Raw genomic sequence first — 144,179 nt, 5'->3', positions numbered from 1 at the left:
AGCTATTTGGTTTTGGGGAAGAAGACATGGTTGCGCGTGTTTCGCTCACTTAAGAATTTAGTGGATGCGCGTTTAGAGCAGTTGCACTTTTGGTTGTAATAGGACTCCAAAGTATGCAAACGGTTTGTATGTTTCTAGCATATATTGTGGGAATGGAATTTATGTAGAAGTTCATAAAATATTGTGTTAACTTATATACGGCAGTGAACATGTCCCGAAAGGCCGTCATTGATCATAACCTCCGTGAAAAACTTCAGCATCACAAGCTGGAACTTGCAAGAATATACCTGTATCTAGGTCTTCTTTTTGAGTCGTAACTACTCTCGGAGGAGGCCTTAATGGCCTTAACAAATTTATTTGGTCTAATATCATTGCCTTTGTAATTGCGTATTGTTCGAGGCAGTTTTCATATTTAGCTGACGCCGAAACTTTTATGTTTTCTGGCAGCTCAGCATCGTCAGTATCTAGTACTGTATCGTATGCTGCCAGAAGGCGTGCCCCATATGCTATCTTTGCTTTCAATTTTTAAATTTAGAACCGATTCTGTGTTGTCATTAATAGGTGAAGCAGAAAATCTTGTGCAGTATTTAACAAAACTGTCACTTTCAGTTATGAACCTTGACACTGAATTATCTTTGCTTCTTTTGTGTTTGACACCCTGTTTGAGCGTGTAGCTTCTGCAGGTGTGCTTTGTGATTTATCATCATCAGCAATTTGGGGATTTCCAATAATTGAGGTGTTCTTGTTTAACCTTTATTTATAGAATTAAATTGTAAGCTTTGAGCATAAAAATGTTTTGCTCTGAAATACAATTAAAAAATTGGTAATATGAGCAAATGTGTAAGTAATGTGAAAAGAAAAATCAATTGAAACTTGTATTATTAATTAATTTAATTATATAAATTTGCGAACACGTATTCACCGCATAAATCGTAAAAATCAAAAAATAAATGTATATAATTATTGATTTTTTTTTTTCCGTGTATCAGTTAAACGTAGCTGCGATATACATATGTATGTAATTTGTATATTATTTCTTAGTACGTGTATCTTTTGAGATAAGAACGCAAAAAGAAAGAAAATAATAATAAGGCAAAAATATACGTATGTACATATATATTTATATGCATATATGTAGTTATGATTTATGTTTGTATGTTCTTTTGTCGTTTCCCTTATAGTTTCGCACTATTGTTATATATGTACATATGTATGTAATATATTGCACATATATATAGCGAAATGCGCGGAACAATTGTACTAAATAAGTATACAATTTTTTATATATTAGTAAATATGTACGTTAGCTCAAAAGGCGCGAAAAGGAAATTACGATAAGTACTCGATGTACGCACATACATATACTTATACTATAAGTATGTATATATGTATAAATGCGCATACGTAAATATGTACATATGTTAATTTTAATTTTCCAATATTTGAATATGGATATCCTCCACGTACATATGCTTTGATTTTTTTTTTTGTTCCGTTTTGACGCTTGTTTTTTTTGAAGTTCGTTGACCGTAGTAATGAATATATTTTATATATTATTACTTGTATAAAGGTATGTACATATGTGTTTTTATTGGTACGTTAGTATATATTTAGAGAGAGAAAATGTAAGAGAGATAAAGAAAGGAGCGAAATAGTTGGATCGCGATATACATACATATGTATGTATATGTACATACAAAAATATCCACTGTTATTCTGTTGTTGTTTTTTTTTTTCTTCTGCCTTTGCTTATAAGTATGTTAAAGCGATCCTGCTTGTTGCTTTGTTAGCCTAAGGGACATCACCAGAATTAGTACCGTAATTTTTTCATTTATTTCGGTAACTATATACATACATATGTACATATATACCGAACTGTCTAACTGGTTTTTCGTATAGAACAGTTGGGTTATTTCAATTAGCTGTATGCCGTATTACAGCTCAAACTGTATATTAAACATATGTACATATGCGCATAAATAATTTTATTAAAAATTTAATTAGAAAGGACTCACTTTTTTCTCCGCCAAGGGTTTATGGGCAATACTTACATATGTGTACCAGAGAACTGCAACGAGTAATAAATTTTTGTTTATACTTAAGTACTGATCCGTTACTCTGTCTAATTCTGTCAGTTCAGTTCATGTACACGAAGCGAACTGTTTGTCTTCAAATCAGCGATAGAGAACAATTTTGTATCACTAGCGATCAGCTTATACCTGATTTGTTTATGAACATTCGTATCAAAGTGTAAACACAATGACTGCGACAGACTGCAGCAGCACGACAGTGAACTGAAAACGTCGTTGTTCATCTTACTACATGTACATTTTGAGAAGCAACAACAACACCATGGCCGGCATGTACACAAAACAACGCAGTTGTCCATTTTGTATGTACACAATTTCGTTGTGGCCATACTAATTCCTTTCACTTCAATGAAATTTTAATATTTTGTTCAAAAGTGAAATTTTTATGCAAAAAAATAAGTAAATAAGTCAATATTTTTGCTTTAAATTATCAATTGTTATTACAAATGATATAATAGAGCTATAATATAGCTATTTTATGCTTTTATTTGTAAAATAACGTCAAGTTTGTTAGAGCTGTGAATAATTTTACATTTTACATATTAGTGGCATCACCACTCTACCTCCTCTTTCTATCTTCCATTCTATTGTAAACTCTACTGTCGTCCTACTGTTGTTGGCAAAAATAGGAGGATATTGAAGTTAGCGAGAACGACAACTGTCGGCCTGCAGTCGTGTAGTCGTGCAGCTGTCAAAATAACACTGCCCTTAAGAACGTGTGTATTTTAATATTTGACAGATGTAGTTTGCAGTCTGTCGCCGTCTATGTGTTTACACTTTCAGATTGAAGTGATGCAAACTTATGAATGATTGAAATGATCGACAGCGTTTGGTTTGTATATCATCCCCTAAAGACTGATTTGCTAGTGCACTTTTGTTCTATTTCAAATGCATACTTGTATGTTTGTATATACATGTATGTATGTATGTAAGTACATATGTTGTATGTATAATGGAAATTCCATCGTGTACATACATACAACAAATATATATACATATATATATATAAATATATATATATATGTACGTTCTCGATGGAATTTCCATTGTTTACGCTTCGAAAATTTGTAAAATACGCACATTTTAAAAGCTGATACATTTTTAGCCAAACATGATTCAAATCAGTCCAGCAGAAAATTGTTGTTGTTTGCTGTACTCATAGATTTACTTATAGTTTACACAAAGTTTCATTTCAATTCAAATAATCGTCGCAACGCTATGAACTGACATGTTACGATTGCAACCGAAGCCAGCCATACGTTTACACGATCGTGATTGCCGAAGTACAGATTGTTCGTGTCAGTGATCTGCAGTGAATACTTGGCTTATGAATACACTCTCATATTCATGAATCACCCTCAATATTCACTCACACTTGCTCTCACTAAAAATATTATCTTCTCACAATCACATGGCTTGCTTGTGTAATAATGAGTGTGAATATGTCTCACAATCACTTATCGCTCACACTTGGCTTGGCTTGCTTCTCTGTATACAATTGTTTGAGCTATTCGTTGCTTACCATTAGATGAGTTGAAAGGCTCATGAATACATTCACTAATAAGTGGCTCATTGTTTATTCGTGAATACATTCACAAATTCCGTGCCTATTCAAAATATATTTTATACCTAAAAGGAACGAAACGCGCGATTGTAGTGACGTCAAAACTGAAACTTCTTTGTTTCTTATCACAAATTCGGCACAATTCCGATTTCTTTGGCGCCGCGATTTGAAGGTACCGTTGGAAAGAGGAAGTCCTCCTGATTAAAAAATATATAGGGTTATAGGTACCGCAAACGTTTAGTTTACGAGATATTCGAACTTAAAGTTCAAAAATTCCCAAAATTCGAGCATTTCAACAAACTATTTTACCGCATTAAACACACTTTACTCACATTTTTCACTTCAAATTAATTAATTTAAACTATAAACTTTTAAATAAATCCACATTTTACACTTTTAACAGTTTTTTTACCGAAGAAATCTTTATTTTAAAAATTACATTTTACACTCGTAGTGAACATCATGTGTGTGCTAAAATTACGACGAAATGGAGCGCTGCCATGTGATAATAAGGAAATTCGCTGAAATGCCTTTTTTCCCAAAAATTCCTCTATCCATTCATATGGATATGTTCTTTAATTAAATTTAATAAACAAATATGTAATATAATATACTAATATTATATAATAATATTTAACCATTTTGTAATGAAAACTCAAACTTTGTTTGAATATTAGTGCAAGATAACCAAAAAATATAACCACTTTATAACGAAACTCAATATACTTTTTTTTTTAACGCAGAAAGGAGTACTATGCGAAAGTACTTCAGTGACCCCGGGTATTCGCTCGACCAGGGTTATTTTTTTAAAGCGCGGCCGAAGGCCGCCAACGCAGAAAGGAGTATTACGCGAAAGTACTTCAGTCACCCCGGGTATTCGCTCGACCAGGGTTATTTTTTTAAAAGCGCGGCCGAAGGCCGCCAACGCAAAAGGTGTACCACGCGAAAGTATTTCAGTCAGCCCGGGTATTCGCTCGACCAGGGTTATTTTTTTAAAGCGCGGCCGAAGGCCGCCAACGTAGGAAGGAGTACTACGCAAAAGTACCACAGTCACCCCGGGTATTCGCTCGACCAGGGTTATTTTTTTAAAGCGCGGCCGAAGGCCGCCAACGCAGAAAGGAGTACTACGCGAAAGTACTTCAGTCACCCCGATATGATATAAATTTTACAATATTATTATAGATTTTTCTTATTTATTTTTATTAAACATAAATCGCATATTATACATATACTTACACATGTATAGTATATATGTATGCATATGTATATATACATATGTATATAAACAAAGAAAAATCGTTAAGAATCCTACAAATTTGGTGTTTGAGATGTGGCAACGCTCGTTTTCCTCATAATTGTAAACAATCTAGCCTTTGCAACGATGAGTGTTCTAAGTGATTTTTAAATTAATAAATATAGATAAAATATTACAAAATAAAAGTGAAATGTGAACTTATTTCAATCTTTAAAGTGTATATTTAAATATAACAAGAGAAAAATGTGAAAAAATTTAGAGAAACATAGAGAAATAACATATTTTCTTAGTGCAAATTTTTGAATTTTTAAACGTGAATATTTCAAAAAATATTAGTTATTTTTACATTATTTTCGGATATTCCTCCTCTGGAGAAGCTACCCTATCCGCACATACCCCATTTATATGGAAATTCGTTTTTTTTACCCCGCCGCCAAAGTAATCGGAATCGTGCCACAAATTCCATCTTCACCAATTACTTCAACATCAAATACGTCTTCACCTGCAAATGACCTGAACTTCTTTTTTCCAAATATTTCAAACATGGGCGCGCAGGAACGTATCGAAGATGAGATAGATCGATATTTTACAGAAAGAATACAATAACGACTTTGACGCAATTCAATGGTGGAAGCAACATAAAGCTAACTTTCCAAGCATATCAAAACTTGCACTTAAAATATTAACTATACCTGCAAGTAGTGCGGCGTCTGAACGTGTATTTTCCTTGGCAGGCAATTTAATAACTGATAAAAGAAATCGACTTGCACCCAAAACCGTAGATAAAATAATATTCCTGAATTCAATATTTAAGACTAACTAATATGGCAATAAGACCTAGAAACTTAAAAACAAAATATACAATGATATTGAGAAGTAATTTTGTGCAATACCTCAATCTTAATATATATTTAGAAGCTATACTTATAATATATACTTGTATCTTTGGAGTTGAATCTTATGTATGTACATAAATCTTGAAGTAAATTTTATGCTTATTATTTTTATTTTTTACCGAAATTAACTGAAGTTTGTTATTTAGTTTTTTGATAATAATTCATGTAATTTTTATACCATTAAACTGACGTGATTTTTATTTTTAATTTTAATTCCATTGAAAGGAACTGAATTATCATTTTATAAAATAAAATGTAATATTATAAGTGATAACATAATAATGTAAGTATGTATGTATATGTGATTTTTTTAATAATAGAGAAAATTAACACAAAATATGAAAATCCAGTTTTTTTATTTCATTATATCTAGTCATTATTAGAACCAGTTACAAAATCCTTGTTGTTATACAATAATATAATAGTAACTCTTACTAATTTCGTAATGGATTTCTTAGCCTTTGGTTCATATCGTTACGGCTCAAGTGGCTTGCGCACAATTGAGCTTCTTCGTATATTCACAAGTGTTTTGTATTCATGAATGTCAGAGAATCCTAAGCAAAGATTCATAAGTATTGTGAGCTCATAAGCAAACACTTGTGAATATATGCTTCATACAAGCTAAGCAGCTCACAAGCCAAAACTCTCTCTCTCATAATTGTAAGTGAGCAGTATTCACACTTATACTCATTCCGTGAATAATTTGCTTGCTTCATACTCAATTTTTCGCAAGTGGCTCAAAGTTGTGTTTAACTCATTCACTGCAGATCACTGGTTCGTGTTGCATCAGGTCGGTTGATGCTGGCGGCTACACGAATTGATTAACAATGTTGTCTATGCTGAACTGAATTGATATGATTGTGTTTTTGGCACGACTGTTTGTTCTGATTTTATCATACTCGTTGCAGCTCTCTGATGTGTTAGTAACGCTAAGGCTCGAAAACGGCTGAACGGTTTAGATATAAAAAAGTACACTTTTTGTGAGGATAAGTCGGAAAGTTGAACAATTCCAAAAAGTCAATTTTTAAGCTATTGCATAGCTTCTATCGCGGGCCTTGAGCGCGGAGACCGAATCCAGAAATTCGGTAACGAAAAAAACCTCACGCACCACGACACATGCAAGTTATCGACTTGTATTGTACAAGTCTAAAAAAAAAAGATTTTTTCGTTGGTCGCAAGACCTTTATTGAATCACCAAAACATTAATACTTAAAACTTAATTCTACTTATTCTCTCTTAAATATACCCTATTTCTACCTGTGTCAGCAATTGATATTGGTCGGCGCATGCCGGATGTTGTTGCAAGTGTTTTATTTTGCTTATTCCTTTTTTAGGTCGATCCAGAATTTTGATCGGCGCATGCCGGATATTGCGCTGCTGATATTGACAATTTTGCTGAGCGCGCGTCTGGGCTATTTCCCAGTTTTTTGTAATTGTTGACTTAGCGCAATAGTGTTGGAGTTAGCTTTGGTTTCAACTTAGCTGGTGCTAACTCTTCCGCCGCCAAAAACGAACGTCCTCGTTTGTTTGGATTAAAAACTGGGCTTTTGGGTTCTGTTAAGTAAGGCATTTCGGGTGTTGCGACTTTTTTAATATCGGCCTCATTGGCGTTCGGATTGGAGCTCGATAGCTCTGGTTCTGCCTTGAAATTTATTTTCATGATTAACTTGATAATCAAACTTGCTATGAAGATAATGCTAGTGATCGTTGGCGAAAAATTTGTTACTAGGGCTGCTGTGTGGGTTGTTTTCAATGCGTCCAACCGCTTGGTGTTATTAATGTGTAGTTCTTTCAACATTTCTAAGCTTAAAATTTCTTCTTCCTTGTTTGAGGGGATATTTGATTGCAGTATAGCAGGCATGGGTTTGCTGGTTAGTATCTCGTTAAAAGAGTATTTCTGGTTGTCGATTACAACCGTGGAATTGTGGAATTGCACTGCATATGATCCTTCGAGGGTTATTTTTTGGTTGTCAATTTGAATTTTACCTTTGTACTGGTTTAATAGAATTATTCCAGGTGAGATGTTTTCAACTGAAGGGATGTGCTGATTGTTGACTAATGTGCACTCTGCTGGTTCGCTCTTGAGTAGTTGTGGGACACAGGTAGTGTTACTAATGTCTATAATGTTCCTATGATTACAAATTCTAATATTGTTGTTTTCTTTACATTTTAGTTTAATGGCAAATATTTTATTATCATTACAAGTTAAAATGTCCTCGAAATGGATTTTATTAATATATTTTTCCTATTTTATTGGTTTAATTAGAATTGATTCACAAATTTCTTCATTTGTTAATGGTATGCTTACTATGTAAAATAACATTGTGTTATTTGAAGCTATTTTTATATTTGCTAGTTCTAATGATTCTTCAACATTATTTAATGTAAGATTATTCTTTAAAATTACAGATTTAACTAATTCTAATTCTTCGATTATTATGATAATTTCTTCCTTTATAACTCAAAGTTTGTATTTTAATTCTATAGCAACATTGTGCTGTATGTCTTCGCTACATTGAACGGCTTTCAAAATTTTATTTGAAACGGCTGTTATCTTATTTATCCTATCAAAAACTATTTTATTTATAGTTACTTGATTGTTGTTATTGTCTACTATGTTATTTATTTGGCTCTCCAGTGTAACTAGGTCATCATGATCGGGATTTCCCGCGATCCATTTCCATACTTTTCCTATCGTGTCTATAGACTTCTTAAATCTTTTTGGTTTAAGTCTATTTAGATAAGTTTGTGCTAGATTTAATTCATTAATGAGGATGGGTAAAAGGGGGTTTTGGCATTAGTAATCTTTTGATTTTACAGTGGTGCTTATTTCATTTAATGCATTTTGGCATGCATCTAGATCAACTTTGTGTATTATCCTATAGGTCCCAGTTTGAATTTTCGGTCAGTCCTGTGTCAAATGTTGCTAGTTGTGAGTTCGTATAGTCCATAATTTTAAAGTCTGCGTACACTAAATGTTACGAGAAGTCTGAAAATAAAAATTATACGTTTATAAGAAAATTTAAAGATTATTAGTGTTTCTAGGTCTTGATGTTACTTTTATGTACTGTCCGTCCTTTTTCAGTTATTACCACGCTAGATTTTTGTCTTCCTTTACTATTTCTTTCCTATATCTAGCGGTAAGTTTGGATCCTAATCGTTTATTTATCCTGACGTAAATTATGTCACCAGGGGAATATGTTTTTATGGGTTGTCTTGTTTTGTTATGAGTTTCTAAGTCCTTCGCTTGTCTTTTCCTAAGTATGTTTATGATTTCTCTGCATGAGTTTTCGTATTGTTCGGGGTCTATTGAAACTCGTCTGCCGAAAAATGTCTCTATCGGTCGTTTCCCTGTTGCGGAGTGTATGGAGTAGTTGTATTCATATGTGGATCTATCTAAAAGTTCTTGGAACGAGCGATGAGTTTGTTCTGTTTTAAGGCAACGCATGATCTCGGATAGTGTGGAATGAACTCTTTCCACTTGACCGTTGACTGTACTTTTGTAGGGGGGTGTTATAAATATTTCAATTCCAAGTTGATCTTCAAAGAAAAGATTATTTCTCGTAGTGGTTCTCTAATGTCTTCTATTGCTTTTGATCTTATTAACTTAACTTGTGCGTATTTCGAAAATTTGTCTAATGCCGTTAAGACCAGGTGTTTTTCTGTAGTATAGATATCTATGTGAACTATTTCACCGGGGTATTGGGGAATTGGGGTTTCGAGTAATTTCGGTTTGTTGGGATGACGATCATATTTATGTTCCTTACAAACTTTGCACTGCTTAATAATATTTTCTATTTTTGCTTTCATTTTGGGGAAGTAGACTTTTTGTATGAGTTGTTTCTTATTTTCATCTCTATTTCTGTGTGCTCGTTTGTGTTCTTTCAAAATTTCTTCGTTTCTACTTTTGTTTGGGTATGGCGGATTTTATAATTGGAAAAATGTAGGGGGTAGACCTCTTGGATATTTCCCATTATTTCTTCGGAGGTAATTATGCCATTTATGACTGAAGGGTTTAGGTAACGTTTTAATAATGCCACTAGGTTTTCCATTGAAAAATTGGGTTTAGTGATTAGATGTCTATGGTAGGTCAGGAATGGTATTTTAAACTGATAGCTGTCTTCTTCTCCTAAACAGATCCAAAGTTGATTTTTGAAGGCGTTTATGGGTCCTTCCACAGATGGGATTAGATTGTGAGATGAGCTTTCATCGGAGTGGATAGCAGCTGATAATGAATCTAATTCAAATGGTCTAGATAAAGTGTCTGCAACTACATTCGATTTTCCAGGCTTGTATCTTGATTCATAGTTATACTCTTCGAGTATTGCTTTCCAACGTTTTAGCTTTGAATTGTTATTTTTACTACTTAGGGCATATGTAAGGGGCTGGTGGTCAGTGTGTATTACCACTTTTGCTGTTATACGGTACAGTTTCTAACGGAGTTGAGTGCCCAAATTATGGCAAGCATTTCTTTCTCATTTACCGCGTAATTTTCTTCTGCTTTGTTCAATGTTCTTGAAATGAAGGTAATAGGTTTGCCATTTTGCTCCAGGACCGCGCCTATGGCATATTTTGAGGCATCTGTAGTCAGGTTGAATTCTTTGCTGTAATCGGGATATTGCAGAATTACGTCTTTAGATGTCAAAGTGTTCTTGATTTTATTGAATGCTGCCTTTGCTTCTTCATTTAATTGTATTTGGATTTTTTTTGAACTGCTCTTAGACATTCTTCCTTCTTCACCTCGAAATAAGGATGTTAACGGCTTTGCTAGCTTAGCATAATCTTTGATAAATCGTCTATAATAACCAGATAAGCCTAAGAATGATCTTAAGTCTTTGATCGTCTGAGGATAGGGGAAGTTGGCTATTGCTTGTACTTTGGATGGGTTTGTTGAAATTCCATCGGAGGATACTACAAATCCTAAGAACTCGACTTGTTTGTTTGTTGACTTGCACTTTCATGTTTGCTTTTGTAAGGGTGTCAAAAATTGTATCTATATGTTCGGAGTGTTCTTTTTCGTCTTTGCTAAATATAATAATGTCATCTATATATACATACATAGCATATCCGTCCTATATATTCCCTTAGTATGTCGTCCAATGTCCGTTGGGAAATAGGCGGGGCATTCTTCAAACCAAATGGCAGTCTAGTGAACTCATATTTTCCATTGTCCACTGAAAAAGCTGTCTTTTCCACGTCAGATACATTAAGAGGAATTTGATGGAAACCGCTTTTTAAGTCAATTACAGAGAAAATTCAGTTTTCTCCTAGTTGAGAGAGAACCTCATTTATTTCTGGTATTGGGTACCTATCTGCAATTGTGACCGTATTTAGTTTTCTGTAATCGATAACCATTCGGAACTTTTTTTCGCCTGAGGCGTCGTTCTTTTTGGGTACGATCCAGACAGGTGAATTGTAGGGTGACCTTGATTTTCGGATGATTCCGTCTTCCAATAATTTGTTTACTTGGTCTTCCACCTCTTGTTTAAGGCTGGTAGGGTATGGGTAAGATTTTGAATATATGGGCGTGTCGGAAATTGTTCGTGGGTAGTAGAAAGAATTTGAGTCTGCAATTTCCCATGTTGAAAAGATTTAAAAATGTGTGATGTGTAATTTTTATTTTTCCTCCAACTGAGTTGGCGAAAAAGGGGTTATCGTTTTCTTTTGCGTTTTTAACTAGACCGGATTGGATATAGTTTTTGTTAGATCCTGTATCCACCGATATGTTAAGTATTTCGCCGCTCTTCGTTTTGCATCGAAAATAGGGCAACGAAGAGCTATTCAGTCTAAAAAATGTACGTCCGCTAGGTCATATGGTTCTTTGTCTACATTATTGTAAGCTGTTTCCTGACTTTAAGTTGTTTGTTGGGTGTTGTCGTATTGGTCATAATGTTGGTTTTCATGGTATGGATCGTAAGTTGTTTCGTCCGTGTCTATATGAAAGTTACTTTGAGCTTTCGCTGGGGGGTGGTTGATCATGGATGCATTCAATGGTCGTTTGCCAGTTTCTTGGGGCTTAGGGCGGTTCACATAATTTACCGCTCTTGTTCTGACGCTTTCATCCACGTCCATGGGTTAAGGAGGTTTAGGTGGCCTTGGGGGAGGATAGTTTGGTTGTTGGTTATATGGATATCTAGAGTGGTTATAGGAGTTTTGTTGTTGGTAGCTATTGTGTGGATTCGAATTTGAATTTTGATTTTGCTGGGAGCTATGGGGACTCAAATTTGTTTGGTGATAAGTTTGCTGAGGGTGAGGTATATGGGCTAATTCGGGATGGAATCTTGATTCGGGAAATCGTGAGTTTAATGGTTGTACCTGCCTTGCCATGGGGGGTTGTTGTCTAGGAATGAAAGAGTTGAAACTTTGATGTCTGGGGACTGATGGTGCATTTAACACTTGGTTGTTGGCATGGTGTGCTCTAAAGCTTTGATTTTCCAGATTTAGATAAAGATATAGTGCCTCTGGTAAAGTCTTGGGTTCTTTTATACCCAGAAGCATCGGGAGGTCACCGGAAAGTCCTCTCACAAAGGTATCCAGGGCCTTGGCACGGTAGTTGTCCGTTAGTAGATGGACTGCCTCCTCGCCAATTTCCATGCATCCTATTTTGTTAAGTATTAGGGATAATTGACTATAAACCTTCTGATAAAATTCATTTATAAAGCTCCTTCCCTGAATAAGGCACGTCATTTAATATTCTAGAGTGCCTATGTCGCGTTTATCGGCATAGTGGGTGGTCAGACAACGGGAGATGGCTGTCCAATCCAAGGGGGTGTTATATGATTCTAATGCTATGTCCACTTTTCCAACAATTTTGTTCCGAATTACATTTAGAATTCCGAAAAATTTTGGGGTGCCCTTTGAGGGTTCATATATCTTTATAATTCGCTCGACACTTTTTTTCCATGAGCTGAACTCAGAGGCGTTTCCTGAGAATTCTCACAAGGATTTTACGACATCTGGGACTTTATCCATTTCAGCCATATTATTCCTATATTGCTCTTCTATGGTCTGGTCTTTTATAATAGGGTTATTGTTATTGCCTAGAGTAGTCCTGACTAGCTCTGGTCCACTGGCTTCTATAGCCTGGGAAACCATAGCTCGTATCATGTTTGCCAAGTCTGGAGAAATTTGTTGGGCAGGTGGGGGAGTTGTGTTATTCCCTAACACGGGTGGTCTTATTAAATTATTTGGATTTGCCATTTTCTTTTGTTGTTATTATCTGCTTTTTATTTTTTATAATTAATTTATCCTTTTAGATTTTGGTTTAGTTGATAAATCACTGGAGGGTCCATTGGGTGGTGAATCGCAGTGTTTTTTTTATGTTATAGGCTGGAGGGTCCCCCCGAGGGTGATGAATCCCAGCCTCAGTAATATTTAATTTTATAGGCTGTACAAGCCAATTTTTTATTTCTAGATTTTAGCTATGTACCTATTTTTCAAAAACTTCCTTTATTAAAAAAATTGTTTACTACTTATTTTTCTGTCTTTAAATTTTCCACTATTTCCTATTTTTTCACAAAAACTTTTCTTTATTTAAATTTTTCACTTTTCTGACGTATATCTAAATTCCTTCTCTAACTATTTTTACCTCATTAAATTTAGTTAAGAATAGGGTTTATATGGTATAATTAGTATTTATAATCTATTTTCTTACATTAGTAGCAGCTGCATTGTTGATAGATATGCCGGTAAGTGTGCTGATATCCTTTTTTTTTACGGTACTCGGGAACACTGTGCTGTCGTTGGGGCGTCAAGGAAGTTCCACGTTCCTCTTCACGCCACTTTATGCTGATTTTATGTTGTTTTCAACAATTTGTTTGTAGTGTTATTATCTCACTTTTTGTGTGGAGCCGTTTTTATTGTGGCACACTTTTTCAAAGTCTTTCTTTCTTCGGTGCTTTTTTTTATGTGGCACTTTTTTTTAAGTCTTTATTTGTTTTTGGCACTTTATTATGGCAAATTTCTTTTAAAGTCTTTAGTTTGTGGCACTTTATTGTTGCACGTTAAAAAAAAGGGTCTTTATTTATTTCTGACACTTTCAACGCTCTTAACACTTTCAACGACTAGACTCCGCCGAGCTTATTTGACTCGGGAGCCAGTTATCGACTTGTATTGTACAAGTCTAAAAAAAAGATTTTTTCGTTGGTCGCAAGACCTTTATTGAATCACCAAAACATTAATACTAAAAACTTAATTCTACTTATTCTCTCTTAAATATACGCTATTTCTACCTGTGTCAGCAATTGGTATTGGTCGGCGCATGCCGGATGTTGTTGCAAGTGTTTTATTTTGCTTATTCCTTTTTTAGGTCGATCCAGAATTTTGATCGGCGCATGCCGGATATTGCGCTGCTGATATTGACAATTTTGCTGAGCGCGCGTCTGGGCTATTTCCCAGTTCTTTGTAATTGTTGAGTTATCGCAATAGTGTTGGTGTTAGCTTTGGTTTCAACTTAGCTGGTGCTAACTAGCATATGTACATATATTATTTCTTTTGCACATTTGTCTGTATGTTTACGTAAGCAAATGCGAGCCATATACATATGTATGTATGTACATACATTCATAATAACAAGTGTCGCATTCTTCTTTCGCATCTCCGTTGTCACGTAAACCAATGGCCGAAACTTGCGTTTTGTCAAAGAGTCAAGTGCTGAACACATTGAGCACGGCAGACTGCAAGCGACATCTGTCAAATATTAAAATACACACGTTTTTAGGGACACAGTTATGTTGTTGTGCAGCTGCCTCAATACCTGTGTCCCTAAGAATGTGTGTATTCTAATATCTGTCGCGCTTATTTTTTCAGCACTTGTGTGATGATAGAAAATCCAAGCTGTGCCGAAAAAAATAAACGAATGGCCGCCTATTGACCGCTTCCCTTGCCGCTGTAACAGCTTCGCTCACAAACTAGCGTAAATATGCATATTTTTGTACGAGCTTGCATACATATCGACGCTGATTTTTGCGAGCCACGGAAAAATATTTTAGAATTGACAAATATTATAAATCGACAACAGCTATGTTGCCACTTTTGTCACTCCGTGTGTTTTTTTTGTGTTTTGCGAGTTTGCATCAGAAGTTGTTCAATTTATGATTTTTAGCGTTTGCCATCGTCGCGAAAAGACGCTTGTTGGCAAAGGCATGCTCGGGGAGATGTTACGGCGTCTGTTTTTATGAATGAATATGCGCCTGCGTTTATGAATGAAATCGTTTTTGTTGTAAACTTTACTACATTTGGGCTTTGCCAATTTGGCTGCCATATTGACTTGTGATGTTTATGCTATTTGAGACAATTGTTGTTTTTGTAAAACAATGTTTCAATTTTTTGTTGGTGACATATTCACATGTGTACGCATATGTACATTTGTATGCTTGTGCATTATTTGTTCGGCAATGTATAAATATATATGTATGTATGTACATATAAGTACATATGAATGTATGAACAAGCAGATTAATGCGCGCACATGTAATATGTATACGTGATAAAATCATGATTTGATTTTCTGAACGCGCACATGCGTATACATATCAGCAAATAATAAGACTAATATGATAGCCGATATACATACATATGTATGTACATATGTATTTATTATTAATAATAAAAATATTTTAAACAATATTAACATTTTATTTATTAAATAATAGAAAAATTTGTTTTCTTATCGATCACCACGCTCAAAAAGTGTAACTTGTATTAATGTCAAAGAAAAAGAAAAACTTCTTCTTCTTCTTAATTGGCGTAGACACTGCTTACGCGATTATAGCCGAGTTAACAACTGCGCGCCAGTCGTTTCATCTTTTCGCTACGTGGCGCCAATTGGGTACTCCAAGCGAAGCCAGGTCCTTCTCCACTTGGTCCTCGAACGGAGTGGAGGTCTTCCTCTTCCTCTGCTTCCCCCGGCGGGTACTGCGTCGAATACTTTCAGAGCTGGAGCGCTTTCGTCCATCCGGACAACATGATCTAGCCAGCGTAGCCGCTGTCTTTTAATTCGCTGAACTATGTCAATGTCGTCGTATATCTCGTACAGCTCATCGTTCCATCGAATGCGATATTCGCCGTGGCCAATGCGCAAAGGACCAGAAATCTTTCGAAGAATTTTTCTCTCGAAAACTCGTAACGTCGACTCATCGGTTGCTGTCATCGCCCAAGCCTCTGCACCATATAGCAGGACGGGAATTATGAGCGACTTATAGAGTTTAGCTTTTGTTCGTCTAGAGAGGACTTTACTTTTCAATTGCCTACTGAATCCGAAGTAGCACATGTTGGCAAGAGCAATCCTGCGTTGGATTTCTAGGCTGACATTGTTGGTGGTGTTTACGCTGGTTCCAAGATATACGAAATTATCTACAACTTCAAAGTCATGACTGTCAACAGTGACGTGAGAGCCAAGTCGCGAGTGCGACGACTGTTTGTTTGATGACAGGAGATATTTCGTCTTGCCCTCGTTCACTGCCAGACCCATTTTCTGTGCTTCCTTGTTCAGCCTGGAGAAAGCAGAACTAGCGGCGCGGGTGTTGAGGCCGATGATATCAATATCGGCATACGCCAGCAGCTGTACACTCTTATAGAAGATGGTACCTTCTCTATTAAGTTCTGCAGCTCGAACTATTTTCTCCAGGAGCAGGTTGAAGAAGTCGCACAATGAAGTCATGTGTAGAAGTTCACGCAAGTGAGGAAAGTTCTCTGATCGCCATTCACTTGGGAGTGGCCAGAAACGACTCTTTTACACATGGCTTAAGCAGCTCACTACTTCCGGTTTTTGACCAAGTATCCTCTGGGTAGCCTAAGAACATCCGTTCGAAGGCGAGCAAATGTGAGAAGGCGAAACATCCCCTACAAAGGGTGCGCTGGCTTTGGGACCCGCCACGTAAAAAAACACTATAATGAAAAAGAAAAAGAAAAACTGCATGAATAAATAAATAAATAATTATAATTGCATAAGCTTTACCGCGGCAGTCCCTGAGTGCCACACGTCTTTTTTTAATTCAAAATTTATTTTGTTTTGTTTTTCAATTACTTATTTGAATAGTTCAAATTTGTCGTTTGCTTTCTTTATTCCGGCTATTCAAAAGAAAAATTATTGAACATTATTTAGTGAAAACGTTTTTTATATTTCTTAAAAAGTGATCAATTACAGATTGAAATTTGTTACGATGCCATAAAAAGGTTGCACTAATATCGGGCGGTATCTAATCGATCAACATATATTGGTAGCCCAATGCACATGACCGAGTACTCCCAGGATGTGATGACATTCGTGCGGAATCTTGGATGGTGGTCAATGAGCAAGCGATCGTCACGAACACGACTTTACAAACAGCTACGACGTTTGATAGACTTTATCGTGCAGCAACGTATACATATATGGAGCTGTTTTTTGCTGCATGTACTCTGTTGAGTGGCAAAATACAAATTTGCCACACGCACACATTCTTCTTTGGATGGTGGATGGCGGTTACACCTGATCAAATTGAAACCATCATTTCTGTGAAAATTCGTGACCCAGAGATTGATTCAAAATTATATGAAGTGGTAAAAACCAATATGGTTCATAGACCTTGTGGACACCACAATCCCACTTCGGTTTGTATGCCTGACAATAAATGCACGAAACACTATCCACGTCTTTTTCTTTCGGAAACGCAAACTGGAAATGACGGATATCCACTGTATCGGCGTCGCTCACCAGACGACAATGGCAAAACTTTTAGCATTCTATTTAGAGGAATGAATGTCGAAGTTGACAACACATGGATCGTATCACATTCGCCATTATTGTCTAATTCCCATTCAAAACTCATATAAACGTTGAGTATTGCAGTTTGGTGAAATCGATAAAATACGTTTGTAAGTACGCCACGAAAGGAAGCAACAAGGCGGTTATTGGTCTTGAACGATACGGTCGATACGTGAACTGCAATAAAGCTCTTTGTAGGATATTTACTTTTGCAATTCATGAACGTTTTCAGACTGTTGTGCGTCTCGCAGTTAATCTGCGGAATGGCCAAAGAGTGTATTTTAACCCAAAGAATACATTACATCCCGTGGAAACACCGCCAGCAACAAAATTAAAATTGACGATTTTTTTCTCAAATTTCATCAGTGATCTGTTTGCGAGAACATTGCTCAATTCGGAAATACCTCGATGTTATACATGGAACACATCGGCGAAGAAATGGTTTCGCAGAAAGCAAAGCCAAGCAGTAGATGGACATTCAGGTGTGTTCTCAACTAATGCATTAGGACGAATTTACACATTTATTTTAGAACAAAGCCCGCAATTACAATTGCTGGAACATGATAATCACTGGAATCAAACGATGGACGATGTGATAGCTACTTCGCAAACTTTTCGCGATAACCATTTCTACATATCACCCTTCAAATCCGCGTCAATTATGGAATAGAACAAAAGTGACATTGCCGAAGACATTCTACATCGTATTCTCTAAGAATTGGAAATGTATCAATTCCGGTTGATATTTCCGGTGGTCTGATATCGTCAAGAATGTTAATCCGAACATTGGCCAAATTATCGTAACTACCAAAACTAACGATGTTGTTGACTTAATCTGGAAAATTCAAGGTCAAACTCCGGGAGACGTGCGCTAGTTAATTTTTACAGTAAGTAAAAATTAGTCAAAAGAATATACTTATTTTGAGCTGCACCGAAATGTATACTCTTTATTTATACTTTCAAGACTGACTTATTACATGGTTCTTACTTCTATTTATACTAACTAGTATGATACTTATTATTAGTTGATAGTTTGTTTAGATATAATGCCATATAGTGTTTGTTTAGGTTTGTTTACATAAATCTTAGTGCTACTTATACTATTGAGATGCTGGTTGTTTACTAGTAAATAACTATTTGGGTTGTTATTGTTTGTTGTACTGATAGTGCACTTCTATTCAAGATAAAGTTCTTTTGGTGATTTTTCTTTAATGTTGTTCGTTTACTGAAACATAAGGCTGTTTTGATGTTTGTTTGTTTAGGATTGTTTATTGTGGTGATAGTGCATTCCAATTGTTCCAGCTCAGTGTTGTCCTGATGCATTCTGTTCACTAAAACGAAAGGTTTTGATGTTTATTACTACAAGTATTATAAGGAATACGTTCCTTAACTCTCTCCTCTGTGAAAATGAAATGACCTCATTTCAAAACTTCTAGGCTTGAAGTCGGCTTATTGTCTTGTTTTCGGTGCCTTCTTTTGAAATCATTGGCTTTGTTTGTGGAAATTTTCACTTTTCATGTGTGTTTGATTAATTTTTTATATTCTCGCAACAAAGCTGCTAAGGAGAGTATAATAGTTTTGTTCACATGACGGTTGTTTGTAAGTCCTAAAACTAAAAGAGTCAGATATAGTGTTATATATACCAAAGTGATCAGGGTGACAAGTAGAGTTGAAATCCGGATGTCTGTCTGTCCGTCCGTCCGTGCAAGCTGTAACTTGAGTCAAAATTGAGATATCATGATGAAACTTGGTACACGTATTTCTTGGCTCCATAAGAAGGTTAAGTTCGAAGATGGGCAAAATCGGCCCACTGCCACGCCCACAAAATGGCGAAAACCGAAAACCACGCCCACCTCCCATACAAAGGTTATGTTGAAAATCACTAAAAGTGCCTTAACCGACTAACAAAAAACGTCAGAAACACTAAATTTTACGGAAGAAATGGCAGAAGGAAGCTACACCAAGGTTTTTTTTCTAAAATTGAAAATGGACGTGGCGTCGCCCACTTATGGACCAAAAACCATATCTCAGGAACTACTCTACCGATTTCAATGAAATTCGGTATATAATATTTTCTTAACACCCTGATGACATATACGAAATATGGGTGAAATCGGTTCACAACCAATCTTACGCTATTTTGAATTCCATCTGATGCCTTCTCTGTATAGTAATATATACATTAGGAACCAATGATGATAGCGGAATAAAACTTTACACAAATACGGTATTTGAAAAATATGTAAATGACGGATAATGAAATCTCGATTATCACTTTATCATGCGAGAGTATAAAATGTTCGGTGACACCCGAACTTAGCTCTTCCTTACTTGTTTATGTTTATAATTAATACATTTCTATATTATATACTTAATTATTTTTTCGTGTTTGAAATGATGTTTTCTTTTAGTTAGTTTTGAATTAGCGTTCAAAAATTCAACGTTCCTTTTTGGCTTGCCTTGTTTTCGGTGCCTTTCTTTGGAATTATCGTCTGTATTATTCCGTCATTTATCAATTGCTGAATTTTTTCGTTGACGAAGTAGATCGACGTCCATTGAGACTGATGGAGATTGTCGCTGTTGAAATTGATCCCAAAGATTTCTTTGTTGATATTTGTTTGCTCTCTTTTTTCATTCTTCAATTTGGGTTGTAGTGATGCTGGTGTTTCCTCTTGGTGGGAATGTGGTATTTTTGTATTATCTTCTCCGCGATTCAACGTTGTCCGCTGTTTCAGGGTCTATTGCGAATCTTGGTGAAAGTATTATCCACTATTCCAGGACTTATTCTTTTGTACCTTGTTCCACTTTTTTAAGAATTGTCACTGTCCGCTGTTCCAGGGTATGTTGTGAATCTTTCTGAATTCGGCGCTGCCCGTTTTTTTCAGAATCTGCTATTGATTCGTTCTGGAAATATTGTCCGCAGTTACAGGACTTATACTTATATACATTACCATTTGCTTCCGCATCTTTTTCAGGCATTGAGTGCTGGAAATCCTACCTGTGGAATTTTTTGATTTATTCCTTTCGGAATCTGGCGTTTTGGATAGCAAATAAATCTGCTATCCGGGTTGAACCCCCACTTAATTTTGCCAGAAGTACAAATGAGTCAAAAGAATATATTTTGAGCTGCACCGAAATGTGTGCTTTTTATTTATACTCTTAAGACTGACTTATTACATGGTTCTTACTTCTATTTAAACTAACTAGTATGATATTTACTACTAGTGTTTAGATATATGAAATGCCACTTTGGCTGCGCCGAATCTAACATATCCTTCACAGGATAAATAAATGATTTAACAATAATTTGACAAATTTTGTCAATAAAAATTCAACTTTCTTTTCATTTTAAACACACATAATTTAATGCAGGACAATGGCTACGGGGTCAGCTTATATACTATATAAATAAGAAAGAAAACGAGATAAATTATATCATTGTATTAAATATAAAAAATAGAAATCAAAATTTTTTGTAAAGTGGACAACATAATTCTAAAATTTTCAAAAATGGCGGTTAGTAGTTTTACTCCAGAAAACATGGCTCGACAGATAGCGACGCAAACGACGAACTTAAGGGGGGGGGTAAGGTTTGACAACTTTTTTTTTTTCATTTTTTTTTAATTTTGTTTTTCTGAACCATCAACACCTCAAGAATATTGTGTTAAAGTCTTATGTCATTCGGAGAAAAACTAACGAAGTTACAGCAGGTTGAATAACGGTACCTCTAACTACCTGCGCTGAGTGTACAAAACTTTGAATCGATTTTCCCAAATATGTCATTTTTAAAGTCGGTGACGAGCCTACAGAAAAAACTACCGCATCGATCGTTTTGAAATTTTGTACAAATATTCTACATATACATAGCTCTCGAATGACGTCGAGTTTTCTAAAAATTATAAATTCTAAGAATTTTACAATAACAAATAAGTCGATTTTTTTGTCTAAAATCGTCATTTTGGCTTGAAAATGGTACCAAAAATTGAAAAATTAAAAAAAAACTCGACGTCAATTGAAAGATAAACTAATAAACTAAAGAAAGCATTTTGATTTTTTGATTTCAGATGATCCAGTGAAGCTGTAGGCTGGTCACCGCACAACAACTTTTTTTCGAGGTGCCTGCAGAGATCGACGATAAATCCGTTATTCCTCGCTATTTTTCGATAAAACTTTTTTTAAGTATCCTTAAAATGTTGTACTTTCATATAATAATAAGTAAAATAAACCTACAGCAATAATTTTTTCTAAATACATTCACGAAAAATGGTCTTTTTTCGACGAAACAAACCTTACCCCCCCTTAAGCTCAAATTGCTCAGCTAAATCTTTATATGTATATGGGCCATTCCATCAATTGGCGACATGGTTTTGTACCCGTGGTTCTCCGATTTTGACGAAACTTTAGAATATCATAATATAGACCAAAATAAGAATATCTGTAAACTTTTTAGTGGTCAAAGTTGCTCCATTGTTTTTGGCGCGCAATTCAAATTGAGATCAAACAAAAAAATGACTATTTCTTTTATTTTTTAACGACCTCAAAATTGAGTGAAAAAAATTTTGCAGTTATCCAATTTTATGTAAAAAAATCTCAGCTTTCTGATAAAAATATTTTCAAAATCCAAAAAATTTTAAATATCCAAAAAAACATATTTTTTCCAAAAATCCCGTTTTTTGTGCTTTTCCCCTAATTTTTTTTTCAAAATTGACTTCTTCATTCGATTCCTTGTTCAATTCTGCATAAAAATCAGTGTTCAAAAGTATGGGACTCTGATCCCATGAACAGCAAAAAAATTCAAAGTTGTCGCTCAAAATCCAAAAAAACAACTTTTTTCCAAAAACCCCATTTTTTGTGCTTTTACACCAACTTTTTTTCAAAATTGACTTTCCCATTCGATTCCTCGTTAAATTTTACATTAGAATCAGTGTTCAAAAGTATGGGACTCTGATCCCATGAAGAGCAAAAAAAATGCAAAGTTGTCGCTATAATAATAAATATAGTTTAAAAAAACTAAAAAACAAACTTTTACAACACATCAAATTAAAAAGTGAAAAATATTTCTTTGTATAAACTAACAATAATAATGAAGGAAAAATTCCTGCATTATTGTGAGAAAAGCGTGGAATGCTCGATATATGAAAAATGTGTCACCAAGCACCCCACGCTTCTCTCACAATAATGCAGGAATATTTGGCTTTTTGGGGAAAATACTGTTTAATTCGGGCTCAGGGAAATCCACCGTTGAAAAGATATTTGCTAACCTGGAAACAGGCGAAATGAGCTAAGTAGGTGCCTCTCAAGTTCATAATCCAATAAAAACAACGAATAACTGATTCTGAGAAGTGTTTAAGTGCTCTCTAATCGGAATAAAGCCGAAATTTTTCGTCAGTGATAGAAACATAGCTCCATCATTTCCCACTGGAGTCCAATCAACAGTCATTGTAGTGGACTGCACATGATGAACCTAAAGAACCGGTACTAAGGCGTGGAAAAACGAAAAAGACCGGGGGAAAGGTAATGACATCAGTCTTTTGGGATGCACGTGGTATAATACATACTCAAGGACTGATTACTGAGCCAGTTATAATCTATGTATTTCACTGCGTATTTGGTTGTAGTTCTTTGCTTCTATTTCAAATGTTTAGCAATTGTATTATTTTTGAGAAGCCTCCGCTTAAAATTGTAAGCATATATTCAAATTATTCCTACAAACATGAATTTTGAACATGGTTTCAAATATAATTTTTGTATTTATGAGTTGTATTAAACTTTGACATAAAGAGATAAAAGGTGTCCTATGTCCTTACCCTCGTTCTAAGCTACCTCTCCACCAATTTTCAGCCAAATCGGTTCAGCCGTTCTTGAGTTATAAATGGTTTAACTAACATCAACTTTCTTTTATATACGTATGTATACTAGAAAACCCGGCGAACTCCGTTTCGCCACCAAATTGCTTCGTTTTATGTATGTAACATTTCGTTTGGTGATTAAAAGATAAAAAAAAAAATTTCTTTTTGTTTTATCTTTGAAAAGAAATTATATTTCATTTCACAACAGTAATGAATTTATTTCGATTACAAAAATTAAATGTTATTTAGTTGAACTTCTCTAAGTAAATGAAAGTGAATCCAAAGTAAATTCTGAATCGAAGCGTTATATGTGTCCGCAAATTATCCGTTTCATTGAAGTGCTCTTTGACCCCGCAGCCGTTGTCCTGCGTGAAATTAAGTGTTTTGACAACATTTTTTGGCTTTTGTTCCGATGTACAGAAAAGATGGTTTTCCAACTCGTGAGCACGCCACGTATATCTAACCGTGTGAAAAAACATAGCATTTCCAAATTTATGCCACACACTATGCGACTATCCTTGTGTCCTGTTGATTGTCATCTCGAATGCAATTTTCACTCGAAACGGAATACGTTTGAATTGAAATGGCGAATCGTTAGAACTCAAACGAATTCGTAGAATCAAGCATTCTGCCCCCTTGTATTTGATAGCGCAGATTGCGGAACATAATAACGACAGATCTAGCTTTGAGACGCAAATGATGCGGTGGCATACCAAGCCTCTCCAAAGAATTTAGAAATTCCACTGGATAATTCACGGCGTCGTCTTCATTGTCAAGACGATCGATCGATTTGTACGAGCGCAAGTCTCCCGGAATTTGACTTTGAATCTTCTAGATTAAGTGAACAACATCGGTATTTTTGGCAGCTAACATTGCGCGTGCACTTAAGGGATCATAGTTACAATAATTTGGCCAATGTCCGAACATTCGTGATGAGTTCATCTTTCGTGAATTGATAAACGACAGATGGAATTGATATCGAACCACCGGAATTGATCCATTTCCAATTTTTAGACGCGGATTTGAAAGCTGATTTGTCTAAATGTTTATAGCGAAAAGTGTGCGTACTTCATTTTCATTCCAGTGATTAACATGTTCCAGCAATTGTAATTGCTGGCTTACTTCTCCAAAATTTGCACACACCGTACCATTCACAGTACGCAATGACTCAAATAAAGTTGAACCGCGTACATTAATCAATAGCAACCGAAGGTAGAAACAATCGTCGTTTATCGGCTTGATTGTGTAAATTTGTCCTAATGCATTAGTTGATAATACACCTGGATGTTATTCTACTGGTTGGAATTGCTTTCTGCGCAACTATTTCTTTGACGATGCATTCCAGGTATAATATCAAGGTATTTCCGAATAAAGCAATGTTCACTAGGGTGGGTCGATTCCGGACTTTTTTCGATTCGGGATATCTAAAAGTGCGGAAAAGTTGCCTTAGTACTACCTGATTCCAATGCAACTTTTTGTTTTGAGATCGGATTGCATCCTTCAACCCCAACTCCGGCCTTGAAATTTCGGAAATTCGCCTAAAATCGTGAAATTGTCTACCTAGCGCCTGAAATACGCATCTCATGGCAAAATGTGTAAAACAAAAGTTATTTGTCACACCATTTTCTACCGAAATGGTATTGTGATCATGGCCGTAGGACGAACCGTTACCGAGATACGAGCGAAAAGGCGGGGCGCCACAGCGCAAGCTGAAAATTGTTGCAGCTCTCAGCTAACCTGTATTGGTGACCCAGAACCCACCGCGTGGAGGTGGCTGCTCTTCGGGTTCCTCCCAAGCCCAACCCAACCAACCAACCATATGTCAGGCTTGTTTTAGTCTGAATCTGTGTCAAATTTATTGATAAAATCAGATTTTGTACTAAACTTTGGCACTTGTTGCCTAGATTTCAGTGTAGAGCGTATAAAACGATCACGAGATTGGGGGCCAATAACTTTAGAAGATGCCTCTGTCACCAGTTTGACGGTTCTCTCGACTGCCACTGTGTGAGAGGGGAATTCACTAAATTTCCATACCTCTTCAGTGTCTCCCGACAGCCCTTTTATGAGTTCTTCGTTAGAAACTGAAGAAAGAACTGGTGGAACAGTCAAGGTAATAGTCTTCCAGTTAATCATATCGTAATAATTATTAGCTTTGAAATTCAGCTTTGGCACTTTATTACATCTAACCCTTCCATTTACAGTGTCAGACTCTGCTTCTCTGGCTGCCAGAAAACGGTCAAGGGCCAACTTTCTGACTTCTACTCGTTTCCTTTTTTCAGTCATCATATTAAGGAGAATGTTTTCTGGAAGAGCAAGAAAGCATTCTGTTGAATGGATAAATCGACAACCTTGCGCAGTTTAGCAGGTACGTATCTCTACCTTTGAATTGTAGGAAAGAGATGGCGCGAGCCATCTTTGATTGAACTGTTGAATCTTATTGAGAACCATAAAGGTGAGTAAACTGTAAGTATGCACTTGACCAAAATCTTTATTTCCTTTGCTGAGACCACAGCAGGGGGCGCTAAGATTCGTCTCGGCACAACAAGAGGCTGTCCGCAGGGTGGTGTACTATCACCCCTGCTATGGAGCCTTGTTGTGGACGACTTGTTAGCACTGCTAACCGACAACGGTATCCGCTGCCAAGGATATGCGGACGATATAGTGATTACAGCGAGAGGCAAGTTCGAGGACACTATCAGTGACCTAGTGCAACGAGGTCTAAACCTGGCAAAGGAGTGGTGCAGGGGAGTTGAACTGAGTATCAACCCTTCGAAGACTACCATCGTCCCGTTCACGAGGCGAAGATCCCTCCCCGGGCTTAGGAACCTCACACTTGGGGGTCAAGAGATCGAGATGACCAGCAAGGTAAAATATCTTGGTCACACGCTGGATTCCACTTTGCAGTGGAAGCAGCATGTGAACCAATCCCTGGTCAAGGCGACAAAGGCACTAATGGTGTGCAATCGGCTGGCAGGAAAATCCTGGGGTTGCAAGCCAAGGATTGTCAGGTGGTTGTACACCATGATTGTGCGACCGATAGTCACATATGGAGCGGTGTCCTGGACCTCTGTGGCGGCACGGGCCTCGGTGGTGATGGAACTATCGAAGCTTCAGCGGCTAGCATGCGTCTGCATGACGGGCGCTATGCGAACCTGCCCAACGGCGGCGCTGGAGGTTCTGCTGGAACTCACACCGCTCCACATAGTGATTGGACAAGAAGCCAAGCATTCACTCCTGCAAATAACGGCAGAGGGATGCGGCAAAGGGAAAATAATGTCGTCCCAGAGGATGGAGATGAAAAGTGGCAACAATCCAATTGCCCTTCTCCCGAGAGACGGGATTACAAAAACAATAAATTTCACGAGGAAGTTCAAGGTTACCCTCGGCAGCAAGAGCGAGTGGAATGACTCCACTCTTGAGCTGGCGCTGAGGGATAGTACACTAAAGTGGTGCCCTGACGGCTCGAAGACGTCGGAAGGTATTGGTGCAGGGATCGCAGGTCCACGCACAAGGCAATCCATATCCATGGGCAGATTCCCCAGTATCTTCCAGGCCGAAGTCTTGGCCATAAGTCAGTGTATAGAGATAAACCTCCATCGCAGCTATCGAAATGAGCGAATAACCATATTCAGCGATAGCCACGCGGCACTAAAAGCGATCTCCTCTTACGAGATCAAATCGCTGCTAGTGCAGGAGTGTAAAGAACGGCTGAACAGCCTATCTGAATTGAACCAAGTACACCTAATTTGGGTACCGGGTAATAGAGGCATAGCCGGCAATGAACTGGCTGACGAGCTCGCCCTCTCCGCAGCTTCCACAAATATGGTAGGGTCCGAACCGTTCACTGGGGTAGGCTCCCACATTATAAAAGAGCTGCTCCGTAAGGAAGAAAGAGTGGGCAGAGAAGGTCATTGGCAACGGGCGCATGGCATGCGGCATGCCAAGTTGCTAATAGGGGGGTACAACCTTAATAGGTTTAGGTCGATAATCAACCTTCCAAGGACTAAACTCAGGCTCTTGGTCGCATTCTATACCGGCCACTGCAAGTTGAAAAGGCACCTATTCAACCTAGGACTTGTCCCTTGCGCTAACTGCCGGTTCTGCGACAGGGAACCTGAAACCCCGGAGCACCTACTAATCGACTGCATCGCAGTCTGCAGACGAAGGTCTAAGGCCCTTGGAACCATGTTTCCGGATAGGGATCACATCAACTCTCTTGCTCCCAGCAAAATACTAGAATTTATCGATTTGCTGGGGCTTGATGAGTTCCTGTGAGTTAGGAGAGGCATACCTCAATTAAATTCTATTCTATTCTACCTGGTTGCATCGATGCTAAATCTGAGGAACATTGACCGGAAATAACAGCTTCTGATATTTTATAGAGATAAAAAAAAAAGAAAAAAAAAAAAAAAGAAAAAAAATGAAAATGAAGAAGAAGAAAAACAACCCACTGTAATGGCCTACCTATTCTTTCTTCTAGTTTCCGAATGATTCCACCTTTCCAACCTGTGTTCGTGTTGGTGCCATCAGCACCGACAACTTCTAGATGTTCCTCATCAACTGAATTGTCTTGTAAATGTTGCCATATAGCCTACGTCTCATCCTGAGCTGACCCGGAAGGAGAGGTGACGTGGCCAAAGTAATGACAGTCAGGTTCCGCTATAAGAGAAATATGTTCCTCTTTGACAGTGTCGCGGTAGTACTTTTCACCTTCGCTGACTTGTGTAAGTGTATTGCCTTTGCGGCCGTCAGCCCATATACAGAGTCAATACTTTCGGTGTTTTGGAGCTAAACTCCAACACGTTTTTTGCCCGACTAATCTTGCATTTGTCAGTGACAAAGCTAGCCTGATCCTCTGTTATCAAACCTGCTTTTTTGGCATCCAGAAAAGCAGATGATACAATCAAGGCCGCTGCTCTATTACTTACTCCAAAACTTTGGGCAGCTAAAGCAGTGTGTTCTAATACTAGTGTGTTTTGTTTGGTTTTAGAGTATGGAAGAGAATTCATCATCAGCATCGTTTTCGGAAGAATCCATGTGCGACGCACCTACATTGTTGTCGTCTGTATGAGAGTCTGGCCGATCTGAATGGTCACGTATTCTAGCTGATACTTTTCTGGTAAGTGTTGATGTTGAATAACGTTTTGAAAGCTTTTCTTTACGTTCATTTTTCTTTGTAATCTTTTTTATTTCAGGTAGATCAACACTTCCAATGCGACCAATTCTTCCGGTTCTCTTGTCCAAGAGAAATGGTTGTTCATTGATAGGAACTTTCCTTTCCTTTGGACAAGTGCAAGAAGAAAAATAAATGCATTTACAAGCAGCGATGTCAAATAATTTTCCGGCAGGAGAGACAAAGTCGTCTCTTTTAAAGCTCAAACCTATTGGGTTCCTTAAAAACATTTCTTTAAAAGTCAGAAATTTCTTATGGTATGTGGTGAGCATTTGTACAACTCTGGTGTGTGAAACTATCGAAATAGATGGCTTTTTGAAAGTATTTTCAACCTTTTTTGCAACTATTTCTGTAACCTCTTTACTCCTAGGTTCATAGTTGTCGCCTCGGAGTCGCCCTATACGAAATCTTTCAAACTGATAACACAAAAGAACATCCTGGTAAGTAGGTAACTGGGACTCAGAGAGATTGTACGGATATATGCCAAACACAGGACATTTCTGTCTAAATTTAAATTTAGATACAGACACTTTGAGTTCTGTGTTCTGTTGAGAGAATATAAGTGAAAGGCACTCGGCGAAATCAACGACAAGTGTGAAGGAACTTGATGAAAAAATATTTATGTGGAGACCAGTCCGAACGTGTCGTATGGCGCAGGGAAATGAATGTAAGTGATAAAACTCGGTGAAATCACCGACAAGAGTGAAGGAACTCGATGAAAAAATATTTGTGTGGAGAGCTATCCGAACATGTCCTTTGGCGTGGGTAAATGAATGTGAGTGATAGCACTCGGCGAAATCAACGTCAAGAAGTGTGGCCGCAAGCCGATTTTCACCTTGCGCTGTGGCTCGCCGCATTTTCGCTCGTATCTCGGGAACGGTTCGTCCTACGGCCATGATCACATTACCATTTGTTTTATTCATTTTGCCATGAGATGCGTATTTCAGGCGCTAGGTAGACAATTTCACGATATTAGGCGAATTTCCGAAATTTCAAGGCCGGAGTTGGGGTTGAAGATGCAATCCGATCTCAAAACAAAAAGTTGCATTGGAATCAGGAAGAACTTTTCCGCACTATTAGAAATCCCGAATCGAAAAAAGTCCGGAATCGACCCACCCTAATGTTCACGCAAACGCAAGTTGAGAAAAAACTCTTCAATGTTAATTTTGTTGCTGGCGGTGTTTCCACTGGCTGTACTGTATTCTTTGGGTTAAAATACACTCTCCAAATTAACTGCGAGACTCACAACAGTCGGAAAACGTTCATGAATTGGAAAAGTAAATATCATACAGTTCACGTATCGACCGTATCGTTCAAGACCAATAACCGCCATGTTGCTTCCTTTGGTGACGTACTTACAAACGTATTTTATCGACTTCACCAAACTGCAATATTGAACATTTATATGAGTTTTGAATGTGAATTAGAGTAATGGCGAATATGATACGATCCATGTGTTGTCAACTTCAATATTCATTCTTCTAAATTGAATGCTGAACATTCTGCCATTGTCGTCTGGTGAGCGACGCCTATACAGTGGATATCAATCATTTCAAGTTTGAGTTTCGAAAAGAAAAGCACTTGGATAGGGTTTCGTGCATTTATTGTCAGACATACAACCCGAAGTGGGATTGTGGTGTCCGCAAGGTCCTTGAACCATATTGGTTTTCACCATTTGGTATAATACTGTATCTTTCTCTGCATCAGGATTTTCCGCAGAAATGAGTTCATCAGTTTGATTTGGTGTAACCACCATCCACCATCCAAAGAAGAATCCGTGCGTGCGGCTAACTTTTTTTTGCTACTCAACAGAATACATCCATTATCTAACAGCACCATATATACATATGTACCATATGTTGCTTCAAGATAAAGTCCATCAAACATCGCTGCTGTTGTTTGAAAAGTCGTGCTGTGACTTCATGACGATCGCTTGCTGATTGACCGCGTTCCATAATTCCACATGTATGTCATCGCATCCTGGGAGTAGTCGTTCATGTGTCTTGGCCTGCCATACGTTGATGGCAAAAGGAACGCCGACCGATATTAGCGCGAGCTCTTCGTAGCTTCGTAAGAAATTTCAATCTGTAATTGATCACTTTATGTGAAACATAACGTTTTCACTGAATAATTTTCAATAATTTTTTTTTTAAATAGCCGGAATAGAAAAGCATGCGACCGAAATTGAATGATTCAATTATTTGACACATAAAAATATTGAAAAACAAAACAAACAAAAATTGAAAAAAAATTTGTATGGAAAAATGTTACTTTTTGGGAATTTTCCAATTTCCCTTAACATTTAGGAGGATGAAAAATAGATGTTGTCCGATTCTCCACCCTAGCCGATATGCACGCTAAGATTCACGAAAACCGGTCGAGCGGTTTCAGAGCAGTTCAATAACGTACACCGTGACACCAAAGTGTATTCAACAAGTGAACTAAGTATATGACATTTAATTTTTCTTTACGCTTATTTGACATGAATGTTGTCATTGACTTAACCCTTACATTTATTCAAAAATTCAAATTCGGAAATTCAAAAGTATGCAAATTTCAAAACGAAAAACAATATTTTTTTAAATAACTGAATAAAATGCCGAATACTTGTTGCCTAGGCAAAACAACTCATGGAAGCAACTTACCAATGTCTTGTGCTCTAACTGACAAATCGCAACGGAAGGAATGGGAAAAAGTATGTGGCGTACAACTCAGTTTGTCATCGAGAATATGTGGGCTACATTTTAAGGCGGAGGAAATAAAAGAATCTCCCCTTAAAAGAAGACGACTAAGCCCCGATGCAGTACCCTCATTAAACTTACTTCCCAATCTTCAAGAAAAAAGGTAAGAAACCCTCATATTTTGATAAATATAAATTTTACGTTTTTACTATTGATTAGGTCTCAAGACAAACTTTTTTGCGCGAAAATTTTATCAACTGATCGGAAGCTATACATCCTGTGATCTAGTTTTTGTGGTAAGGAGTTTCTGTTGTGGAATTGGTGTAAATTTCTGGTGCACATGAACGAGAACCACGGGTTTTTTAATAATGCTCTTGCCAACGCAGCTGTTCAAACCGAGTAAGTTAATTTTGGTTGTCTAGTTTAAACAAGGCTATGCATCAAGCCCTTTCTAACCTGTAGAGGAAAATTGCCTTGCAAAGTATCACATGAACATACTTGTATAATGAACATCATTTGAAAAAATAACGCACAAACACTGATTATTTTACCTACATATGGTAAAATATCGTGGTGCCATGCGTTTGTATTAATACTCCTCGTTGTATAATGTGAATATACTTTGGGGTGTCTTTAGACTAAATTTTAATGTGATATGGCTAATACGTTTACATGTAGGGGTAATCATTTGCCGGAACCGATTAAATAAAATGACAGTAACAAATAGCTCCCTTACAACATGTCATACATTTTGCGTTATATTTTCACCTTCTAAACAACTAATTGATCATACAAAACATGGTACTTATTATATGTTCATGAAAAGTATAAAGCATTCAATATAACGATTTTTCTTAGTTCTTAATATCTTTCTGAGCTGAAAACCGTATCATTTTCTTATGTATTAGCGATGCAGAACATATAGTTGCCACGGAACAGAAAAATTTAGAACTTCAAGTTAGGTCGCTAGAGAGTGAAGTAGCGAGCTCGAGTAAGCTTGTAACCGCAGTGAAACAGTTTTTTACGGAAGATCAGATTATGAAGCTGATTGTAAACAAAAATATACATTGGTCATGGTCAGACATTTCATCGGCCGTTATCTTACATGCATCAGGACCGAGAGCATATAGGCATTTGCTAAAAAATGGTTATCCTCTTCCGTGTGTGGCCACTTTGAATAACTGGGTGCGAAAATTGAAAATGGATGAAGGGCTTTTGGAAAATGTGATTAAACTTATGGAACATAGTAAATTAAGTAAACAGGAACGGATCTGTGTGCTCTCCATACATGAGATGAAAATAGCTTCATGCTATGAGTATGATCCGATGGAGAGAGTCGTGAGAAAACCATCAAACTATGTGCAATTTGTATTCGTTCGAGGATTGGTGTCCTCATGGAAGCAACCTATTTTTTATGGATTTGATTATTAATTAAAGAAAGATGCATTGGAGAACATAATCTCAAAACTATATTCAGCAAACTTTACAGTCGTTGGAGTCGTTTCGGACATGGGGCCTTCTAATCAAGCAATGTGGAAAGATATCGGTATCTCAACTTGTAAGTGGTATATTATTATATTTTTATGAGAATGCTAGAATGCTTCTTAATTTACAATAATTTAAACTAATTCATTAGCAAAAACTTGGTTCAATCATCCTAACAGTGATACACAGCGTGTATTCGTGGTTTCTGATGCACCGCACCTTTTAAAATTAATTAGAAATCACTTTATAGATAGTGGTTTTATTTATGAAGGAAAAATTATAACAGTACAGACAATTAAGCAAGTTTTGAACCTAACGACAGTCTCTTATAAATTAAGCGATGAGCATTTGGAAGTAAAAGGCGCAAGCCTTCAAAAAGTGAAGCTTGCTGCCCAACTATTTTCGAACACGTGTGCTAATGCTATAAGAAGATGCTACATAGATGGACATAAAATATATACCGCAGTGGAATGTGCAGATTTTATCCAACTTGTTAATAACTGGTTTGATATTTTTAATTCTAATGTTCGTTCTAATCAAACTCCGTTCACAATGCCATATGGAAAAGCACTTTTGCAACAAAACGAAGTGCTCGAAAAAATGTCAAAAATAATGTCTGAGCCCTTGATTCCAAATAAACGATGCATAGCTCCTTTTCAAAAGGGAGTAATTATTTCCACAACGTCTCTTAGCTATTACTTGAATACCTACATGGAAACTTTGGGATGGAATATATTTTAACGCAGCGCCTGAATCAAGACATCTTGGAGCATTTTTTTGGCGCTATGACCATCCGACACCGCTACATTTTAAATATCGACTTCGAAAATATATGTTTGGTAGATATGTATATTTAAATGATCCTTTAAAGTGTTTTTATTTAATTTGTGTTTTTGTTTTGTAGCACGGAACACCGAAAGTTTAAGCTCAACATTGAACGTACAAGAGGACGATGCAAAGTGGCTGACACTAGATCCGGAGCCGAAATATTTTTAGAAGATGAGATATATATACATGAACAACACTTTTTAAGTAAAGAGCTTGACAAAATTAATAATCAAAATTTAAGTAGTACAAGTTTGGGTTCATTTTATGAAGATGGACTGGAATATTTGGGTGGTTTTTTAATACACAAATTAAATTTTGGTGACAGAATTTCAACTGATAGTACATGGACATGGGTAGACCAGCGAGGGGGGACAGGACTTAAAAAACCGAACCAAAATTTTTTAGACCAGTTAAAACTTTTAGAAGACGTGTTTATAAATGTGAATAACGACAACATTTGCAGTGACAGAAATTTGGTAGACATACTTTTTGATAAAGAAAGATATTGCTCTTGAGGATAATGTCAAGAAATTGTTTTTTAGGTGCAGGATACATTTTCGAATCAAGCTTTTGAACAAAAATTTAAAATAAACAGTTGCATTAAAAATATCACAACGACAAAAAAATGTTTTATACACTTACTTGAAAATACAATATAAGAAACAAAACTACTAATTTAATTTTTGATTTATGCTTTGGAATGAACTATATGAAAGAATTATAATAACTATTATAATTTAAAGAGTCGCATAAACATCTGTATACAGTTTCTAATAATTTGGCGGGGTACTGGTTACGACGTATATATGTATATAGTTAAAATAAAATTTGTGAATAATGTTGCATTTATACACGTATGTAATTGTTTGTAAAATAAATATGAATTCATTATAACGTTGAGAACAAATAAATTGGTTTTCTCTATTTCTATTACGTTTATATTTATCATATACATATATGTATGTACATATGTATGTAAAGCAAGTGGCTTCATATTGTTCAAGATCAAAAAAAAAAACACACGGGTTAATATAAACAAATACAGGAATTGTTTACTATTTTATTGTCAAATAAGCGTAAGTCAAATACTTAGTTCACTTTGTTGAATACACTTTGCGTGATACGAGAATTTTATATATTAGATATAAATGAGAGGTTTTTTTTGTTGTTATTATTATTGTTTTTGTTTTTTTTTTTTGAAGAAATGAAATATTCAAATATTCCTACAAACATGAATTTTGAACAAATGATTATGATTTGAAATATAATTTTTGTATTTATGAGTTGTATTAAACTTTGACATAAAGAGATAAAAGGTATCCTATGTCCTTACCCTGGTTCTAAGCTAACTCTCCACCAATTTTCAGCCAAATCAGCCGTTCTTGAGTTATAAATGGTGTAACTAACATAAACTTTATTTTATATATGTATACATATACTATAGATATATATCGTATATTTATAAATATACGTTCTCTGGTACAACCTTGAATCTTATGAACGGTCGACGCCCAACTCAGTATGCTATTCAAATGTCACCAAAACTAGTTTTGTATAGGTGTTGCATACTTTTAAGCGCATCTTTTTGGTGAGCTGCTTAAATTTACTATCGCCATCCTACAGTGTCGCTCAAATCTTTTTGGTTTCAGTAACACTTAAAAAAAAGTTACAAACAAACATACATACATACATACATACAAGTGAAGCTAATAAAAGCGTATTAAAAATCACGTGTCACGTTGTTTGTCCGCGATGGACGCCTAAACCAGAGAACTTAAAACATAGAGAAGGTGCAAATTTAATTCTGTATGATGTTCGATTGGACGGCTAACAGAGCTAATAAGATTGCGACACGGAATTTCACCATTCTCGCTGCTATTTAGCAGAATTGAGCACGTGCAGTGGCAGAAATATACATATGTATGTAAAACGACTGAATTCATGCGAGAATGAATAAAGAGAAATGCTTTGTAGAAAAATATATACAAAATCACATAGAGAATGTAAAGAAGCATTCTCTGAGACACATATGCGTGATCTTGTATCATATGAACCATTTTTTTCAGAAAAATTGTAAAAATTTTATTTTTTTACAAAATAGTAAAAAAATTAGATACAAAATAATTAATTTTATTTTTTAATTATTTCAAAAATGTTATATTTATTTCGTCTATTACAAAGCGAAGATGTGTCAAATGAACTTCATTTCTTAAAAAAAATTAATGACCTTCATGAAATATGCATATTCGCATTATTTCGTTATCATTTCCATATTTGTACCAATAGAATTTCTATGACACACGCATATGTGCATATGTACATAAATATATTATTTCTTTGGCACATTTGTCTGTATGTTTACGAAAGCAAATGTGAGCCATATACATACATATGTACATACATTCATAGTAACAAGTGTCGCACGCTTCTTTCGCATCTCCATTGTCACGGTCAACCAATGGCCGAAACTTGCGTTTTGTCAAAGAGTCAAGTGCTGAACAAATTGAGCACGACAGACTGCAAGCGACATCTGTCAAATACACACGTTCTCAATAACTGTGTCCCTAAGAACGTGTGTATTCTAATATATTCGTTTGCAGTCGGTCGCGCTCATTGTGTTCAGTACTTCTATGTGTCGAAACACTGACGCGACGGTAAAGCGCCACAACATTTTGTTGTTGGTAGAAAATCCGAGCTCTGCCGAAAGAAACTAACAAACGATCGGCGATTGTTACCGCTTCCCTTGCTGCTCGAACAGCGTCGCCCACAAACCAGCGTAAATATGTATGAAGATGTATGCGCGTGCATACATATCGACGCAGATTTTTGCGAGTCACGGAAAATTATTTTAGACAAATATTGTAAATAGACAACGGCTTTGTTGCCACTTTTGTCACTTCTTTCTGTGAAGAATCATCAGAAAGTTGTTCAATTTATGATTTTTAGCTTTTGCCATCGTCGCGAAAAGACGCTTGTAGGCGAAGGCATGCCCGGGGAGATGTTTCGGCGTCTGTTTTTATGAATGAAGCGAGGTCGCTTGTGGAATTTGCGCCTGCGTTTATGAATGAAATCGTTTTTGTTGTAAAATTTACTACATTTGAGCTTCGCCAATTCGGCTGCCATATTGGCTTGCCATGCTTATGCTATTTAGGCAATTGTTGTTTTTGTAGAACAATGCTTCAATTTTTGTTGGTGACATATTCATATGTGTACGCATATGTATGTTTGTATGCTTGTGCATTATTTGTTCGGAAGTGTATACAAATATACATATGTACATATGTAAGTATAAGCATAAATGAATGTATGTACATATGTATATGAACATGCAGATCAATCCGCGCACATGTAATATGTGTATTGATAAGTGATAAAATCATGATTTGAATTTCTGAATGCGCACATGCGTATACAAGTTAATACCACCAGTTCACATTACATGAACATATTCTTTATCTGTCATAAATATGTAACATGACACTTACGACCCATATGGTCCGTATTGAAACATTATGTGTACTTTGCTAATACTGTCCACCTTAGGTTGTCCCAAAATATAATTCATAGATTGTAAGATGAATCTTTCCACTTGTAACATATGTCATATTTCAAGTGGATTGTAGATATACTTCCTAGAATGTAAGATAAATATTTGTATCTAGACTTAAGCAAAATACTGTATATAAGAAAACATAATAAAGAAAACGAGGCAGTTGAGTTTTTAATTGGCGATCCTGCCAGGAGATGAAATAATCTCTGGCGGACCAAAATGTAACAATAAATTTCGGCGGTAACCATTTAAGGGGACAAAAAAATCCCCGTGTTACCGTTTGAAAAACAATAAAGTATCCTCAATTGAGGAGAAAAGTAAAAAAAAGTTCAAAAAACGCTAAGTTCAAAAAGAGACACATAATCAAAAAAATCTCAGCGCCACTTAGAAAATTATTGAAAAAATTTCGAGTGTGTGTTTGTGCCTACTGCCAATCGAACGCGCCTCGTCTAAATTACGAGCGAACAACAAGCAAACATACGTCCACATAAAAACGCTGAAAGCCCTCATATAAACAAAAGAATCAAAAAAATTCTGTAAATCAGAAATTTCGCCAAAAACATCTTATTTCATCTAAACCTCACACACGGCCTCCAACGACGATCATCGCACAACCAACCGCCAAAATTCTACTCAAAAAGCAACAGCAGCAGCAAAGGCAACAATAATCGCAACAGTAGCAACAGTAGCAACAGCAACAGTAACAACAGCAGCAGTAGCAACAACAACATAAAATTAGTTGTAAGTAAAGCCTATACTATTTGTTAATTAAATGGGAAATAATCCCACTAATATTAAGTATGAAAAATTATTATTAAATTGTTCGTGTTTAAAAATAATAAAAAAAAAAAACAAGATAAAATCTTAGCTTAACAAGATATACTCTATTAGCATATCAAATATATACAAATAATGTTAAATTAAATCTAAAAAATTTCAAATGAAGGCTCGACCAGCCAAATAATAAAATATTTTTTAAAACCGCGATTCACTACCGCAAGGGGGACCCTCCGGTTTATAATATAAACTCAGTTCTGCGAATCTGAACTCCAGACCCTCCAGAATAAAAGAGTAACTTTCGCAGAAAAGATCAAAACAAATATTTAAATACAGGCGGGCAACAAAATATATGTCATTTAAATATTTTTAATATGAAGTTATTACAATGGATTTATGCAAAAAGAAATTTAACTATTATATATTTTTGTGAGTATTACTATATACATATGTATGTTATTTCATGAAACTCACAAATATATATATAAAAAAAACAAACAAAACCGAAAAATAAATTTAAAGGAAAAAAATATAATTCTTTGGGAGCAGAGACTCCTGAAGTGCCTGCCGAAGAATTTTCCGGCAATATTTTATTAACAAAAAAAAAATATTTTGGGACAAAAAGGTCCTAAAACGCCAGCTGAAGATTCATACCAGCAGAGTAAAAAGAAGAATTATACAAAATATTGTAGAACGAAAATAAGATTTTACCGGTATAATAAAACAAAAAAGAATGGCGAAAAGCCAAATAGAATATAAAAATACTAAATTTAAAATACTTGGGACTAGAAAATCCTAAGACGCCAGTCGAAGATAATACCGACAATAAAATAAAAGAATATACTCCAAAAAGGAGGTAGGTACTAATATTTTAAATAAATAATTTCAATAATTGGGGTACTCACAAGCCATCGTAAAGCATCGTAAAATCGTAAAATTATAAATTTTACACTTGCTTAAAAAAAAAAAATGTTGTTAGATTTCATACAAAAAATGAGTTTACACATTTACAATTCTCAATGTTATAACGTTTTCGAATCGTTATAACTTATAACTTATGCGACTTGAGAAAATCCTAAATGTAAAGAAAAATTGCTGAAATGTATTCAGGCAATAATACAATAAAAGATGTCATATATAAAAATACTTCCATCAAAAAAAAATAATTAGAAGTCAAAAATAATATAAATGTATCGAAAGTATATTTAAGAGTCAAATTTAAATAAAATAAGATTTCAAAATAGTACTGTTCAAATTGATAAAATAGTCTATAGCCTCACGTACTACTATATATCCATTTGAATCGGGACGCTTCAATTTAGAGGTGGGGGAGTTAATACCACCAGTTCACATTACATGAACATATTCTTTATCTGTCATAAATATGTAGCATGACACTTACGACCCATATGGTCCGTATTGAAACATTATGTGTACTTTGCTAATACTGTCCACCTTAGGTGGTCCCAAAATATAATTCATAGATTGTAAGATGAATCTTTCCACTTGTAACATATGTCATATCTCAAGTGGATTGTAGATATACTTCCTAGAATGTAAGATAAATATTTGTATCTAGACTTAAGCAAAAATACTGTATATAAGAAAACATAATAAAGAAAACGAGGCAGTTGCCCGTAGTTGCCCACGAGAACTAAACGGAGTTTTTAATTTACATGCAATCATATGGGCAGATAATAAGATTAATATGATAGACAATATATTTATATATATATGCATTGTTGTGATAAATTCAATTTCTATTACCAAGAAACATAATACAAAAATATTTATTAGTATAGTATATTATGTAAAAATCAAATTAAATTATTAAATATACAAGTCTAAATTGACTGTAAATAGTTACTATACATGCATTCATGCAAAATTATACTCATATCATAATTATTACATGCCAATATGTAAATGCCGACGTCAAAACGCAAAAGCATACATATGTACATATTTGCATACATTGCGAAAGCAAAAATTGAACCATGAAAATATCACAATGCTGTTGTTGGGAGTATCATAAGGAGCATGCATACATATTTATGTCTCTTCATATTCTTGAGTATGTGAGAGAGCTGTATTTGTACACATTTTTCGCTGTTAAAAATGGAATATCAAAGAACTTATTTTTCTTCAATATTCCCTGATTGCGCATACATGCTATGGCATCATAAGCCGTACGTACATATGTATATTATTTCTCTTCATATTCTTTGTTGAATATGTGGAGAAGTGTTAAAAATGTTAACATTTTACAGTGTGACTTCTATAGCTGTGAGGTGAATTCCTTACTTTAAATCTAACAAATGTTCGCTGTCGAAGCTGCACCTTCTCTATACTTTTAAGTTCTCTGGTCGACCGTTCATAACATTCCAGGTTGTACCAGAGAACGTATATTTATAAATATACGATATATATATTCATATAATATTTATAAATATACGTTCCTGGTTGTACAGTAGATCATGCAGTAATTTATCTGGACTCTCGACTGTTTGCTGCTGGACAAGCTTATGTACCACCTAGTCGTTGTAGATCTTTGGACGGTATTCGAATTGAAGAACTAGACTGTTCAAAGTTGACAGGTAACACCCCATGTAACAGAGAAGCTTTAGAAGAAATTATTCGATTAAGAAGTAATAATTCGTAAAGTCGTCAATAGAACTTGGTCGCAAATAATATAACAATTGGTCAATGAAAGGTTACGAGTAGATATTAAAAGCTGCCTAATTATCGATTTACTTAACCCATACTACATGTCATAGTTCATCTTTTAACAAATTTGGGGTTTCTCACATCAAACTAAAAAATTAAAAATAAATATAGTTTAAAAAAACTGAAAAACACGCTTTTAAAGCATATAAAACTAAAAAGTGAAAAATAATTCTTTGTATAAACCAACAATAATAATGAAGAAAAAATTCCTGCATTATTGTGAGAAAAGCGTGGGGTGCTTGGTGACATATTTTTCATATATCGAGCATTCCACGCTTTTCTCACAATAATGCAGGAATTTTTTCTTCATTATTATTGTTGGTTTATACAAAGAATTATTTTTCACTTTTTAGTTTTCTTAAACTATATTTATTTGTTCTCGGTACAGCTATCGGTTTTTACCTAACAAACCTCGGAGCAGAGCAGAGCACATACTTTTACATTCTTATGCTATCTGGCTCTGCTGTGGCTCCCGACAAAGTGAGAGGGTTAGCGATATCATAGCAATAATTCTAGAAATTTTTCTGCTACGTAAACTCATTTTTGTATATACTTGTACATAATACAACAAAAACTTCTTTAAAAAGTGTAAAAATTTATGAGCGACCCAACTCCAATGGATACGAAATCAGTATATTAGGGATACAAGGTTTAGATCAGGGCATAAAGTCAACAGGAAGATTGAAATACGTACATTGGGTAATGAGGAATACATATGTATACTATAATCGATTTCACCCACATTTTCTATAACCATATATCACTACCAATAAAATGAATTAATGGCAATTTTCGTATGAAAACATATTATTATATTAGGAAGTTTGACTAATCTAGATGGTATAAAGTGAACTGGATAATAAGTGCCTACATTATCATATGGCGGATAACTTGAGTAAGAATTAAATATCTTAATAAAGTTAAACATATAAAGTGCCATATGAAAACACTTATTAAAGATACAAAACTGTAATTTTGTAAAAAGATCCCAGTAACGGGGATCACTTGTGAGCTAAAAATTGATCAAAAGTGGGCGTGAGTTCGTCCTTTAAATGGTTTACTGAACATGTCTTCCAAACCGAAACCAATTATCAACAAAGAAATAAACCAAAGAGGCAAAATGAAAGTGCACAAGTAAGCACACAGCCTCAACCTAAAATGTAAGGAATTAATAACATTGGAGAAAACAATTTTTTAGGGTAAACTCTGATTTGCCGTATATTATAAAAACAGATACCTATGAAAACCGGACCAGTCATTCGAATTTTAATTGATACGGGGGCAACCAGTTCATATATACGAACTGGGCGTAGAAGAACGGATTTATGAAATTGATAACTTAGAGAAAATAAATTTATTCCATGATTTAATTTTATTAAACACCTTAGGACAAAATGGTCCTAAGAAGCCAGCCGAAGAAAGTACCGGCAATAGTAAAAATAAAAAATACATTAAAATTGTGAAACACACAAGTTCTATAACGCCAGCCGAAGTTCTTATCGGCAAAATAAAACAAAAAAGAATGGTGAAAACCCAAATAAAAATACAAAATTTAAACTACTTGGGACAAGAAAATCCTAAGACGCCAGTCGAAGATAATACCGACAATAAAATATACTCCAAAAACTTAGGCATTAATATTTTAAAAATAAATAATTTCAATATTACCGATGAAAATAATTTTGAAGAATTTGCAGAAAAATATAAAAACAAAGGTAATGAAGTTAAAATATTAACATTCCACTGCTTAGAGAGGATGTTATCAAAATAATAAATAAAACCCATGAAAACATAAGCATGGATTTACCATTCAGAACAGATATCAAAGCAGAAATAAGACCAGAAGATGAAATACCTATACGGTCAAAACAATATCCATATTCATTATCCGCAAATAGTTTAGTCATTCAGGAAATCCAAAGTTTATTTGAAAAAAGAATTATAAGGCATAGCAAAAGCCCAAATAATTCTCCTGTTTGTGTTGTTCCGAAAAAAGGAATAAAAATTTAACGAAAAGACAATAACGGATAGATATACAATGCCTAATCCAGAGTTAATACTCTTTAATTTGGGAGAATCTTAATATTCCTCTAAAATAGACTTTGAGTCTGGATTTAATCAAATATTGGTGGAAGAAAATGATATTGAAAAAACTGCATTTTCCGTGAATAATGAAAATTTGAATATTTAAGAATGCCAATTGGGCTAAACAATGCTTCAAGTATATTTCAAAGAGCAATGAACAATATTCGATATATTTCATTTAAAATATATAGTACAAACACTTAAAAAAGCTCAAATGAACACTTAAAAAAGGTCATGGAAAAGTCAACGTTTATAGCAGCCGAGGTTGAATTTTTAGGATACGTTGTATCCCACAAAGTAGTAAAAACAGATCCCAAAAGAAGAAAAAGAATAAAAAATTATCCAAATTCCAACACACTACGGATATCTAGGAATAACGGGATATTACAGGAAATTTATTAAAACAACGGAACAATTGCTAAACCATTAAGCAAACTTTTGAAGGGAGAAAATGGGAAAATATCACAATATATGTCAAAGAAAAGAGTTATTAACCTTGATCAGGAAGGAATAACTGTATTTGCAGTCTTATTCCAAGAAGGAAGACCACTTACATTACTTTCAAAAACCTTAAATTCTACCGAGCAAAATTATGCAACTAACGTATAAGAATTATGCGCCATAGTATGGGCATTGAAAACATTACGACATTATCTTTATGCAGTAAAGGATTTGGAAATCTATACAGATCATCAGTCATTGGTATTCGCAATGTCTGAAAGAAATCCAAACGAAAAAATGAAAAGATGGACAGCTTTCATTGAAGAATTTTCACCAAAAATAGTTTATAAACCGGGAGCAACGAATGTGGTTGCTGACGCATTGTCAAGGCAATTTTTAAATAATTTAACAAATTCAAGCGAATTAAGTCACTCAGACTATATAGAAATCTATATATATAAAAATCAATGCCACTTTCTTTGTAATTTCATCACTCATAAACGGCTGAACCGATTTTGCTGATTTTTTTTTTTGTTGTATTTGTTATTATTAGGAGAAGGTTCTTATGTAAGAAAAAATTACGAAAGTTGCCGGAAAATCCCAAAAAACAGCCCTTTTCTTTTTCCCATACAAACGTTTTATTTTGTACATACATATGTATGTAAGTAAAAATGATTGTTTGTTTGTTAGTAACGCTAACGCTCGAGAACGGCGGAATCAGTCCTCATGAAATCAGAAGTTGTTCGCTGTGGATCTGGAAAGGGTTAGATATACCATACCATATACTTTTCATAAGGAAAAGTCGAAAAATTGGAAATTTCCAAAAAGTGACTTTCATACAATTCTTTTTTGTTTTGTTTTTCAATATTTTGATTAGTAAATTATTTGAATCGTTCAATTTCGGTCGCTTGCTTTTTATTCCGGCTATTTAAAAGAATAATTATTGAAAATTGTTCAGTGAAAACTTTATGTGTGTTTCAAACGAAGTGATGTTATAAGAAATTATTTTAAAGAAAATGCCGGTACGTCCAAAATCAAACATAGGTCGATGTACTCGAAATGCTCGGGGCGTGTTGTCACAAAGAGTATCACAAAGTGCAGTGCGACGTCCACGAAATAGATTTGCAGAAGCTCATCACGCAAGAAATCCAGCATGTTCCGTGCTGCATTTGATTACGACCCTTCAATCGACTATAATGTACATGGATATATTGGAATGATGGATGTTATATGCCCACATTGTGAAGCAGCTAAATTCTCGGGTGAAACGGCTGGAATGTGTTGCGCTAACGGGAAAGTAAAATTGCTGGAATTTAAACCGCCTCCTGAACCATTACAATCATTAATTTTTGAGACATCACCAGAATCGAAACATTTTTTAAATCATATACAAGAATACAATTCGTCTTTTCAAATGACTTCTTTCCACGCTACAAAAATTATAAGAGATCAATTTATGCCAACATTTAAGGTGATTGCATGGAATATTTGATGGTTTTTTCAATGAACAGGGAAAAATTTATTTCTATAACATTGTATACATATTACAGATCCAAGGTAAAATTTATCACCTAGCGGGTTCATTGTTACCGCTCCCCGACGCTAACCATCAATTTTTACAAATATACATATTTCATCTTATATATAAAAATGAATCGCAAAATGTGTTGGTAAGCGCATAACTCAAAAACGCCTGGACCAATTTTGCCAATTCTTTTTTTTAAATGTTCGTTGAGGCTCAAGGATGGTTTTTACGGAAATTTCGAATAATTGGCGGGAAATTCCTAAAAAGAACCCTTTTATTTTTCCCATACAAGAATGCTGTTAGTAACGCCAATGCTCGAGAAGAGCTGAACCAATCTTGATGAAATTTTCAGAGGTGGATTGAGGAAAGTTTAGAAATAAAAAACCGTATGCCTTTCGTGAGGAAAAATCGGAAAACTGGACAATTCAAAAAAAAAGAACTTTTTTTCATACAAAATTTTTTTTTTCAACTTTTTTCCTTTTGTTTTTCTATTATTTTAATTGTTCAAATTTGTCATTTGCTTTCTTTATTTCGGCTATTCAAAAAAAAATTTTGGAAATTATTCAGTGAAAGCATTATGTGTGTTTCACACAAAGTGACCAATTACAGATTGAACTTTGTTACAATGCCACGAAGAAGTCGCGCTAATAGTGGTCGGCGTTCTTTTTGGCATCAACATCCATTAAGCAGCCAAAGGCATATTACCGAGTACTCCCATGATGCGATGACATACGTGCGGTCACTCAGCAAGCAATCGTCACGATCGTCGTGCTGTGACGACTTTTCAAACAACAGCTGTGATGTCTGATGGACTTTATCTTAAAGCAACGTATGGTATAAATGGTGCTGTTAGATGTACTCTGTGGAGGTGCAAAAAAAAAAGGTTTGTCGCACGCACACATTCTTCTTTGGATGGTGGATTGGTGGCGGTGGTTACACCAGATTAAACTGATGAAATCATTTCTGCGGAAATTCCTGATCCAGAGAAAGACCCAGATCTTGCGGACACTAGAATCCTTTTTCGGTTTGTATGTGAGCATTCAATTTAGAAGAGTGAATATCGAAGTTGACAACACATGGATCTTACTATATTCCCCACTATTTTTTAATTCACATTCAAAACTCATATCAATGTTGAGTATTGCAGTTTGGTGAAGCAACATGGCGGTTATTGGTCTTGAACGATACGGTCGATACGTGAACTGCACTAAAGCGCTTTGTAGGGTATTTACTACTGAAATTAATGAACGTTTTCAACCCAGAAAATACGGTACAGCCAGAGGAAACACCGCCAGCAACAAAATTAACATTGACGAGTTTTTTCTCAACTTGCGTCAGTGATCCATTTGCGAGAACATTGCTCTATTCGGAAATATCTTGATATTTTACATGGAATGCATCGTCGAGGAAATAGCAGAAAGCAAGGCTAACCAGTAGATGGACATCCAGGTGTTTTCTCAACTATAATGGACAAATTATCGTAACTATGATTCCTTAAGTGCACGCACAATGTTAGCTGACAAAAATACTGATATTGTTGACTTAAACTAAAAGATTCAAAGTCAAATTCTGGGAGACTTGCGCTCATACAAATCGATTGATCGTCTTGACAATGAAGAATTATCCAGTGGAGTTTCTAAATTTATTGGAAAGGCTTGGTATGCCACCGCATCATTTGCGTCTCAAAGCTAGATCTGTCGTTATTATGTTCCGCAATCTGCGCTTTCAAATACAAGGGGGCAGAATGCTTGATTCTACGAATTCCTTTGAGTTCTAACGATTTGCCATTTCAATTCAAACGTATTCCGTTTCGAGTGAAAATTGCATTCGAGATGACAATTAACAGGACACAAGGATAGTCGCATAGTGTGTGGCATAAATTTGGAAACGCTATGTTTTACACACGGCCAGGTATACGAGGCGCGCTCACGAGTTGGAAAACCATCTTTTCTATACACAGGAACCGAAACCAAAAAATGTTTTATCAAGCTGCGTTACAATGAAAAAAAAAAAATTAAATGATAAATTCAACTTTAGTTTCATTTCAAAATATATAATTTCACGCAGAACAACGGCTGCGGGGCCAGCTAGTATATAATAAAAACTATGACTGTATTATTTTGTGTACCACTTTTTCCGCACTCACCGTGTATTTTTCCCAAAATTGAAAAGTATAAAAACCACAGGTATATGAAATGAACCCAAGAGGTTCGCAAACTTGTAATATGAATGTACTTTCGGATTTATTTTCCCAAAATAGGTATACAGTGTATTAATTTTAATTTTTAAATGAGATGCTCGCAAAAAAAATGTAAAATCAAATTAAAATTTTCGCCTCACAAAGGTTAGAAAATATTTTTGGTTAACGATGATGCTCGCGGAAAAATGGTAGACGTTCGTCAAAAAAGAATCGAGTCGGTTAGGCCGATGTCGTAGAGCCAGAATGTTTTTTTTTGATCAGTTGTCTGTCCTTTTGTAATTTTGTTCGGCGAAAGTAGATGATGGTGTGTGATGTCATTGTGTGTGTGTTAGAGCGTGGTGTGCAGCGAAAAAAATGATGATGAGTGTGGGGAATGTGGCGTACCAATGTTGCATACCAGGATGTGTGGGATGGTGTTGACGGGCAGAAGTGGGAAGGCTGATACCCATTTAGCCAATGACAGAAACCCAACATTCTGCAGAGAGCAGCGATGAATACCAAATTCGCGAAACAAAAAAGCCTTTAAATCATTCAAGCAACAAATAGTAATCGATAATGGGGCAAACATATCAGTATTGGAGACAATTTCTTATTTTAATAACAAAAGTTTTCTAATTGAATACGACATACTAGAAAATATACTTGGTATTTTAAAAGAATATATAAATCCAAAAATAGTTACTGGAATATTCTGCACACCTACGCAATAAAAAACATTTTGAAAGAAGCAGAAGAAGATCAAGGGGCAATAATTGAACAAACCAATAATAGAGCGCATAGAAATTATAGGGAAAATTTGCCACAAGTAAGACAACAATATTATTATTATTAGCCTTTAATGATAAAGCAATTTAAACAATAAGTAAAAATTACAGATACAACACAAATAAATATGAAAGACATCCAAAACAAATTCCAATAGGGGAAGCTCCTATACCACAAAAAGAGGAGAACAATTTCACATCGTAATTTTTTTGGCACTGAAATTAAAATTTCTTACGAGCATTGACAATAAAGTATATTGAAGACAAATCGAATTTAGAAGAAAAAATTCTAGAACTTTTACAACCATTCTTGGATATGAAAAGTAAAGTTATCGACAATGAACCAGGTTTAAGTACGATTCAATTCAAATCCTTAATGGCACGACTAAATATACATACAAATTAATTACTGTACACCACGTCTTAGCACTAGTAATGAGCAAATAGAAAGGGTTCATTCGAAATTAATAAAAATTTCAAGATGTTTAAAAGAGGAATATAGTTTAATTAGTAACTTTGAAGCTATTTTTAGAGCGGCTCAACAACATAATAATACAATACACTCAGTAACAGGTAAAAAACCTCTTAATATTTTATCTAATAAAGAAACCCACGCATACTTGAAAGCCACGTGAAAAAAAGGTCAGGAAAAAACATTATGGTATCATAATAAGAAAAGGATTACAAAAAGCTATCATAAAGGAAAAATAATATATGAATAAATATATTGGAAAGGAATAAATTAAATCCTAACAAGAAAAAACGTTAACTTCGGCTGTACCGAAGCTAACATACCCTTCACAGGTGTTTTTCTTTTAGTAACTATGTGTCCAGTTTGTATGGAAGCTATGTGCTAAAATAATCCGATCTGAACAATTTTTTCGGAGATTATGTTATTTCTATAAGCAATAACTCATACTAAAATTTCGTGAAGATATATTGTCAAATGAGGAAATTTCCCATGCAAGCATTTGATTCCAATCATTCAGATTGTATGGCAGCTATATGCTATAGTTAACCGATCTGAACAATTTCTTCGGAGATTACATTATTTCTAAGAACACATTACATTATTTCGTGAATAGATCTTGTCAAATGTGAAAGTTTTCCATACAAGAACGTGATTCCGATCGTTCAGTTTGTATGGCAGCTATATGTTATAGTGGTCCGATATCGGCCGTTCCGACAAATGAACAGCTTCTTGAAGAGAAAATTACGTTTACAAAATTTCAAAACGATATCTTAATAACTGAGGGACTAGTTCGTATATATACAGACGGACGGACGGTCGGACAGACAGACAGACGGACATGGCTAAATCGACTCTGCTCAACATATTGATAATTTATATATAAAATTTATAGGGTATCCGACGCTTCCTTCTGGGTGCTACAAACTTCGCGACAAACTTAATATACCCTGTTCAGGGTATAAATATAAAAACCAATTAGTTGCAGAAGACTTAGGAAATATAGTAAAATTACAAAACAGAAATAGAATAATACATATTAAAGTTTAATTTTATTATCTTATAGGCACAATGAAGACATTTTTAAAGATTCGTTGATACTTTTATATATCAACCATACTATATCCGATATTATTGATTCCACAAGAGAAAATTACTAATCGAAAGTGAAATAATAAATTGCGAAAATAAATTTTATTCGGTCCAATTTTGTAAAAAAAAAAGAAATAAAGAAATGATACTTGTTTATCAAACCTGTTAAATAATAAACATGCTAATTGTACAATTATTAATGAAGCAAATAAAGTAATAAATATTGAAAAAGACGATGCTATAATAATTTCCGGAAAACATATTGTGAATAATCATACAATATACGGAGTATATTTAATAACTTTTGAAGATAATGTAATAATTGATGATAATCACACTGGAAATTTTTTAAATATTTAAAAGAAGGAAAATGTAAGCCATTTTTCGTAAAAGAATATATTGAAACAACAAATATTGATTTAAGATTGGAAAACTTTAAAATGTTAAATCTAATAAAACAAGAAATAAAGAGAAATCCTATTTGGTGGACCTTTAGTACTTTATTATTGATAATCATATTAGGTTATTTTATTACAAAAATAATAACATATATAATATTAAGTATTAGAATTAGAAATTCAAAAGAAAAAGGAAAATTGTTAATAAAACTATCGACACAAATTAATAACTTACAGAACTTATATTCGAAGACGGGACGCTTCGATTTAGAGGAGGGGGAGTTAACGCCACCAATAGCAAACGGCACTTATGCCTAAAATAAACAATATTCATATAAATAAATTTTTAAACGCATGTGTCAAATATGTTAATAACACATCGCCAATTAGGAAGCGGCCATAAACTATAACCTATGGCACGCTTTAAGTAGAATTAGACAGCACATCATCTAACACCTAAGTCTGCACTTCTTAGAATGTAAGATGAAACTCTGCATCTAGGTTTAAGATTTCAATTATATAAATATAAGCGAAATAAAGATACTTTAGTTTAGTTTTGAGCATAAACTCATTAGATTCACATCTTTTTAAATACCACCCCACGTTCGCGCAGAAAATAATTTGCACGTAAACAAATTTGAAAGAATCACACGCATAATGTTTGTAAATTTGTCTACACACAACTTTTTATGTAAATATAAGTATATGCACACCCATTGTTTCATCCAAAATCTCCGTTGTCACGGACAATCAATGGCCGAACTTCACGTTTTGTCCAAAAGTCAATGTGTCGAAGGACTGACGTGACGACAAAGCGCCGCCGATTGTGACCGCTTCCCTTGTCGCTACGAGTATAACAGATTTGCCTACAAACCTGCGTAAATATGTATGGTTATGTGTGAGCTTGCATACATATCGACGCAGATTTTTACAAGCCGTGTAAAAATATTTTGTACATTCCTTGACAAATACAGTCAATCCCGGTTATGTGCCACAACCAAAGATACAGGTTTTTGTGGTTTGTTAAAAAGAAAAATATAATATGGCTTATTAGCGCGTGAGGATAGTCAACAATTTATAGTAAATTACACAGCAACAAAATTATACAACAAAAAAATATCTACAATAATTTGTAGAAATATTATCCATAGTCGTTTGCGCATTGTAAATATGCAAATTTGTAAGCGTACATAGTAATAAGCATCACTTTTCTCATTTAACACTGAAAATGCTCAATTCTGCTACTTTCGACCCCCTCATATTAAATATTGGTGAAATCCACTAATAGAAAAGAGTGAACCTTCTCTACATTAAACGTTCTCTAGAATAATTGTCAAAGAAAAAGGAAGTGAAAAGACCAAAAAAGTTATATATGGGCCATTCCATCAATTGGCGACATGGTTTTGTACCCGTGGTTCTCCGATATTGACGAAACTTTAGAATATCATAATATAGACCAAAATAAGAATATCTGTAAACTTTTTAGTGGTCAAAGTTGCTCCATTGTTTTTTGGCGCGCAATTCAAATTGAGATCAAACAAAAAAATTACAATTTCTTTTATTTTTTAACGACCTCAAAATTGAGTGAAAAAAACTTTCCAGTTATCCAATTTTATGTAAAAAAATCTCAGCTTTCTGATAAAAATATTTTCAAGATCCAAAAAAATTTTAATAATCCAAAAAAAAACATTTTTTTTTCCAAAAATCCCGTTTTTTGTGCTTTTCCCCCAATTTTTTTCAAAATTTACTTTTTCATTCGATTCCTTGTTCAATTTTACATAAGAATCAGTCTTCAAAAATATGGGACTCTGATCCCATGAACAGCAAAAAAAATTCAATGTTGTCGCTCAAAATCCAAAAAAAAACAACTTTTTTCCAAAAATCCCATTTTTTGTGCTTTTCCACCAACTTTGTTTCAAAATTGACTTTCCCTTTCGATTCCTCGTTAAATTTTAAATTAGAATCAGTGTTCAAAAGTATGGGACTCTGATCCCATGAACAGCAAAAAAAATGCAAAGTTGTCGCTATACGGCGCATATTTTTATGAATGAAGACACTGATTTCTTCATTAATTCAAGTCTAAGAATACAATTTACATGTTTACCTCCATCACACAACCTTCTAATTTTCTGTATTTCTGTTGCTTTTTTTTATAAAGTGGTTATTTTCACCATAACCGTAACAATTTGAGATAAATTATTTATTATTTTTGTATTTACTATTTTTTCATGATCCCTTCCTTATGAAAGGAGGCACTTCGATTGTGGAGGGTCTGGAGTTCAGAATCGCAGAATTGAGCTTGAATTGCAGAATTTTTACTTTAATTTATTGGCTGTACAAGCCTTAATTTATGTATTACCGTATTTTTGGTTAATTATTTTATTTATTTTATCCCTTCTAGGAAGGGATGCGTTTCTGGAGGGTCTTGAGTTCAGAATTGCAGAATTCAGCTTTTATTATAAACCGCAGGATCGCCCTTGCGGTGGCGAATCGCGGTTTCAATATATTTTGTTATATGGCTGGTCGAGCCTCGAGCCTTTAATTATTGATTTAAATATAATTTATCGGTATAGGCTTTAATTTTTTATAATTCTCTGGAAGATCCCTTGGGTGGTGAATCGTAGCGTTTGATTATGTTATTTATTGGTTGTACAAACCATTTGTTATATTCTTTATTTTGATGATTCTTTCCAATTCGACAGTGTTCAAGTCAGCTGGTAATGCAGCGGATATATGTGGGATTCATTTTAAAATACAACGTTTTTTTATTCTTTATTCGCACTTGTTCAAATTCACGCGGAAGGTGACCGTTTTTCACAAACTTTGCTTAACGACTATTACAAATGGACGATCAATATGGACCGTTAAAATGACGGCTACTGATGGACGCTTCGTTTATTAACCGCTGAGTTAAAATGTTTTCATCTGGACTACATATTATTCGTTCAGTTACAATACTGCCACCTGTCCTGTATATTATTCCGTCCTACATATATTACACATATGTATTCTCAAAAACTATGATACAATTTATAATATTTTTATTTTCTTTGGTTATTTTGTTTTTTAATTTGTGGAGACTCCTTAGTGTCATGAGCGCCCTTACAGAAGTCGCAATATGATAATTTCTTATATTTGATATTTGGGCTATTTCCCATTTTTATTATAGTAACAGTAAATTTTAAATACAACTTACTCTTACTTATAGTATCGATCATACAGAGCAGGGGTGGGCATATTAGCCTTCAGTGGCATTTTGCCCGTGCGGGCACGAGTGTACATTTTGAGGCTAGATGAGGGGGTCATCGCGGGCAAACATGAAGAGGGAAATGAGAGAAAACGTTATTTTACCACTCCATATTTACAAATGAGAGCGCGCGCATATATGGGAAGTTGCACTGTGGGTTAGAGGTGTCAAACTATCGATGGGACTATCGATAGTATCGATAGTTTTTTTTTGACTATCAATGAGTATTGATAGTTTTTTTTTAACTTTTGAAACTATCGATGGTGCGACTATCGACAGTTTGACATCTCGCTCATCACTACTCTACATTGTGAAATACCGACATCGAGTCAATCTGCTATTTTTCGTGATTATTATATATAAAAATATATTTGACTACAATATTAGTATTAGTTGCAATAAAATACTAAGCTGCAGATTTAAGTGACGGTTCCTTCCAAAATGGAAATCGGGGACAGCAATTCATCAGGTGGGTACATTTCTTAAAAATAATTTCTCATACTAAGCGCCTTTTCGTACGCAGATGCGCCGGCGAACAAAAAACAAAAAATTTCGGATGTTTGGAAGCATTTCCAACTAAATGGACCACCTTAAGCGTGCTCATCCTCTGCACGCCGAGCAGGCGAAGCCCGGCAGCACATTTTTTTAAAAACGATGACATCTACGGCAATAATTCCACGCGGAAAGCAGACATTGATTTGGCGTTGGCAAGAATGATTGCTATAGAAGTTAATGCTGCCCACCAATAATATCAACACGCACCTTTGCTGCTGGCAAAAATTGAATTCTCTTTATTCAACAAATTTACTTAGTTTTTATAATCAAATTTTGCTTACTTACTAAAAACTTACATATGTATGTACGAGTTCTTACTAGCTAGAACTTATTTCTAGACATCAAATAATCATAATGTAAGCTAAAACCAGTGCGAACCTCAGTTTGGTTGTGAAACGGCTCACATTGCGGCGGCACGGTTTCCGCTTGTTATAGTGCCGACGAAATGTGTTTTTGTTATTGCAATTTTTGGAAATTAATTTTATTTGATTTAATTTTACTTGAGCAATGCAAAATATTGCTGAATTAGATTTTACTTACAAAATTGTCTGTATATTTTGTATATGTGCTAACTCCCCCTTTCTTAAGCATCAGCGTCTCGCTGATAAAATTTCATTTGCTACTGAAATCTGTGGATAGTGTTATTGCAACAAGAATTGCTACGAAGCTTGAATGTTTTTTGCTGTTATGCGTTCTAGCTTATTTACATTATTTAAATGAAGTTGATGTAAATAGTTTAGATCTAATTTAATTTCATTTTCTGTTAGGTTATTCTGAAATATTGCGGGTAAGACCTGGTAGGAACTTATTTGCCAGTTTGTGTAAGTAACGTTGTTCAAGGTTATAGTTTCATTAAAGAAGTTTATAAGAAATGTACCATTTAGTTTAAGAGATGTATTATTATATAAGCGTCTACCGTCGCAGTCGTCCAGTACGGTAAGAGTCTAAAAGATAAATGCCTGTTAGTTTCTTAAATGCGATTTATGAATCTTTCTATTATTTTTAGTAGTTATTGTTACGGTATTGTCTTTAGCGACAGTTTCTTTTATAAAAATAGGTTTAGTTTTACCCTTAATCTGTTTGTTCTTTTTAAATACAGTATCACCTGGTTCGTAATTCTTTATTTTTGATCTCTTTTTGTTATGATAACTTAACATATTTTTTTGGTTTCTGGCTATTTCATTTCGGAGGTCAGAATTAACTATTTCTTTAAAGTTTGTTAGATCTTGGAAATTAATTCTCTGCGTTCTTCGAAAGAAAATGTCGGCTGGCTTTTTTTCGTAATTGAGTGTATAGTGTTATTGTATATGTCAACTGCAATGTTGATGATTTCTTATTTTCTAATAGAGCATTCAGAGTATTCCACTTGGAGGCATCTGATTATTTCAACAATAGTGAAATGCACACATTCTATTGCACCATTAACCTCACTCTTTTGGGGTGGTGCTAAATAGATCTCTATTCCTAATCCTTCTAAATAATTCAATGTTATTAGGCTTATAAAGCTGCCCTCGTTATCCATGACTAATGTCTTTGGTACAGTAAAATAGTGAAGAAGCTTTATCAGCTTATCCCTGATAGGCAATACTGATTTATTCTTGATTCTAAAAAATTTCGCAAATTTAGAGAATTTGTCAACGCACGTAATAAACTTTTCACCGGATATTTCTATAATGTCTATATGCAGTATTTCTGTTGGGTATGAAGGTATGGGAGTTGCTTGTAACTTGGGTTTTTGTGGATGTCGGTCGTATTTATTACATCCACAAATCTCACATGACTTAGTATATTTTAATGTTTAGTCATCTGCGGGAAGTAATATCTTTCCAATATCTGGGTCTTTATTTTCCTTACTGTTTCTATGAGCTCTTTTGTGTTCCTGTTCTATTATTTTAAATTTAACTTCCTCATCAGGGATATCAGTAACCACTTTCTGTGTTATCCTGATACGAAATTGTGAGAAATATTCTTTGGTATACCTGCTGTAATAATGAAATATATTTTTCGGTTTTGTCAATACCATTGATTATATTTGGGTTGAGAACGCTTTTTAAGATTTCACTTAGTTTTTCCTTATTGTAAGCTTCACATGTAATGCGGTGCCTGTGGTACCTTGGATGAGGTTCTTCGTGAATTATCTCCTCCTTTCCTTCTAAGAATACAATTTGATTTTTGAAAACATTTAATGGCGCTTCACAGTGAGGAATGAGTTTTGAGCTATCCTCTTCTGCGCTATGTTGTGAATTTTCATCTGTGGATGTGAGCGTATTTAATTCTATTGGTAACCGTGATAACGCATCAGCGACCACGTTAGTTTTTCCCGGTTTATAAATGAGTTTATAATTATACTCTTCTATCCTTGCTTTCCACCTTTTGAGCTTGGCGTTGTTGTTACTGTTACTTAGTGCAAACGTCAGCGGCTGGTGGTCGGTAAGGATTTTTATTTCCTTAGCTCCATATAAGTAGGTCCTTAACTTGTCGAGGGACCATACTATGGCGAGCATTTCTTTTGTCAATTTATTGGAGTAATTCTCCTCGGTTTTATTGAGTGATCTAGATATGTAAGTTATGGGTCTATCTTTCACCGATTTCCCCTTGTAGAAAGGACTGCCCCAATTGCTGTATTGGAAGCATCTGTCGTCAAAATAAATGGTTTATTGAAGTCTGGGAATACCAGGATTTTGGAAGACATAAGCAGATATTTTATATCATGAAATGATTTTAAGCATTCCTCTGTTAGCGAAATTTGTATTCTTTTAGATTGACTTGCTTTCACTTGCGCATTTTCGCCTCTAGTTAAATTTGTAAGTGGACCTTCACAATTTTCGCAAAGTCTTTTATAAATCTCCTGTAATATGACGCTTTTAAACCTAGGAAACCTTTTAATTCCTTAAGGTTAGCAGGTGCAGGAATCTTTTTAATAGCTTGGATATCTTTCAGGATCTGGCAAAATACCTTCTCCTGTAACGATATGCCCTAAAAATTCCACTTTCGTCTTGGAAAATTTGGATTTTTCTAGATTGACCTTTAGATTTGCTTTTTACACAAGATCGCGAATACATCTTTAATATTGTTTAGATGTCCTTCTTTAGTTTTCCCTGTTATTATAATATCATCAATATAGACGTAGCAGGACTTCCCTATAAGAGGTTTGAGAACGTCATTGATCATTCTCTGAAAAATGGAAGGGGCATTTTTTAAGCCGAACGGCAACCTAGTAAATTCGTATTTACCATTGGCTGTTGAAAAGGCTGACTTTTCTATGTCCTTTTCCTTCATCCTGATTTGGTGGAATCCAGATGTAAGGTCGAGTGTGGTAAAATAACTGCACTCGCCTAAGCTAGCAAGAGTGTTGTTTATATCAGGTATTGGGTAGGAGTCAGGTATCGTTACATCGTTTAGTCGTTTAAAATCGACGACAACTCTGTACTTCTTTTCCCCTGCCGGTCCTGATTTTTTTGGTACAATCCACAATGGTGAGTTATATGGGCTCTTTGAAGGCCTTATTACACCATTGTCCAGAAGTTCTGCTATCTGTCTTTCTACCTCACTCCGGAGGTTGGTTGGGTAAGGGTATGATTTTGTATAGATCGGCTCTTCACTTGTTGTTCTTATTTCTGCTAACACAGTTGTATTGATTGCCCCGCTGTCAGAGACTGGTCCGAAAAGTTCCGAGTACTTATTTATTATTTCCCTAACCTCCTGTTCATGGGTCGTTTCTTGAATATTATTTATTTGTTTTGATACTTTTTGTTTTAGTGGCAGTACCACATCCCCGAGGGTTAGCGTGTAATTTTTTCTGTTTATAATCGCTCCCAATTCTTTGAGGGCATCATCACCTATGATGCCATCAAAGGACTTTAAATTAGGTAATATAAAGAAATCAATCTTATTTGTTATACCTATACTTTTAAAAAATGATCCACACAGTTTATGGGTTATTTTTACTGGACCCGCGGCTGATTAGACTTCAAAAGGACATCTAAGTTTACTGGAATTCCTTGAAAGTTTTCACACACAAAATTTTTATTAAATTCCTGTATCTATAAAGAACTTTAAGGTACCCCCATTTTTTAAGGTGAGTTCTAGATGGGGTAAACTAGAGAGGCGTCTGTCATAAAATTTATTCCTTCGCACTCTCCACCTTCAGTAAATTCTTGGTCCTCTGTTTGAATATTAAATAATTTTGGGTGTTTCCTAGGAATATTTGAAGAACTGTTGGATGGCCTTACTAAAGGTATATTTATCGGTCGGTTCATATAATTTACTTTTGGTGAATGTATTGAAGGGTCTACCTCCATCGGGACCGCAGGCTTGGGTTGGATTGGCCTAGGTGGAGGTAGCGCTTGAGTTTGAATATTTTTATTATAGATTTGATTTTTTTCGAACGAGTTTAATTCCCTTGGTACAAATACCTGTTTTTGGTTCATTTGGTTTCTTTGCGTTTGGCTTAAGCTACCTATATTCCTTGGGTAGATTGAATAGTTTCTTAAGTTAATGTTTTGTATTTCAAGACAGGAAGCGTATGCTTCGGGTAAGTTCTTGGGTCGTTGGATGACTAGCATCCTGGATAGTTCACCGTTTAGGCCTCTGATAAATACGTCAAGGGCTCGGTTCCTATAAGTTTCTAGTAGCACGCTACTTGTTTCTCTGGAATAGTCCTGTCCCTTTATTTTATTGATTATCAAAGATAATTGGTGATTAATTCGAGCATAGAACTGCTCTACGCTAAAGTGCTTTTGAGATAAGGATCCTTGTTCGTGTTCTAGTGTCCTTAGGTCGCGTTTGTCTGCGTAGTGCAGTGACAAACAACTCTTGATTGTCCCCCAGCCGTCATCAAATATATTATATGATATTAAGGCCGTATCCGCAGGTCCTTTCACTTTTTGCCTAATGTGCCGTAAGATGGCTCTTATCACCTCATAGTCCTGTAAAATAGATTCTACATTGTGGATCCAGGAGATAAATTGGATCGGGTCTCTTTCGAATGTCGGTAGGTTTTTTACACTATCAGGCAATCTGCTAATTTCGACTAGGTCTGCCTCTGTTAAGTGAATAAGGTTATTTGGGTTAGCGCTTTCGCTGTGTGGGTTGATTCTAGCTTCTAATTGATTTATTCTATTGTTTAATATCTTAGCTTGCTCGATTTGCGCGTTTATAGCGCCTGTCAAGTGTGTGATGGCTTCTTGTACTTGCTCCATACTGAGGCTCACCAGTTTTTACAATTTTTTCTATTGCTAATTGTTATAATCTTGCTCTTATTACAATTTATTTTAAATTGCTCAATACATAAATTTGATTACAAAAAGGTGAATAACTTAATTTTTAATTCTTACAACAGTATCGGGAGTATCAGCTTCTGCATCCTGATTTCGGGCGGTCCACTTGTTCCTTTTTGAGGTGTTTTACTCCGCTACTTGGGAGTGGATGACGTCACAGTTCAGGCTTTGATTGTTGTCTTGGTGGTTTTGCACTTTTGTCTACACAGTTGAATATGCTGCGAGAATAATTTTCTCAGTTGCACAGTTTTGAGTCTCTTTGAGCACGTTTTTAGATAACAGCAGTTTTGTTAAGCTGCTTAGTTACTTACACGCGGATAACAGAAGTTTTATTAATGTGCGATTAGAATTACTTTAAACACTTTGTTTAGATAACAGCAGTTTCCTAACGCTGTTTTTTTCTGCTCGCGGGCAACAACAATTTTACAATGCGCGATTTAGAGTTTTCTAACGCTGCTTTTTTCAACCGATATAGACAATTTAAATTTGAAGTCTCGGGCGCCAGTTAATGCTGCCAACCAATAATATCAACACGCACCTTTGCTGCTGGAAAAAATTGAACTCTCTTTATTCAACAAATTTACTTAGTTTTTACTTAGTTTTTATAATCAAATTTTGTTAACTTAGATGTACAACCATTTCGCATTGTCGAAGATCAAGGATTTAGAGAGCTCGTTCGGTGTCTTGATCCTCGATATGAACTACCATCTCGAAATACCATTCTGAATGTTCATATACAAAAGCTTTATGAAAATGGTAAAACTAAATTACAGGCCATTCTTAATGAAATTGAAAGCTGTGCTATAACCACTGATTGTTGGTCATCGAAGGCAAATGAAAGCTATTTGACCATTACGTGTCATTTCATTAATGGCGATTTCAAAATACGATCGACAGTTTTAACGACATCAAAGCTCGCTAATGAACTCAACCATTCAGCTGCAAACATTTCAGTATCGTTGCGTGAGCGCCTGCAAAAATGGAATATATTCCAAATAGTCAACTGCGTGGTTACAGACTACGCTGCATCAATGATTAAAGCCTGTGAACTGCTTCAGAAGAGGCATCTGCCGTGCTTTGCTCATTCCATCAATCTTGTAGTACAAGACCTTTTGTCTACTGAAAACGTAAAAGCATTATTGTCGAATTGCAAACGCATTGTAGCTTATTTCAAAAGCAGCACTATTACATATGCAAAATTAAAGAAAGAACAGGGTAGTGAAAAACAGTATAGCCTGATTCAAGAAGTTTCAGCAAGATGGAATAGCGCGTTTGCTATGGTTCAGCGAATTTTACTTATTAAGGATGCCATCTTTGCAGTGCTTTTAAGAACACCAAAAGCGCCACCAGTTCTAATAGCAGAGGAAATAGAGTAACTAGATTAGCTAGATTAGCCACCTTGCTAGATCCGAGATTTAAAAAAGACGGGGTTCAGTCAGGTCAAAATGCGGCCCAAGCGTCTATGTTGCTGGAAAACGAATTGGTTGAAATCGACAGAATTGCAGCTTCGTCATCGAATGAAAACAGAGATGAACCGTCGTTATCAAAAAGCGTTAAAATTCCACAGATTTATGAATTTTTGACAGAGAAGCTATCCAGCAAAGACAAATCCTGTCATCACACTACGCGAATACACTGAAAAACCCAATGAGCCGCTAGATGTAGACCCATTGGAATACTGGAAGGTAGCAATGGCATTTTGTGTAACGCTTATATAAACTAAAATGAAGTCAATGCAAATCATGGCATGCAAATATTTGTGCATTCCGGCAACGGAGTCTGAGCGTATGTTCAGCAAAGCTGGAGAATTAGTCTCAGACAGACGAACAAGATTGAAGGAAAAAAATGTAGATATGTTGTTGTTTATCAACAAAAGTCACGAAATGTGCTAATATTGATCTCCTTAAAACCACTGAGTGGCTCTTTGATCTCCGTTTTAACATAAACTTAAGCTTTCAACTTATGTTGTAAATGAATTTATTAATGTTTTTTTTAATACGAAAATAAATATGAGTTATTTTGTTCTTGGAAAGACAGGTTTTTTGTAATGCAATTGATTTTTTTTTCAAGATATTTTTTTATGAACCTTTGAAGTACGATAGTACTATCGATAGTTTTTTTTGACTATCGATGAGTATTGATAGTTTTTTTTTAACTTTTGAAACTATCGACGATGTGACTATCGATAGTTTGACACCTCTACTGTGGGTAATAACTGTAAAATTGCCTAACAATTTTAAGTTTCTTTGTAAAATGTAAGACAAATAATAAGAAGTGTAATAAATATTTTATTTTAGTAATATTTTTTTTAATGTCTTTATAACAGCATTTAATTTAGTTTATTTGACATAATAAATTCTACGTTTGGTTTTATCTCATTTGCTTTAGCTACACGCATTATTGTACCAAAATTTAAAACAGATAACCTACTTCTTATTTTATGTTTCTTTAATTTCATTATTGAAAAATATAGCAGACATTGTATGCTACTAGAGCTTTCCTGACATAAATACTTTTCTTTCCATTCCACATTAAATGGATTCATTTTTCTTTTTAAATTTTGGTTACTGCTTTCCCCCGCTGATAACATTTCGGCAGATTTAAATTATAATAATTTCAGTTTCTGAATCACTGTCGGCAAGTGCATATACACAAATGAATCTTCTAAGAGCGCAATGTAAATAATTACCCAACAACGCTTCTACCGCCCGCTTACTGTAGAATTTCCAACGACTTGGGGTTTTCCCCATAGAAACGACTCACCTGATTGCTCTCTCACAACGCAGGGTTGCCAACCTCGATATACTGTAGTAATTATAAAAATTGTACTTAATATATTTGAAATTTTCTTAAATTAACTCAAAATCAGAATCGAATACTATTATTTATAAATATATAAAATAGTTTTATTAGTTTGATTTCAGTTATGATATTTTATATTAGGAAAAATTATAATTGAAAAATTAGATGTATGGAAAACTACGTATGCGTATTGAGTAATGGCAACATTGTTCGCATGAAAACGAAAACAAACCGCTTGCCGCTCGTAGCAAAATACGATGTTTCTGCCATTAGCGTTTTTATTCTATTTGTGTGCTTAGCCACTCTCAATCAATAATGCCAATCGCGCAAATATATTTTTATTTGATGATTTCTTACATTTTTGAAAATATGTGTTCCCTCTCTATAGCGCGTATTATTAGTTTAATACATTTCCAGAGGCAACTTAGATTTTTAAAATTTAGCGAAACAGTTATAGAAAAAAACCTTAATTCTTTGAATATTTTGATAAAACAACCAAACTGAAAATATCACAATTATTGATATATATTTATATAAGCATTTACATCAAATGAAAATGCAATATGTTTAAACAAATATATATTATGGTCACAAGTATCTTTTTTTAAACATATATGCACGTATAAAAGCCCACAACTAGATAAAAGTTGTCCCAATTGTAGCTAAAATTAATTTTTACAACTGGTATCACCACAATTAACTCCTCTATCACATGTAGGTACAATGGTGTGAACAAAATAGGAACAACCAAAAGGTGTAGTTTTAAAATGTGCTGTTTTTTATTAAAAAAAAATTGTTTTTAGATACAAGTATAACTCATATAATTTTTCCCTACCAGTGATTAGAACTTCCCACCATGCAAAGGTAAATAAAAACAAAGATTAATGCGAAACTCTAAAACCGGCAAATTATGTTTACCTCTTTTTGTTTACACAACTGTACAATTCCGATATGAATTAAACTTCCGCTCTTTAATTTGTGCACAATGTCAGTATTGCCGCAACCATTCTGCGATGAACATTCAGTTACGGAGAAATGTAATTGATTTTTTTTGCAACTTTTTATGACCTTCCCTCCGTAAACTGATATTCCCCTCATCTAGCCCTCGTGCGCACTTTGCTAACTTTGCGGGCTAAAAATGTGCCCATTTCTGATACAGAGGGACCTGTATGAACTTGGGTCTCCTGGCGGTTTATTTGGTTTGGGTAGCAGAACCATACGCTGTATTTACCATTTATTTGGGAAAGCTCCATCCCTCAGGCACTTATTGAAGAAGTCCGTAAAATATTTTGGGTTGAACTTGATGGAAGTTTTTAAAGCCCTATTTGGAATGACATCCAAACCATGTGCTTTTGCGTTAACGAAACTTTCCGATGCTTTCATGACTTCATGGTCATCCCCTGGCAGAAAAACTGGAAGCTCTAAGCCATGTGGGGGTAGCTCTCCCACTGTTTGCGTTTGTTACTTTGGAAACAGAGTATCTACATACTACCTCCTTAAGTAGTATAGGGCAGGTCGGCATTTGTCCTTTGTCATCTCTAACTTTTGTCAACTTTATTGCAGAGTTCTTTAAAGCACACAGCTTTGCTTTTCTTGATTGCTGCTCTAAGTACTTTCCATCTTGCTTTAAACGTTTCGCGTAGTCGCTCAAATTCCAAGGTGCCTCTACTTTTTTGATATTTCACATATCACCCACAAAAACTACAAACATTGTTCCACAACGACAACAATTGTCTCAAATAGCATCAGCAGCGCCACAAGTCAATATGACAGCCAAATAGTCGATTCACAAATTTGTAGAAAAACACACAACAACAAGATTTTCATTCATGAATGAAAGCTCACATTCAACAGGCAAACTCTCTTCACTCATAAAAATAAAAACCATCACATCTTCCCAAACATGCTTTTGCCAACAAGAGTCTTTTCGCGACGATGGCAAAAGTTAAAAATCATAAATTGAACAATTTCTGATGTTTCTTCGAAAAGGGGAAAGTATCAACCTCGCAAAGCACAGAAATATGTAACAAAAGCGGCACCATAGTTCTTGTCGATTTAAAATATTTTACAATTCCAAAACAAACAAAACTCGCTTCATTCATGAAAAATAAACACCATCACATCTCCCTCAACATACCTTTGCCAACAAGAGTCTTTTCGCGACGATGACAAAAGCTAAAAATCATAAATTTAACAATTTCAGATGTTTCTTCTAGAAGGTAAAAGAGTCAACCCCGCAAACCCACTAAGCACAGCAATATGTGACAAAAGTGGCATCATAGTTCTCGTTGATTTAAAATATTTTACAATTCTAAAATATTTTTCGTCGGCTCGCAAAAATCTGCCGCAGTTCGTTTGTGGTTTTCAGAACAGCTCGGATTTTCTACCAACAACAAAATGTTGTGACGCTTTGTCGTCGATTCTGTTCTTCGACACATTGACTCTTTGACAAAACATGAGCTTCGGCCATTGGGTTGCCCATAACAATGGAGATTTCGCATGAAAAAATAAGTGTACAGATTTGTTTACATGCACACGTAATTACATACATATGTAAGTGAATATGTGCGACCGCTTGGTCTTTTAATATGTTATCAAACATACAATGCCCAGCAAATAAATATATAACTTAATAAATGTACATAGATTAATTATATGTTTAGGTAATAATACATGCAATACTTTATTATATGTATATTTCAAAAGATTTTAAGGAATTCATCATCATCATTCAGTTTAATTTGTACGTACATGTGTGTACTTGCTTGTGTGCTTTGGTATATAAAATATACATATGTACATATATAAATTATACGCAGAGACGTTTGCGCATTGCAAATTATACGAATCTGTAAGCGTACATTTCTTAACATTGAAATTAGCATAACTTTTCTAATTTATCACTGAAAGTGCTTTATTCTGTTACTTTTCTGCCTCTGATGTTAAATGTAGTGAAGCACGCTAATAATTTCCTGTGGTGTGGTGAAACACGCTCATCCAAAATCCTTCGAAAAATGAAATCTCGTAAAATTGACAACGCTGTGAACCTTCTATATGACACAGAACATTTATCATAGACAGAGAACGTTTATCATAGAGAAAGTTCACGGCGCGGAGAACGTAAAAATATTTTTGTCTAACTCGGTCGAGATGAGGGAGTTTCACCACTGCCAGCTCGACAGGAGAAATCTTAGCAGTTGCGCTTGAACAGAGCTGAGCATTCAATGAAAATTATACTCAGAATTATACATAAAGACATATGTTAGCTCTTTTGCATATATTTTTATACGTTTACATGCAGATTTTATAGAGCAGTAAATTTCCTACAAAACTATGAGTTTCATCATTCATAACAATATTTTTTCATTGAGTTATAAAATTCGTAAGAAATAAAAATTTTTCCCAAAAATAATCAAGCTTTAACTGTTAATATCTTTTAAGCGTTTGGGTTTACGAAAAAATCATTTCAGACCTTTTTTGTAGAGAATTCAATTTCCTACAAAATCTAAGGAACAAGATATTTTTTCAAGTAGTTGGAAGCGAGATATAAATTTTTCTATCTGATAATAAGAAAAAATAGAAAGCTGTATGTAGGAGGACCTTCCCGTTACAATTAAAAACTCATGTTTGGAGAGGCTTTCTTAGAGGTGTCTAGGACCCTATTTTTCCGAGTACTGCAAAAATATAACAGACCCACCGAAATGCTTCCAAATATTCATTACACCAGAGATCGTGGAAGAAATTGTTCAATGGACAAACATTGAAATTGCTAATCGGCAGTCCATCTTACTTGCAACTACAGATGAAGCTCAAGGAAAAGTAACTTCTTCAAATGAAATTTCTGCCTTAATTGGACTCTTGGTACTAACAGCAGTCAAGAAAGATCAGCACCTGTCTGCAGATGAATTGTTTGAAAGATCTTATGGTGGAATAACATATATTTCGATAATGACAAAAGCAAGGTTCAAATTTCTTATGTCGTGTCTTCGATTCGACGATAAATCTGCACGCCTTCAAATAGTTGAAGACAAATTTGCCCCCATTAAAAAAAATTGGGAGATGTTCATTCAAAAGTGCCGGGAAAATTATACGCCTGGAGAATACCTTACGATTGACGAGCAACTACTGGCGTTCAGGGGAAAAGGTAGCTTCCGGATGTACATTCCAAACAAGCCAGCAAAATGTGGACTCAAAATGGTCATGACATGTCATAGCGGTACAAAGTAGATGGTTGATGCTATGCCGTATTTGGGAAAAGGATCAAACAAAACCACCTTTCCACTTGGTGAGTACTACGTAAAAGAGTTGACTAAAACTGTACATGGTTCAAATAGAAACGTTACAATGGACAACTGGTTTAGTTCGATTCCTCTTGCTAAATCACTGTTATGCGAACCATATAAGCTGACAATGGTTGGAACTCTACGTTCTAATAAGCGAGAAATTCCGAGTGAAATGAAAAATGTGAAAGGTCGTAAGTGTAATACGTCAATGTTTTGCTATGATAATGAGCTGACGCTCCTATCATATAAGCCGAAGCCGAGTAAGGTAATATATTTATTATCATCCTGTAATGAGGAAGGAGCAGTAAACCCCAAATCAAATAAACCCTACATGATCGAATTTTACAACAAAACGAAAGGAGGCGTTGATACCTTTGACCAAATGTGTAGTGTCATGAGCTGTTCACTCAAAACCAACTGATTGCCAATGTGTCAATTTTTTGGTATATTGAACATGGCTTTTATTAACAGCTAAATTATTTATTTACACAACGTATTTCAAACAAATAAAAAACCTCTCAGTAGTTCTGCTTTTATGAAAAATTGCATTCTGCCCTTATTCAAAGTAATTTGACAAACAGACTTGAAGTACCAGCATTGTCTACGTCGTTGCGATCAAATATTGAAAGTTGTGTTTCTTTTGATGAAACTGCCACAGATACTAACCGCCAAAAAAATTAAAAAAAAAAGAGAAAGAATTTGTCCGCCTGCTAAGAGACGGATGACGAAATCATTTTGTGAAAAATGTAAAAAAAGTCTTTGTGGGGAGCATAAAATAGAACTTTGTGCCTCTTGTACAAAATGAGAACTTTCATTCCGTAAAGTATTTTATGTTTTCAGTTAATAGTATTATCTTAATTAAAAAATACCATTCAGTGAAAATATGTTATTAAATTGTTTAGTTTTTTTAAGTTTCTTAGTTTGTATTTTGTACAAAAGCCGAATGAATCAGAGCTGTGAAAATTTTATTTATTTAATAAAAGATTTAAGAAAAACTGTTTGATATTGTTTTATTTGGAAGATATATAAACCAGGTAATGTGAATATATTGATTTTAGTAAGTTTTGATAGGTAGGACAATATATTAAGGACTTTGAGCAATGCCGTCGTCGAATCGACCTCTACGTTATAAAAATAGCGATGACCTTCTAGGGTTAAGCGCTTGCAGTTCCCAGTACGTCTTGCCTTTGCGATGATCATCAACAAATCGCAAGGGCAAACGTTTCAAGTGTCCTGCGTCAATTTGGAAGAACCTTGCTTCCCCACGGCCAATTGTTCGTCGCATTCTCGAGAGTGAGAACACCAAGGTGCTTATTCATTTACGCGCCAGGTGGAAAAACCAAAAATGTTGTATACCAATATGTTTTATAAATGTTTTATAAATAAGTAACAGTTTTACAACAATAAATAAAACACAAAGTAAAAACCCTTAAGAGTTTTAATCGATTTAGGTGTAGCGAAACGCACAGGGTAACAGCTAGTGCATATATACATATGTGCGTATGTCATTCACACACAAATAATGCATATACAACATATATGCGTTCACGTGTAGATATGTCACCCGCAAAAATTACAAATATTGTTCTACAAAAACAACAAATGACTGAAATAGCATCAGCTGCGTCACAATTCAATATGCCAACCGAATGTAGTAAATCTTACAACAAGAACAATTTCATTCATGAACCCACGCGCACTTTCAACAAGCAAACTCGCCTCATTCATAAAAGCGACCACCCTCACATCTCCCCGAGCATGTCTTTGCCTACAAGCATCTTTTCGCGACGATGGCAAAAGCTAAAAATCATAAATTGAACATCTTTCTGATGCAAACTCGCTAAACGCAAAAAAACACGGTGTGACAAAAGTGGCAACATAGCAGTTGTCGATTTATAATATTTGTCAATTCTAAAATATTTTTCCGTAGCTCGCAAAAATCTTTGTCGATATGTATGCACGCTCTTACATCTTCATACATATTTACGCTACATTGACTTTTTGACAAACGTGGTTGTTCATATCAACGGAGATTTCGCATGAAGCATTCAGTTTACATATTTACATACATACCTACTTATGTTGCATGTAGACAAATTTACAAACATTATGCGTATGGTCTGTCATATTTGTTTACATGCACACATACATACATTATATACATATGAGCACATGTGCGACCGCATGATCTTTTAAGAACTTTTAATGCAAATGTCTGCTTAATCCAAACAAATACTCCTCTGCATCACTCCCACAAATTACATAAAGTAATAGAGGCGTAATGCAGAGGAATATCAACCGCCCCAACTTCACGCAACAGGCGAAAAAGGAGAAACGAAGAAGACGATTTTCCCGCGCTTTTTACACTAAAGATTATTATCCCGCCAACATAGAAGTGAACACAACAAGTGAAAACGGAGAACACAATTAAGTATCATTAAACACAAGTGAACACAGTGATACATTCAAGTGAACAAACAAAACAAACAGGAAAAACCCTCCAATCATCATTTCAACCAAAAATATCAACACAGGCTATAAAGCAGCAGCAGGTTATAATAATTTAATAAATTAACATAGATTTACATGTATATATAGAGTAACACAATTAACCCTTATTGATAACACACACACACACACACACACACACATACACACACAAATATATTTATATATACACAATTAAACTCGAAAATTATAACGTTTGTACTTAAATTAATATCTTTTAATTATTCGCAATCGGCCCCATACGTCGACATACCCCGACATTAATAATTAAAAGAAAAAGTCATCATCGTTGGAATTCCACAACCCAACCTGTAGGTTTTAAAAGAGTGCACCCAACAAACAAAAACCCTATACGCTGAAGCAACAAACACCCAACAAGTAATTAAAAACAAAAACGAACTGAACTTAAGCAAAAGCGGAAAAAATTTGTAAGTGCGACCCATATATTTTTCAATATAATAATACAATATAAAGTGCAAATCATATTTGTTAAAAAACACCCAATTGTCAAATTGTGTCCTTAAGAAGACTTAAGCATAATTTATTTGTTTTATTGGGTTGACAAAAACTTGATTTGCACTATTTAATTATATGTATATACACACATATTTACCCAAGAGAAGAAGTGCAAAAATAAAATATAAGTTAACACGAAACATATTCAAAATTATAGCTGACGCTAATATTTGAGTTAACATAAATAAAATAGCTGACGCTAACAATTACAGCTGTCAACAGGAAGTAACATCCGACACGAGCCGCTAAAGCTACAATTCCGAAGAATTGTAAGTTAAGGGACAGGTAGAATAAGGTTACTTTTTAGCTTAAGTAAACAATGTAAAATCAGTTGCAAATAGAAGTTTCAAAAAGAAGGTCATACGGACCCAATAAAAATAAAAAAAAAACATTTTTTTTCGGAGCCATAACAAAAAGCCCCATAACTGGCGCCCGAGTCAAATAAGCTCGGCGGAGTCTAGTCGTTGGAAGTGTTAAGAGCGTTGAAAGTGTCAGAAATAAATAAAGACCCTTTTTTTAACGTGCAACAATAAAGTGCCACAAACTAAAGACTTTAAAAGAAATTTGCCATAATAAAGTGCCAAAAAAAAATAAAGACTTAAAAAAAAGTGCCACATAAAAAAAAGCACCGAAGAAAGAAAGACTTTGAAAAAGTGTGCCACAATAAAAACGGCTCCACACAAAAAGTGAGATAATAACACTACAAACAAATTGTTGAAAACAACATAAAATCAGCATAAAGTGGCGTGAAGAGGAACGTGGAACTTCCTTGACGCCCCAACGACAGCACGACACCAGCCGACCCGGAGTAAAACAGCAAGGAGTAAGCAAGTGTTCCCGAGTACCGTAAAAAAAAAAGGATATCAGCACACTTACCGGCATATCTATCAACAATGCAGCTGTTACTAATGTAAGAAAATAGATTATAAATACTAATTATACCATATAAACCCTATTCTTAACTAAATTTAATGAGGTAAAAATAGTTAGAGAAGGAATTAAGATATACGTCAGAAAAGTGAAAAATTTAAATAAAGAAAAGTTTTTGTGAAAAAATAGGAAATAGTGGAAAATTTAAACAAAGAAAAATAAGTAGTAAACAATTTTTTTAATAAAGGAAGTTTTTGAAAAATAGGTACATAGCTAAAATCTAGAAATAAAAAATTGGCTTGTACAGCCTATAAAATTAAATATTACTGAGGCTGCGATTCATCACCCTCGGAGGGACCCTCCAGCCTATAACATAAAAAAAACACTGCGATTCACCACCCAATGGACCCTCCAGTGATTTATAAAAAATAAAAAGCAGATAATAACAACAAAAGAAAATGGCAAATCCAAATAATTTAATAAGACCACCCGTGTTAGGGAATAACACAACTCCCCCACCTGCCCAACAAATTTCTCCAGACTTGGCAAACATGATACGAGCTATGGTTTCCCAGGCTATAGAAGCCAGTGGACCAGAGCTAGTCAGGACTACTCTAGGCAATAACAATAACCCTATTATAAAAGATCAGACCATAGAAGAGCAATATAGGAATAATATGGCTGAAATGGATAAAGTCCCAGATGTCGTAAAATCCTTGTGAGAATTCTCAGGAAACGCCTCTGAGTTCAGCTCATGGAAAAAAAGTGTCGAGCGAATTATAAAGATATATGAACCCTCAAAGGGCACCCCAAAATTTTTCGGAATTCTAAATGTAATCCGGAACAAAATTGTTGGAAAAGCGGACATAGCATTAGAATCATATAACACCCCCTTGGATTGGACAGCCATCTCCCGTTGTCTGACCACCCACTATGCCGATAAACGCGACATAGGCACTCTAGAATATCAAATGACGTGCCTTATTCAGGGAAGGAGCTCTATAAATGAATTTTATCAGAAGGTTTATAGTCAATTATCCCTAATACTTAACAAAATAGGATGCATGGAAATTGGCGAGGAGGCAGTCCATCTACTAACGGACAACTACCGTGCCAAGGCCCTGGATACCTTTGTGAGAGGACTTTCCGGTGACCTCCCGATGCTTCTGGGTATAAAAGAACCCAAGACTTTACCAGAGGCACTATACCTTTGTCTAAATCTGGAAAATCAAAGCTTTAGAGCACACCATGCCAACAACCAAGTGTTAAATGCACCATCAGTCCCCAGACATCAAAGTTTCAACTCTTTCATTCCTAGACAACAAACAAGCCAAACAAATTTGAGTCCCCATAGCTCCCAGCAATATCAAAATTTAAATTCGAATCCACACAATAGCTACCAACAACAAAACTCCTATAACCACTCTAGATATCCATATAACCAACAACCAAACTATCCTCCCCCAAGGCCACCTAAATCTCCTTAACCCATGGACGTGGATGAAAGCGTCAGAACAAGAGCGGTAAATTATGTGAACCGCCCTAAGCCCCAAGAAACTGGCAAACGACCATTGAATGCATCCATGATCAACCACCCCCCAGCGAAAGTTCAAAGGAACTTTCATATAGACACGGACGAAACAACTTACGATCCATATCATGAAGACCAACATTATGACCAATACGACAACACCCAACAAACAGCTTACAGTCAGGAAACAGCTTACAATAATGTAGACAAAGAACCATATGACCTAACGGACGTACATTTTTTAGACAGAATAGCTCTTCGTTGCCCTTTTTTCGATGCAAAACGAAGAGCGGCGAAATACTTAACATATTGGTGGATACAGGATCTAACAAAAACTATATCCAATCCGGTCTAGTTAAAAACGCAAAAGAAAACGATAACCCCTTTTTCGCCAACTCAGTTGGAGGAAAAATAAAAATTACACAACACACATTTTTAAATCTTTTCAACTTGGAAAATTGCAGGCTCAAATTCTTGCTACTACCAACACTTAAGACTCTCCATGCTATATTAGGAAACGACAGTCTAAAAGAACTTTCAGCAGTCAAACACACAAGAGAAAATTTCATGGTCATAGCAAACACAGAAAGAATCTACCTAAGACAATTTAGTATACAGAATGTTAATACAATACATATTCGAGACGAACATCCTACAACAATAGGTAAAGACGAAATAAGCCAGCTAACACGAAAACACCGCAACCTATTCTCAGAATCGAACGAAAAACTGACATACACAACAAAAGTAGTAGCAGAGATACGAACAATTTCCGACACGCCCATATATTCAAAATCTTACCCATACCCTACCAGCCTTAAACAAGAGGTGGAAGACCAAGTAAACAAATTATTGGAAGACGGAATCATCCGAAAATCAAGGTCACCCTACAACTCACCTGTCTGGATCGTAGCCAAAAAGAACGACGCTTCAGGCGAAAAAAAGTTCCGAATGGTTATCGATTACAGAAAACTAAATACAGTCACAATTGCAGATAGGTACCCAATACCAGAAATAAATGAGGTTCTCTCTCAACTAGGAGAAAACCGAATTTTCTCTGTAATTGACTTAAAAAGCGGTTTCCATCAAATTCCTCTTAAGGAATCTGACGTGGAAAAGACAGCTTTTTCAGTGAACAATGGAAAATATGAGTTCACTAGACTACCATTTGGTTTGAAGAATGCCCCGGCTATTTTCCAACGGACATTGGACGACATACTAAGGGAATATATAGGACGGATATGCTATGTATATATAGATGACATTATTATATTTAGCAAAGACGAAAAAGAACACTCCGAACATATAGATACAATTTTTGACACCCTTACAAAAGCAAACATGAAAGTGCAAGTCAACAAGTGCGAATTCTTTAAAAAACAAGTCGAGTTCTTAGGATTTGTAGTATACTCCGATGGAATTTCAACAAACCCATCCAAAGTACAAGCAATAGCCAACTTCCCCTACCCTCAGACGATCAAAGACTTAAGATCATTCTTAGGCTTATCTGGTTATTATAGGTGATTTATCAAAGATTATGCTAAGCTAGCAAAGCCGTTAACATCCTTACTTCGAGGTGAAGAAGGAAGAATGTCTAAGAGCAGTTCAAAAAAATCCAAATACAATTAAATGAAGAAGCAAAGGCAGCATTCAATAAAATCAAGAACACATTGACATCGAAAGACGTAATTTTACAATATCCCCATTATAAAAAAGAGTTCGATTTAACAACAGATGCTTCCAAATATGCCATAGGCGCTGTCTTAGAACAGAATGGAAAACCCATAACCTTTATATCTAGGACATTAAGTAAAACCGAAGAAAATTACGCGGTAAGTGAGAAAGAAATGCTTGCCATAATTTGGGCACTCAACTCCTTTAGAAACTACCTATACGGTACAGCAAAAGTAGTAATCCTTACAGACCACCAACCTCCCACATACGCCTTAAGCAATAAAAACAATAATTCTAAATTAAAACGGTGGAAAGCCATACTCGAAGAATATAATTACGAATTAAGATATAAACCTGGTAAAGCCAACATAGTAGCAGATACACTTTCAAGACCATTCGAAATAAATTCTTTATCAGTAGCCACACATTCAGATGACAGTTCATCTCACAATCTAATTCCAGCCGTAGAAGTACCCATAAATGTTTTCAAAAACCAACTTTGGATCTCTTTAGGAGACGAAGATAGTTACCTATTTAAAATACCATTTCCTACATACCATAGAAATGTAATAATTAAACAAACATTTTCCTCAGAAAACCTAATTTCACTTTTTAAACGTTACTTAAACCCTTCGGTGATAAATGGCATATTTACTTCCGAAGAAATAATAAGAATAATTCAACAAATATACCCAATCCATTTTTCCAATTATAAAATTCGATATACTCAGACGAAAGTTGATGACATTACGAACGAGGACATTCAAAACGAAACAATATTAAAAGAACACAAACGCGCACATAGAAACCGAGACGAAAATCCAAAACAACTCATACAAAAATATTATTTTCCAAAAATGAAAACAAAAATTGAAGCAATAATTAAACAATGCAAAATATGTAAAGAAAACAAATACGATCGTCATCCTAATAAACCACATTTACTTGAAACCCCTATTCCACAATACCCTGGAGAAATAGTTCACATTGATATATACAGTACAGAGAAAAATCTTGTACTTACCGCAGTAGACAAATTTTCGAAATACGCCCAAGTTAGATTAATAGAATCAAAAGCAATAGAGGATATCAGAGAACCCTTGCGACAAATACTTTTTTCCTTCGGTGTACCGAAAACCATAGTTATAGATAATGAAAAATCTTTAAACTCAGCCTCAATACAATTTATGGTCCAGACCAACTTGGTATTAATATTTTCAAAACACCCCCCTACGCTAGCAAAGTCAATGGACAAGTCGAAAGATTTCACTCCACACTTTCTGAAATTATGCGTTGTCTTCAAACTGAACGCACCCACCGCTCATTTCAAGAACTTTTAGATCGTTGCACCTACGAATATAATTACTCAATACATTCTACAACCAAAAACAGACCAATAGAAACCTTTTTTGGAAGACGCGCTTCAATAGACCCACAGCAATATGAAAACTCAAGACGAGAAAATATCGAGACACTAAGAAAACAACAGATGAAAGACTTAGAAATTCACAATAAAACTAGAAATCCAATAAAAACCTACGCCCCAGGAGAAATAATATATGTTAAAATAAATAAACGAACAGGCTCGAAACTAACAGCAAGATATAGAAAAGAAATTGTAAAAGAAGACAAATCCAGTGTCGTAATCACAGAAAAAGCAATATCCAGACTTAGCTACATATCATTCTTTATTTTAATTTTTCAGATTTTTCGTACATTTGGTGTACGCTGACTTTAGGATAATAGACTATACAAACTCACAACTAGCCACATTTAGTACAGGACCAGTAAAAATTCAAACAGGAACATTCCGACTGATACACAAAGTGGACACAGACGAATACCAGCACGCACTAAACAATTTAAGTAATTCAATTAGAACTAAAGTTAAAGAAGAAAACCCACTCCTTCCTATCCTCATTAATGAACTAAAACTGACACAGACATACTTAAATAGACTAAAACCAAAGAGATTTAGGAAATCAGTTAACGAATTAGGAACAGTCTGGAAATGGATTGCGGGAAATCCTGACCACGACGACTTAATAATACTAGAAAATCATATTAATAATATAATTGAAAATAATAACGAACAAATAACAATCAATAAAGTAATTTTCGACAGAATAAATAATATTTCTACAATATCAAATAAAATTTTAAAAGAAGTACAGACAAATGATAATATTGCCATTGAAATTAAATATAAATTAAATATAATAAAAGATGAGATAATTAATATAGACTATGTAATACATTGGGCAAAAGCCGGCATAGTTAATTCTTATATTTTGTCAAATGAAGAATTAAATATATTACAATATACACTAGGGAAAAATAACTTTACACTAAATAATATTGAAGAATCTATCGAATTAGCAAATGTTAAACTTGCATCAATTGAAACTATGTTACTATATATTATTTGAATACCGTTATCTAATAAAGATCTTTGTGAATCAATTATGATAAAACCAATAAAAATAAAAAGGACTATAAATAAAATTCCATTTGAAAATGTAATAGCGTGTAAGAATAATAAAATATTTGGTATAAGGAACAAATGTAAAGAATATAATAGCATAAAAATATGTAATAACAAAAATATTATAGGCATAAGCAACACTACCTGTGTCCCTCGTCTACTAAAGAGCAAACCGGCAGAATGCATTTTAATAAATAATCAGCACATACCATCGGTAGAAAATATATCACCTGGCATTATATTACTAAACCAATATAACGGTACAGTAAAAATTGACAGCCAAAGTATACATCTTTCGGATCATATGCAGTAGAATATCATAATTCCACGGTGTGTATAGAAAACCAAACATTCTCATTTAACGAAAAATTTACCAGCAAACCGTTAGCAGCAATTTTACAACCAAATAAACCATCGTTTCAAGAAGAAGAAATTTTAAGTTTGGAGATGATGAAGGAGCTTCATCTGAACAACAACATCATCTGGAAAAATTAAAAATAGCTCACACTGCAGCTTTAATTACCAATTTTTCGCTCATAATCATCTGCATGATGTGCATAATCGTAATTATCACCATTTTGAGTCTAAAAAATAAATGCAAAGCAAGTATAACAGAGCTATCAAATTACCATGTAAATGTTAATCTGAACGATCATAATGAAGTCAAAACACCTGAAATACCAACACTCGAAGGGTCAATAACTCTGACAGATCAAATGCAGCGAACAAACGGGGACGTTTGTTTTTGACGGCGGAGGAGTCAACACGAAACATATTCAAAATTATAGCTGACGCTAATATTTGAGTTAACATAAATAAAATAGCTGACGCTAACAATTACAGCTGTCAACAGGAAGTAACATCCGACACGAGCCGCTAAAGCTACAATTCCGAAGAATTGTAAGTTAAGGGACAGGTAGAATATGGTTACCTTTTAGCTTAAGTAAACAATGTAAAATCAGTTGCAATTAGAAGTTTAATAAAGAAGGTCATACGGACCCAATAAAAATAAAAAAAAACCATTTTTTTTCGGAGCTATAACAAAAAGCCCGATAACTTATATGCACATATTTTTCCGTCGGCTATTGCATTCTTCTCGTTGAATTAAAATTACATATGTATATACTTAAATAAATATAAACCCGCTACATACCTACATACGAATAGCGCACCCATTCGCTTATATTTGTTGGTGACAAAAATTGTTAGCGAACAGCGCGTCAAAAGACAAATACCCAGTAGGAAATTAAAAAGGAGACCCGGTAGGAAAAAGTGCAAAACCCTGCAAAAATTTTATTTATCGATTTTTTTCGACGATTCATCGGAAATTCAATAATTTCATATAAATATTAACCATCGAACATCAAAGAGATAAAAACAAGAAAATTAATTTGAAATGTTTAAAACTTGTTTTCTGACATTTTTGTAACTCTACGCGATATTTTTCTCGTTTAACACAAAGATTAAATATATCTTACCCAAAAATGGAAATGGAAGATTTCAAAATTACAACAACGGATTTAATTGAATTCGTTAAAGACCATCTTCAGACCCAAAGTGAAGATGAATCGGTCTATACCCTAGAAATTAATAGGGTCGAACTAAATTCGCTTTATGAAAAAGCAAAGCGCTCATACGATGCGATTAGAAGAATTTCTCGCGAAAGTCATGAAACCATCGATTTCTTTAAAGTGAAAGAAAAATACCAAAAAAGTTATCGAATGTACCTCTCTTGCTTAGCTTCCATCAACGAAGATGTGGATACGCGTAAAACACAGGTGTACACCCAACCCATTAAGGAAAGGACTTCAGAAGGCTCAATGATGAATTTCGCTCCTGTAGTTCACCTTCCACCATGCGACACCGACATCTTTTACGGAGATTACACAACTTGGCCCACCTTTCGGGATATGTTTACAGCCCTGTATATCCGTAACCCAAGGATTAGTAATGTTGAAAGACTCTTTCACCTTACTCAGAAGACCCGAGGAGAAGCAAGGGAGGTTATTCAAAACGCACCCTTAACAAATGATGGTTTCATACTGGCCTGGAAAAATTTAGTCGACCAATACGAAAATAAGAGGTTGCAGGTAAACACCCAATTAAAGACTCTTTTTAACCTACCCCAATTAACTCAGAAAACAGGTTGTGCTATAAAAAGCTTACAACGTTCCGTTAATAACGTTTTAACCAATTTACACAGTCTTCAGATTGACACAAATAGCTGGGATCCGATATTGATATATCTTTGTAGTTCAAAACTACCTAAGCAAACTCTCGAAACCTTTGAATATACCCTAGCAGATAATTCAGCTATACCCACGTGGTCAAATTTCGACAGTTTTATAACCCACAAATACAAAACTCTCGAATCTGTTGGAAATTTCAAAGCTTCAGTAGCAAAATTACCCCCATTCCACACCGGTACAGTTAAACGAACAGATGAAAAGAAATTTAACACTTTTCATGCAAATGTGGCTGAAACGCCAATTGCTAGACCCTCTAACATCCAAAGGAATAATAATTTCAACTTTACTCAAAATAATATAGATACAGAAAGCTGTAAGCTCTGCAAAAAGCAGCACCCTATTCGAAAATGTCCCAAATTTCTAGCAATGAATGTAGAGACACGTATCTCCGCAATCAAAAAATATGGTTATTGCTATAACTGCTTGGCCATTTCACATAACTACAACTGTGTCAGTAAATTCTCGTGCCGTAAGTGTCACAAAAAACACAATACTCCGATACACAGAGAATCCACCTTTCGACCTGAATCAACTCCGGAAATGCCAAACGTCACTAGTTCGAGTCCTGAAAACGCTTCAAGTTCCGCGCTACCCACCCAAAGCACAAATACAAATCGGCAATCCTACACAACAACTATACAGTCCACTAAATCATCAACCCAAGACCCACCCAACCCAAGTAGGAAGCAGATATTACCCGGTACTGCAATGGTTCAAATAGAACATAATGGCCAGCGATATTCCGCGAGAGCTCTTATTGATTCAGGATCGGAAGCCACATTTAAATCTCGAAGACTTCAGAGAAGTTTTGATATACCCACCCACTCTGTATCAGCCCAAGTGACCGGACTAAACAATGCAGTTTCAGCAACACCAACGAGTATTTGTGAAATCACGCTTTGCTCACCCTTAAACACAAATTATAAGCTATCAGCACAGGCATTTATACTAAATAGCCTAACTGATAATTTACCCTCATACCCCATAGATCCAAAGCAGTGTCTTAAAAATCTTGGATTCACGTTAGCCGACACTCAATTTCACAAACCCAGACCCGTGGATATACTAATCGGTACTGATATCTATCCAAGTATTTTACTCAATGGAGTAAAGCGAAACATACTAGGTTCACTCTTAGCTCAAGAGACAGAATTCGGATGGATATTGTCCGGACCCATCACCCAACCCACCCAAAATTCCGCCATAGGTTCATTTCACAACAAAGTGAACCCTGAGAATCTACTCACACGTTTTTGGGAGGTGGAGGAAATCCACAATTTGTGAGGAAATTTTCCAAAAAACTACCCGTCGTAATCCAGGTGGGCGCTATATAGTAACCCTACCCTTCAAAGAACCCGACAATATTGATATCGGATACTCTAGACATATAGCGTTGGCCCAATTCCTCAGAAATGAACGAGCTTTACTTAAAAAACCCGAAGTGAAAACAGAATAACATACAAGTTTTCTCTTCTTTTTTTAGTGAAATGGCCCCAACAATCACCAACTCACCCAAACCTCGTCGTATGAGCTCGACCATTACCATCCGGTCCCGTAGCGCAACCCGTAGCATTACACCAATTTCGGAAGACGAAACGATGTCACGACGCATGCGGCGTTTCAAGTCGACTCTTCCCACTATTCGTGAGGAAAAGGAATGTGATGATCACACAACCCGAAAAACGATCTCACATCAAGAAAACCCACGTCACATCGTCATGACGCCTGCGGAATATGCAAAAAAGACCACCGTCTAGTGACTTGCGCTACATACTCGGCATACAACATAAATAAGAAATACGAAGCAGTAATAAAACACCACTACTGCGTTAATTGCTTAGGCAGGTCGCATAAGACGGAAGGATGCACAAGCAAAAATCGATGTTCCATTTGTCATGGGAAACATCACTCATCTCTACACGGACATCCGAGGCTATACCTGGCCAACGATGCAAATACTGTTGAGAAACATCCACTTGCGATAGAGATCCGACTCCCATCCTTAATGGCTAAGCAGACCCTAATACCTACGCTGAAGATTCGTTTAAGGTGTGATGGTGAATGGCATAAAGTTCGAGCCATTTTGAACCCTACTCTAAAAATTACAAATATAGCGGCCGAACTCGTCAAAACATTCAAACTGCCAATTACATACCTTAACACTTATCGTATTTGTAGCATAAAAATTAGGTCAAATAATGACACAAAGTTTTGTCTGGAATGTAACGCAGTTATCACACACAATTTACCCAAAAAACCCTATGAGCGAGACTTAAGTGACGATGTGCATATGCGCTTTGAACATTTAGTCCTCGCTGACCCTCAATTCCACGGCAAATAGATAACGTTGGAGATTGGAGCGGATATATACACTCAAATTATCAGAAGTGGACTCTTCAAACCCGATAATGGTACAGTGGTGGCGCAGAATACAGCATTTGGCTGGACCCATACTGGCACCATCTAACCCTAAGTATACTTCTGATAATTACTCCAATTCATTTCAAAACCCTCAATATATGTTACCCTACTAATACTCAATTATTTCGCAGATTCTGCAAGGTGGCCGGGATGTTTAATCCAAACAAATACTCCTCTGCATTACTCCCACAAATTACAGAAAGTAATAGAGGCGTAATGCAGAGGAATATCAACCGCCCTAACTTCACGCAACAGGCGAAAAAGGAGAAACGAAGAAGATGATTTTCCCGCGCTTTTTACACTAAAGATTATTATCCCGCCAACATAGAAGTGAACACAACAAGTGAAAACGGAGAACACAATTAAGTATCATTAAACACAAGTGAACACAGTGATACATTCAAGTGAACAAACACAACAAACAGGAAAAACCCTCCAATCATCATTTCAACCAAAAATATCAACACAGGATATAAAGCAGCAGCAATTAACCCTTATTGATAACACATATATAAATATGTTTGTGTGTGTGTGTGACACAAATATATTTATATATACACAGTTAAACTCGAAAATTATAACGTTTGAACTTAAATTAATATCTTTTAATTATTCGCAATCGGCCCCATACGTCGACATACCCCGACAATGTCTAAATTTAAAACTAATCACCCTAAACTTATATTTATTATTATGGAATCATCATGAAATACATAGGTAAATTTTAACATACGTATGTACTTAGTATATGCTTCGATACCAAATATATACGGATCATACATCCTTATATAAATTATATGCCGAATCGATTGCGCATAGGAAATAAACGAATCTGTAGGCGTAAATTTGCTTACATTGGAATTAGCATTATTTTTCTCATTTAACACTGAAAATGGTCAATTCTGCTATTTTCGTGGTGAAACACGCTTATAATTTGTCTGTGCTGAGACTCCCTCATCTCTGCCGAGTACCCCTTCGAAAAGTTACAATATTTGAAACGTGAACCTTCTCTATGATAAACGCTCTCTGCATATACATATGGATGGACATGTAGCGCGCACATTTTTTTACTGATAAATGATAATATCATGATTTGCATTTGAATTGTACTTACCTAAGTATGTATGTAACTATGTGCTAACATGTAGATCCGTATCAACATTTAAATGTAATTTACATACAATATTATAGTAATATATTAAGGTTTATATGATATTATGATGTATGTTACATACATACATATGTATATGTGAATTTATAATATATTATCAAACGTATGAAATATTTAAAAAGTAGCTCTTATTTGTACATTAACTACACATTACTTTGAAGTATAATTTAATAAGAATATTATCAGTTTTGCACGCATTCATAAAAATTCGCAAAATAATAAGCAAAAATGTATAAAAATATAAGCAAAAGGCCAACATACATATGTACGTCCGTAATAGCAATCTATATTTCTGAGCATAATTTTCATTGAATGCTCAGCTCTGTTCACGCGAGTTATGGATTAAAACGTTGTTTTCTATTCTGTAGCAAGAATCAGTCTGATTCTGCCATCAGATCAGCAACTCGAGTCTGCCCCAATGTGTGGGTGTACCGCACATTCCAACAGACTCAAAATATGCTGAGTCTGCTGTTTTGGTCACGTACTGGCTGATCATGCGATGGGGTGCACAACTGCATGCCGTCAGACGTAACCTGATATGTAACTCTCCCAGAGCCACTCTGAGAAGGCTCCTGACTTCCTTTATTTATGATTTTCAAACTTATCTTTTAATTTTTTCTTTTACATTAGTAAATAATAACAATAATTATGCTTATTAGTATTGTTATAGTTAGTGATGCACTTATGCCATAGTATACGTTTTTATGATACTTTAGCACATTTAAATTTTCGATATGGTTTAATATCGTTTTTTTTAAATTTTACTTTCTCTTCATATGTCTGATTTAATACTGATACAGGATATATGTATTTGTCAAAAAATTATTTTTTTTACAATTTTCATACGATTTATGTTTTATTTCGATTTTACAATTACTAAAATTTATTATATAATTTTTTTGAAGTGTAAATTTTTGTTTATCGCAGTTTTGGATCATTTTATTGTTATTGGCTTTTTTAACTAACAGAGTATCATCAGACAACTCTTGCACATAGGTTATGTTATTATATTTAAATATACAATTATGATTAAAAATACAATTTTCACTTAACTTTAATTTTCTTTGCAATGTATTAGCTTTGTATGTTTGATTCAATAATTTTCAAAATATATATAATTGTCATAAACGTCTTGTTTACAATTTTCATATGATCTGTTTTTTATTTCGATTTTACAATTAGAAAAATTTATTATATAATTTTTTTAAGTGTTATTATCCCCATTAAATGCCCTTAAGCTAAGTGTATCTTCATCCCTCTCGTTTGGGTTTTCAATATTTGCCAATTTCATTTTTTCTTTTTATATTAGTCGGATGAACATTCTGTAGTAGATTAATTCGGTAATACGGTCGATCTCAGTTCTATATAGTCTTCTCTGTACCTATTTCTATTGTGTATGGGGAGTTGTTTCTTCTGGTCTATTGTATTTTTTAAAATGGTTGGATCAATACTATTTCTTGCGTTATTGGGTGTACATTTTATGGTTGAGTGATAGTGATCATTATAGTTACCTGTAACCATCTGTTTTCTCATTTCTGTTGAGAGGCTTGGATCCTCAATTCCTGTTAGTTTTTCTAACAAGGTTGAGTGTAGCCTCTCAATGTCTGCATTACCTGTATGAGAGTTTGGTTTTGTTAAGTGTACTTCGACTCCTTCTGTATTTAAGAACTGAATTAACTGTTCGCCCCTGAATTCGTTGTCCATGATGATCTTCTTTGGTTTCCCAAATTTCGTAAATTGTTCAATTATGATGGCCTTCTTTGTCCTCCAATTTCTGTCAGTTATATTGTATGCTGCTGCAAATTTTGTTAGTTTATCAATTACTGTGACAAATTACTGCTTTTTAAAATGAAAAATGTCCACATGTATTATTTCATTTTTATCTGAAGGTGTCTCTGTTAATTTGAACTACGGCTTTAACGGTTTCCTGTCATATTTAATTTGCTTGCATTTTTCGCAATTACCTATAATTAACTATATATGTTCCCTTAATTTTGGATAGAATATTTTATCCTTAAGTGTATTGTAAGTCTCGCTTATTCCGCTATGCATTGACACATTACTATGGTAAAGTGAAATTTGTTTATGCAGATCTTCTTCTTGTACAATTTCTGTTGCTCTTTTTGTACATTTTATGAATTGCACCTTGCTATTGCAAGAAAACATGCTTATAAGTAGTAGTTGAATTTTGTGAAAATCGGTCTCCTCTACTTCGGAAAAAATACCCACTTTGCCCTTGTCAATATGTCTTCGGAAAATATTTTTCAATTGTTCTCCGTATCAATAGGGTTGATCTCACTTACTTTCCTTCCATGTATTATTAGAACTTCAGTTTGGGGACTATATGTTATTATAATTTGGGTCTCATACTTGTTAACAATTTCTTCTTTTATGAAGAAGCGTTCAAATAGTTCCCCTATTGTATCTGACATTTCTAAATTGGATTCTTTATCATTACTTTCGTCGATTTTTGGAGAAATTTCAATTCGGCTTAAAAAATCTGCTACTACATTATTTTTCCCTTTCTGATATTCAATTTCATAATTAAACTCTTGCAGTTTCAATAGCCACCTTTGGTGCCGTTGTGAAAACTCCCTTCCTTTATATTTATTATTCAAAAATACTATCGGGCAATGATCAGTTATAATTTTAAATTTTGTGCCATACATGTACGGCCTGAAATAGGTTATTGAATATATAATGGCTAAGAATTCTTTATCTGTTGTAACAAATTTCTGTTCATGGTTATTTAAAGTTCTGCTAATGTAGCAGCGGGAGGATGGAGTCATGTGTAGAAGTTCACGCAAGTGAGGAAAGTTCTCCGATCGCCATTCACTTGGGAGTGGCCAGAAACGACTCGTTTACACATGGCTCAAGCAGCTCACTACTTCCGGTCTTTGACCAAGTATCCTCTGGGTAGCCTAAGAACATCCGTTCGAAGGCGAGCTAATGTGAGAAGGCGAAACATCCCCTACATAGGGCCTCGGATGAGAGACCCCCCTTTTGATGACGACCATGGCAAACGAAATAAGGACTACGATTTGAGGGCATGCACCTGGAATTTCCGGACCCTTAATTGGGAAGGTGCCGCTGCCCAGCTGGTTGATGTTCTCGCAAAAATAAAGGCTGACATCACCGCCGTCCAAGAAATGCGATGGACGGGACAAGGACAGAGACGAGTCCTTGTGACATTTACTACAGTGGCCATATAAAGGAGCGCAAGTTTGGTGTTGGATTCGTGGTGAGAGAGAGACTCCGTCGCCGATTACTATCATTCACTCCGGTGAATGAACGTCTAGCCACAATCCGCATCAAAGCGAGGTTCTTCAACATATCGCTGATTTGCGCCCACGCCCCGACGGAAGAGAAGGACGATGTGACCAAAAATGCCCTTTATGAGTGCTTGGAGCGCACTTATGAGAGCTGCCCCCGCCACGATGTCAAAATTGTGCTTGGCGACTTTAACGCCAGGGTGGGCAAAAAAGGTATATTTGGCACTACGGTCGGTAAATTCAGCCTCCACGACGAAACATCCCCAAATGGGTAGAGGCTGATTGACTTCGCCGGGGCCCGAAATATGATTATCTGTAGCACTAGATTCCAGCATAAAAAGATTCATCACGCTACCTGGCTATCTCCGGATTGAAAAACTACCAACCAGATCGATCATGTTGTGATAGACGGAAGACACGTCTCCAGTGTTTTAGAAGTGCGTGCGCTCCGAGGTCCTAACATCGACTCGGACCACTATCTTGTTCGCACCCGCCTCTGTGCAGCAAAAAACGCACGCCAACAAACACAAGGTTCGACGTCGAGAAGCTGCAATCACAACAGACAGCCGAACGATTTTCTACTCGGCTTGCACTCCTGCTCTCTGAGAGCACTCGTCAACAACTCGGTATAACGGAACTGTGGGACGGCATTTCAAACTCCTTACGTACAGCTGCAACCGAAACCATTGGTTTTCGGAAAGTGCAGCGGAGAGAAAACAGGCTGCCTACCTCGCAACGTTACGATCGACCACTACACGTGCCGGATGGGATAGATACCGAGAGTTGAAGAGGGAAGCGAGACGCATTTGTAGACAGAAGAAAAAAGAGGCCGAAATGCGTGAGTATGAAGAGCTTGATAAGCTGGCCGACAGGGGTAATGCTCGAAAATTCTACGAAAAAATGCGGCGGCTTACAGAAGGTTTCAAGACCGGAGCATACTCTTGTAGAACCCCCAAAGGTGATCTAGTGACCGATGCCCAGAGCATACTTAAATTATGGAGGGAACACTTCTCCAGCCTGCTGAATGGCAGCGAATGCACAACGCCAGGAGAATTCGAACCCGATTCCCCCATCGATGACGATGGAGCATACATTCCATTGCCCGACCATGAAGAAGTTCGAATAGCAATTACCCGCCTGAAGAACAACAAAGCGGCGGGGGCCGATGGATTGCCGGCCGAGCTATTCAAACACGGCGGCGAAGAACTGATAAGGAGCATGCATCAGCTTCTTTGTAAAATATGGCCGCACGAAAGCATGCCCAACGATTGGAATTTAAGTGTGCTATGCCCAATCCATAAAAAAGGAGACCCCACAATCTTCGCCAACTACCGTGGGATTAGCCTCCTCAACATCGCATATAAGGTTCTATCGAGCGTATTGTGTGAAAGATTAAAGCCCACCGTCAACAAACTGATTGGACCTTATCAGTGTGGCTTCAGACCTGGCAAATCAACAACCGACCAGATATTCAGCATACGCCAAATCTTGGAAAAGACCCGTGAAAGAAAAATCAACACACACCACCTCTTCGTCGATTTCAAAGCTGCTTTCGACAGCACGAAAAGGAGCTGCCTTTATGCCGCGATGTCTGAATTTGGTATCCCCGCAAAACTAATACGGCTGTGTAAACTGACGTTGAGTAACACGAAAAGCTCCGTCAGGATCGGGAAGGACCTCTCCGAGCCGTTCGATACCAAACGAGGTTTCAGACAAGGCGACTCCCTATCGTGCGACTTCTTCAACCTGCTTCTGGAGAAAATAGTTCGGGCTGCAGAACTAAATAGAGAAGGTACCATCTTCTATAAGAGTGTACAGCTGCTGGCGTATGCTGATGATATTGATATCATCGGCCTCAACACCCGCGCCGTTAGTTCTGCTTTCTCCAGACTGGACAAGGAAGCACAGAAAATGGGTCTGGCAGTGAACGAGGGCAAGACGAAATATCTCCTGTCATCAAACAAACAGTCGTCGCACTCGCGACTTGGCTCTCACGTCACTGTTGACAGTCATAACTTTGAAGTTGTAGATAATTTCGTCTATCTTGGAACCAGCGTAAACACCACCAACAATGTCAGCCTAGAAATCCAACGCAGGATTGCTCTTGCCAACAGGTGCTACTTCGGACTGAGTAGGCAATTGAAAAGTAAAGTCCTCTCTCGACGAACAAAAGCTAAACTCAATAAGTCGCTCATAATTCCCGCCCTGCTATATGGTGGAGAGGCACGGCGAATATCGCATTCGATGGAACGATGAGCTGTACGAGATATACGACGACATTGACATAGTTCAGCGAATTAAAAGACAGCGGCTACGCTGGCTAGGTCATGTTGTCCGGATGGATGAAAACACTCCAGCTCTGAAAGTATTCGACGCAGTACCCGCCGGGGAAAGCAGAGGAAGAGGAAGACCTCCACTTCGTTGGAAGGACCAAGTGAAGAAGGACCTGGCTTCGCTTGGAATATCCAATTGGCGCCACGTAGCGAAAAGAAGAAACGACTGGCGCGCAGTTGTTAACTCGGCTATAATCGCTTAAGCAGTGTCTACGCCAATTAAGAAGAAGAAGAATGTAGCACACTGGCTGACCTTGTTGAGAAAGCACTGCGCTTATTGCGTAATCACTTGCATCCGTTGTAATAGTAAATTCCTTATCATATTCAGGAATTTTTAAAATTGGATGTGAAGATATTAGTGATTTCAAATTTTCAAACTAGCTATGTACTGCGGATCCCTTGAATTTATTTTATAACCCTTTTTTAAATATTTAATCATTGGATATGCAATTTTTGAGTAGTCCCTAATGAACTTTCTATAATAACCAGTGGCTCCCAAGAAACTTTTTTAATGTTTTTCGGTTCTAGGTATTTTCAAATTTTGTATTGCTGCTATCTTGTCCTGATTTGGCTTAATCTTTTCTTTTGTTAAGGTATGCCCCAAAAATTGTGTTTCTCTCCTAAGAAAACTATATTTATCTACCTGAATTTTTAAATTATGTTCCTTTAACTTTGAAAAATTTTTCTCTAAGGAGTTTAAATGTTCCTCCAATGACGTTGAAAAGATTAATACGTCGTCCAAATATCTTATTTATGTACACATATCTTATTTATGTATTCCCGTAATATGTCATTCATTAGTCGTTGAAAGGTAGCCGGAGCATTTTTTAGTCCGAAGGGCATTCTTATATATTCGTATAATCCCACCGGAGATACAAAAGCTGTCTTTTCAATATCCTTTTTATCCACTAAAATTTGATGATAACCTTTGGCTAGATCAAGAGTGCTGAAGTACTGCGCCTTGCCCAACTTGTCTAAGATTCCATCAATGTTTGGCAAAGGATATTTATCATCGGAATTTTAACACCATTTTTAAGCTCAATTTCTTCGTTTTCAATATCGATTATATTGAAATTATTAAATATAAAATCGTTTCCTAGTAGAAGATCGTACGGTTTTTCAAAGTCTATTTTCAACTATCTCATCCTAGCATTGTAAGGGTATTTAAATTCTAGCGGACATGGTGTCTTAGTGTACAAATTATTGTTTTATTTTTTTCTAGAACCGGTAACTTATAATGTTCGAAGCTTGATTTTTTCATAACACTAATAGTAGAGCCTGGGTCTACCAATGCACACCATTTTTTGTTAAACAAAGTAAGTGAAATTAATATTTTATTTTGATTTTCCGAGGCTTATTGGTAAAAAATTCCTCGTTGTTATTCGTTTCCTCTGTCCTGCTCACAGCATCAACATCCATGGGTGTTGGGCCATTTGAACGTCTTGTTTGTCGAGTACCGTTCTGTATATTTTGTCTTGCTGAATTACCATAGCAGTTATTAGTATTATTATTACAATATTGATTTGTATATTGGCCTGAATTTCCTGTCCGATAACTAGTTTGTCTCTGTAGATTACTTGGGTGATAATTATTTTGCCCTGAAAAGTTGGTATTCCTTTCAGAGTATCGTCCTGAATTATTTTGCGTATAATAATGATCATGGTTTTGATCGCCAATATTTTGTCTCCTAAAGTTGTTTATTCTTTGATTATTTTGATTTTGGTTACTATTAAAATTTCTTGCCTTCAGATCAAATTTGTTTGAATTTCTGTTTCTTGTTAAAAATATAGGATATAAATTTCCATCGTCTAGCCCTATGAAACTATATATAATTCCTAATAACTGAGTCAATCAAATTGAGTTCCTTATTGCAATAAGCATACCTGAAAAAATTCCCTTCATTGCCTCCCGGTTTTCATCCAGAGCTCCAAATTCAGTTATTGCATCAATTATTTCAATGATCCTACTGCTTAACTCACTAATGCTACCTACACGTAATGTATCTATTTCTCTAGTTATAGTCATTTGATCCTTTCTTGGCTTAAAATGTTGTTTAAGTTTTATTTTGCAATCTTCCCAACTAGCTGGTGGGGCAAGATGCAAATAATTTTTTGCTTTCCTGCTTATTTTTAAATCATACACTGCTCTAAAAACTTCTTGTTCCTGGCTTAAATAATCCCTCAGAATCCTATCTATTGCCTCAATGAATGCTGGCAATTGGCCGGCATTACCCTCAAAAGAATTTACAAACTTACACACAGTTTTCTAAATTCCTATTATTATGAGCCATTTTATTTAAATTGTTTTCTTAAAATATCAATATTTAATTTATTCTTACAATATTTTTCTGCACTATAGCTGCTGCTGCTGTTGTTGCTGTTTATGTTGTTGTTTTTATACCCTGAACAGGGTATATTAAATTTGTCACGAAGTTTGTAACACCCAGAAGGAAGCGTCGGAGACCCTATAAAGTATATATATAAATGATCAGTACGTTGAGCAGAGTCGATTTAGCCATGTCCGTCTGTCTGTCCGTCCGTCTGGCTGTATATATACGAACTAGTCCCTCAGTTTTTAAGTTATTGTTTTGTAATTTTGTAAACGTCATTTTATCTTCAAGAAGCTGCTCATTTGTCGGAACTGCCGATATCGGATAACTATAATATATAGCTGCCATACAAACTGAACGATCGGAATCAAGTTATTGTATGGAAAACTTTCACATTTCACAATGTATCTTCACGAAATTTGGTATAGATTATTTTCTAAGACAACAATGTAATCTCCGAAGTAATTGTTCTGATCGGTTAACTATAGCATATAGCTACCATACAAACTGAATGATCGGAATCTTACGCTGATATGGAAAACTTTTGCATTTGTCGTGGTATCTTCGCGAAATTTGGTATATATTATTTCCTAAAGCAACAATGTAATCTCCGAAGAAATTGATCAGATGGTTAACTATAGCATATAGCTGCCATTCAAACTGAATGATCGGGATCAAGTTTTTGGATGGAAAACTTTTACATTTGAGAAGATATATTCACGAAATTTGGTATAGATTATTTTCTAAAACAACAATGTAATCTCCGAAGAAATTGTTCAGGTCGGACGATCGGAATCTAGTGCTGGTATGGAAAACTTTTGCATTTGACGTGGTATCTTCACGAAATTTGGTATGGATTACTGCTTAAGGTAACAATATAATCTCAAAAAAAATTGTTCAGAACAAATTACTATAGCATATAGCTTCCATACAAACTGAACATATAGTTACTAAGAGAAATGCACCTGTGAAGGGTATTTAGCTTCGGTGCAACCGAAGTTAACGTTTTTTCTTGGTTTTTTTTTTGTTTGCTAAAGCTGCTGCTGCTGTCTCCGCTGTTGCTGCTGTTGATGTAGTTGTTTTTGAATTAAAGGTAATCCAAATGCAGTAATCCAATGGAATATTTAAGAGCTGACTTTTAGGGTTTTCAACGGTTTTCTTTATTTTTTCTCAAAATAATTTCTGTTTTGCGATTTTCACAAATTCTTTCACTTTTTGAATTTTGTTTTTGCTTTTGCTATAATTTTCCAACTCAAATGTATTATTTTGTTCTGCTTTGGGATTTATATGATTAGCTGTACCTTTGCCACTTTTCTTTTAATAACAGTACTTTTGTTTAATAATAATTTGTTCAGCTTTTATTTATCTTTTCTTTGCTAGCTGAGCGGAGCTGAAAGAGAATATGGAACCGTTCCGGTCGACTGCGCCAGTTATGGATTAAAACGTTGTTTTCTATTCTGTAGCAAGAATCAGTCTGACTCTGCCATCAGATCAGCAACTCGAGTCTGCCCCAATGTGTGGGTGTACCGCACATTCCAACAGACTCAAAATATGCTGAGTCTGCTGTTTTGGTCACGTACTGGCTGATCATGCAATGTGGTGCACAACTGCATGCCGTCAGACGTAACCTGAGATGTAACTCGCGCCACTGTCAATATTTCTCTTTCTGAACTGGTTGTGGTGACACATGCTCATCGAATTTTGTTAGCCAAAAATATTTTTACGTTCTCCGCGCCGTGAACCTTCTCTATGACAGAGAACGTTTATAATAGAGAAGGTTCACGGCGCGAAGAACGTAAAAGTATTTTTGGCTAACTCGGTCGAGATGACGGAGTTTCACCACTGCCAGCTCAGCAGGAGAAATCGTAACAGTTGCGCTTGAACAGAGCTGAGCCAGAGAACATAAAACATAGAGAAGGTGCAGGTTTGACAGCGAACATTTGATAAAATTGCGACACGGAATCTCACCACACAAATACAGAATTCACGCTGTGAAACGTTAACATTTTTAACAGTTCTCCACATACTCAAACAGAGAATATGAAGAGAAATAATATACGTACGGCATATGATGCCATAGCATGTATGCGCAATCAAGGAATATTGAAGAAATATATGAAGAATATGAAGATACATAAATATATGTATGCATGCTCCTTATGATACTCCCAACACAGCAATGTGATATTTCCATGCTTCAATATGTATGCAAATATGTATGCTTTTGCGTTTTGCCATCGTCATTTCCATATTGGCATGTAAAAATAATTATGATATGAGTATAATTTTGTATTTTTTTTTTTTTTTTTACGAGGAGGAAGCATCGAAAGCCTGGACCCCATGTCAGTGTGGAACTTTAATCCGAACTAAACCTCCTACCGTCCTGTACCGTTCCCCCCGGTACCACCGTCAAGTATTACGTCAAGAGGATGGTTGAGTGACACTCAAGCGTACGTGATGGTCAAAATGCATTCAGTTACAAGTTGCGTTTACTTGGCCCCACCCCTGTTGGTCTGATAACCCCCCTTGTACATTATTCGTCGCCAACCCTCTCCGTCACGTCAAAGTTAGTGTGTTTGGGTCGTGGTTGTTCGTTACATTTCACAGCTCTCTTCTCCTCCGCTGTTCGCTAGCACGTTGGGATTTCATAACCCTGGCTGCCACTTCGCAAGCAGCTTTCCACTTCTCAACTGATTCGACCATTTGGTTAACCAAGTTATCAGGAGTTGGGTCTATACCGAACGCATTTTTTAAATGTTGCCTCTCAAGATTATATTTGGGGCAATAGAAGAATGTGTGTTCTACATTTTCGACGGCGTCGCCTCCGCAATAATCGCATATGTCTTTATTTTCGTGTCCGAACCTTTTCAAATACGCTTTGAAGCAGCCATGTCCTGTGAGGATTTGAGTAAGGTGGAAATCTACCTCACCGTGCGGTCTGTTTAGACATGATTCAACGATGGGGATCAGTCGGAATGTCCACCGTCCGTTTTCGCTTTCCTCCCATCGTTTTTGCCAGTGATTCACCGTCTCTGCCCTTGCAATTTCTTTTATTGTATTATGCGGCATTGAATTTCTCTCAGCGCGCAAGTGGCATATATAGAAAAAAGGTCACGGCGATAAGATTTTATTTCTAGGGCTTTTCCCCATATCTGGGCGCCGTACAGCGCGAGGCTGGTTGTTTCTGTTCATTGGGGGTGTTTTTTTACGTGGCGGGTCCCAAACCCTGCGCACAACCCTTTGTAGGGGATATTTCACCTTCTCACTTTAGCTCGCCTTCAAACTGATGTTCTTAGGCTACCCAGAGGATACTTGGTCAAACACCGGAAGTAGTGAGCTGCTTGAGTCATATGTAAAAGAATCGTTTTTGGCCACTCCCAAGTGAATGGCGATTAGAGAACTTTCCTCACTTGCGTGAACTTCTACACATGACTCCATCCTCAATCGACTCAATATTAAGTATTTTTGATGGTCTTAAGGAGTATTTTTTGGAAGATCCCAACACCCCAAATTCTTTGCTACTATTGTTTGAAGATCCAAGGGCCAAGATGTGGCTGCTTTTCCTTCGTGATCAAGTAAGTATCGGTTAATGGGAATGAAATGTGTCAGGTACCAATAACTTTCTTTTTAACCTTTATGTCAACAGCAGATTTTTTTACGCACGTCAACAGCAACACACCCGGGTATGTACATACGTTTTGTATGGCAAATGGCATGCCGTTATAACCCGGCAGGTACACATTCAACTAATCGCTTGCGATTCAGATTTTTTTTACTAATATACTCACACATTTGCGTTATATCAATAATATACGTATGCATGTGTTAACCCTTATGTCAACGGCAACATACCTGGGTATGTTTTGCGTTTTCAAAACGCTGTAGCTCTGAACTGGATAATCGGATCGACTTGAAATTTGGTGATATCCTAGCGAAAACTGCTTTACGCAATAGTCCCAATTTTGGTTAGGATTGGATTATCCGTTTGGTAGATAAAGCCCATTTACAAAGTTGCACCCTTACGTCAACAGCATACACACCTGGGTATACCATACCATATGTATAGTAAAACGCATGCAAATATGATGATATTTGAAAAGTATAGTTTACTTTGAGTGACAAAAATACTTATGGCATAAAAATTATTATAAATTATAAAATACTTTTGAAAAACATATTAAAAACACTACGAAAAAATTTAAAATTATTGAAATTCAATTACATCTATCGCATTGCGGCAAGTCTTTGGAATTCTCTGCGCACACAGGTTTGTTGCATAATGTGCATGCTTTACGAGTAGGGCGTCGTTTGGAGCAGATGTAGCAACTTCCCTTTACTTTTAGGCGTCCCGTACTATCACGCTCCTCCGCTTCATGTGCTCCAGCATCCACAACTCGGATGGGCCTACCTATCATGGCTTCGATGGCGTTGCGCGTTGAAAAAACTCTGGATATTCTGCTGTTATTCGCCCTTCTCTCTATTTCTGGCTTGCATAGTTGCTCACTTATCTGATGGAGAAACATCCTACGGCGGCTTGTATATGACTTCAGGTGAGTGTTGTTGTCAACGTATATTTTGTATGCAGCAAACGCAGCATCGTCCACAATATTATAAAAGAAAGCCAAAGGCCATCTATTTGTGCGCCGCTTGGTACTATATTCGGACAAGCACATGTCCATGCTATCAACTCCACCTTTGGTTTTGTTGTAGTCCAATATAAGCAATGGCTTCTTCTTAGGACCGGACGTTTCTGTTGTATAATGAGAAGTGGACAATAATACAACTGCCTTGTTTTTCTTGGGCACGTACGAGCACATCGTAACGTGATTATAGAACCCAAACATTGACGATTCAGCCTCACGTCCCTTGGGATTGGCAAATGCTGCTGGCACGAATGTACGCCTTTTGTTGCAAGTACCCAATATAGATAAATTATTGTCTATCATCAAAGATTTTGCCAAGTTGTAGCTAGTGAAAAAGTTGTCACATACAATATTTCTTCCACTTCCATCAAAAAGGTTGATACATAAATCTTTGACTATTCTTTCACCAACGTTTCTTTCACGTTCACCAGACGGTGCCATTCCTGTATAGATTTGTCCCTGCATTGAAATATTAAATTCAATTTAGTTACATATTTTTACTTTCAACAATATTGATAGTACCTGCAATGGATAGGACGAAATGGAGTCGCACACCCACCACACTTTTATCCCATATTTGGCAGGTTTTGATGGTATGTATTGCGTGAAGCCAGTTCCACCACGATAAGCATACAATTGTTCATCTACGGTGACGTTGGCTCCTGCCACGTAATATCTACGAAGACAGCTGTTTAGCATCAAAAAAACGTCCGATATTGCTGCTGCTTTGTCAGTTTGTTTGCGTTGCTGGCGTGTGTTTCCATTATCAAAACGAATGAAGCGGCTAATTTCCCAAAATCGTCGTACACTCATTGCAGCACGATATAATGGATGTGATTTAGTATTCCACAAATCTTTCGTATGCACGTAACCAGAATGTGTAACGCCACTTAGCAAAAGTACGCCCAAATATGCATCAAATTCACTTTCTGTTATGGGAATCCATGATCTCGGTTCTCTTGTTGGATGTTTTGCATTGTCATCATCAAAGAATTGCCTTGCCTTTCGATTTGATTCACGAATAATTATGTCGCATATTTCGTCTGACATTATCAATTTGAACGTTTCTGAAATGGTCAAACCTTGCGTTGCCCGTACTGGTCCAGATTGTGCACTTCTTAGAATGTTGTGCGTACGGAATCTTACAGGTTGTGGTTGTATCGAAGACCAAACATTACCATCTCTGGCAGTAAAATATTCCCCAGTTTCAATTGGTGCATCTTCAAGTTCTTCATCAGAATCACTGTCGTCCTCTGGGTCATATTCTGGTAACATGGGCTCTTCTAAGTCTGAGTCATCACCGCCAATATCACCTACACATTCATCTTAAGCCTCGTCACCAACTACTGAATCGTGGTCACTTATTTCTTCTTGGCTCTCTTCAAGCGTTTGACGAATATTTGCTTGCTGTTCTTCGTACGAAAGTGCGCTTAGTTGTCGTGGAATAAGCCATTCACTATCTGCCGCTTCACTTTGATTTTATTTTTTTATTTCCACAAAATAAACAGAAACGTCCTTTCACTTCGAATCATACGTGCATGATAAAATCCGTAATACTGGTAAACCCTATTTTATACTTTTTAGCGCAAGTGATTAACGCAGGTACTAGCGATTTTATGCCTGAGTTTTTATGTTTGCAACCTAAAGTAATCCTTATAATCACAAAACAATAAGTACTAACCACATCATCAGCGACCCTTAATAATCCAGAAAATATGTACACTTGTATGTATGTATATTTGTTAAACTATATCAAGGTTGCCCGTGTAGAAATGTAAGCTAGGGTTTTTTTAACCATGACCATTTTTAACACGTTCGCGTTCATTTAAATTTAGCGGGTGGCTGCCAGATAATCACTTAATTTTTCCATACAAAAATGAAGAGCGGGAATTCCCGCTTTTTTTCTACAGGTTAATTTTTTTAAATAGTTTGAACAAATTAGGGAATTCCCGCCATTACCGGAATTCCCGCATTTATTTTTCTAGAGCAATTTTATATGTGCGGAAGAAATTGCGGGATAATAGCGCGGGAATTCCCGCAATTGTTTTATTGCAGGAAACATGAATGACGGGAATTCCCGCAATTTACGCGAATGTGTTAATTTCTTATGTAGGCATCTATTTTCAACAGAACAGTTAAAGCAGTGGAAAGCTACAATATTAATGCAATGGAAGTTGGGCATGCACTCCATTCTTTTGTCCAATCGCTCGAATCTCGGAAAAAAGAAGCATTTTTGTCCGCTACAGTGCAAAAGGAAATGGAACATATTTCTGCTGTTGACGAAAGAGTGTTAAAAGAAGAGATGCAAGATCTCTCACATCAATTCTATGGTTCGAATATTAATTTAGATTTATTTTCAATTTAAAAGATTTTATTCATTTCTTTCTTAGAATCATGTATAAAATATATTGAAAAGTGGGAAGAACAATTTGGCCCTATTATGATTTTGGCCTGGTTTGCGCTTGATCAACCACCGCAATGGAAGTTTATCGAAACCACCGCGAAGTACATCGCAACCAATAACCATTTTGATCTGGAATCATCCGATACTGATTTATTCGATCAGTATTTGGAAAGATACGTAACCGAAGAGAAAATCAAATCGTGGGAAGAAATTGGTACTGCCACCGATCAACGCTGGGTTGAAATTTTTCAACATTTCGTCAAAAAGAAGGTTCCATACAACCACATGGTCAGAATTATATCGTATATTCTCTCCTTGCCAGGCATATCAGCCACCGTTGAACGAGTATTTTCTTTGATCAATCAGATTTGGAACGATGAAAAATCACAAATAAAGATCGAAACATTGCGAGATCTTTTATATGTTCGATGCAACATTAAAATTATTTGTAAGGAATTTTTAAAAATGCAACCTAAAATGTTGAAGGAAATTGCATCAAATGAAAAATACGCATTCAAAAATGCCAATCAGATCGACGAAAACAAAAAAAAAAAAAAAATAAAAAAAATAAGTATCAGTCACCGACTAAACCTCGTACTGAGCAGTTGTGTTAGCGTCTTTCTCTGAGTTTATAGCTATTGATATAGCTCTCTTTTGGTGTTCTTTTTTTTTGCACTACGTTCTGCTTACTTAAGTAACGCGATTAATACTTATTTTAAGTGAGAAATATAATCCAATACTTACATATATCAGTGTATTATAACTTTTCCACTATGCCCCCGGCGGGCTTCCACAAAACGTAAAAAATCGTATCAAAAACTGCAAGATGCTTTTCCTGACTTACCGCCAATAAAAAGTGATGATCCAAAGTATATTGTGATTAAATCCGACGAGAATTCTACACCCCTTTCGAAGGTTTCTTGTTTTCGTGTTTACAATGCCTTACTTACCGTGAGCAAAGATATAAGCAAAATTAGTGAATTACGCGACGGCAGCCTATTACTGCTAGTGAAAAATAAGCAAGTAGCAGAAAAGTTTATAAAAACGAAATGTCTTTTCAACATTGGCGCTGTTAGCGCTAGCTATCATCAACATCTTAATTGTAACAAAGGCACCATTTATGCACCGTTTTTAAACGATGTGCCTGAAAGCAAAATAATTGAAGGACTGAGTTCTTACGAAGTTTCCGCGGTTTATAAGTTCACTCGCAAAGTTGAAGGTGTTATAAAGCCTACTTTTGTTATGCTAATATCATTCAACAGTTATTCCCTTCCAAACGAAATAAACATCGCATGGAGGATGACCTCTGTGCGACCATACGTGCCTAATCCAATGCGCTGCAGGTCATGCCAAAAATTGGGTCATACGCAAAAACATTGTAAGGGTTCCCCAACATGCGAAACTTGCAATTTCCCTTCTCCACACGATAATGACTGCATCCGAGTCATGTGTGCGAATTGTTCTGGCGAGCATCGTTCTTCGGACTATAAGTGTCCAAAGTATATGCAAACCAAAGAAATTTTAAAAATAAAGACACTAGAAAAGTGCAGTGTGCACGAAGCTCTTAAAAAGTATAGAGAAAATACTTCCCTCCCTTCCCTCACTGCTAGCTTTGCACATGTGCTTCAACCTACAAAAGAGGTATCCTCTGTATCCACCACACCAACAAAAATTTCAGCCATCAACAATCTCACAAAATCCAAAAATTCTCATAGAATTGCCGACAATGACTTGCCTAGTACATCAAAACAAAACGCAGAGGTCACTTCTGCTCCCAACTCATCAATAAACTCTTTAACTAGAAAAAATCACTCATCAAATGCCAACAACAAACATATTTCCATCAACAAGCCTGCATCGATCAGTTCAGACTACAACAACGTCTCACATTCAGCTAAAAATATCAGCGACAACTGTACCCAACAAGCCTCTTTCTTAAATCCCAAACTTTTCAGTCCAACAACAGCCTCTCTCATTTCTAACTTAAACAACTCCTTAAACTCGCTTAATAAATATACTGACTTCAACAACACTACTACCAATACTACCGTGCAGTCTAATCCACCTAATCACGAAAATCTCTTTCCAACAACAAGCAATTCCAACGATAATCAATACTCTACTCAACATACTGAACAAATAGAAATTGACTCTGAATAAATACGCTTAGCCTTTACTCTCTTTTGAACTAGTACTCAATTGGTGACACTCAGCTTCAACTGACTACTCATACGAGTTGATATTCTAGCTCTCTTCTGTTTCCCTTTTTCTTTTTTTCCTACATAGATCTTATGATTCCATTATTTGCAATGGAATTTAAACAGCTACACTAATAATTACAATGAGCTTCAATTATTAATACAAGATCATTCCCAGCTATTATACTCTTAAATGAAACTCACATCTCTTTCAACTTGTCGGCTTTTACTCCTAAGCAGTACATTGGCATGTTTCACAATCTTCCACATATTAGCACGGGTAAAAGAGTATTGCAGATTCTCATAAGAAGAGATATTCCACACAAAAATTAATGCCATTCAATCCAACTTGCTGGCTATGTCGATCGAAATTATCTTAGTTAAAAATCACCATTATCTGCACTATATTGCACCAGATGAACATTTTACCAGTACAGACATCCTGCAATTAATCAACCAAGCTTCTACTCCTTTAATTTTCGCTGGTGATTTTAATGCATGAGTCCACTATGGGGCTCTCCAATAGCCAACAAGAGGGCAAATGCATTGAAGACGCTTTACTTTCCTCTAACTTAATATGTTTGAATAACGGATCCGCGACACACTTTTCCACTCACTCCACTTTTTCCCATGTAGATCTTACAATGTGCACCGACACACTTGCCACAGAGTGCGAATGGAGTATACTCGATCACCTGCATGGAAGCGATCACTTCCCCATTGTACTAAAATTGCACCTAGGCTCAACAACTAAAAACCACAAAAGAAATAAGGTATTCAAAATTGATTACGCTGATTGGGAGAAGTTTCAGACACATTGCGAGATAAATGGCAATAATACCCCAATATCTGACAACCCTAACCAAGAAAGTGCGAGGTTAACAAAAATTATCCGTTCAGCAGCGAATGTTAGCATTCCTCATACAAAGCCAACAGCAAGTTCAAAGAGTGTTCCTTGGTGGAATAAAGAAATCGCTGAATTGCGGGCAAAAAATAGACAGCTTGGTATGAATACAAACGCGCTCGATCACTAGTCAACTTAATATCTTTCAGGAAAGCCAACGCTCTTTTCCGTCGTTCCGCGAAACAGGCCAAGCGTAAATGTTTTCAGGATTTCACAAGCAAAATAAATCCTTCGTCTAGTCCTAAGTTAATATGGAACGCTCTAAAAAAACTTTCTGGAGTGCCTAGAAATCTAACCATTCAATGCGTAAAGGGGCCAACAGGTTTGGTAACCAATACATCCGATATTTCCGAGTTATTTGCAAACCACTATTCTGAAACAAGCTCAGATATTTCATTCAGCACACAGTTTCAAACCTCTAAAACCACCACACTGTCCGACACTTCCTACTCTGTCTCCCCTCTTTCTTTTTCTGCTAAACAAATAGAAACCAGCATTTCACTGTCTGAATTCGAGTTCGTTGCATCTACCGTTAAAGGTAAGTCCCTGGGGCAAGATAAAATTTCTTATCCAATTATCAGAAATATGCCAAAAAGCCTCAAGCTCCGATTGGTAAAGCTTTATAACAAAATTTTCAATACTGGTGTCTACCCACAATTTTGGAAAACGTCCTGTGTCATACCAATACTTAAACCACACAAATCCTGCGATGAACTTGCTAACTATAGGCCGATTTCCCTCCTTCCATGTATGGGCAAAATTTTTGGAAAAGATCGTGGCTAACCGCTTGATGTGGTATGCTCAGCGAAAGAAGTTCATATCACCGAATCAAGTCGCCTACAAAAAAGGTCAAGGCACGTTAGATGCTTTAATCCAACTAGACTACTTCATTACTAACGCTTTGTCTAGCAAAAACCACGTGTCCGTACTATCTCTGGACTTTCACAGAGCTTTCGACAAAATTGGAGCCCATATTATAATTCGACAACTAAGAAAATGGAAAATAGGCCAAAATATGATACGTTTTATTACTAACTTTCTCACAAACAGAAAACTCAAAGTCAACGTAAATGGTTTTCTTTCTTCAACACTTCCGCTTTCTAATGGTACGCCGCAAGGCTCACGTCTTTCAGCCCTCCTTTTTATCATTGCTTTCGATGATATTAGAATGATGATAAAAAATTACAAAGGAGTTGAGCACCAGATCTATGCTGACGATGTCCCAATCTGCACAAAAGTCTCTGACGTTAATTTAGCTCAATCCTTATTTACTAATATACTCGCCAGAATTGAGACCTGGTCACTGGAGTCTGGTGCTTCACTTTCCTTAGACAAAACACATATCCTTCATGTATGTGGGAAGCAAATTTGCAACGGTATTTCACTAACCCACAACCAAACTAACATCGAATGTAAAACACAGCTGAAAATACTAGGATTAATTTTTGACTCTAATTATAATTTTAATGCTCACTGTAAATATGTCAGAAACTCGTTAATGTCACGATTAAATATTGTTAAATATCTCTCGTCTAAGCATTCATTTATTCATCCGAACACACTAGTCAATGTTGTCAGAGCTTTGCTAACTTCAAAAATAGATTATGGGCTCCCCATCTATGGCAATTGCTCCAAAAGCAGTATCAACCTTTTAAATACACCTTACCATTGTGCAATACGGCGAAGTCTCCGGGCCTTTCCAACCTCGCCAATAAAAACGATAATGGCTGAATCTGGTTTACCAACTATTCAAAATAAAATTATAGATTCTTCGCTTCAAATTCTTGCGAAAACGGCTGAGAACACCAACCCATTACTAAATACAACTATCACGCATGCCACGAAAAAAAGAAAAATTCCAAGAATACAATCGGCTATTTCGAGATGCTTAAGTTTCGCTGCAGAAAATAATATTTTACGTAACGCAACACGCAAATTCACCACTCGACATCCTCCCTGTCTGATCAATGATAAAATACTACAGAATAAGCTTATGTTTTTGTCCAAGCAAAACACACCAAACGAAGTCTTTCAACAAACCTTTGCTGAACTGGAATCTAATTACACAAATAATGGCTGGAAGTTATTGTTTACAGATGGCTCCAAGTCCATCGATTCCACTTCGTTAGCAGTTGTCACTGCCACAGGAGAAATTATTTGCAATTGGCTTCTTCCCTCAACGACCTCTGTATTTACCGCTGAAGGATCTGCTATCCTTCATGCAGTTAATTACGCAAAAAAGACTAAAGGAAAGTTCCTCATCTGTACAGACAGCAAATCGTGTATGTATGCAATAACATCTCCTTCCAATCGCAATCCCATAATAGAAGTTATCAGAGACGCGGTCATTGGTGCCCCCCAGAAAATCCAAGTAATGTGGATCTCTGGCCATGCTGGTATTACAGGCAACCACTTTGCAGACCTCGCTGCGAAAAATGTAGCCAGGACTCCTGCCTTAACATACTACGTCTCATCCAAGCAAGACATTCTTAACCTTATTAAGCACAAAAGGCATCAAAAAAACGCAAGCGAATGGAAAACATTTAAACATCACTACGCGGTCATAAAGCCAGCCAGAAATCGTATAATCTACTCGTCAACAGTTCCAACTAGCGCAATGAAGACATATACTCGATTAAGGATTGGACACACTATCATAACACACGCCCACTTACTATCGGGTAAAAGCCCATCCATTTGCCCCCTTTGCGATGACACCGCTACTATCAAACACTTACTCACACTCTGTCCGATGCTTCACCCAACAGCCCACAACTCTGGCAACATTGATCTCATGAAACTACTAAGTGAACATTCAGAAAAAAACGTGATGATTGTATATAGATTTTTAAAAACCAACGATTTGTTAAAATATATTTAAGCAACTTACATCTTTACTAACCCTTAGCAATTAGAATTTTTCACCTAGTTATAATTACAAGACGGCTGAAGGCCTCGTAGCCAGTGCTGCGTTTATGTATTTATATAATAAAACTATTTTTGTTATATGAATTATTATAAATAAATAAACAAAAATAAGTATGCTGACATTTGTATGCAAAAAACGAGTTGGGCTATCGAAAAATAAACTGCTTTCTCCATAACTTGACCATAAATTGAAATCAAATTAAATTAAATTGCATTTGCAAGCACCGGTTTTTCATTAATTAAAAACTGTACATAATATAAACTTATAGTAATCTAACTATCATTATAGAAAGAGGCAAGAAAAAAAATTTTTGTGTACGTAAATGAGATCTTGAAAAGGTGGTCACCCTATGTATGCGCAATCAAGGAATATTTAAGAAAAATATGAAGAATATGAAGACACATAAATATGTGTATGCATGCTCCTTATGATACTCCCAACACAGCAATGTGATATTTCCATGCTTCAATTTGTATGCAAATATGCATGCTTTTACGTTTTGCCATCAGCATTTCCATATTGGCATGTAAAAATAAGTATGATATGAGTATAATTTTGTATGAATGCCAGCATATGTAGTACTATTTACAGTCAATTTGGACTAATATTTAATAATTTAATTTGTTTTTTACATAATATACTATACTAATAAATATTTTTGTATTATGTTTCTTAGTAATAGAAATTAAATTTATCTCAACAATATATAAATACATATATCGTCTATCATATTAATCTTATTATCTGCCCATATGATTGCATGTATGTATACGCATGTGCGCATTCAGAAATTCAAATCATGATTTTATCATTTATCAATATATTACATGTGCGCGGATTGATCTGCATGTTCATATACATTCATTTATACTTATATGTACATATATTTGTATACACTTCCGAGCAAATAATGCACAAGCATACAAACATACATATGCGTACACATATGAAAATGTCACCAACAAAAATTGAAGCATTGTTCTACAAAAACGACAATTGTCTAAATAACAGAAGTGTCACAAGTCAATATGGCAGCCAAATTGGCGAGGCTCAAATGTGGTAAATTTTACAACAAAACGATTTCATTCATAAACGCAGGCGCAAATTCTAAAAGCGATCTCGCTTCATTCATAAAAACAGACGCCTTAACATCTCCCCGAGCATGCCTTTGCCTACAACCGTCTTTTCGCGACGATGGCAAAAGCTAAAAATCATAAATTGAACAACTTTCTGATGCTTCTTCACAGAAAGAATTGACAAAAGTGGCAACATAGCCGTTGTCGACTTACAATATTTGTCTAAAATATTTTTCCTTGACTCGCAAACATCTGCGTCGATATGTATGCAAGCTCATACATATGCATACATATTTACGCTAGTTTGTAGGCGAAGCTGTTACAGCGGCAAGGGAAGCGGTCAATAGGCGGCTATTCGTTTATTTTTTTCGGCACAGCTTGGATTTTCTATCATCACACAAGTGCTGAACCAATGAGCGCGGCAGATATTAGAATACAAACATTCTTAGGGACACAGGTATTGAGGCAGCTGCACAACTACATAACTGTGTCCCTAAGAACGTGTGTATTTTAATATTTGTCAGATGTCGCCTGCAGTCTGCCGTGCTCAATGTGTTCAGCACTTGACTCTTTGACAAACCGCAAGTTTCGGCTATTGGTTGACCGTGACAACGGAGATGCGAAAGAAGCGTGGACACTTGTTATTATGAATGATAAGTATATGGCTCGCATTTGCTTTCGTAAACATACAGACAAATGTGCAAAGAAATAATATATGTATGTACATACATATGCATGTGTCATAGAAATTCTATTGGTACAAATATGGAAATGATAACGAAATAATGCGAATATGCATATTTCATGAAGGTCATTAATTTTTTTTTAAGAAATAGAAGGAATGAATGGAAGTGTTTACATAAGCACATTTAAGTTCATTTTATGATATTCGAAATTAATATAACTTTTGAGATAATGATTTATTGAAAATAATTTTTTATTGAATTTTATAACATAACATTTTTACCATTTTTCGGAAAACAATGGTTCTTATAACACAAAATAATCACGCATATGTGAAAATGGTTCATACATATAATACAATATAAGCATGCATATGTCACTCAGAGAATGCTTTTTTACGTTTTCTGTGTGAGTTTGTATAGTTTTCTACAAAGCAATTCTCTTTATTCATTCTCGTATGAATTCAGTCGCTTTACATATATTTCTGCCATTTTTTTTTTTTTTTGTGCGGGCGAGGGGGTGGAAAATGCCTTCTGCATCATCGGTGCTATCGTCACAGCAGCGGTATGTGCCACTTGCAGGTCACTAAAAACCCCCCCTCTAAGGAACCGTCGCCCTCCCTGAGACCGCGTTTGCATTACCTCAGGGTGGCGTTCCATTTTTCTCATTGAGAGATTCACATCTGCGCATCTGCGCATCTGCGTCCAGGTCCCGCTTTTTTCTGCGTAGCAAGAGTGCAGCGAATTTCTTGATAATCCCCCAGTTTTATTCACTCTCCAATATGACGCTGACTAAATTGTCCGCGTTTATTGGGCCAACAAGGTCCTCTACGGCGGTGCGTTCTCCTTGCCAGCGCGCACATTCGAAGAATGTGTGTTCAGCGTCGTCTTCTGTCGCGTCGTTGTATAGGCATGACGGCTCTTCGACTTTTCCCATTCTGTGAAGGTACTTCTTGAAGTACCCGTGACCGGATAACAGCTGGGTTGAGTAAAAATCTACCTCTCCGAATTTTCGGCCTGTCCATGAGTCTAGATCTTTTATAAGCCTGGCCGTCCATCTGCCGCGACTTTCGGTGTCCCATCTTTGTTGCCATGTTATTAATATTTCTTTTTTTATTTGTTCTATTGCGCTCTTGTTGTTATCGGATGACTGCTTTAGCTCCCACAGCTGTTTCCTTTCGTATGCTTGAAGGTCAATTGGGGCATTTCCGCTTATAACTAATATTGCTTCGCCGGACACTGTTCGGTAGGCTGATGCAACTCTGATGGCTGCAGTGCGGTGCACTCTGGTCGCTACCTTACGCCGGTTTTCCTTTTTAAGCACATCTGCCCATATCTCAGCTCCGTATAATAAAACGCTGATTGTTGTCGACATTAGGAGTTTTCTTTTTTCTTGACTGGGGCCTCCTATGTTGGCCACTAGTCGGCTCAGTTGAGAGGTGATCTTCGCTGCCTTTCCTGCGGTGTGCTGGATTTGTACCCAGAAGGTTAGCCTGGGTCCAGTCTTACGCCTAGGTAGTTAACTGCTTTTTTTGTCCTAAGAATATTCGTAGTCGTGTGCATGCTTATTTCGAGAGGTATGTGCTTATTTGTTAGCAGCAGCAGCTCCGTAGCGAGCTGGAGGCTGTGTCAGTCGAGCCATGCTTGGGTCCGTAACATGACCTGGTTCAGCTTTCTTCGCTCTTCTTCTGTGTCCCTTGCTGTGATTACTGCTGCAATGTCGTCCGCGTAGCCTATTAAATATGATTCATCTGGCGTTTCTAGTTTTAATATAGCGTCGTAGCTAATATTCCATAAGTCTGGTCCGAGGATGGATCCTTGTGCTGCTCCTGACGTGACCGCTATCTGTCGTGATCCCTCTTTAGTTTCGTATAGCAGTTTCCTGTTGCTAAGGTAGCTCCGCAGCACGGCCCTAAGGTAGTCGGGTACCTTAAAGCTTTTCTCGAGAGCGTCGATCATATCTACCCATCTAGCGCTGTTGAAGGCGTTTTGGATCATATCAACCCATCTAGCGATGTTGAAGGCGTTTCGGACGTATAGAGTCGCCAGCTACACTATTCTTTTTTATTTATGCCATCTACGCTGTGCGGCTTCTACGCTTTCGACGACGCATTTTATTGCTCCTATGGTTGATCTGCCGGGTCTAAAGCCATATTGTCTAGTGGACAGTCCTCCAGCTTCGTTGATAGCCGCTTCAAGTCTGGGTTTAAGTAGGCTTTCGTACAGCTTTCCCGCTGTGTCAAGCATGCATAATGGCCGGTATGCTGATGGCGAATTGGGGTCTCCTTTTCCCTTACTGATTAGTACCAGCCGTTGCTTTTTCCAGGGTTCAGGGAATATTCCGGCTTCAAGCCAGGCGTTGTACATGTTCAGTAGTACTCCTGGGCGCTCTGCAGCGATTATTTTGAGAATTTCTGATGGGATCCCGTCCGGTCCGGGTGATTTGTTGGCCTTAAGCTTGGCAGTGGCTAGTTGCAGCTCCTCAAGGGTAAACCGGGGGATTTGCGTCGGTCTTAGAATGTGTTGTGGGGAATAGTGCATTCACAATGTTATCCATTTTGGCAGCGGTTAGATCAGGTGGCTTTGCTTGAGCGCCGAGTTTCTTCATCACTATTTTATACCCGAGTCCCCAGGGGTTTCTGTTTATATCCTCGCGTAGTTCCTCCCATTTTTTCTTTTTGCTGTCGCCGATGGCATGCTTGAGCTCCTTTTTTGCTAATTTGTATTGATCGGCTTCTTGAGTTGCGGCTCCTCTACGCATGGATCTCGTGTAGGATCTGCGAAGGCATGTCCGTCTGAGTTGGGCTATATTTTCAGTCCACCAGTAAACTGCTGCTTTATGTTTGCTGTGGGAAGCCTTGGGCATTGCTTTTTGACAGGCTCTTGTTATATTAAGCATTGTGTGCTCGACAGTTTTTCCTGCAATTATGGGGGAGTTGCTAGATGGGTTTTGATCGTCTATTGCGGAGATTAATTTCGAAGTATCTAGCTTCGCAATGTTCCACTTTCGTGTTCCAGTTGTTTTCCTCTGCTGGTTAACGCTTGTTCCCGTGTCGATCATAAATGAGATGTAGTGATGATCGCTGCCAGTGTAATCCTCCAGGACCTTCCAGTTCTTTATTGAGCCTGCCATGCGTTCTGTTGATAGGGTAATGTCTGGTGTGGTTTCCTCGCATCCCGGTCTTCTAAACGTGGTTGCATTTCCCGTATTGTGCACTACTAGCCCTAGCCGCGCAGTCATTTCTAGAATGCGCTTTCCTCTCGAGTCCGTGCTTGGTAGACCCCACTCTACCGCTCTGGAATTTAGGTCTCCGGCGATAATCAATTGGCCTTCTATAGACCTGGCTGTATCCTCTATATTATCGAGCTTTCCTTGGAATTCATGTATACTATCGCTTGGCGTCAAGTAGCAGCTAATTACTGTAAAAAGGTCGCATTTGGCCCAGACGAAGCCGTTGCCGTTCCCATTGTTTACAGTACTGATATTACTCCCTGGTGGTAGCCATATAGTGGCGGTTGAGCTGCCATCTTCTAGCCAGGTACCTCTCTCTTTCTTTTTGTATTGCTCGCTTATGATGATCATCTCGTAGTCGCTCTCCGTCACCATTTGCGAGAGAAGTGCGTCGGCAGTCTTGCATCTATGCATGTTGGCCTCTAGGATATTCATTTGCCTCGGTAATTCCTACATACCGTGCATTTTGCGGAGCCCGGGATGTGATCGATTTTTTCATGTTTGGCCACTTTGCAATGGCATCATGAAGGAGGCTTGTCGCAATCTTTCAATTTATGACCTGGTTAGCCGCATTTTATGCAAACACCTTGTCCCCTTCTATCGGGCCCTTTGCAGTCCCAGGTTAAGTGTCCTGGACCAAAGCAGCGGAAACACCTTTTGGGGGTTTCTTTCAGCCGCAGCCTGTAGCTAACCCAGCCGATTTTGATGCGTGCCTGTCGCATTAAAACATCAGCTCTATCCTGGTCCAGCGTTACATATGCCCTTACCTGCTCTCCTGTGATAGGAGCTGTTATGTTGATCGCCAAGCCTTCGGTGGGGTCCTGTAGCGCTTCTTTGACAGCCCCTGCTACTTCCTCTTTTGTTGTCAGCGAGTCGAGGTCTCTAATTTCTATAGTAACCTTAGTTTTGAGGTCGACTACAGAAGCTGGCCTTTGTGGACTGTCCCTTCCCTAGCTCTAGTAATAGGGCTCCGGCTCTTGTTTTGCGGATCCCTTTGATTTTGACTTCTGCCTTTTTAAGATCTACCTTGCTACGGAGGACTTCGGCGTAGCTGTTTCCATCTTCTGGTTTTATTATAACGGCCTCTGTTTGTCGTTTTGGCCTGTTATTTCCTTTCTGGTTTGCGGCCATGTTGTTGACTGGTTGCTTCTTGTTTGCGTTTTTAGGCGCTTCTTCCCTCGTTCCTTCGTTGACGTGAGTTTCCCTGGCTTTTTTAGGCAAAACTTTTTTGCCACTGGCCGTCGTTTTCGTGTCGTGGTCGCACTATTTCTCGCAGCTCCACGGGGCTTGTCGCACGCCGCTTCGAGGTTGCTGACTCGGGGGTCGTGATGCGTCTGCTTAGGTGTACCCGCCTTTTCTCGGTTTCCGCAGTGAGCCAATTTCTGCGGTAGCTCTTAATGACGTCGAAGAGTTCGTCTAGCTGTGCCGCTCCGTTCTTTACGTCCATGCTGACGTTCTTTTGCTTCGCCATCGCCAACTTCATTTTTTGCACTCTCTCCTTGCACTTTTCTAGGGATTCTTCTCCTGCTCGTCTAATTTGGGTGATGTATTCTTGTTTCGGCGAACTCTGATTTCCGTCTTTAGTGGCAGCTGGGGTACTCTTCCCTTGTGTGTGGCCGGAGTCTCCCTTGAGTCTGTCTTTTCCCCAGTTTTTTCCGTCTGCTTTGGAGTGTCGGTGAGTATGGGGGATCTGAGTATCCTGCTACTTCTGCGGAACACCGTTTCTTATTCCTCTTATTGTCCGTCTTTGTTTTGCTGTTCCTTTTTTTGGGTTTTTAGTTGTAGTTGCGGTGTATTCATTTTTTCTGTTGGGTCTCCGCTTCAAGCCGCTATCTCCGCACGTTGTAGCAGTTGCCCTTTATGAACCCCGTGGTTATCTATGCAAACAGGGAGGCCACGCAAGGGTTGACACAAGTCCTTATGGGAGCTTGTGTTCAGAGCCAGGTTCGGGCACGAATCAGGAATTCGTCTCAACTGAACCTGTACGGCCATAGAAATTATGGCGACGTGCATTGAACGTACTTGAAGACCTGCAATGGTTTTAACGAGACGGAGGTGAGAGCAGTATTAGCCTGCCAGCCATTTCGATAAGATCTATCTAGATTATCTACTGAGGTGACAGAATACTGCCCTCCCCAGCCCTTTGTCGATCTTATCCGTTTCGGTTTTCCAGTACGCCATAATCAGAATCTTACTGGCCTCGATTCTGATGGGCTCTTGTCCAAGGTTTTCCTTCGTCTTCTGTGCACCTTTGGTGTTGGTCGCTGTGTCCCTCGTCGCTTTGTTGCCTCCCTCTCGTGGGTAGGTTCTCCCTCGGTGCAGCCCCGGTGGGGGTTGTGGACGCTTATTTGAAGGCGGCATTTTCTCGCCTTTTTGCGGGAGGTTCATTGGGCGCGTGAGGCGTTTTGAGCCAAGCCCTCCTTTCCTGCAGCTCTTGGTCGGGGGCTGCGTATTACTATTCGCAGCTGGCCTACTTAGCGTGGGCCGTTCACTATCCGCCAGCTGTGACCCCGGTAGTAGCCTGAGCTCAGCCTTACCATATTTTTCTGCCATTGCACGTGCTCAATTCTGCTAAATAGCAGCGAGAATGGTGAAATTCCGTGTCGCAATCTTATAAGCTCTGTTAGCCGTCCAATCGAACATCATACAGAATTCAATTTGCACCTTCTCTATGTTTTATCAGAGAACATAAAACATAGAGAAGGTGCAAATTGAATTCTGTATGATGTTCGATTGGACGGCTAACAGAGCTTCTAGAATTGTAGTACGGAATTTCACCATTCTCGCTGCTATTTAACAGAATTGAACACATTGTGTTATTGGTAGAAAATCCGAGCTGTGCCGAAAGAAACTAACAAACGATCGCCGATTATTACCGCTTCCCTTGCTGTTCGAACAGCTTCGCCAACAAGCTAGCGTAAATATGCATATTTTTGTACGAGCTTGCATACATATCGACGCCGATTTTTGCGAGCCACGGAAAAATATTTTAGAATTGACAAATATTATAAATCGACAACAGGTATGTTGCCACTTTTTCTTAGAACAAACACCAGAAAGTTGTTCAATTTATGATTTTTAGCTTTTGCCATCGTCGCGAAAAGACGGTTGTAGGCACACTCGGGGAGATGTTACGGCGTCTGTTTTTATGAATGAAGCGAGGTCGCTTGTGGAATTTGCGCCTGCGTTTATGAAAGAAATCGTATTTGTTGTAAAATTTACTATATTTGGTTTTCGCCAATTTGGCTGCTATTTAGACAATTGTTGTTTTTGTAGAACAATGCTTACAATTTTTGTTAGTGACATATTCACATGTGTACGGATATGTATGTTTGTATGCTTGTGCATTATATGTACATATATCGGGTGATTTTTTAAGAGCTTGATAACTTTTTTAAAAAAAAAAACGCATAAAATTTGCAAAATCTCATCGGTTCTTTATTTGAAACGTTAGATTGGTTCATGACATTTACTTTTTGAAGATAATTTCATTTTTAAATGTTGACCGCAGCTGCGTCTTAGGTGGTCCATTCGGAAAGTCAATTTTTGAACGTGCTTTTCCGATTGCATTTCGGCCGGAATAGCCCGAATTTCTTCGGAAATGTTGTCTTCCAAAGCTAAGAATAGTTGCTGGCTTATTTCTGTAGACTTTAGACTTGACGTAGCCCCACAAAAAATAGTCTAAAGGCGTTAAATCGCATGATCTTGGTAGCCAACTTACGGGTCCATTTCTTGAGATGAATTGTTCTCCGAAGTTTTCCCTCAAAATGGCCATAGAATCGCGAGCTGTGTGGCATGTAGCGCCATCTTGTTGAAACCACATGTCAACCAAGTTCAGTTCTTCCATTTTTGGCAACAAAAAGTTTGTTAGCATCGAACGATAGCGATCGCCATTCACCGTAACGTTGCGTCCAACAGCATCTTTGAAAAAATACGGGTCCAATGATTCCACCAGCGTACAAACCACACCAAACAGTGCATTTTTCGGGATGCATGGGCAGTTGGCCACCAAGATCATGCGATTTAACGCCTTTAGACTATTTTTTGTGGGGCTACGTCAGAGTCTAAAGTCTACAGAAATAAATGAAGCAACTATTCCAGCTTTGGAAGACAACATTTCCGAAGAAATTCGGGCTATTCCGGCCGAAATGCTCGAAAAAGTTGCCCAAAATTGGACTTTCCGAATGGACCACCTAAGACGCAGCCGCGGTCAACATTTAAATGAAATTATCTTCAAAAAGTAAATGTCATGAACCAATCTAACGTTTCAAATAAAGAACCGATGAGATTTTGCAAATTTTATGCGTTTTTTTTTTTAAAAAAGTTATCAAGCTCTTAAAAAATCACCCGATAAATATAAATGAATGTACATATATGAACATGCAGATCAATGCGCGCACATGTATATTGATAAGTGATAAAATCATCATTTCGATTTCTGAAAGCGCTCATGTGTATACAGACATTCATATGAGCAGATAGTCAGATTTATATGAGAGACGAAGTATTTATATATTGTTGTGATAAATTCAATTTCTATTAGTAAGAATCATAATACAAAACAAGTAAGGAAGGGCTAAGTTCGGGTGTCACCGAACATTTTATACTCTCGCACGATAAAGTGATAATCGAGATTTCATTATCCGTCATTTACATATTTTTCAAATACCGTATTTGTGTAAAGTTTTATTCCGCTATCATCATTCGTTCCTAATGTATATATTATATAGAGAAGGCATCAGATGGAATTCAAAATAGCGTTATATTGAAAAAAGGCGTGGTTCTTAACCGATTTCACCAATATTTTGTACATGTCATCAGGGTGTTAAGAAAATGTTACATACCGAATTTCATTGAAATCGGTCTAGTAGTTCCCGAGATATGGTTTTTGGTCCATAAATAGGCGACGCCACGCCCATTTTCAATTTTTAAAAAAAGCTTGAGTGCAGCTTCCTTCTGCCATTTCTTCCGTAAAATTTAGTGTTTCTGACGTTTTTTGTTAGTCGGTTAACGCACTTTTAGTGATTTTCAACATAACCTTTGTATGGGAGGTGGGCGTGGTTATTATCCGATTTCTTCCATTTTTGAACTGTTTATGAAAATGCCTGAAGGAAACGACTTTATAGAGTTTGGTTGACATAGCTATAGTAGTTTCCGAGATATGTACAAAAAACTACGTAAGGGGCGGGGCCACGCCCACTTTTCCAAAAAAACTACGTCCAGATATGCCCTCCCCTAATACGATCCTTTGTGTCAAGTTTCACCTTAATATCTTTCTTTATGGCTTAGTTATGACACTTTATAGGTGGCTAAATGAGCCTTAGTCGCCTGCCCCACACCACACTTACACCCATCACTAACACGCACACTCACCACACTCACCTCGACATCACCACACTCCACATCAACACCACCCACACGCGAGAGCCCAGGATCCACACACTCCAACACACACCACACTACTCAACATAAAAAGGGTCAGGCTATACACAAGTTAGTTAAGATTCGATCGCCTTGGCATCAACTACGCTTTCCCGCCACCGCTACGCAGCGTCCCATCGTGAAATATTAAAATTTATCCTACAATTGAAGTTCCGTATACTACTAATTTAAATACATTGTAAAAGAAAAAGAAACCCCCACTAATCGAGTGTTCAACTCATATTGTTAAAAATTATATTGCGTGAATTTTTATTATAAAAGAAAAATAAACGCAACCAATCGAGTGTGCCCTTTATATTATTAAACCGAAATATACAAGTTTTATTTTCAAACACCTAGAGCGCACAAGTGGTAAGTAAAGCGGGCAGTGAACCCAACATTGGTCCTTCGAGCCGCAAAGAACGGCACTATTGGAAAAAAAAATCAAATTCTGTGACATAAACATTTATACAAAATTGTTCGAAAAAAAAAACTGTGCGGTGAGGTTAGCCTACATGACTTCGCGTTCAGAATTTAAGTGAGACTACACATACATACATTCATATATACAAAAATTTATTGCAAGTGTGAAATTAAAGTTCAGTGGCAAATACATACATACAAAAAAAAAACAACAACAGTTGAAAACGGAAAACAAGATGCGGTTCTGTACCGTCGTATCCAAGAAAAAAAAAATTTTAAATACAATACATTCACAACAAGACAAAAAGCACATAAATATCGCGAGTGAAACATAAGTATCATAAATATAGATAGATACGATATTGTGTTGAACAACCAAAACAAAAAAAAAAAAGAGAAAAGCCGGGCGCGAAAATTAATTTAATTCTAAACGGGCGCGAAGCTTAAAACCAAACCAGAAAGTAAAACAGTGACTTTAAAAGTGCTATAATAAAAATAAATAATAACATTAATAATTGTGGAAAATTACTAAAGACATCTGTACATAAGTACGAACCAAGCAACAACAGGAAGAGCAAAAAGGAAAAGGAACACCGTGACCCACCCTAATAACATCAACATCAGCAGCAACAGGAAACAAATAGGATACAACTGGGACACGGCGACAAGAGCAAACACCCCCCACTTAAACGCATACTAAAGCCCTCAAATACCCTTGAAGCGGCCCAAAGTGAGTGTATCGACTCCATTTATTCGTATAAAATTTTTATATATTGGCATATATGTATGTTGAAAGTTACAGTTCAACTTTCTAAAAACTGTATACTTTAATAAAACGGTTGCTACCAAACTGTTTGAACTTACGGTTGATTTCCGGGAAACCGAAAACAGTTTGGTACTTTACATATGTACATCCAAATATATGTATGAACAGTATATAGTATAATATATAATTATATATATACTGGCATATATGTACTACATATCTGTTAAAGGCCTAGTTATGCTTACACTTGTGTTCCCAAACACACAAAGTTTATACAAAAAAAAAAAACATTTTCAAGTATTCACTTGACAACATTTTCCGGCAATACCCCTTATACTCAAAACAGTATAAGCAGGATTGCGATTTTATAAGCAGTAAGCTAAGGCAATTTCGAAAATTAAAATAAAAGGAACAATATCAACCATACATACATATATGCACAATATTCACAACGTATATACATATACATTACATATACTTTACATATATTACCAAAATTGGCAACAAAATAAATTAGCATACACACATATGTATGTATCAACAAAGTAAAATATTTATAACTTCCACAAATTTGCATTTGTGATAAAAGAGCATACCTGCACTTCGTCATTTTCTCATCCCGCGTTATTCGTACGGCAATAATATACACGCATACACACGGCATACAATTTGCCTATGCCGGGATACATATGTACATACATATAAGGTACATAGTGTACATAATTAAATTAAATTTAAAATTACAATTTAAAAATTTCGGTGCGGTAAATGCAACCGTTTACTAAGGAAACAATACATTCGATTAATAAAAAAAAATAAATAAATAAATAAATAAAATATGTATATACGCACAAATAAAATAAAAAAAAACTGAGAATTGGTAGCATATTAACATTTAATTATATATTATATATTCAAGGACCAAATCGGCACATTTTCAGCAATACCCCTTGTCCTTTTTAATATACAAGCAAGCAGGATTGCAAACGGAAAAAAATATATATTTTTCATTTACAAAGGCCATTAACCTTTTGCTTTCTCTCATTATCGTCCGTATAAGCAATTATAAGCTAACGAGTGCGAACCAATAAATAAAATAGAAAAAAAACAAGAACAAACTAATAGCACAACTATTAGGAATACGAAGCAATAAATAAAATAAAAGAAAACAAAACAAACTAATAGCACAACTATTAGGAATAAAGAAAACGAAACACTCGCTCGTTAGTTCGTACATTGCGTATACAACAAAAATACAATAAGGAAAACGAAATACGCGTTCGTTATTCGATACGTTGTGTATACAACAAACATACAAACCGTTTATCTTAAAGATTGAAACGTATCTATTGTTAACAGATATACACTGAGAAGTTTTTCTTTCTCATATTTTCAAATTTTACCTATTGTCTAAATGAACGCAGATTCTAAGCAATCTAAATCGATTCAATATCTGAAAGTACAAAAAATGATTTCTGAAGAAAAGAGCCCATGTACACCTGTTGAAGCTACACGCTCAAAGCAAGGTGCTACAAAGCAAAAAAAACTTAAAGATATTTCATATACTAAATTTATTGCTGAGAGTGACAGTCTAATTCGATACTGCACTCGATTTTCATCTTCACCGATTCAAGACAATTCTGAATCGGTATTAGAAATAAAAAAAGAAAATCTAAGCAATTTCTGGACACGTCTCCAAGCTGCGTATGACGCAATTCCAGAATCTGACGAATCAGATCTTCCGGAAAATTTTAAATCCTCGGCTTACTCCAAATACGAAAACTGCTTAGACCAGTACGAGGAAACGAGAGCTATGATCTCCGATCAATTGAGATTAATAAAAGCAATTGCACCTACTCCATAAGAGGCGAGTTCCGGCATTCACCTTAAAGTGCCAGCATGCGATACAGAAATATTTCACGGAGGTTATGAACAATGGCCGTCCTTCCGGGACATGTTTACGGCCGTGTACATAAACCATCCTAAATTATCACAAGCGCAAAAATTGTATCACCTCCGATACAAAACAAAAGGTCAAGCAGGCGTAATAGTCAAACAGTTCGCTCTTAATGACGAAAATTTCAATTATGCTTGGGAAGCTCTAAAAGCTCGTTACGAGAATGAAAGAATATTAGTAGACAAACAAGTCACAATATTAATGAATTTACCAAAAATTTAGAAAGAAACAAGTGAAAAATGTATAAAACTTCAATCCACTGTTTCAAATTGCTTGTCGTTTCTAGCGACAATGAATATTCCCACAGACAATTGGGACCCCATTCAGGTAAACATATAAACAACATAACATATGTGGGAACAATCGCTCTCATCACGAAGAAAGTGCCCAACGTGGCAACAAATGAATGATTTCTTAACTACCCAGAATGAAATTGCGGAAAGAGTAGATAAAAAAAACGGTCAGAACCAAAAACGTTCAACACGACCTAAATCGAAGTTACACAATTTAAACAGAAGCTTCTTTAAAAACGAATCGTTCACATCCGAACAATATAAACAAACGTCATGCGAACTGTGTAAAGGAGGGCACAAGCTGAAAGCTTGCGAAAAGTTTAAAAAACTAAATATCAATGAAAGGAACAACTTTGTCAGAGCAAAAAGACTCTGTACAAACTGCTTGTCCCACTCACATAATCTCAATAATTGCGAAAGCAAATTCAATTGCGTATATTGCCACAAGAGGCATCATTCAATGTTGCATTTCAATAACTTTCCTAGCGCACCCCAAAGTAGGGCTTTCTCAAAAAGAGCCACGGGTTTAGTTGCAACCGCAACTCCCGAAAACAAAATTCCGAAATTCGCCAAGAGACACCATGCTGCATTAAAAATGCCATGCGGCATTAAAAACTCAAACGCTAAACAGCGAGAGGGTACTACTACCCACAGCAGTTATCTCCATCGAACACCGAGGAGAAATTTTCAAATTGAGAGCCCTAATAGACCAAGGATCACAACGATCATTCATAGCTTCTAGGGCGCAAAATAGGCTAAAGCTACCAACAAAACAAGCCAATTATGAAATTACGGGAATGGGCAGAAGAGTAGTACAAAACTCAAATAAAATCTGCCCCATTACCCTAATTTCCCCCCAAGCGGATAAGCGCATTCAAGCAGAAGCTATAGTCTTACCGCAACTTACGAACATGCTTCCAAGCTATCATATAAATAGCAAGCATTGGCAAAAGGTTACACACCTAAAGCTAGCAGATCCTAACTGCAACACCCCCGCTCAAATAGATACCTCATACCTCAAATTATTCTAGAAGGGGTTGAGAAATTTGCAAACACCCTTCTAGCTCAAAATACTATATTCGGTTGGCTACTAAGTGGACTACTATTAGAACCAGTTACCACCATGACAACTCAAGTGGAAGAAATATCCAATGAATTTCTTAATTCACAATTAAGGAAATTTTGGGAGTTAGAAGAACTCCCCCCATTTCAATTACAACGCCAGAAGATCAGTATTGTGAAGACTTTTACAAAGCCACAACTACTAGATCAGGAAATGGTCGGTATGTCGTACGACTACCATTTAAACAACAATTTCCAGATACACTCGCCATAGGTCACTCTCGCACCTCTGCAATACAGCAGTTTCTAAGTATGGAAAAAACCTACTTAGAAAAGGTGAGCTCAAACAACATTATGATGGTGTCTTAAAAGAGTACCTCCATTTAGATCACATGGAGGAAGTAAGCCCATGCGAAAAAAATCATAAAAGGCAAATACCACTCATTCTACTTGCCACACCATGCAGTAGTAAAACCTGACAAAAAAACCACTAAGGTTAGAGTTGTCTTTAATGCCTCGAGATCCACTAGCTCGGGGAATTCCCTAAATGATATTCTATTTACGGGACCCACACTCCAACCAGACTTAATGCTCCTCATATTAAATTGGCGTATATACAAATACGTTTTCAATGGGGATGTCGAAAAAATTTATCGACAAATAATCGTACATAAAATGATCAAGATTTTCAGCGGATTATTTTCCGAAAATCTCCCAATAGTCCACTAAGCGACTTTAAATTAAAAACAGTTACCTTTGGCGTAAACTGTGCCCCATACCTCGCCATTCGTACACTCCACGAACTGGCAGAAGACACAAAGGCAGAATTTCCTCTGGCAACACAAGTATTAAAAACACAAACGTATGTAGACGATATCCTGTCTGGGAGCCACAGCCTCTCACAAGCATACGAGTCCTTATCACAAGTGATAAAAGCCCTCAACACCGCAGGGTTAATCTAAAGAAGATCACAGCTAATCACCCAAGTATCTTAAAAATTATACCAAACGATAACAAATTGGTTACTAATTTCCTTATCTTTGAAAAGGAAAGTATAACACAAACACTGGGCATCCAATGGAATGCGATATCGGACCAGTTCTCATACACGACAGAGTCCATAACCGCATTATCCGCCATAACAAAGAGGCAAATTTTATCCTCAATGGCAAAACTTTTTGACCCCGCAGGATGGCTTGGGCCAATTATGATACAAGCGAAAATCCTGATTTAAGAATTATGGCTAGATGGAACAGACTGGGACGAACAAGTGAAACCTCTTCGCTTAGAAAAATGGTAATCTGACCGACATTTCGCAGATACAAATTCCACGGTGGGTAAACTATTCCCCCGAATACAAAGTGGAGCTACACGGCTTCTGCGACGCCTCTGAAAAGGCATATGTGTGCGCACACAAAGCGATATTGCAACTACAAGCCACCTACTAGTGGCAAAACCAAAAGTGGCGCCTCTAAAAACCATAAGTCTACCACGACTTGAGCTCTGTGGCGCTCTGCTACTAGCAAAGCTAGTTTCCATGGTGCAGACCCACTTAAACATGGCAAAATATAAATTATACCTCTGGTCCGATTCCGAAATAGTTCTAGCCTGGTTAGGGAAACCACCACACGCGTGGAAAACATATATTTCTAAACGAACGTCTCAAATACTTGATCTAGTAGGATCAGCCACTTGGCGGCACGTAGCCAGTGCTGACAATCCTGCCGATCTTGGGACAAGAGGGTGCAACCCTCTTCATCTCGCCACCACCACCCTCTGGTGGAATGGCCCCCGATGGTTAACAGAATCTTCCGATTCTTGGCCACAATCGCCAATGCGCAACATAATTGGCCCCGAAAGTCGAAAAATCGACACCTACCACACAATATTGGATGATAATGACATCCTTGAACGATTTTCATCGTTCCCCCGAGCACTCAGAGTAGTCGCCTATATTCTCAAATTCGCAGAGCGACTCAAACTTAAAGTAAAGGGAGCAACTTGCCCCCAATGCGATACATTGACGCACCAAGACTTACAAAAAGCAAAGGTCGCTCTTATCGCATCAACCCAAACGCGCTATTTCAGTCGCGACATATCGTTACTAAGAGAATCGAAGCCAATTGACAAAAAGAGCTCACTCTTAGTACTAAACCCATTTTTAGACACGAAAGGTCTGCTTCGTGCCAATGGTCGGCTCGCTAATTCAAGCCTGACTTACAACGAACGCCACCCCATTATAATACCTGAGAAGTCTCCTTTTGCCACATTACTCCTGAATTACATCCATATCTTAATGTTGCACGCCGAACAGCGCCTCATGCAACATATGGTACGCCAAGAGTATTATATTCCCCGTCTTAAGCCCCAGATCAAAAAATGCATTTTCATGTGCAAGATCTGCACTATGCCCCTGAACCTGAACGCTGCAATTTCGCTCTGCCTTTCACGACCACAGGTGTTGATTTTGCTGGGCCTTTTCAAATAAAGGCGTCCATGGTAAGATCTCCCACTCTCATGAAAGGCTATGTGGCTGTCTTTGTATGTTTCACGACAAAGGCAGTACATCTTGAGCTATGTAGTAATCTGACGACGGAGGCTTTTCTCGCGGCATTTGCTCGTTTCGTCGCTCGACGTGGCTTCCCCTCCAAAATCATGAGCGATAATGGCAAAACATTCATAGGAGCCCAACGAGCCACAGAAAAACAGTTTGTGGATTTCTTAAAACAAGTGTCCCCTGATATCGTACAAAAGTACGCCCCTCAAGGTATCAATTGGCAATTTATACCTCCAAGCGCTCCTCATATGGGTGGTTTATGGGAATCAGCTGTAAAGAGCTTCAAATCTCATTTCAAGAAGCTAGCCGGCAGCTATAAATTTAATTATGAAGAATTCACGACATTATTAGCTAAAATTGAAGCCGTTCTCAACTCACGGCCGCTCACAGCACTATCACAAGATCCTCCGAATTCACAGCCCTAACTCCAGGGCATTTTCTAAAAGGAGCACCCATTCTGGCCACACCTGAGCTTAGGCGTGCAGTCGCTATCCTTATTAAATAGATGGGAAAGAATTAAAATTCTCCATCATAATTTCAGTAGCCGATGGAAAGAAGACTATATAAAGGACCTCCACAAGAGGTACCGATGGAAAAATACAGAAAATGCGCCAAAAGTTGGAGATTGTGTCCTGATTCACGACGATTGCCTGCCACCTACCGAATGGCGGCTGGGCCGCATAGAAGCTTTATCCAGGCTCCGACGGTCATATTCGCGTAGTCGATCTCCGTACGCAATCCGGAAAGTTAACAAGACCGCTCGTCAAGCTATGCTTCCTACCGATCGCCGATAACCGCGAAACGAAAACCGACAAACCGCTAAAATAAACCGAATAAAAACAAAATAAAATAAAAATTTATATAAATACATATATACATATATATATTTAAAATCACTCACAAAAGTAGTCGATTAATCTAACGACCCACTCATGCCGCATAACGTGGCAGCCATGCTCATATGTCCTATATGCAACCAAATTCTAATTGAAATAACCCTCTTCCAAACAGATCAATATGGATGCAGACATGCCAGCAGCCCCGACACCAACCACTCGTTCGGCTGTCAATGTGCCACGCCAAGCGGCTGCCCCAGTTGCAGCGCCTCGAACAACCACCCCAACGGTGCCTCGGAGTGGAACGGCCGCATTCCCGTCAACACCCGCGCTGGTCGCCGACCCACAACGCCGTAGATGTCCCCTATGTCGTCGACCCCACCGGCTGCCACAATGCGTCATTTTTAAGGGATTGCCACCTCAACAACGCCAGTTGGTCGTGCAGGCGCACGGCCATTGTCTGAACTGCCTGACTCCTGTCCACCAAACGCACGAGTGTACTTCGGGCAATCTGTGCCAAATTTGTATGCGGCCGCATCGCACACCATGTTGCACCGACTCACTTCGGAATGACACCCGTCAACAACCTTCCGGCCATAACCGCGGCGCAATACGACGACCTCAGTACGCCGGGATGCGCGGCCCCGTCGAACAAGTGAGGCCATCATCATCCCATGCCCGACGGCCACACAATGGGGCATCAACACGACGCCAGCAACCACGACCGCGTCCACGCCGCGCCTCAGGCGCTTAGCAGCGTCGCTGGCCACACTCAGCAGCTTCAAAGCATTCTACCAGGCTGAAATATTCGCCTAGGGGGGCCAGGATGGCTAAAATGAGCCTTAGTCGCCTGCCCCACACCACACTTACACCCATCACTAACACGCACACTCACCACACTCACCTCGACATCACCACACTCCACATCAACACCACCCACACGCGAGAGCCCAGGATCCACACACTCCAACTCACACCACACTACTCAGCATGAAAAGGGTCAGGCTCTACACAGTTCAGTATTGATTCGTCCATTACTGAATGCACGTCGTCTTTTCGCCACACGCCGTTAGTTATCGCCATTTATGCCGATCTCCATCATTTAAACCCATCATTTTGTGAATATACGAATTTTAATAATTTGTGATTGTGAAATTAACGTGTCCAGAACCCCCTCTATACGGCCATTAGAAGACGCATTGCTATTCTTAAATAAAAGTGTTTATGCAAATTGTGAAAGTGAAATCTGAGGTTTTATTTTAAAACACACTATTTGGCACAAGTGGTAAGTCCAGCGGGCAGTGATTAAAACAATAGGTTTTCGGTTTCCGCCATTTTGTGGGCGTGGCAGTGGGCCGATTTTGCCCATCTTCGAACTTAACCTTCTTATGGAACCAAGGAATACGTGTATCAAGTTTCATCATGATATCTCAATTTTTACTCAAGTTACAGCTTGCACGGACGGACGGACAGACGGACGGACGGACGGACAGACGGACGGACAGACAGACATCCGGATTTCAACTCTACTCGTCACCCTGATCACTTTGGTATATATAACCCTATATCTGACTCTTTTAGTTTTAGGACTTACAAACAACCGTTATGTGAACAAAACTATAATACTCTCCTTAGCAACTTTGTTGCGAGAGTATAAAAAACTATAATACTCTCCTTAGCAACTTTGTTGCGAGAGTATAAAAATATTTATTAGTATACTAGAGTTAATTATGTAAAAATCAAATAAAATTATTAAATATGCAAATCCAAATTGACTGTAAATATTACTATGCATGCATTCATACAAAATTATACTCATAATTATTTTTACATGCCACCTCACAACTACAGTATTCACGCTGTGAAATGTTAACATTTTTAACAGTTCACTCACATACTTAAACAGAAAATATGAAGAGAAATAAATATATGTATTTTCGGCATATAATGACACGGCATATATGCCCAAGTAGTTCTTTGATATTCCACTTTTAACAACGAAAAATGCGTATAAAACACACCTCTCACACAGAGAACATAAAGACATAAATATATGTATGTACATATACATACCCATGATGATACTCCCAAACAGAGAATATTGAAGAAAAATAAGTTCTTTTATATTCAATAGGAAATATGTTCCATTATGTATGGAAATATGTATGTATGTATGTAGAAGGTAGGTAGGAGTGCCGCCCTATCGGGCTCAATTAACACTTGATGTGCCATTTTGATGATGTATGTAGAACTTTTATTTATTATTTTTCAAATTATTTAATGTTAATTTAATCTTATTTTATAATAAATCATTTTAAATAAATTAAAGATTTACCTAACACCATTATGATATTTTCATGATTCATGTTAGCTTTCAACCAGGGAATTCCTTTCAATGCAATGTACGAATGTAAGGAATTTCGTTTTGCCGTCGGCATTTCCATATTGACATGTAAAAGTAATTATGTATTTCTTTGTTTCGTTTTGGCCCAATTTTCTATATTAAGACAAGTGTCAATAATTGAGCCAAAATCAAATAAATATTTACGCATCACATAGCAGGGAACCTGTAAAAATCTTCTTCTAACATGTTCTTTGTATATATCATATGTAAATAAGTATTGAGCTTTACACACAAATGAAAGTAACCATCCTTCTTTCTCCTACTTTTATGTATGTATATTGGCCCAATTGACAAGTGTCGATAATTGCGCCAAAATAAAATATATTATGTATCCATATGTAAATATGTTTTAAACTTTATATAAAATTGAAGTGCCAATAATTGCGCCAATTTTCATAAAGTTTGTGATTTTGTGAAAAGCGGACGGAATATTTTTTATCGGGTTATTTTTAAAAATTGTAATAAAATGTCGAAAATTCGTAAGTGTCGCGTGCGCGGGTGTGAAAGTGACAACGGTGGGGTACTACGCCTATTTAGTTTCCCAAATGAATGGGAGCTGGCTGGAAAGTGGAAGGAGAACCTAAAAATTTCTCTCACTGACCACCTTCCAGCCACCAACCCCAGCGGGATATGGTACACATTGGTAAGCAAGCAAGGTAAACGATGCAGCATGATTGTATCGCTTACTCCGACCGATGAAAATTAACACGGCGATGTCCTACGAAAAGTAACAGATCATCGCTTTCGCTTACCATAGGGACGAAGAATTCTTCGATGTCATATTTAACGAAGAATTCTTCGATGTTACAGTTAACGAAGAATTCTTCGATGCCACAGTTAACGAAGAATTCTTTGATGCCAAAGTTAACGGAGAATCCTTCTATGCCAAGGTCAATAGTAGAATAGAAAAAATTGCATATTAATTTTGCTTTATTTATGAAAATACATGTATGAAATTCGTTATGAAAATAAGTATTATGTGTACAAAAACTCACTTTATAGGCCACTTACACTTTTTGTTAAAAAGAAAAATGCACTAGGTTCAATACAATCGTTATAAAGGTTTTATTTTATGCGAAATGCACTTAAAAATTGTTATAACAAAATGTGTTTGACTGAACTGAATTATTACAAATTGAAATAGTTTAAAAACGTTAAATACATATTATATATACATATACAAAATGATAAAAGGTTGAAAAGAGCAGGTTTTAAAAACCCTTAAATATATATACAGGCGGGTAACTAACAAAAGGAACCGGGATGCTGCGAAAGCGGAGATGTTGGTCTAATGACGTCGTAACGAAAAAAGGTGCGCGAGATCTATTCTCGTTGCCTTTTGTTCTAATTGGTATGCTGGATGGTGTCATCGTTTTTATACTCTCGCAACAAAGTTGCTAAGGAGAGTATTATAGTTTTGTTCACATAACGGTTGTTTGTAAGTCCTAAAACTAAAAGAGTCAGATTTATTTAGGTTTATATATACCAAACTGGTCAGGGTGACGAGTAGAGTTGAAATCCGGATGTCTGTATGTCCGTCCGTCCGTGCAAGCTGTAACTTGAGTAAAAATTGAGATATTATTATGAAACTTAGTATTATATTGGTACACGTATTTCTTGGCTCCTTAGGAAGGTTAAGTTCGAAGATCGGCAAAATCGGCCCACTGCCACGACTACAAAATGTCGAAAACGGAAAACCTATAAAGTGTCATAACTAAGCCAAAAATAAAGATATTAAAGTGAAATTCGCACAAAGGATCGCATTAGGGAGGGACATATTTGACCGTAATTTTTTTGGAAAAGTGGGCGTGGCCCCCCCTCCCACTAAGTTTTTTTGTACATATCTCGGAAACTACTATAGCTATGTCAACCAAACTCTACAGAGTCGTTTTCTTCAGACATTTCGATATACAGTTCAAAAATGGAAGAAATCGGATAATAACCACGCCCACCTCTCATACAAAGGTTTTGTTGAAAATCACTAAAAGTGCGTTAACCGACTTTGCGGTTTAGTTGATGTTATTGATCAAATCAGTACTTTCTAGAATACTGTAAAATATAGTGGACACACGTCTATAGTGTGAAATATAAAAAAAAAAACAATGGCCCCCGGGCCTCCCAATCTTGGGGATTACAGATTCGCCCTGCTGGCTTCTGATCCCCCACCAAAACGGAAAAAAATTAAAAAAACAATTTGAGCCCTTTCCCAGTCTACCAGAAATACAAGTGAGAAATCCTAAATACGTTATCATATCGTCCGTTGACATAAATAAACCATTAAATAGGTATAATTATTTTGCAATTCATTCTGCATTAAAAATAGTATGCAAAGAAATAATGAAAATTATTGAATTACGCGACGGAAGTCTATGCTTATTACTAAAAGACAAATCAACCGCCGAAAAGTTTATTCGTACTAAATTTTTACACGGTGTCTGTGAAGTGAATGCAAAATATCATGAAAAATTCAATTATACTAAAGGAACAATATATGCCCCATACTTAATCGATCTAAGTGAAGAAGAAATCATTAGTAATTTATCTGACCAAGGAGTTGTAGGAGTATACAAATTCTCCAAAAACATAGATTGAAAACCAAAACATACCGGAGTCTGTCTGCTTACTTTTGACAAGTATCAACTTCCCAACCACATTGATGTCACTTGGCATTCAGTCAAGGTTAGACCTTATTTCCCTAACCCCATGCAATGCAAAAATTGCGGTAAATTAAATCACACTGCGAAACGCTGCAAAAACCCAAAAATGTGTGAACATTGCAATCTACCCCCCCACAACCCTGACGTATGCACACGTACAATGTGTACAAATTGCGCGGGAAATCATCCATCTTTTGATAGATCTTGTCCGAAATTTTTGCAATCAAAAGAAATATTAAAATTACAAGTACAAAACAAATGTACAATGAAAGAAACGATTAACATATATAAAAATCAAACTCCATCAATTGTTGGTGGCCCTTCTTTCGCATCTATTGCCAATAACCCTATAACAAATAACAACCAAAAACACACATTAAAAGAAACAACTCAAAGCGTAAGCCAAAAAACCAGTTCAAAGCTTACTCTAGATCAACAACAAAATCCAACATCAAACATCATCTCCTTTCCTCAAATCCCAAACAGTGATAACGGACTTTACGAATTCTTATCACAGCGTATAACCGAGTACCAAAACCTTCTACCTACCTAAAAAAACAACGAAATTTCTTCCCAAAACAACAATCCAACAGAAACCAATAATACCTCAAATAGCTTTACCTACAACAACTACAACCAACAAAATATCAGCATCGAAAAAACAATAAATCCGAACCCAATTGCTTCACTCAATTCTCCTTTCTCTAATCCTTCTTCCCATGCATACAACAAATTACCTTCACTATCTAATAACCAAGACCCACAATAATACATATTTACACATATATAACAACTAGCTTACCCGGCGCGCTTTGCTGCGCAGTTCGTAAGTATATTAATAATTTATTCATTTTTTTTTTAAATAAATATTTATCGGCTATTATACTTCATTTAATTTTTTTTCATTATAGACATTTTTGTCATCTTCTTTTTAAACATATTGAATATTCAAATATGCGATAAATTTGCCAAAGCAATTGCCTATTTTCAGATTTTATGAAATATCCACAAACGACAAATCTAAATTTTTATTTATTTGACGTATGAGTGTAAACAAAAACATAAGAAAAACAAAAACATAAGCATTTGACATGAATGAGTAATGTCACATTATATTGTTACTTGAGCAAAAGTCCACTTATTTAGCAAACAAAAAAACCTGAAATTTCATGGTATATAATTATATTCTGCGATAATAATTACTCTGTATTTGAAAATAATGTGATTTTCCATTCATAAATGTGTAATAAAACAGTAAGTTAATAGCCAAACAAAAAAGTCAATAACAAATAGAGTATAGTTCAATATAATAAAAACAAATTTTTTGTTTCCAAAGAATACCATACCAAAAATGACGATGAAAAGATTCGATATGAGAAGAACATTCCATTCTGATTATCTTCAGGAAAAAACAGTTGTTGTTCAGTCGATTGATAGCCCATCGTGCGTCACCGTAAAATTCAGACCGGAAGAAAGGGAATACCAGGATGTAGAGCAAATTCTGAATTGCCGATTAGCAAATATCAAGCCAAGTAATGGGAAATACTGTTCCCGAGAAGCTATCAAATATTTTGAAGAAATTGCTTTGAACGAATCTTTCACTATGAAAATAATGAAACAAATAGACGAAATCTTTTTCATAAATTTAGACAATTATGAATTAAGGATGAGGATTGACCAAGATATTGTTGATAAAGGATATGCAGTTCATGAGAATGCATTCGTACGATATTATCCATTTACTCCATAAAATTGTTAAAACGCTAACATTGAGAAGCGTACATAAATATGAATAATAAGAAAATTGTCATAGCGATTCAATAAAAATTCAACAAAGTAATACTCTTCAAACATTGAAAGTATTTATTCTTCAGTTTCCTCTTATTTTTACATAAGCGTATATAATAAATTGTAAATCTCAAAAATTCGAGTTCTAATCTAAAACATTTTGATAAACAACGTTCTTAGTTTTACTGTCCGGTGCATGAATGAATAAACTATGTGCAGTACCGACTCTCGAACATGTAACATATAATTGTCCATGTGAAAAACACGATTCTTCCAAATTTACTCCGCATATTTGAAATGTTTGTCCTTTGTTTATAGTCATGGCAAATGATAAACGCACCGGAAATTGCAGACGTTTGAAATCGAATGGCATGTCTGTTGGAATCATTGGAATACGTGGTATAAGCACATTTCGCTTTGCCATTGAGTATAGTTGCTTCAATCAAATTTGGTATTAGCTTCTTTATTGCCAGTCGTGTACCATTACACATTTTTGGAGGATTGATATTCCGTAGTAATATGATTGGTGAACCAACCTTAAAAATGGAATCAATAATATATGTATTTCATTGAACCTCCTTACAGATTTATATTCTGTAATGATTAAAGTAATGAACAAACCTTTAAATTCAAAAGATGTGGCGGTGTACCAGGTGGTTCCAATGAATTCAGAAATTCAAATGGATAATTCACAGCTTCATCTTCATCCATAACGCTGTCAATGGCTTTATAAGTTATGACTTCACCTGGCTATTTTTCTTGAATTTGGAAGTTCATTGCATTGACGTGCATATTCTTCGGTGCCAATATTGAACGTTCTGCTAACCAATCATGGCTTCTGTGATTCTGAATGATATTTGGGAAAACGCATTCGACCAATTCTTATTTTGTTTGCAAAATTGTACAAAAATTTTCGGGCAAGGTGATCATTCCATTAGTATTATCGATTTACATTTTTCCATTTTCGATATCCAACAATTGTTCCGATAACTGATATGCAGATGAATCGTCTTGTAATAGGACACGCATATTGCCATTCCACGTAAATGCATCGGACGATCAGGTGAAATCATAGATAACTGTGGTAATGCTTTATGCGCAATTTTGAGACACATATCTTCAATGATTATTAATGCTTCATTGTACATTTCCAAGGTAATCATCAAATCTGGATTATTTGACGTACGACGCATCCGAATCAAAATATCTTCCTTCATGTAATCTTGATATTTGTTCTATAATTCCAGTGGATTCGACGGCATGCATGTTGATATTATAATCGAGAAAAGCATTCTTATTTGTTGTGGTAAAGATGAAACACATGCATCTTGAAGCGTCGATTCCCAATGTGAATCGTTTTCCAACAAATGCAGTAGGTGACATGCCTCGCGATAAGTCTCACATAAATGACCGTCAACTATTTTCAAATATTCGAACGATCTCGGTCCTTGAACGTTCATCAATAGCAATCGCAAATAAAAACATTCCGCGTTGTTGGGATGAATCGTTTACATTCTCACCAAAGCATCTGTTGAATACTGGGTGACCATCAACTGCTGTACCCTGTTTACGTCGTTGGAATTCTTTTGATGATGTATTCCATGTGTAATACTGAGGTACATCAGTATATAGCAAACTTCTGGTAAATGTATCGGTTTCACAAAGTCGAAAAAAAGCAGTTAAAGTAGTCGCTAGTGGTTGTGCTGCTCTCTGTTGTATATTTTCAGTAGTAAAATAAACACGTTGACCATTTTCAAGATGCACCGCTAGATGAACAACAACAGGATGTCTTTCGTGCAATGGAAACGCAAATATTCGCCAAATTGCTTCATTGCTGCTAACGTATCGGCCCATTTGATATCGGGTAATTTCATCGTTCCTATTGTCAGCATCAGGTACTTCAAAGACAGCCATATCACTTCCTTTATTCACATACTTGCAAATGTTTTTGATTGACTTGACGGAATTGCAATACTCAACGTTAATGTGAGACTGAAATATTTTAGACAGAAGTTGTGAATATGGCACAACCCAGCGATTATCGACGATGATTTCTTGATGACGAATGTTCATCATTACTGATTGACCGTTATCTTCAGTAGACCGTCGTCGATACAACGGGTATCCATCATTGCCTGTTATTGTGTCGGAAGTCAATGCTCTGGAATAACGCTTTGAGCTTTTGCCATCAATCATGCATGGTGAATTTATATTTAGTACGCCATATGGGCCATGAATCATATGTTTTGTGACGACTTCAAATAATTCTTGATCAATTGTTTGATTTGGTATCTCGGCTAATATGATATTATCAATTTCATCTGGTGTGATTTTACGAACCAACCATATCAATATATGTGCGTGCGGCAATCCTCTCTTTTGCCATTCGATTGAATACATATAACATCGCACTTCTCCAAATACGCGCAATTTCACAATTACATCCATCAGCGCTTCTAATTTTTGCCGAAAAACACGTGCATTTATATCGTGACGATTTGTTGTTGATTGACCGTCAAACAAATTATTTTGAATATCGCTCCACTTCGGATTACATGTGAATGTAATAAATAAATCTGGTCGGCCGTATTTTCTCACGTATGACATCACATCTTGAGCATATTCGTGCACATGGCGAGGACTTCCAATATAAGATGCTGGTAATATCGTCAGATGTCCAATATCATTCAAATTCCCATCATTTGTTATTGCATCACGCAAATGTATGTATTCTTCTGATCGCAATTTACTTTGATTGAACCGGATGTAATTGAGACGTTCAGTCTCAATTTTCGCATACATGCCCACAATGTATTGATGAAACAGTTTTCCACATCTCAAATGTAATTTGAACTTCCTTCGCGAATCATTAATCTGTATGAATAATAATTCATGGCGCTGACCTTCTTTTGAGCATCAAGACCTGTAAAAAATACGTTTCAAAATGTATTTAGAAGTTTTCAATTCAAAATCGAAATCTTTTATTTAAACGAAATATTTATGAGTACGATATGTATTATGTACCTGTGCTTGGATTAATCATTGGGATACTATATCCATCATGGCCATTCCAGTGCAATGTAGGATACTGTAAAGCATCGTAACAACGATGAAGCTCCGAAACACGTTGTAATTGTTCATTTCTACGGTGAAGAATAATATTTTGAGATTGAAAATGATCGCCAACAATCACAATGGCCACTTCATCAATGGTTGGTGCATTGAATCTTCTTGAATGCTCTCCAGTTGGAGTTTTATCGGCTCTTATAACGATTCTGTGATTATCAGATGGCAACCGATCCATAGCAGTTTTGAACAATTGGACTAATTCATTGTGCTGATGCAATAAATCTTGTAGTTCGCAAAGAATTTCTCTTTTTGTGTGAGAACCAATTGTGCAGCGTTGATTTAATTCACGATTTTTATCTCCGATGAAATATATTTGTAAAAATTGATGGTTAGCGTCGGGGAGCGGTAACAATGAACCCGCTAGGTGATAAATTTGACCTTGGATCTGTAATATGTATGCAATGTTATAGGAATAAATTTTTCCCTATTCTTTGAAAAAACCATCAAATATTCCATGCAATCACCTTAAATGTCGGCATAAATTGATCTCTTATAATTTTTGTAGCGCCGAAAGAAGTCATTTGAAAAGACGAATTGTTCTCTTGTATATGATTTAAAAAATGTTTCGATTCTGGTGATGTCTCAAAAATTAATGATTGTAATGGTTCAGGAGGCGGTTCAAATTCCGGCAATTTAACTTTCCCGTTAACGCAACACATTCCAGCCGTTTCACCCGAGAATTTAGCCGCTTCACAATGTGAGCATATAACATCCATCATTCCAATATATCCATGTACATTATAGTCGATTGAAGGGTCGTAATCAAATGCAGCACGGAACATATCTTCCAACACACGACGTCGTATTCACGTAGGTCTTGCTGGATTTCTTGCATGATGAGCTTCTTCAAATCTATTTCGGGGACGTCACACTGCACTTTGTGATACTCTTTGTGACAACACGCCCCGAGCATTCCGAGTACGTCGATCTATGTTTGATTTTGGACATGCCGGCATTTTCTTTAAAATAATTTCTTATATGATCACTTCGTTTCAAACACACATAAAGTTTTCACTGAATAACTTTCAATAATTATTCTTTTCCGGCTATTTGAATAAAAAGTAAGCGACCGAAATTGAACGATTCAAATAATTTACTAATCAAAATATTGAAAAACAAAACAAAAAAAAAATCTACTTCTAATCATAAGTATCCACATTGTAAATATAAGCTTAAGCATTTGTATATATAGTAATACTATATATATACATATATGATCATATATATATAGTATGTATGTATATATATGAAAATACACTATTTGGAGACTGTAATATTTATAACTCATGTATATCTGTAATACACGTACATATGTTCCTATAATACTTTAACATTAGTCATAACCCTAACTCATAACTAATATTTGATAATTAAATGTACAAATTAATTTAATCCCTGAGCCGAAGGCCCTGTCGCTAGTGCTGTTATACTTTATAGGTAGTATAATTATTCATAATTGTATTTCCTTTAATAAAGAAATAAATAAAAATAAATAAAATTTCAAATGCATGTATCTGATTGAATGCATTTTCAAGCTGTTAAACACGCTCTCGAAATTGGTGCATATACCTGCTCATTTCCTTCAAACGATTCTCTCTATGTAAAAACGCCTCGTTTGCATTATCGAAACCTTCAGGTAATTCAGTTTCCAAACGATAAGGCATATATTGAGAAGTAAGCTATAGAAAAAGTTGTGGGGATCTGATGTTGCTATAAAATATGGCACCCTAACAACTGCGGGAACCTTTCTCACAACCATTTTGCTCTTATCTAATAGCGTAATGAGTGGACGACGTGTGTTACGAAATTATTCATATGCGTCGTGATCAACAATTTCCTCAGTTTCGCTAAATTTTTTCGGATAGAATGGTTCAAACAACATTGCAAACTTTGTAAGGCTCATGTTTGCAAAATCGTAATCGGGAGATTGTAACGGACGTTTTTGATATCTTTCAAAGATATTTCTATAATAACCAGTTGCGTGCCCGTTTCTGTCGAATTGCAATACTCTGTAACGCTGCTCTGCCTTTCTTGTGTTCAGAAAAATGCAGCTTCGAGAACTGTCCCGTAATGGGATATGACAAAGTCTATATGCACATTCTGCAGCTGATACTTGTCGTTCATGAAGAATCTTCATACATATGCTGAACAGTTTGCTTGAAATATCAGTTTCTTCGCGTTGAATTTGCTGTATTGCCTGCGAAATTCCAGAATCTATACCTGCAGGTTCTGCTTTCGATAGGTACTTTGCTATATAGTGCGCTATCGCTTCGTTTGATCCGCATCGCTGATTATCTATGTTGCCTGCCCACAGTCTTAGCAACTCTGGGTGGTAATTATTTACCAAGCATCTTCCTTTCGACGCTTAAGTAAACAAATTCTACCTCCGTTACGAAGAAAATCATCTGAAGAATGTGACACAATTCGTGCCTCGTCACATTCTTGGCGTGTAAAGTTGAATCGGCATCGTATAGAAGTATTATTTTTTTAACAAGTTTGTGTATGCCGATGAATTTGACATTTTTTAACTAATTCATGAAGCTCTGGGTCTTCTTCTTCTGGAGGGATTCTACAGCAACAATTACGATCCAGGAGAAGTTTCCCTTCTTCGGAGTCAAACTCGGGACGATTTTCGATCCAAATCACCATATGAAGGTGAGGACTACCCCGATTGTGGAATTCAATGTGCCACCAATGATCCTTCACTTTTTCGCCAAACACATAGTCATTATTTTTTATAAATTTCATTAGAGCATTTCCTCTTAACATGAAATGTCGACTCAAAATTACTGGATACTTTTCGATAAGTCTTTGGGTCTCATAAATATCGAGAGTACTGAGATCAACATCAGCCCTACCATCGGCTATTAACAAAGCCTTTCGTTGGTCTAGCCAGTTGAGATCATTTGAGCAAAATGTTACAAAGTATGTTGGAGGTCCTAAGCATCTGATTTGAGCTAATAGTTCATTCAGAGCTGATCTCCAATAAGCTGCCGAACCTCGTAAATTTTTTACATAAATATAGACATCTTCTATTGCTCCTTCTTGATTAACAATTTTTTTGCCGCATACAGATATAGTGCTTTTGATTCTATAATATTCAAAGAAGGATAAGGCATCGGAGGATCGAGTCATGTGTAGAAGTTCACGCAAGTCAGGAAAGTTCTCTGATCGCCATTCACTTGGGAATGGCCAGAAACGATTCTTTTACACATGGCTCAAGCAGCTCACTACTTCCGGTCTTTGACCAAGTATCCTCTGGGTGGCCTAAGAACATCCGTTCGAAGGCGAGCTAAAGTGAGAAGGCGAAACATTCCCTACAAGGGTTGTGCGCTGGGTTTGGGACCCGCCACGTAAAAAAACACCCCCAGTGAAGAGCTATAACCAGCCTCGGATGATAGACCCCCCTTTTGATGACGACCATGGCAAACGAAATAAGGACTACGAATTGAGGGCATGTACCTGGAATGTCCGGTCCCTTAATTGGGAAGGTGCCGCTGCCCAGCTGGTTGATGTCCTCGTAAAAACAAAGGCCGACATCACCGCCGTCCAAGAAATGCGATGGACGGGACAAGGACAGAGACGAGTAGGTCCTTGTGACATTTACTACAGTGGCCATATAAAGGAGCGCAAGTTTGGTGTAGGATTCGTCGTGGAAGAGAGACTCCGTCGCCGAGTACTATCATTCACTGCGGTGAATGAACGTCTAGCCACAATCCGCATCAAAGCGGGGTTCTTCAACATATCGCTGATCTGCGCCCCGACGGAAGAGAAGGACGATGTGACCAAAGATGCCTTTTATGAGTGTTTGGAGCGCACTTATGAAGGCTGCCCCCGCCACGATGTCAAAATCGTGCTTGGCGACTTTAACGCCAGGGTGGGCAAAGAAGGTGTCTTTGGCACTACGGTCGGTAAATTCGGCCTCCACGACGAAACATCCCCTAATGGGCTGAGGCTGACTGACTTCGCCGGGGCCCGAAATATGGTTATCTGTAGTACTAGATTCCAGCATAAGAAGATTCATCAAGCTACCTGGCTGTCTCCGGATCGAAAAACTGCCAACCAGATCGATCATGTTGTGATAGACGGAAGACACGTCTCCAGTGTTTTAGATGTGCGTGCGCTCCAAGGTCCTAACATCGACTCGGACCACTATCTTGTTGCAGCTAAGATTCGCACCCGCCTCTGTGCAGCAAAAAACGCGCGCCACCAAACACAAGGAAGGTTCGACGTCGAGAAGCAAGCTGCAATCACAACAGACAGCCGAACAATTTTCTACTCGGCTTGCACTCCTGCTCTCTGAGAGCACTAGTCAACAACTCGGTATAAGGGAACTGTGGGACGGAATTTCAAACTCCTTACGTACAGTTGCAACCGAAACCATTGGTTTTCGGAAAGTGCAAAAGAACAGCTGGTACGACGAGGAGTGCCGTGTAGCAGCATAGAGAAAACAGGCTGCCTACCTCGCAACGATACGATTGACCACTAAACGTGCGGGATGGGATAGATACCGAGAGTTGAAGAGGGAAGCGAGACGCATTTGTAGACAGAAAAAGAAAGAGGCTGAAATGCGTGAGTACGAAGAGCTTGATAAGCTGGCCGACAGGGGTAATGCTCGAAAATTCTACGAAAAAATGCGGCGGCTTACGGAAGGTTTCAAGACCGGAGCGTACTCTTGTAGAACCCCAAAGGTGATCTAGTGACCGATGCCCAGAGCATACTTAAATTATGGAGGGAACACTTCTCCAGCCTGCTGAATGGCAGTGAACGCACAACACCAGGAGAAGGAGAACCCGATTCCCCAATCGATGACGATGGAGCAGACGTTCCATTACCCGACCATGAAGAAGTTCGAATAGCAATTGCCCGCCCGAAGAACAACAAAGCGGCAGGAGCCGACGGATTGCCGGCCGAGCTATTCAAACACGGCGGCGAAGAACTGATAAGGTGCATACATCAGCTTCTTTGTAAAATATGGTCGGACGAAAGCATGCCCAACGATTGGAATTTAAGTGTGCTATGCCCAATCCATAAAAAAGGAGACCCCACAATCTGCGCCAACTACCGTGGGATTAGCCTCCTCAACATCGCAGAAAAATTCTGCGAATATCGCATTCGATGGAACGATGAGCTGTTCGAGATATACGACGACATTGACGTAGTTCAGCGAATTAAAAGACAGGGCTACGCTGGCTAGGTCATGTTGTCCGGATGGATGAAAACACTCCAGCTCTGAAAGTATTCGACGCAGTACCCGCCGAGGGAAGCAGAGGAAGAGGAAGACCTCCACTCCATTGGAAGGACCAAGTGGAGAAGGACGCTTGGAATATCCAATTGGCGCCACGTAGCGAAAAGAAGAAACGACTGGCGTGCTGTTGTTAACTCGGCTACAATCGCGTAAGCGGTGTCTACGCCAATTAAGTAGAAGGAGAAGTACATAGGATTTCAAAGTAAACAAAGTCACGCGTTCAATAGAAAGTTGGTATTTGTGCAATATTGATCATTTTGGGTTCGAGTGTATAGTATGTGGAAGTTGAAGTGGTATCGACCAGATTTTATCTATTTTTCTCAATACCACATACTATTAACAAGTCTTATACTAAAAAACCAATCAAAGTAAAGTCAGCCGGGTGTTCGATAATCCTGTTATTAGTTATTAGTACGTCAAGTTTTCGCTCAAATTTATATATTTTAGGTACAAAGATACACTGTTATGAGTAAAACACGCTAGCTCATTTTCATTGAGATAACTCATATATTGGCCGATATACATATAGGGTTTGTCCGGAAAGTAATAGGACTGAGTCGATTTAAAAAAATTTATTGAACCAACCATTTCAATTCTTTAAACACTGTCACAACAGGCGCCTTCTGCGTCGATGCAGCGCTGCCAGCACGACTTCCTAGCATTGAAGTCGTCACGGAAGGCATTCTCCGGAATAGCCTTGAGAGCCGAGGAGCAAGCTGCTTGGATCCCCCCCTTTCATCGCCTTTTCAGGCAAGGAAAGAAAAAAAGTCCGGGGGCTACATCTGGGCTGAAGGGCGGCTTCGGAAGCATTGGGCTGCCGGCCTTGGCTAGGTAGCTGTTCACAAGAAGGGAGGTGTGAGCCGGGGCGTTATCGTGGTGCAACTTCCATTCGACTGCGATGTCTTGTTGGACCCGATTGACCTTTCGTTAGAGTCTCTTGAGGATTTCCACGTAAAACTTGGCGTTGACGGTGTGTCCAGGAGGAACAAATTCATGGAGGACGGTGCCTTTGATATCAAAACATTCTCTTCTTGCTAAATCAACATCTGGGTAAGCCTGCTTTATCATATCAAACGTCTCCGTCGCAGATTTACCGAGTTTCACGCAGAATTTAATCGCGTACCTTTGTTCTAACGAACGCTGCATTTTCGGCTTGCACCACTCACAGAAACACGTGGCGCGAAAATGTTTGTCCTAACTCTACAGGTGCTCGGAGAAAACTACCGCTCGTTCGTTAGCTAGAAACGCCCTCTAACGAATAAAGTCGGTACGCGCACGCTACGACGTACAGTCGCGGCGGAAAAAAATCAGTCCTTTTACTTTCCGGACATACCCTGTATGTGTTACAAAGTCACCCAGAAATATGATTATCTTTATATTAGGTATATGGGGGCTAAGGAAAGTATTGTTCCGATTCATCCCATTTTTATCATACATTCATAGCATTGTTAGCATAGAGTGAATTACTATCCCTGAATTTCAATTATATATCTCACACAATGACCGATATTTGCAGTAAAGAGTTCACTATGGGTACTGGGGTTCAAGTATTCGGTACCTAAAGGCTTGAGCAGTTTTTGTTGAATTTGAACAATGTATGGTCATAGGGTAGCATACACTAAAGCCATTATTCGTACATGTTTAATTTCGTTATATTAATTTCTCCCTCATTTGCGTAATTGTAAAATTGTGTTAAATGGAAAGTAAGCGTGGTTATTGTCCGATTTCGCTGATTTTCACAACGTGACATAGAAATATGAAAAGAATGTACCAAAGTTTGTCGAAAGTGGTCCGTCGGGTCCTGAGATATGGAATTTCACTAAAAAGTGAGCGGATGCTACGCTTATCGTTCGCAGGAGTTCTTGTAATATTTGTGCTGGGCGAACATGGTTGTTGCAGTTTTAGTGGTTAGGAGATATGTACATTTAACTTATTAGAAGGCGGGGTCACGTTCACATTTTAATAATTTTTTGCCCATAGTTGCCCTTTGTTACTGCGATCACCTGTGCAAATTAGAATTTTGTATTTATATCTATATTTATTGCTTAGTTATGGTACTTTATAGGTTTTCGGTTAATGGCAATTTGTAGGCGTGGCAATGGTCCAATTACGCCCAACTGCCAATTAGTATCTTTTTTGTACTAAGAAACCTGCATACTAAATTTCATCACAATATCTCATTTTTTACAGCTTGCACGGACGGACGGACGCACGCAGAAATGGTGCTATAGATAAAGCTTGAACTTTTCCATGAAATTCGCGTTTGTTTGTATTTATCTCTTAAATGACAAGAGCTACGGTAAATGCAAATGTAAATGAGAAACTTGTAGGAAATTGAAGTTAATTCGTTTTTAGGATCTAGCGCGAATCTAATGCATTGAGGGTTGATTAAACTGATTCCTTTTAAAATTGAATTCGAACAGGACGGCAATAGCGGGTGGACAAAGGTCTGCAGTTTTTCCAAATTTGTTTGTGCTCTTCATCATTTTGCGATTTTATTATCAGTTATACAGGAACATACATACATATGTCGTGACAAATAAATTTTTGTCTTCCGGATTTCCTCTTATATTCGCTCTGACCAGAATTTCCAGCAAAGTCACATATTCCTTTTGATAATAGGTAATTACAAGAATGATAGAATATAAGATTACGACACTAGTTTACAGTTAGTTTTTTTCAGTTTAGCTCTTGACAATTCTTACAAAAACAAATACATTGTTCAACAATTTCGTGACGTAACAGTTTTGCGTTGAGAAGAACAAGCATAGAAATGCATACAAATTGTAAACAGAAAAGTAAACACTTTTTGAAATTCCCAAAATATTATTAATTCATTCGTCTTTGCAGGAAAAATTTCAGTGGAATGTTTAGAATATTGTTGCGAGAAAATATGTATATAATTAGTTTTAGGCACATCCACAATAAATAGAGTATCATGTGTGGAAATTGTTCAAATGAAGAAAACCAGTGAAAGTGTACTGTTGTATTTATTTAAATTTCTAAGCATAAATATATTAATTTTTTAAAATGAAATGTGCAGTGGCTTGTTGTAATAATTATTATGCAATTAAAGGATCGAAAACGAGTTTTTTCAGTTTTCCGGCCGATTTAAAAGTTGCCAAAAAATGGGTGTTATTTTGCAAAAGAAATGATATATTTAATACTAAATTAATAATTTCACAATTCTTGTATCATAATTTCATACATCTGAACTTATAATATATGTATATATTTATATACAACACAAGAAACGTCTTCTCCATTTGAAGCACAACTTAATAGACAATTTTATTATCAATAGGCCGATATATTTCTTTAGAAATGATTAAAATCTTTTCACTCAACAATATTCAATCGCTTCACTAAAACTTTTCATTAAAATCGAAAGAATTAATAATATTTTGCGAAGTTACAAAAGTGTTTACTTTTCTGTTTACAATTTGCAAGACATTTGACAGTTTTTCACTCTTGTTCTTCTCAACACGGAACTATGACGTTTCGTAATGGCGGTCGTCGTAATCTTGTATTCTATCATTCTTGAGGTAATTAGAGGACTCATTCCGTTCATTAATTACATTTGTGACGTAATGTGGTCCAATTATTTTTTTATCTCAACTTCAACATCAGATTCTGAGATCTTTATTTGCTTAGGATAACTGTTTTTCCTTTAAAATGTTATCATAGCAGGGTAAAAGGTTAATATCAAGTTTCTCGTTAACGAAGGTTGTAGAAGATACTGAAGCTTTATTAAATTTGCTTCGGTGATAAGTGATATTACTTCACAAACACCAAATTCAAATATATATGGGCCAGAATGCTTACACCGATATGATGTGCCTTAATAAAAGTACGTATAAAACTAACATTTGGTAAAAGTGAGTAAATGATGAAATGAAAACCAAAGCTCAAATATGTATACATATTTATGTATAACTAGCTGACCCGGCAAACTTCGTTCTGCCCAAAATATATATTTTTTTTTCATTTTAAAAATTACACCGGTATTGGTTTTAATAGAATATGAACGATTTTTCCTAATTTCATTGTGTATACTTTAAATACCGCCTGTTTTGTCCTTGACAAATTCCAAATATAGAAAAATAGTGAAGAAAAAATTATTCCTGAGTTTTTTGAACTGTTTTCGATAAAAAATTTAAATAAAAAAACATGATATACAGGCAGGTTCTGCAATTTACTTCCGAGTGAAATTTTGTGGAAAATACCTTCTGTACCTAATTTGACAAAATTTTTACATATTTTAATCGGAAGAGAATTGCCAGAACCTGCCTGATAAACATTTTTTTCGAGGGACATTAATGTTTTTTGAATTTGAATGCTTGAAAAATGCTACTCTTTTCAATAATGCTGACACATCGCGTCCAGGATTTGTTGACAATTTAATAAAATTAAGTTTGTTCTATTCTCATTCAATTTTATTAGTTTTAATCGAGTCTCGAAAATATATAATTTTAGTATATATTTAGTTTAGAGCTGCACGGTACACGATATTTTTGGTTTTCTGTTCCGCGGCGTGAATAAACAGTGAGGAAGGTTTTTCAACATGGGAACACGCCACATAGAGCTGGCCATGTGAAAAGCAAGACATTTCTAAATTTATGTCGCATACTTCCAGCGACTGCCCTTGTGACTTGTTTATTGTCATCGCAAATGCAAATTTCACTGGGAACTACAAACGTCTGAATTGGAATGGCAAATCTGTTGAAGTTAATGGAATTCGGGGAAGTAAGCATTCCTCTCCTTTGAACGGGCCTTTCAAAATGCTTGCCACTATTAAATTGTCCATTAGCTTGGTCACAATCAGTCGAGTACCATTGCACAGTATGGGAGCATGAAGATTTCGTAGCATAATAACTACAGACCCAACTTTGAGACGCAAATTATGAGGCGGCATTCCAGGCGGCATCAAAGAGTTTAAGAACTCCACTGGGTAATTTACTACCTCGTCTTCATTTTCAACGCGATGGAAAATCGTAGTTGGAATCGATATTAATCCACTGCAAGGATCTATCGGAATTTGTCCATTTCCGATTCGCAGCAGCTCTTTTGAAAAAACCTCCGCAGTTCTATCGTTTTGCAGCAAAACTCGCATATTCATGGTCAATGAAATGGTTTTAACAAACCTCCACAAATGCGGTGACATCAGACATGCGTTTAGCTTATCCGCCGCTGTTGATTTTGGAATCACGGGAAGTGTTTATCTAAAGTCGCCCGACAGCAATATCATCACTCCTCCAAAACAACGATTATTGTTGCGCAAATCTCTCAGTGTTCGGTCGAGTGCTTCTAATGATCGTTTGTGGGCCATTGTGATTTCATCCCATATGATTAACTTACATTTTTTTAAAACTTGTGCCATTGCTGATTGCTTTGAAATATTGCAAACAGGACTTTCGTGTATTTGCAAGTTTAATGGAAGCTTTAATGCTGAATGTGCCATTCTTCCACCTTCTAACAGTGTTGCAGAAATCCCGGTAGATGCAAGAGCTAATGCAATACCACCTTGACCACGTATTGCTGCTAGTATTAAAGCCAATAGCAACGTTTTGCCAGTCCCGCCGGGCGCATTGAGGAAAAATATGCCACCGTTTCCACTATCTACAGCATTGATTAGCTGATTGTAAGCACTGCTTTGCTGTTCATTCAACAGTGGAACATTTGTTTGTACTTGTTGTTGCAAGTGAGTTATATCGTAAGCACGCTCGCGTTCCAATTCGCGACTCACTTGTTTCGCGACCTTGTTTGACGACTTGGTGCCGGCATATGAACTTCAATCAATAGTTTTCCACTCATAAGTAAACATAAATCTTCAATAAGGACTAATGCTTTATTGTAAATGTCAGCGTTCATTTGTAAGTCGACATTTCTTGTCGCTAAACGCAGGCGATGTAAAATATCTTCTGCCATGTCATCTTTGTACGTATCCCATAATAGACGCGATTTTGAAGGCTGACATGTCGAAATTATAATAGCGAAAAGTGTACGAACTGCAGTGGCTGGTGAAGAAGCTATTGCATCCGCTAGCGTTTGATTCCAGTGACTGTCGTGTTCAAGCAATTGCAATTGTTGACATGCTTCTCGAAATGTTGCACAAATGGTACCATCTACAGTCCTCAATGATTCAAATGAAGTAGAACCGGGTACATTAATCAAAAGCAAACGTAGGTAAAAGCAATCATCGTTCTTTGGATGGATTGTGTAAATTCTTCCCAATACATCAGTTGAAAAAACACCTGGATAACCATCTACCGGATGGCCGTTCTTTCTGCGCAACCATTTCTTCGACGATGCATTCCATGTATAATACCGAGACATCTCCGAGTAAAGCAATGTTCTCGCGAACGGATCACTGGCGCAAGTTGCAAAGAAACTTGTTAAAGTGGTGGCTGGTGGTATTTCCGTTCGCTGTACTATGTTCTCTGCGTTGAAATAAACTCGCTGGCCATTCTCCAAATGAGCTGCCAGATGGACAACAGCAGGATGAAGTTTATGAATTGCAAATGAAAATATTCTCCAGATTGCTTCATTGCAGTTCACATATCTGCCCATTTGAAATTTGCTAATTTCATCTCGTTCAACGCCAATAACCGCCATATCGCTTCCTTTGGTGACATATTTGCAAACATATTTAATTGATTTTATTGAACTGCAATACTCAACATTTATATGTGTTTTGAATGCCTTAGACAAAATTGGCGAATATGGAACGATCCATGTGTTATCAACCACGAAATTCTTTCCTTTCAATTGAGTGATGAATGTTCTGCCATTGTCAGCGGGTGAGCGACGCCGATAGAGGGGGTATCCGTCGTTTCCAGTTTGAGTTTCCGAAATAAAAGCACGGGGATAGCGTTTTTTGCATTTACTGTCCGACATACAAACCGAAGATGGATCGTGTTCTCCGCATGGCCCATGAACCATATTGGCCATCACCACTTCGTGCAACTCTGGATCTATTTCAACATCAAGAATTTCGGCGGAAATGATGTCATCAATTTGATCAGGTGTAATTTTCTCCACCATCCAAAGAAGAATGTGTGCGTGGGGCAAACCTCTCTTCTGCCACTCCACTGAGTACATCCAGCATCGAACAGTGCCATATACACGTTGTTTCGTAATAAAGTCCATCAAACATCTTAGTTTTTGTTTAAACACGCGTGCTGTAACGTCGTGGCGATCGCTTGGTGATTGACCGGGATGCAATAGATTCGTAATGTCTGGCCATTTTGGATTGCAAGTAAATGTAACAAACAAATTCGGCCGTCCATAATTTCGCACGTAAGTCATCGCATCCTGGGAGTACTCATGCATACTGTTGAAATAACCGTCCATATCTCAGTAAGTGGTTGTCATAGTTTTGGCGAATCATCATTCGATATGCGTTAAACTTCAATGAACTGACTTTTTTATTTGTCTCGACACCTAAAAGCTTAAATTACCTACATATATGAAGTAGCAAACCAATTTTTTTTTTTACTAACCATTCACCGGATTTTTCATCTTATATCCTAAGTGATATCCGTCTTCTCCACGGCAGAACATGAGCGGATATTGCATTGCGTCGTAAGACCGATGTGTCTCACTTATCCGTTTTAGTGCGTTGTGATTTCTACGTTTGATAACAATATCAATATTGGTCTATTGTCCGCTTTTATGATTATGATCATCTGTTGGCATACGTTCCAACGAAATCGTAAACAGTTTAATGAGGCCATTGTGTTCGTGTAACATTCGCTGCAATTGTTCGATTATTTCTCTTTTCGTTGTATTAAAGATGGCACAAGTAAATTTGGAGATATTTGTGTTCTTGATCTGGATGCGGCAACAGCGATTCAGCGAGATGAAAAATTTGCCCATGAACCTGTATAATTGGAGGAAAGCTCTGTAGTTTATGTCGAATATTGTTTGGCAAAAATACCTTAAACGTTGGATTGTAGTTTTGTTCATTTACAATTTCACCGCCAAACGACGTCATATGAAAACAATCGTTGTACATTTTAGTGTGCTTTAAGAAATGGCTCGAGTGAGGAGATTCACCGTAAAGCAGCTGGAACAATGGCTGTGGTGGTGGAAGCAATTCTGGCAACTTAACCTTTCCCCCGGCGCAACATTACCCTGGCGGTTCATTTTTAAATTTGACTGCATTGCAATATTGACAAACTACTGACATCTGACCGATTTGAACAGATGCGCTATATTGAATGTTTGGATCATATCGAAGACCTGCCCGTTCAATGTTCACAAAAGAAAGATTTTGGCGCTGTTGTCGTCGAATAATCGCATGGTGTGATCTTACTTCATCACTTTGGCGAGCACGAACTTCCCTTCTTCTCGATCGTTGTTGCTGATTGTGAACTTCCCTTCTTCTCAATCGTTCTTGCTGATTATATGTTTGGTTGACATCTTCTAACTGGTGAGTGCTATTCTC

General features: G+C 36.8%; 4 protein-coding genes across 4 annotated transcripts; 1 reads left to right on the top strand and 3 right to left on the bottom strand.

Moving 5' to 3' along the window:
- Nucleotides 1-54,289: 54,289 nt before the first annotated feature.
- LOC120780739 lies at nt 54,290-60,568 on the top strand. The gene is made up of 4 exons (XM_040112999.1): nt 54,290-54,333; nt 59,997-60,159; nt 60,263-60,361; nt 60,407-60,568. The coding sequence occupies exons 1-4, from the start codon at nt 54,290-54,292 to the stop codon at nt 60,566-60,568; spliced, it is 468 nt and encodes a 155-aa protein (XP_039968933.1).
- A 32,766-nt stretch (nt 60,569-93,334) lies between these two features.
- Nucleotides 93,335-95,038, bottom strand: LOC120780738 (piggyBac transposable element-derived protein 4-like). Its single transcript, XM_040112997.1, has 2 exons — nt 94,286-95,038; nt 93,335-94,222 (listed from the first exon to the last, which is right to left on the bottom strand). Exons 1-2 carry the CDS (start codon nt 95,036-95,038, stop codon nt 93,335-93,337), a joined length of 1,641 nt encoding a protein of 546 aa, XP_039968931.1.
- An 11,401-nt stretch (nt 95,039-106,439) lies between these two features.
- On the bottom strand, nt 106,440-107,603 carry LOC120780737. Its single transcript, XM_040112996.1, has one exon. It carries the CDS (start codon nt 107,601-107,603, stop codon nt 106,440-106,442), a length of 1,164 nt encoding a protein of 387 aa, XP_039968930.1.
- Nucleotides 107,604-130,369: 22,766 nt separating this feature from the next.
- Nucleotides 130,370-131,264, bottom strand: LOC120780736. Its single transcript, XM_040112995.1, has 2 exons — nt 130,947-131,264; nt 130,370-130,867 (listed from the first exon to the last, which is right to left on the bottom strand). Exons 1-2 carry the CDS (start codon nt 131,262-131,264, stop codon nt 130,370-130,372), a joined length of 816 nt encoding a protein of 271 aa, XP_039968929.1.
- Between the last annotated feature and the right edge of the window lie 12,915 nt (nt 131,265-144,179).

Source organism: Bactrocera tryoni, unplaced genomic scaffold, assembly GCF_016617805.1.
Source record: "Bactrocera tryoni isolate S06 unplaced genomic scaffold, CSIRO_BtryS06_freeze2 scaffold_25, whole genome shotgun sequence".
Classification (NCBI taxonomy): Eukaryota; Metazoa; Arthropoda; class Insecta; order Diptera; family Tephritidae; genus Bactrocera; species Bactrocera tryoni.
Note: the sequence above shows the minus strand (reverse complement) of the source record. Positions and strands in the feature narration are given on the sequence as shown.

Bases quoted from the DNA above. Each gene is read 5' to 3' on its own strand.
- LOC120780736 (XM_040112995.1), bottom strand. From the start codon at position 131,264: ATGTTCCGTGCTGCATTTGATTACGACCCTTCAATCGACTATAATGTA. The intron at 130,868-130,946 runs GTGATTGCATGG...TACATATTACAG, and splicing joins AATTTATGCCGACATTTAAG to ATCCAAGGTCAAATTTATCA.
- LOC120780738 (XM_040112997.1), bottom strand. From the start codon at position 95,038: ATGTTACCAGAATATGACCCAGAGGACGACAGTGATTCTGATGAAGAA. The intron at 94,223-94,285 runs GTACTATCAATA...ATTTCAATGCAG, and splicing joins TTTCGTCCTATCCATTGCAG to GGACAAATCTATACAGGAAT.
- LOC120780739 (XM_040112999.1), top strand. From the start codon at position 54,290: ATGTATTATTATATAAGCGTCTACCGTCGCAGTCGTCCAGTACG. The intron at 60,160-60,262 runs GTTGAAATCGAC...AATTTTTGACAG, and splicing joins TGTTGCTGGAAAACGAATTG to AGAAGCTATCCAGCAAAGAC. The intron at 60,362-60,406 runs GTAGCAATGGCA...ACTAAAATGAAG, and splicing joins ACCCATTGGAATACTGGAAG to TCAATGCAAATCATGGCATG.
- LOC120780737 (XM_040112996.1), bottom strand. From the start codon at position 107,603: ATGCATAGATGCAAGACTGCCGACGCACTTCTCTCGCAAATGGTGACG.